Raw genomic sequence first — 144,179 nt, 5'->3', positions numbered from 1 at the left:
GGGGAAAAACAGGAGACGGGAATTCATCATCTCTAATGTATTCTAATGCACCCAACTGCCAGGTTTCATCACAGCTGAAGAGCATAATACTCTTGTTTTGTTAGCATTAGTATGTATGAATGTGTCCATACAGTAAGAGTTGATCTACTGTAACTGTAGGGCTGCTAAAAATATTTCTGTTATATATGCGGCAGCTCCGTCTCTGTGTGATACTGAGTGTTTGCATGGCTGACAGTTTAGTGATGTATACAAACCGACACTTTGTAGCTTCAATCCGCCCACAGTGTAAGTCACTCTAAGTGGAAGTTTAGCAGCCCAATAATTTAAAATAAAAAAAAAAGATAGCACATGTGCCAACACTGAACTATGGGAAATGAATGAGAGTGACTACTGCAACACTTTACTTCAGCTCTCTAGTTCCTGGCATGTGGCAGTTTTAGTGCACTCTACTGTGTATAATAAAATAAAGTGGGTAATGTAGAGTTAATAACTGACAGTTTGAGCCAGTGTTTGCAGATGATGGCTAAAGGATACTTCTGGTTTATCTTGATTTTCTTGAATTTCTTTTGTATTTAGATTGTACCTGCCATAAGTTCAGTCTTTTTAAGGATATACTGTACACTGAACAGCTCGGACATTCTGACAGTGGCAGGTGAAAGCGGTTAGACAGGATTTCTGCAGGTATCAGCAAATCTAATTTAATGCTTTTTAATGCCACTTTAACCGTTTCATGCACGGTGGTCACTACAGTGGACAGTTACAGGGGTTGGACAAAATAATGGAAACACCCTCACCTCAAGATGATAATGCCCCAATCCATACAGCTAGAATTGTTAAAGAATGGCATGAGGAACATTCTAATGAAGTTGAGCATCTCGTATGGCCGGCACAGTCCCCAGACCTCAACATTATTGAGCATTTATGGTCAGTTTTAGAGATTCAAGTAAGACGTCGATTTCCACCGCCATCGTCTCTAAAAGAGTTGGAGGGTATTCTAACTGAAGAATGGCTTAAAATTCCTTTGGAAACAATTCACAAGTTGTATGAATCAATACCTCGGAGAATTGAGGCTGTAATTGCCGCAAAAGGCGGACCTACACCATATTAAATTATATTTTGTTGATTTTTTAAGGTGTTTCCATTATTTTGTCCAACCCCTTTATTCTACAGCTGTTTTCTTGTATATTCATGGGTTTTGTTGTTTTAGTTCCATATCAGCCAACACAGTGGACACTTATGCATCATCACAAACACTGCAATTCATACCATTACTGTAACTTTACTGTTCTTAATAAACCTGATCTGCAATAACATGTTTTAGTGTAAATCCATTGCTAATTGTTATTAGACTGTAATTAACAGTTTTCTGGAAAAAAAGTTGTTATTTTTTGCATATCCTCCTAAAACCCAGCAATGCATTTTTGTCCTCTGTAGGGGACAAAAGTTTCACAGTTTTACTGTTAAAATGCTGTGCATTGTAAAGGACATTCCATTAAAAGATCAATAAATAAATAAATAAAAAAAAATTTAAAAATGTATCTGAAAAAACTGTTGCATTATGCAGTTTCTGATCAAGACAATTTTTTTAATGTAAAAAAGCTAAAACTGTCAATTTCCTGGGTCTCAGGAGAATATTATATCCATGAAATGAGTAATAACTAATATTAGAGTATGATAAAATGTGAGAAAACAGTAGCAATTTAGCAATTAGCGGCATTACAAAATGTTTTTATTTCATAGTTTTCTCACAGTATATCACTTTCTGATGATGATTTTTTAAATAAATGTTTCTTTGCTTCAAAACTTAAATGCATGGTGTCCAGCTGAGTGGACATTTTTGTAACTCCACGAAAAATAGGTTCATTTAAAAAAAAAAAAAAAAATCAATTGGATTGTTTTTTTTCCATGCCTAAAGAGGAATAAAAACACTCAAGAAAAACAATATTAACTAAGGTTCTGATAATTCATGCGTGAAAGGGTTAAACAAATTTAATGCCCATGTCCAACTACAGCTGCATATATATATAAAGGTTTACCATCGATAGGCTTTAACCAGGTTCTGAATAGTTCCTCCTCCAATCACTTCTGCTGAAACTTGCATTTTGCCATTTTTCCAACATTTGCTAATATTCCCTCCGTTGTTTCACCACAGCATGAGCACGCTCACAGCACATTACAGTCCAAGCATCCAGTGTTGTGACTTCGTGCATCGGCCATAAACAATAGGGAATTAAAGTGTTCCACCTGTCAATCATCACACTATATTGCCAATCAAAATTATTAAATGTTTATATTATCAAAATAAATTGTGAATAACAATGGGGTTTTTTTTCATCAAGTGTATTTTATTTTTTAATACCTCTGGACATTGAATTTAATGCTTTTTAATGCCATTTAAGGCCTTAATTAAGTGCAAAATGTATTTAATGACTTTTAATGCTTTTTAATAACCCACAGAAACCCTGTAATAGGGCCAAATCAAGCAGTGACACATTTTCTGTTCAATAGTCTTTGTTTTTAAAGTAAATAACTCATCCCCATGTTTAATACATGTATGAATAGGTCTGAGTAAGTACTTTCACCTGACATGTTTCAATTTACAGAAATAAAATTTGGGGGTAAAAATACTTAAATTACTGCTGCATGACGCAGAGACTCAAAATAAACTTTTTTTTTTTTTTTTTTTCACTTTAAATAGAGAAATAAATCCATCTGGGAACTGACACAAAAGTTGCACTGGGTCTGTATGGGTTAAATGGTAAGTTTTTATTAACACAAACATATTGTGACATGGGGACAGCGGTTTGTCACTTTGTTCAGTATCAGAATAAAAGACTTTGCTGGAACTAAAACACCACAAAAATGCAAAAAACTTTTATTTTACATGCATATGACAACCGAAGTGATATAAAAAAGATAATAGCAGAGCATATTTGACAAATAATTGGATTGCACATAACTTTTCTATATTCTTGTACTGTTGAATAATTAGTTCCTACAGATTCACAGACTTAAAATATCACTTATACAAGCAAGAAAAAAATATTATTATTAAAGTTGATTGTGCATTTACATATTTGAGTCCTTTTTATGTTTCATTTTATATTGATCAGTAGGCTCAGAACTTCTGATACTGAAATATTGTAAATAATAATAGATAGTCAGCATTAATACCACTTTACTGTCAGTGTTGGAATGTTCTGCCTGATTCTTGTCTGCTCAAACCTGCAGGACAACTCATGCTTCTGTCTAAACTTACAGATGTTGATTGTCAGTGACTCCCATGACACATTATATAAGTTATATCAGATGCATCCGTTACTCTGACTTATTCGCTGTTATAATAAAATATAATAATCTGTACTTAGAGAGCACTTTCCAAACTAAGTACAAACTGCTTTACAGAGATGCTCATAAAATACAAAATAATAAAACACAGAAGGTAAGACTTTAAATAGTATATAAAGAATAAAATAAACATGTGGCTCAGAGAAAACCAGGAAATGCCCTCTGGTAAAAGTATGTTTTAAGAGGAGACTTAAAAGTAGACACTGATCCAGACAGCCTGATTCCTCGGGGAGATCATTCCAGAGATCTGGGGCCAAAAGTGCAAAGGCTTTGTCTTTTAGTTTTCAACCTGGACACCAGAGTAAACAGAAGACCACTTCTTAAGGATCTCAGACTGAACACCGGCTGATATGGGCTTTAAAAGTAATCAATACAGTCTTAAAACTAATCCTAACACAAATGAAGAGTCGGTGTAAGAAGCTAAACGAGGTGTATGTCCGTGTGTTTTCATCCTAGTTATGACCACAATGGGTTTTGATGTTATAATGTCTTTGACCTTTGACCTCCAGCCACCAAAGTCTAATAAATAAGCCCAAATGAACAATGCAACAAGTTCAATTGAATGCACCTGCTATCTACTGAGTGACCATGACAGTATTTACCTGTATTTCTCTTATTCTTTAACTCAGGTTACACTTCACGTTTTACATTTTTGATGCTTTTGTGCGATTGCTACTATTTATCTACAGACACATATCTGTCCTAGTCAAATGAACCGTAAATGGGTGCTTCTATGAAACTGGGTTCATTTTGGTATCTGGCATTTTTCCAGCTTTTAAACCCAATAATAAAAGAAAAATGTTGACATGTTTTCCCCCAGGATGTACCTAATGATGACCTCAGATAAATGCAAAAAAAAAAATTATACTGTTGATCTGAGCCATCCCAAAATTAATGAATTTTTCATAAAATGCTGCGGGGTTGCGGGGTTCTTTCCCACACTGCTCAAAAAATATAACACCACAGGCGTAGTTGAAAGTGCAAAAATCGTGGTAGTTTATTTTGCCGTTGGCCTCCCAAAGTGCAGTGCAATATTTACAAGTGAAGTAAAAAAAAAAGGAAAAACAAAAAAAAACACTATTTACAAATTTACAAAGTACAAGAAAAAAAATGCATTTAAACAGAGTTCTTCAATAACTCACCAAAAATGTCACAAAAAAAAAAAAAAAATCTCACAAAGGTTCAGAATAAACAGCACAGTTGCCAGCTCTGCAACTCCGAGAAGACTGACTCACCAGGGCTTCAGCAGCCTCCTTTTGAATGCTAAGCCCCTCCTTATGGGCCAGTCAAATAAAGACTTTTTTAACAAAATATATTTTTACCAGTGTTTTTAAACATAATTATTCACAACTGAAATAAACATATAACACTTCACAATTCAATAGATTTTCCAATTAATTATCCAACCCAAATACCTCCTTCCTTGAAATAAAAAATACAGAAAACCAAAAACACTACATAATTAAATCACATGACTTGAAAACCGCACGAGATTTCCCCCATAATATTGCCCCGGAAATGACCCCTCGTTCTTTTCCCTTTGAGTGACGTGGCGGGCATGGCAGAACGCCAAGACAATACGGACCCAGGTAAGTGATTGAACTGTTGTAGATATGTATGCAATTACTTGAAAAATGCAGCCGAGTGTGCACCATAGGTTGCGCTATAGTTTGGATGGGGAAGAGAGTGTGAGTGGCGAACTGATGAACGAGTGCAAACACGGACAGGGAGAGACTGAATGACATGAGTGTGTGTGCGCGTGCCTGTATGTGTGTGCGTGTGCCGGGTTGCGTGTGCTCCGCACGTAGCAGGAGACAGCGGAGACTCAGTGACGGGGTCGCTCCGTCACAGATGACCTCAGATAAATGCAAAAAAAAAAAAATTATACTCTTGCTCTGAGCAATCCCAAAATTAATGAATTTTTCATAAAATGCTGGGACCAAAATTGGGACAGGAAAAGCTACCTAGGTGTCAGTGCATTTGATCTGGAAAACATGGCTGTAAATGGTCTTATATAGATTATAAATAAAGACACTGTTAAATTTGATGATCCTGTGGTTGTTCTAATCCAGACATGTGGGTTTTTCATGAATCTCAGTCTCATTCTAGGTTTTGTGTGTAACCCATCGTGTCCACTTGCGTTACATGCAGAACCTGCCCAACACAAATAAATTGCGAATGGTTTTGCAACAGCAGCCATTTTTGTGAAACACTCTGCCATGCATAACTAGTTCAATTCCCAAAATGCACCTGTGAGAAAGAAGAAAAAGATATAAAAAAAAAAAAAATAGTAGTGCGTAATTTTTATGTACTTTTTTACTGTGTTACACATGGATTTTTGTATAAAAAATGATATAAAAAAATATATAAAAATGTGATTTATCTGAAAAATAGTTTCTCTTTTATCTCAGTAAATATTTATTTTCAAAATAGACCCAAAGTGCTTCCAAACTTGCTTCATAACATTAGTCACATCTGGTTTGAATTCCGCCCCCCCCATGTCCTGTTTTTAGGGACCAGTTTCATAGAAGCACCCAAATAAATGATATCACATAGTACAGTGATCCCTTGCCAATTCGCGCTTTAAGTTCCGCGGTTTTAGTTATTTGCAGATTTTTCAGAAATATTCATCAAAAAATAAAAAAATCAAGAAAAAATCACAGAAATTCCGCGAAAATCCACCCCACAGCAGACGAGAGGCCACAGCTGCCAGAGAGAGAGAGAGAGAGAGAGAGAGAAAGAGAGAGAGAGAATGTAGAAATGTCAGTTCATGCATGTACGTGTGTTTGTGTGTGTTGATGCTCAAGACCAAACAGAGAGAGAGAGAGAGAACTGATTCGTTTCTTGTGCGTATGAGAGGAAAAGAGAGCTGGGAGTAGATGTGCGTGTGTTCGTGTGTACGTATACGATGGATAAGCGTCACGAATGAAGAGAGGAGAGAGTACGTATCAGCTGTTAGTACGTATGCACGTGTGTGTGTTTTGTTTACTTTCTACATTCTTTTCTTTCAGATGTTTTACAGTACGTACATGTACATGTATCCGATCTATATATATATATGCATGTATACATGTACTAATCATTGTTTTCTTTTATATATATATCTCATTTATTTCATAATTATTACATTTGCAGTACTTATATACTATTTATAGATACATACATACATGTACCTAGGTCTAGGATAGGCTCGGGGGCTCCGGCTCCAGTTCGCAGATTTTCGATTTTCGCGGGGGGCGCCGGTCCCCATTAACCGCGAAAAATAAGGGATCACTGTAGTACCTCTCTCTGCTCATTGTCACTACATCCAGAATCCCGATACAACAGAATCCACCCTAAATCCTGACGCTTCAATTACACAATTTTGCAAATAGTATATAGAATTACACAGGCTCATACTGCGATGAGTGATATTAAATTAATTGTGCAGCCTTATTAGATCGTTTTCACCCCTTTAAACAGCTGACCGATATTGTTGTTTTTTCTGGTGAGATCATCCAGACTTTAAAGGATCATCATTAATAAATTAGCCAAGGTATTTCTGGGATAAAGCTGTTGTCTCGGTTGTAATGATGCTCATTAGGATGTTTTTTTCGGTAGCATACCTGCCTCAATCCCTCTGTTTTCTTAGTCTTTTTCCTTTTGTTTTGCTTTGTTCGGGATGTCTCTGATCGTCAACCTTTGGGACATCAGTCAATAACAACATGTGTGAAGGAGGAACGGTATAAAAACATAGGAACTCCGGTTACAGGGTTCGTCTTTGCTGCGATATGAGTAATTAATCCCTGTGCGTTGTCTTTCAGGCACACACCTGCATTAAACTGGCACAGCACTGTACAAACCTCTGGGCCACAGCAGAAAGGGTGAATCATATACTATGGCACTGTATGGTTGTGCAGATGTGTAGTGACATTTATTTGTGGTTTTAGAACATAACTGCTGTGAAACAAACTAACATTTATGTATTTTTCTTACTAGTGATGTCCCAATTTGGATTTTTTTGCTTCCGATCCAATTTTTTAGGAATTAGTTTTGCCGATAACGATCCAATACCAACTTTTTACAATGAAATTTTGATTTAAATTTGGAGTCATTATTTATAGGTTATTATGCTGTTATTTTACTGTAGATCACAATTGGGCTGAATGTGAACTAAAACAACAATGACACCTTTGACTCTTAATAACTTTAGTATAATTTTTCCACTTTCCAAATTCATGCTCTGTACTGTAAGCCCGGATAAGTAGAGTTTACTCAAAAAATTTGAGGCAAGTGATTGCACTTAAATGATTTGAATAATGATCGACTAATCAATTGGTTTAAGTAGGTTTAACTTTAATGCTAAAAGTATTGAACTTAAACTATTAAGTAGAAAACACTAAAAGACAAGTTATTTGTACTTTACATCTGTTGTAAAATCAACCCCACTATCCAACCATTCAACTCAGCATTTTAGGTTACACTGACTAATTTTCTTAAATGCAGCCAGATTAATTCGTCATTGATTAAACAACTTTTTTTTTTTAACATAATCAAACTCAAAATCCAACTCCTGACCAAGAAAGTAATGAATTTATTCAACTTAATGTATTGTAGTATGAATGGAAATTACCTCAATGTCATTTGCCTATACAGGAAGTGCTTTTAATTTGACAAGACATTAGGATTTCCGTTGATCGATAACAGTCTTAGATGAACAGTAAAGCCATTGTTCTTCCTATGGCTCTGACTCATGGTGCAGCTCTACAAAAATACAAAGACAAACACAAAAAGGCCAATAAACGCTGCCATACACACATTAAATCCAAATTAACACTAACACCACAACCCTGCTGAACCCCTGCACAGAAAAATAACACATTTTCAACAACATGCCCAATACCCACAATGCAATGCAAAGATAAAAAGATGTGGTCATGACTAAAACTTAGTGATTTAATTCCATTCAACTTAAACTTTTTCGTACCTTCAACTACGTCTACAAATTAGCAGAATATACTTAACATTTTATAGTAACATCATAAAACTTAAATCATTTAAGTGCATTGTAATTAAAGCATTTTAGTAAATACAAATTCTGGGCTTACAGTGTGGGCCAAATTAGAACCTTTGGCAGGTCAGTTTTGGCCCGCGGGCTGTATGTTTGCCATTTCTGTAGATGGTCTATGGACAGGTCCATCCAGGTATTATATGGGCATGCGTTCCATGCTGTACGTTAGTGATGTGATCAGCGGGTTACTCGCAGGTCCTGTTGGGGTGGGTCAAATAATTCCACAAAAGCCCAGCGGGTTGAAAAGAACCTGACTTGCTCGTGGCTACCATACATACCTCATTATGAATACATGTACAGGGTGGGGAAGCAAAATTTACAATTAACATTTAGTTGTTTTTTCTCAGCAGGCACTACGTCAATTGTTTTGAAACCAAACATATATTGATGTCATAATCATACCTAACACTATTATCCATACCTTTTCAGAAACTTTTGCCCATATGAGTAATCAGGAAAGCAAACGTCAAAGAGTGTGTGATTTGCTGAATGCACTCGTCACACCAAAGGAGATTTCAAAAATAGTTGGAGTGTCCATAAAGACTGTTTATAATGGAAAGAAGAGAATGACTATGAGCAAAACTATTACGAGAAAGTCTGGAAGATACTATTAAAGAAGAATGGGAGAAGTTGTCACCCAAATATTTGAGGAACACTTGCGCAAGTTTCAGAAAGCGTGTGAAGGCAGTTATTGAGAAAGAAGGAGGACACATAGAATAAAAACATTTTCTATTATGTAAATTTTCTTGTGGCAAATAAATTCTCATGACTTTCAATAAACTAATTGGTCATACACTGTCTTTCAATCCCTGCCTCAAAATATTGTAAATTTTGCTTCCCCACCCTGTAGACCTTAAAATGAAAGTGAAACTCAGACGCTTAACCAATTCCTCTAAGCCTCCCACTGTTGTGCAGCTTTTCCCTACCTTTGGAAAGTTTAATTTGAGGGGGCAGGACATTTGTTCACCCCAATTTCAGCCCAATCTCATGACTAAATCCGATCTTCTAAAAAAAGGCCAGATTGGCAGCCAAAATGGATCTTTAGATCGGATCGGTACATCCCTATTTCTCACTAATGCATCTACAGCGGTTGCGGTCATCAGCTTTAAGACACAATTACTAATTTGAGTATGTGACTCCTTACTCTGTCAGTTATTTTCTTGGGTAATTGATCTTATTGTTTGGTCCAACAAATATCCAACACAGCGCCCTCAGATGTCTTGTTTGGTCCATAACCTAAAAATATGAAATGCTGACATACACGAGTAAAGAAAGCATTAATTATCAGATTAGGAAGCTGAAATCAGAAAAAAAAAATGGACTTTTTCTTTAAAAATCATTAAAACTATGTAGTCTTGTATCAAAATAGTTGATATAATTCATTTAATATTTCTTTTTTTTTCTTTATAGTTTTATGCTTTATTATTACCCTGGTCCCTATTGCAATCAGGTCCATTTGCATTTGTAAGTCGAAACACACACCACATTTTACCCATGGTACATCTGTCCTATATCTTGACCCTCTTTGAAGATGAAGAGATCAAAATCTGGATACCACCGGGAAGTTGTGGATATCTTTTTTGATTTTTCTCTCAAATGAAGGCAGTCATTGCACACATTATAATATCTATCAACATGACCAATAAAGCCGAGTGCAGATTTTCATTTTGTTTCAAGCATGATTTGGTTTATGCGCTCATTGTTCATTCCTGTTTCACATCAGACCTGTTCATTATGAGCCTGCACAAAAAAAGATCACCACCTGGATTTAACCAAGCAAATAGTCCAGATCCTTCAGCTGGATAATTACTGCAGTGATTGTGTTTCAGTTCTTTAACCCTTTAACTGATGCAGTGAGGAGTTTCTCATTTCTTTCTGCTTTGTTGAGAGCATAAAGATTGGACTATGTTTCAATGGCAAAAGGTCATGAGTCCAGATTGGCCCTGTTCCAGAGCGATGGGCACTTCAGGGTGAGAAGATAGTTGGATAAAGTGTTAGTTGGTCAGGTCAAGGTTCACAACGTTGTGTGTCCATAAAATGAATTCAGCTGAACCTGAATATTCTGAATAACCAGGCATGAACATCAGTGGATTTTTTTCTTTGCTGATGACACCTTCATATTCCAACATGGCAACAACAGGATTTGTCAGGATCAGGTTGTGAAAGAGTGATTCAGGAGCGTGAGATTGTCATGTAACCCTTGAACCCCTGAGACAGTATTTTATTGAAACGGGCTGTATAATTGTCATAAAAGCTTATTGTGTTTTAGGGTCAAAACAAGGTGGAATAACAGAAAAAGACAAAGGAATTGAAGTTTTATGGGTTTTGACTAAATAAGGCAATCAGAATGCACATTAATAAGAGGTTTAGGATGATGAACATGAACTGTGAACTGGAACACACTGAACAACAACAAGTATTTGAGTTTTGGCCTAGTAGTTTTTGTTTTGGGGATTTTTTTTTTTTTTTTAATAAAATAAATCAGTCCAGCTGCTTTTTGGCACCTGGTTGAACTCCAAAAAGCAGTTACACCATCAAAACTTAGTTAAAACACAGAAAAATAAATAAATAAATAAATAAATAAATAAATAAATGAAAATCACCACAACACTGCAATCAACAGTGAAAACTAAAAATGACAAGGAAAATGGTGTTAAAAAAAAAAAAAAAAAAAAGCCCAAACTGTCTGTTTCCATACTGAGTCGGTCTCACTCACTGCTCTGGGTTGAACAGGTGGCGGGGGGGGGGGGGGGGGGGGGGGGCTTATTTTTTTTGGCTTAATTTTCAGATTTTTTTTTTTTGCTAAATTTGAGATTTTTTTTGGCTTAAACTGAAGATTTTTTTTTTTTTTTTTACTTCAAGATTTTTTTTTTTTTTTTTTGGCTTAATTGAAGATTTTTTTTATTTAATTAAAGCTTTTTTTTGCTTAATTGAAGATTTTTTTTTCCTTAATTACATTTTTTTTTTTGGCTTTATTGAAAATTTTTTAAAAATTTAATTGGAGATTTTTTTTGGCTTAATTGAAGATTTTTTTTTTTGCTAAATTTGAGATTTTTTTTGGCTTAATTGAAGATTTTTTTTACTCAATGGAAGATTTTTTATTTATTTATTTTTGGCTTAATTAATTTTTTTTTTCCCCTTAATTCAACCTAATTTTTTTTTTTTGCTTAATTAAATTCAAGACTGTGGAATTTTTGCACTTGGCAAAAACATCCCAGGGGCCGAACTGGACCCTTTGGCGAGCCACATTTGGCCCCTGGGCCGCATGTTTGACACCCCTGGGTTAACACATGATTTGGACACCACAGAGTCCAGATCTGAAGCACATTAAGAATCATTTGGATGTGATGGAGCAGATTTTACACAGTTGTCTGTTCCATCATGAATACAAGATGTGGACAAAAATGGATTCAACTATGGACACTGAACATGTTCTGACATTCAGTTTGACACCACATAAGCCCTGTGAGGTTTGAAGGATGCCACAGTCAATGTGTGCTGTTGACAATGCGAAAGGCGTTTCAACTACATAGAACATGTCATCCTTTTTTCTTTTTGGCGGATCCATGTAGAAAAATGACAGAATCGACACTGAAATTACATCCACTGTCCAACAAGGAACCTCCAAACAATTGAGACATGAATCTGTATCCTGGGAGGAAGTTTTAAAGGTCATGGAATTGATTTGGAACATGTATGTTTCTGTGAGTACATTCACAACATGGCAGAGTTATTCACTGTGATGGACATGATCTGAACAGGCGAGCGTTTGTGGTCCATGAATGTCTAATGGTGATAGTAGCAGTTGAAAGACCGCGCAGGAATACGCTCGACCAGCCGAACTACGAGGACGCCTCCTGGGGGTTTTGACCTACTGGATTTCTGTCCCGCTTTATCCATCACATTTATCTAAAAGTCTGTTTCACTAGCATTCAACCTGGGGAGAAATGAGGTGAAACTGCTGCAAAACGTTTCCCATATGTTTCCGTTATTCTCTCTGACTTCCACCGTCAGGATATGACAGTTGCTCACTTTGCACCTGCGTTCTGTAGCCTTCAACAAAAAAGTGGAGATTTATATGATTTGCACAAGTACGCCATGACAGAAATCCCGTTCTCTAATCCACCATGCGTCAATTCAGCACCAAACGGGCTTGGTTTTTATCGCAGCCCGAGTAGGTTTCTGCATTACATCACATAACTAGTAGAGCAGGTCCCAGTGAGATAGGAGTAAGATACCAGTAACAACTGTCACTTTTACATTATCCCAAAAGACTGGGACTCACTGAGCTCGATAATGAATTCCTATTCAATTTAAGTTTACACACTGTAAAGCTGGCCACGATCAGCAGTAAATGCTCAGAAATGGCTCTCTCTCAAACTGCATCTGCATCAAAGACGAGAGACGGAATATATTTAGAAATGTTTATACATTATATATTGCTGATCGCTGCACATTTCATCATACGGCTGCTCATATTTCCATCTTTATATAAGGAAAAAATACTCCTATACAGTACTATGCAAAAAGTCTTATTCCACTTTTATCTTTGTTGTTTTTTCAGGGTTGAAATGAATATACATATAGATTTCCATTTCTCTTTTCTTCACATACAACAAGAAAATACAGAAAATATGTGCACAGCCTTAAAAGACACACACAAAAACTGAACTAAATGTCTTATAAAGGTTGAAGTCACTATTTAGTGTGACCTCTGACCCCATGAGAAGAAACAGAGCAAACAGTTAGAAACATCTGACGGGCTGAGTGAAACCTAGTATAAAACATCAGAAAATTAATGCCATAAATCTCATTATCTAAAAAAAAAAGGTTCAAAGACATGTTACGTGCAAAGTGAGGTCACACTAAATACGACCACTTCGGTTTTTGGAAGCTGTTTTTTTTTTTTTTTTCTATGAAACTTTAGTTTTACCTGCTATACATACTTCACATATACAGTCCATCATATTATGTTTAGAATATGACATGAATAATATAATAGTCAAATATTAATGTATTTGGAATAAATTTAGTTTATTTATGAGAGTTTATAAAATGAACCCAGAATGACGGCACAAAACTTTGTCACTTTCCAAACATTCACACTCATAAAACTCCTCCTATACCTAAATAGCAAGAGTTTTGACAAATGGCAGCGTCACAAATGGACAAAGCCAAAAAAAACCAAAACAAAAACATCAGGGATGGACAACAAAAGTAAATATCAAATAATTTTTTTTTAAATTTCAATTGTCAATATTATATCCATTTTTTAAATAATATTTACAAAATACAAATAATATTAACATTATATTCAAATGTATTTTGCATAGATATGTGCTAATTTTAAACACTGTGTGTTTAGAATATGACATATAATACACTGTAAGCCTGGATAAGTAGAGTTTACTCAAAAAATTTGAGGCAAGTGATTGCACTTAAATGATTTGAGTAATGATCGACTAATCAATTGGTTTAAGTAGGTTCAACTTTAATGCTAAAAGTATTAAACTCAACCCCACTATCCAACCATTCAACTCAGCATTTTAGTTTACACTGTCTAATTTTCTCATTTGCAGCCAGATGAATTTAGCAGTGATTAAACAACTTTTTTTTAAGTTAGTCAAACTCAAAATCCTACACCTGACCAAAATAGTTATGAAACTATTCCACTTAATATATTGTAGCATAACCAGAAGTCAGCTCAATGTCATTTGCTAGTATGGGAAGTGCTTGTAACTTACCAAGACATTAAAATTTCCATTGTACAATAACAGTTTTAGATGAACAGTAAAGCCATTGTTCTTCCTCTGGCTCTGACTCATGGTGCAGCTCTACAAAAATACAGAAACAAACACAAAAAGGCCAATAAACACTGACATACACACATTAAATCCAAATTAACACTAACACCACAACCCCGCTGAACCCCTGCACAGAAAAATAACACATTTTCAACAACATGCCCAATACCCACAATGCAATGCGAAGATAAAAAGGTGTGGTCACGACTAAAACTTAGTGATTTAATTCCATTCAACTTAAACTTTTTCGTACTTTCAACTATGTCTACAAATTAGTAGAATATACTTAACATTTTATAGTAACATCATAAAACTTAAATCATTTAAGTGCATTGTAATTAAAGCATTTTAGTAAATACAAATTCCGGGCTTACAGTGTGGTGAAATATCAATGTATTTGGAATAGATTTAGTTTATTTATGAGAGTTTATAAAATAAACCCAGAATGACGGCACAAAACTGTCATTTTCCAAACATTCACAGTCATAAAACTCCTCAAATTTTTTTTTCACAAATTTTTTCTCATTTCAAAATTCATTTTCCTGAAAATATAAGTAATTACCTACCCCAAAAATATAAGTTTGGTGTAGATTATTGTAATTTTATTGTTTTTGACCAGATGTTAACCTTCCCTCAACTTTGCCCACCCTCAGGTTCTATATATATATTACAACACATGGCTAATCGTTTTAAAAGTCCGAGCTCCCTTTTATTTGACAAGTATTTTGTTTCAGATATTTTTTATTTCGAAGCCTTATCATGGTACAGACTTGAGATCCCCTGATTGATAATTATGCTTCATTTTTGATAATTTAACTAGTATTTTAAAATGTCTGACTACAAGAATCTCTAATACAAACAGCTGCATCTTTTCCACACCAGTACCCACATGACCCCTTCAGTATGTGAACATGATTAAAACCACACATAAATCCGTCTGTGTTGCGTCACAGTGGAGATTCACTGGCTTCACGATCCATTTCGATTATGGCGTCCACATCCCGACGCGTCTTCCTCCGCCGTTCATCATCAGAGGAAGGTGTTCGCTATATTCTGCCGCTAAATGACCTCAGATAGTGTTGGATGTGATTTACTTCAAATGCTTCAAATGCGGTTGCGCTATTTATCTGCAGAACGTTGCTTACAGTGACTTACTGTGTAATGTTAATGGAAATCTATGCTGGTTAGTTTTATAGGTCTATATGTGAATAAATAAGCCGTTATCTTACAAATGTACTGGAAAGTGCATCATTAGCATCCTCTTTGAGCTCCTGTGCACGGAAGTTTTAGTTTACCAGCATTTTTTTTGTAGGTTTCTGCTGATTCTCACACTTTTTTGGATCAGATTTAGGTTTCCTGTAGTAGAAGGATGTGCTGTATTTTTTATTTTACACTGTTAAAACTGGTAGGAGATGCGGGTTCCAAGTCAGATGAAAGATAAATATGAGCTCCACAAATCACGCCCCGTGAATCGGAATGTGAGGGAAAGCCTGCCCACGGAGATCAAACCTCTCCACCCTTTGCCTGAAACAAAAGACCGCCAGGGACGACAGCGTAGATGTTTATGCTCGCATTCGCCTGCCGTTGCTCTTTAATTCCAGAAGAAAGGTGACGCACAGATGGATGCTGGGAAGTGACAGTTTTCCTTGATCTGTTTGCTGGGTGGCAGCAGGGACAAGGTGCTGGATTCTCTTCAGACTAATACTGAAGAAGGCCTGTGAAAGCCCACATAATATGCAGGTGTTTCATTATTTTATAAAGTAGTTATGTGGAGTAAGTGACTTAAGTTTAACCCTTAGTGACCGAGGATGAATGTTGTGTTTGACCTGTACTTGCCTTAGTTTTAGTTTTTCTTTTTGATAGTATCAGGATCAGTCCGTCTCATCCAATTAAATGGCATTTTTAAACCACAATAATGCTAGCAAATTAGGCTACTGGTATTATTATTATTATTATTATATATTTTTGTATTATTACAACAATTATTATTTTCCCCCTCACTCCCCCCTCTCTCTTTCTCACTTTCATTCACACCCCCCCTTCCCTTTTTCTGTAGCGCCCCTAACCAAGCTATATTGTTTAGTTGCTCTTTACATTTGTGATCTTTGTCATTGTACTATGATGTTGTAATTGTTGTTGTTTGTCATTATTCTGTCATTGTTACCTCCGCCAGGAGGTATTGTGATCACTTTGCTTTGTGTGCATGTTTGTTTGTTTGTTTGTTTGTTAGCAAGATAACTCAAAAAGTTATGGACAGATTTGGATGAAATTTTCAGGAAATGTTGATACTGGCACAAGGAAGAAATGATTAAATTTTGGTGGTGATCGGGGGTGGGGGGGCTCACTTTTTGAGTTATCTTGCTAACAAACAAACAAACACTCACGGAAGGCAGATCTGTCTTGGCGGAGGTCTGTGCTCTCGGAATGCTTTTCTTGTTGTTGTTGTTTTTGGTTTGTTTATTTGTTTGATTTTCCCTTTGTTAATGTGTTGTTGTTGTTGTTGTTGTTCTGTCCACAATGTCTTGTTAACTATCACTAATAAAAAATAAGAAAAAAAAGGCATTTTTAAACCTCACCCCCTCTGATTTTTCTGAAATTTGGTGTATAGGTAATTCACAGCCAGAAAAGCCAAAATTTCAAATTTTAACTTTATCGAACCAACTGTTTTGGAAATATGGCAATTTCATTTTACCACTTTTTGCAAGAAAGGCCTTGGCACCCTAATTGTGATCACTTTGCTTTGTTTGTTTGTTTGTTAACAACTTTACGGGAAAACTATTCCAACCATCTTTACTAAATGTTACCCACAGACAGGCCTAGGCCCTGGGACCAACCCATTAAATTTTGGGCCGAGTAGGCCAAAGTTCAAGGTCACAGCAAGGTCACAAAATCTCCAATTTTCTTATCTCTCATCACTGAGCAATTTTCAAAAATTCATAAAAAATTCAAAACAGCTCCAATTAGCCTCCAATTTGATCCACCCATAGCTTATAACAATATCTTGTATCTGGCACAAAACTGTCCACATCCACTGTGAAATGCGGACTCTGTGGACATTTCAATTTAACATTGAAAGTCCCATTTACAACACATTTTTCATTATAACTCAACAAATATTGATTGGAATTTAATATAATTTGACAAACACATGACTGGTACTAAGCTTCAACTTTTTCTGCTGTATGGAACAACCTTGAAACTGTTTAATTTAAAAAGAAATAGTCGATCCACACATGCACACCGTTCGGGGTGCTTGGCAGAGGTTTGCGTTCTCTGAACACTTGTTTCAAACCACTGGTCCGACTGTAAAAAGCAAGGTATTTCTGTAAAGGGAAGACCATAACGAATCTAAATCTAGCATTCTTTTGTACATTTGGGTACATTTGAGGTGGATGACCTTTTGATTTATATTTTGACTTTAAAATTGCCACTGTAGGACACACCTGACCTCTTTGACACCATTGTAGTCTGTCCATCCATGAGAGGGGATCTCTCCTTCACTGTGGTTTCTGTTTTCTCTCTGGGTTTTTGGAGTTTTTCTTTGCCGAGAAGGAGGGTCTAGGGCGGGGGATGCCTGGGATATTAATCCATTTCCTTCATCTACTGTTTATTTGACTGTTGTTTGTTTTCATAGCCAACTAATTCTGTAAAGCCCTGTGAGGGAACCTTGTTGTGATATAGGGCTCTATATATAAAACTGAATTGAGTTATGAAAAATCTAGCCCTATGTGTCAACTACAACATATTAAAAAACTGGAGGGATTTTCTTTTTCATACTTGAGCGAATTGGGATAGAATATAGGCCTACCTTAAGATTCCTAGTAAATTCTGTGTATTAAGAGTGCAGAAGATGTGCATACAGAGGCTACATTCTAACCCCCCACCCCCCACCCCCCACCCCATCTGGTCCATCTCCAATGTCTGTTTGTTTTTTTTGTTTTTTGTTTTTTTTTGTCTTAGTACATCTTTTACAAATAATTTAAAACCACAAATAACCAAACATATGAAACTTGATAAACACATCTATTCAGACATATTACTGTTCGGCTGTATGTTCTACTTCATAAATTTACCATAAGCTGCTTGAATTAAGCCGTTTTCCCCTGGTGTCGGTGATTAAAATGATCAATAATTAAATTTTCACCCAGTCCTGCTCTCAGTCAGATCACATGTCCAGGTAGAATCTGTTCTGAGGCGACAGAGACAATATTAATATTACATGTAATTGTCCTCTACATTTTAATGAAGCTGACAAACGCACCGCATGTTCCATTTGGGGACAAGATACAAATGAATTCATTAAAATAACATGAACGTCATATTTGCTTGGAATGGAAATAAAATGTCCTAATGAACCAGATTTTGCATTTGATTTCACCACAGGAGGAAAAACACACCGATCCCTCAGTGGATTTAAGTTCACATGAGACGAGGTGGGTCCTTTTTAATGAATGCCGTCTCTTTTTACCGCCACCATACGCAGCAGTTACAGTGGGCATCGCCGCCACCGCTGTTTCCCCAGACACAACACGCTCTGCTTTTCAGAAGCTGAAACCTGGAGTTGTTTTCTTTATCTCCGGCATCATTATTGTTATTAGTTTGAGAGACCATTTTTACCATTTTTTTTTTCCAAAATGAAGCTGTGGATGCTGGAAGTCACAAAATCGAACCTGAGAGTAAAATTTGGTCTTCTTTTCGCTGTGGTCTTTTTGTTTACTGGTCTGGCTGGTTAATATTTTATGCATATGAGTTTGCATATTGTATGGTTTTTGTCAGTTTTTATGCAGAAGGTCATATTTTGAGGCTGTTTACCCTTTTGAATAATTTGTACCAGCTGGTTTCCAGATGCTACATCAGAGAAGTAGTTTTCAAACTTTTAGTTAACAAAAGACAAGCAAAATATTATATTTCCATCCTCTAATAAGTCCCACCATGTACAAACAGCAGGTATATAATCCTATAATACATTTTATGAGCTACAGAATTAGCCTCTGTATTGGAAATGAGTGTTTTCAGTGTCTGAAATGAACTGGTCAACGTGAGAGGTAGATGAAAAAAATCCACAAGGCGAAATTTAGGCATATTGGGTATGTCTTAATTTTGAATTATTAAAGAAATACAGCACTAAAATAACCTTGAAGTGTACACAGAGATAACCGGGGATAATTTAGCAAGGATGTTGAATATAGTTATTTAAAAAATGCTGTATTGAAAGTAGGGCTGCATGATATTGGAAGAAACTGACAATTTGTTTGTTTTTTTTTTTTAACCCTGCCATATACAGGGTGGGAAAGCAAAATTTACAATGAACATTTAGTTGTTTTTTCTCAGCAGGCACTACGTCAATTGTTTTGAAACCAAACATATATTGATGTCATAATCATACCTAACACTATTATCCATACCTTTTCAGAAACTTTTGCCTATATGAGTAATCAGGAAAGCAAACGTCAAAGAGTGTGTGATTTGCTGAATGCACTCGTCACACCAAAGGAGATTTCAAAAATAGTTGGAGTGTCCATAAAGACTGTTTATAATGGAAAGAAGAGAATGACTATGAGCAAAACTATTATGAGGAAGTCTGGAAGATACTATTAAAGAAGAATGGGAGAAGTTGTCACCTGAATAATTGAGGAACACTTGCGCAAGTTTCAGGAAGTGTGTGAAGGCAGTTATTGAGAAAGAAGGAGGACACATAGAATAAAAACATTTTCTATTATGTAAATTTTCTTGTGGCAAATAAATTCTCATGACTTTCAATAAACTAACTGGTCATACACTGTCTTTCAATCCCTGCCTCAAAATATTGTACATTTTGCTTCCCCACCCTGTATATTGCAGTATGAAAAAAATACTCAGGAGAATATAATAGCTATGTGGTAGCAATGTAAATGGTCAAACAAATTAGTTGTGTTACCTCTCGTTGTGGCAACAGGCGCAAAGCACGATCGACACAGAACACGTGTTTCAATATCCTTCTTACAGCCAAAATAATTCTAGATAACTTGCTTTTCTTTTTGGCACCAGTTCTTTGTTTTTGATCTTCTCTTGTTTGTGACACGTGCACGATTTGGCCTGGAGGGGGTACACACATGTGCATTTCGGTCTGTAGGTCGGGGGGGTTCGACCGGTTTCCGTCCCACTTATAATACTATGGGGGTGCGAGGCAGTGTGGAGTGTGCCACCCACAGAAGTGAAAGTGAAACTTGACACTCATTTATCTTTTCCCTACCTCCTGAAGCTTCGCAATCTTTCATTTGAGGGGGCAGGACACGGCACCACGCCACAACAAAATCTTACCAGCGGAAACACTGCGTTGCTACCATCAACTCGCTCCATGTGCAGGGCCGTGGTCCGCTTCAGCAAACTGATTAAGAATGAATGTGATTGGTGGATCGCTGCGCAGTGTGTACGCGAATTTGTGATTTAATGGATTAGATTTCTATTGTGCTTTTTGGGACACTCAAAGTGCTTTTCATTATTGACCCATTATTCGTTCACTCTCACATTCTCCCTCTGGTGGTGGTAAACTACATTTGTAGTCACAGTTGCCCTGGGGCAGTCTGACAGAAGCGTGGCTGCCAATTTGTGCCTACGGCCCCTCCGACCACCACCAAACATTCATACACCGGTGTGAGTGGCACTGGAGGCAAAGAGGGTGAAGTGTCTTGCCCAAGGACACGATGGACTGACTAGGACAGAGCAAGCTACGAACTGCCAACACTTCGGTTATTGGACGACCCGCTCTACCTCCTGAGCCATGGCCGCCCAATTTATTGGATTTAATGGAAAAACCGACAATCCATACTCCTGTTTCTTCAACATTTAGTAAATATCTGTAAAGTTTTGCACAGACATCCAATGGAAAAGCCACTAATGTGTGCCAGACCCAAGATACCTTAGATCAGGGGTCTCCAACCTCTGGCTCCTGGGTCAAATGTGGCTCTTTAGCCTCTCTTTATGGCTCCCCTTGTTTAAAAAAAAACATAAGGAGCATTTGAAAATGAACTGAATGAACCATTACTTTTTTAATATTGTCGTAGGCCTAAATCAATTCTAACATTGTTCATCTGCAAAAATATGCAGGCTATACACAGAATCAAATATTTTTTTGACAGCATATGATATTATACTACATTATTTTCTTGCCAAATTTAATACAAGATACTCAGGTTGCATTTGTTAGTAGTTTGGCTGTTTAAAAGTCAGCCTGTATACATGAAAGTTGAGCTTTTTTATCTATTACACAATGCAATTTTGTTTGGAAATAGTGTACATCATTAGAAAATTGTGCAAATCTTGAAGGTTTTTTTTTTTATATATAGTTGTATAATTTCATAAATGCACCAAACATTGCATTATTGTAGTGGAAATACAGAGGTAAATAGTTAAATAACTAATCACAAGTAGGCTACAGAAGAACAGCTTCCTCATGGTAAAATTTAAATATGTTTAAATATTTCTTTTTAATGACTCGGGTCACACTTTTTCTTCTTTTTCGAGTCAAAAATGGCTCTTTTGATTGTAGAAGCTTGCAGATCCCTGCCTTAGATACATTTAATTAATCAACCATCACTGTTAAAGACACTAAAAAATGTGTAATAAAACAACAACTTAAGGCAGGGGTCTCAAACTCATTTTCATTGAGGAGCCACATTCAGCCAAATTTGATCTCCAATGGGCCAGACCAGTAAAATAATAACATAATAACCTGTAAATAATGACAACTCCAAATTTTTGTCTATGTTTTAGTGCAAATAACCCCATTAAATTATGAAAATTCTGATTTTCAAAAACTATCCAAACAAAAAAAGATATTAATAACCTCAAAAAACATGAAATTTCTTAAGAAAAATCAGTGCAATTTTAACAAAATTATGCCTCAACTTATCATTTCTACATGTGCATTATGGATCAGAAAATTGGTAAAATTGTGCTTAATTTTCTTTGGACATTTCAGGTTGTTCATATTTGTTCATGTTATTCACATTTTATTGTTACAGGGTAGTTTGTAAATGTAAATATTTTTGTGATTGAATGTTATTTTTTGCACTAAAACAAAGACAAAAATTTGAAGTTGTCATTATTTATAGGCATAATGTAATATATATTTTTTCTTTTTTACATCAAACCGAAAAGAAAATATGGTGTCATTATTTTTTGTTGGTTATGCTGTTATTATTTGACTGTAGGTCATATTGGTCTGTATGTGGAACCTGAACTAAAATGAGTTCGACAGCCTTGACTGTGGAATTTTTGTACTTTGTAAATTCATCCCACAGGCCAGATTGGAACTTTTGGCAGGCCGCATTTGGCCTCTGGACAGCATGTTTGAGACCCCTGACTTAACGACTCTATTGCACATTTTAGTGGAATTGAGTTTTTAAAAAAATATATCAAGAAATACAATTAATAAAGGAATTAACTGACCGACTAATCAAATAATCAGCCAACCAAATAACCAATTGACTGAATAATTAACTAATCAGCCAACCAGGGTGAAGGATGACACTTAAAACTGGCATTTAATTTTTTTTTTGTTAGAATAATCTGTAGATACTGACAGTGGAAATGCTCGCTCACAGATGTTGTCTTTATCCACGTTATAAAACTCAGATTTAAGTAGTTTTTACTCAAAAACAGCAACATGACGCTCCTCAAACAGAAACAGCCACCAGACAGAAATCCCTACATTATTACAAAGCAGCGAATGTCTCACAAATGAATAATCATGACTGTGAATCGCTGCAGATTAATTTTCCGTGGTAATCAATAGCTATTTGAAGGAACAGTGGGGGAATTAATTGCATCAGGACATATCTTGACCAATCTGCACCAAAGCCAGAGTACCATTCCACTGCAGGCATTTCCCATCGCCTGCAGCTGACTGCTGAAATGAAACGGCACTCTGTCTGAAAACATGAAACATGGGCACATTTTGATCCTGATCGTCCTTTTACTGCGGCTTCCAGGCAGCGCCGGCTCTGACTGGTATTTACTGTATGTGTCTGCACGTCTGATCTTTCTTTAGACCGCCGTCTTGGCTTTTCTTTGCTGTCTTAGTCGTACAGACTGAGCTGTTTTGGTGATAAAGGATGTTTTTGTGTGAACAATAATGTTTTATCTCCAGTCCTCCTCGTTATTTTCATTCTCCAGATATATTTTTTTTGTACATTTTCGGTATTTGTACATTCTTTCTACATTTTATTTTTTCCCCTCAGTGATTTCTTTTTCTTCTTTTGTGTTTAGTGGATTATCCAACAAGTCCTCAAAACATTTTTCCTTACAATCCAAGACGAGTTTGTTTTCCTTTTTTTTTTCTTTTTTTTTTTCCTCTGAGTTAGCGGCCGGTATCAGGAGAAATGCTACAAAATCCACAGATAATCCTGAAATACTCCACAGCTGTGTAAAGGCAAAGGTTTGGGCAGACAAAGAGCTCGGTTCATTTTAGGTGAACATGGTTTTGGTTTAGAGTAGGTCAATAGACTGCACTTACACAGCGCATTTCATACACCTTCATGGTGCCCAAAGTGCTTTACAAAGCATCACATTCACCCATTCATGCACACATTCATACCCCAGTAGGCTGCCGCCATGCAAGGTGCTGCCCAACCCTACTGGGAGCAATTTGAGGAATCAGTAACATCTTTTAAATCACTTCTTAACCTCCCAAGACCCAGCTATGGGTTTTCTGTCCATATTTGTGAACAAGAGTTTCACAACTTTATACAAAAAAAAAAAGAAAAGAAAACTGTCCACCACAAAGGACATTCCATAAAAATTTTAAAAACTGCATCTGAAAAAACTGTTGCATCAAGATGTTTCCAATATAGGCATTTATTTAATAAAAAAACAAAAAAAAAAGCTTGTACTTTGCTGACATTTCCTGGGTCTTAGGAGGTTAAAACACATTTTTATAGACTTGCCTTTATGTGATGTCTCTTTTTAATGTTGAATATTTAATTTTACCCTGTTTTGATTGTTTATTTATTTTGACATACATGATGTTTTATTCCAGTCCTTCATTTTTGCATTGATCTGACAGCATCATGTTATTTCTGCCCTCTCAACTACGATGCATTCAAAGTTAGTCATGTTTTCATCTTTGCTGTACTTATCTCTTTTATTGTGTAGTTTTCTACGTTTTTTTATTCTGCTGCTGTGCCCTTTTGCTTTCTGTCAAAGCATTTTGTAAACTCAGTTTTTAAAGGTGCTATATAAATAAAGTTATTATTATTATTATTATTATTATTATTATTATTATTATTATTATTATTATTATTATTATTATTATTTTAGGGTTCAGTGTTTTACCCAAGGACACTTTGACATGTGGACAGTCTGAGCATCTCCGCTGAAATCTCGCTCCATCATGTCAGTGATGCAAAGTCAGAAATGCCCATTTTTTCAAAACAGCCCCTCTTCAGATACTTTTTTTTTTTTTTTAATTGAATTTCTCTGCAGAATTTACTTAGTTCTACTACATAAATGTCATTGCCTGTACTGTATCCAACGGTTAAATCAATCATTTAGGAATATGACATACTTTTTTCATGAAGTATATAAACAATATTTAGCCTTTATTGTTATAGGCCCTACTGAAAGTGAAATTCCGGTTCTCAGGAAAATTGCCGCTTATCAATTAATCATTAATTGATCGATAAGGTCAACCAACTAATGATTAATGGATCAATCGATAATTTGCATCCCTACTTCATAAGCCTCACCCATGTTGAAGAAACGCTGACATTTCAGCATCAAACTCCATTCTTTTCATTTACAGCTGAGGCCAGTGGAAACAACACAATGCATATATATATATTTTTTTATTATTTCTTTTCTCTGACTTTAAAAGTTGTCTCTTAATGGTTCTCATCCCATCTGGTCACTTTCTGACGCTTCGATCAAAGGCCCTATGGCACAGGTGTCAATCCTCTGGCCCGGGGGCCAAATCTGGCCCTCCAAAGGTTCCATTCTGGCCCGCGGGATGAAAGCGCAAAAATTAACCTGAACAGTCCAGGTTGTAAAAATCATTTTGGTTCAGGTTCCACATACAGACCAATGTGATCTACAGTGAAAATAACAACACAATAACCCATAAATAATGACAACTACAAATTTTCTTTGAGAAAAATTATGTGGAAAAATTTTAAGTGAAAAAAACAACATTACACTGTGAAAATATTTACATTCACAAAATTATTCTTTCACAATAAAATGAAAATAAATATATAAATAAAAACAAAGACGAACAACCTGAAATGTGCAATTTGAACAATATTCTGCTTGTTACTAAATGTTTTGTGCATTTATGGATCCACTGTGATCTGTAGTTGTGTTAATAAGAGATGCAATATTGTAGAAACTGTTCTTTTTTAGTCCCAAACTCCAAAATTTTAACAATATTCTTCCTGTTACCAAATGTTTATGTAACACTGTGTGTAATGTACATGTATAAATAATAAGTCGAAGCATAATATTGTTAAAATTGCACTAATTTTTCAAATGAAATTTCTGTTTTTTCAGGTTTTTCACATCTTTTTTGTAAATATTTTCATAATTTAATTGGGTTTTTTTGTACTAAAACAAAAGGAAAACTTGGATTTGTCATTATTTATAGGTTATTAAGTCATTATTTTACTGGTCTGGCCCACTTGAGATTAAATTGGGCTAAATATGGCCCCTGAACCAAAATGAGTTTGACACCCCTGCCCCATGGTGTTAGTTTTCTTCACCACGAGAGACCAGCAGAGTGACTCACTACTGCCTCTAGTGGCCACATAAATTCTCCAGTCCATCACTATAAATAAATTGACTTCATATCTTTACATTACATTGGCATCTTTGCCTTTAATCCTAAACACTCTATTATAGGTAGTTCTTTAATATTTTAAAGTAGAAATACATATACTTTAGTTGAGGTGGCAGCAGTTCCTTTAGTTTGTAGTTCTTATGAGAGGAACTGATGTATTTAATGTTGTATAATCTGGGTTTAGACATGTAAGGTAGCCAAATCTTTTCAGATGTTCAGTGTACAGTGGACAGCAACACTTAAATCCCCAAAGAATAGAATCCTCATGCAACACTGCAGGGACTTAACATGCATATCACCAGACCAAAGTTGTTGGTGTGATTATCATTAATGTAAAGAACTGCCAGCGCTGTCAGACTGCAGCTCACGAGGAATCTCAATTTGGCACCAGAGGTATTTAAACCGTTATTTACAGATTTGTGCTGGCAGACAGCTACAGATAAAATGTACAATCAGCTGAATATACATTTCTTTTATTTTTTTCCTAAAGAATCTATTAAATCTCAGTGGCTGATAATAAGACTCTGGACTCCCATCAAATCATGGCTTTTCAGAGGTGGATGTTGTTTTGAACAGAGGTGTTCCATTAAAGCAGATATTTTTATTCTGATAACTTCCATTCTTATTTCGATAACATCTAAAATCCAATGTCATTTCAGGACATACTCTTCAGTTTGTTCTCACCATCCCACCTTTTAATGCCTGGTGCTGTTTCAAGGGAATTAAACTTTTAAAGTAGAGTCACTACCACTGTTCACAACAAACATTAAATATTCCTCTTTCTTGGCTTTTTATTGAGCATTTTTTTTTATTCCTTAGTTTTGTTTTTGTTTGTACACAACTCAGTATTTTAAGAATGCAGTTTCATCTCATGTAAAAGAGAACTTGTCCAAGGCGAGTCCAGTGTTGGCAGATTGTAGACTGAAAACTGGGACTTTGAAAGTCACCTTATGTAAGTTTTGTGGAAGTTCGCTTATGCCCCAGTAACTCTGTTTCTGAAAAGTGTTATTTTGTGCCATGAATACAAGTGTAATATTAAACCATTAAAAAAAAATAAATAAATAAAAAAAATATATATGTATATATATATAAATATATATATAAATATATATATATATATATATATATATATATATATATATATATATATATATATATATATAAAAAATAAAAATAAACTATAATGTTTCTACTTTGAATTATCATTAGTGGTTAGTAAAAAAAGTTCTCACATTAATGTATTGAACCGTAAAAACCATATAAAATATTTCTGCTTTAACCTATATAGACCCTAACATCCACGACAACCAAAACTATCTCGTCATGTAAAATGTTTAATACCCGTTAATTCACTAATCCTATCGATATGCCGCTGTAACTTTGTTTCGAAAACTTTTTTTTTTTGTGCCATGAATATAAGTGTAGTATTAAACCATAAAAAAAATTATTTCTAAAAACTGTAATGTTTCTACTTTAAATTATCATCAGTGGTTAGGATAAAAAGTTTTCACATTAAAGTACTGGAGAGATTTACTGTACATTCATTCCCATCCGTGCACTGGGTGTCACTCTGAATGTGACCACTAGAGGGAGTAGGGAGTCACTCTGCTTGTTTCCCAGTGCGCTGAAAATAACCCAGATGCAGAGTTTGTCAGTCAAAGACAGCAATGAAGTGATAAAAACAGAAACACTGTCGGTGTTTTCGACACTGGAGGAGTGTTCACAACAAACATTAAAGGGGTCATATTTGTCTAAACCCACTTTTATTAGTCTTTGGTTCATTTATTTGTGTATTTGGACCCTAATAGTTCATAAAGTTTGAATTTGAACCCTCCAGGTGCTGCAAAGTGATCTTTATATTCATTTTGGCAAAAATCAAGTGGATTTCTACAACCTGTTTTAATTCCTTCTTAATTTGTTACGTTTTATAACTGGTTACATCACGATATTTGCACATATAATGTCAAGACTTCTGACGAACATTTCTCCAAGTACGACATAATTGTTTGTCAGCAGCAGCGGTTGTAGGAAAAACTGAAAATATGTCCAAACTTCGAGCCGATTACCTAAAATGTTCAGTTGTTGGTTGTATTAACGAACACAAGATGCTGAATTGGACAGAGCAGCACAGTCAACAACCTGGAGGGGGTGGGGTGTGAAGTTGCTCATTTACATTTAAAGGACCAGTGCTCCAAACCACCTTTCTGGTGTCATTACTCAGAAATAGGGTTGAAGATGGACCAGTGGAGTTGAATTAATGAAGAATTCAGACCCAAGCAGAGCATTTACAGTTTATGTAGACCACAGGGAAATGTCTGAAAATGCAGAATTCTATTTAAAAAAAACAAAAACAAAAACAAAATATGACTCCTTTAGATAATCCTCTTTCTTGGCTTTTTATTGAGTGTGTTTTTTTCTCCTTAGTTTTGTTTTTGCTTTTACACAACTCAGCATTTTAAAAATTTAATTCCATCCCATTTAATAAGAGAACTCGCTGGGGGAAAAAAATCAACTATGTACCAATTCAGGTGAAATATATTATACAATATAATATGCAGCAAGCATTCAGTTTATCTTAAATTTGTAATTATTTTGAGAAATGCCTGCTGTTCTGCCTTTTTATTTGTTATTTATTCTTTTTTTTTTTTTCTTTTTAACTGGAAGCACATACTTCAAACTCTGGAGGACAGTGTTTGTTGCAATTCTTGGTTGCTTGACGTAGAAACAAAGTCTTGGTAGTGCTGCATTATTTGATAGAAAAATAACTGATTTCTTCAAACATCAGTAGAAAAGATGCCCTAGTACTGTGTACAGTTACTGCTAGTAACAGCAATATAGCCTTGATAGCTGCAGTGCTGCTGAACAAAAGTGTGAATAAATGTCAGACACTGTGAAAGATAACAAAACCTGATGACGGTTTCAGCTGTGACACACTTTTCTTTTATAATAAAGCAATAGCTGCAGAGTTCACTGTTTATCAGATGTCTTCTCCACAGCATCTGAGGTTTGCTGAAGCTCCACATCTGGCAACAAACTTATATTGACTGCTTAAAATGTCAGAGCAAAACCAGCATTGAAGTAGACTGTCCTTATCAGTTCATTTTTTTGGTTAAACATTGAGCACAGAAGCAGCTATTGTGGTTCAGGTCTGGACTCTGTGGTGTCCAGTTCATGTGTAAATGATGTCTCATACTCCTGAAGCACTCTTTTACAATCTAACAAATCCTGGTGTCGTCATCTTGGAATATGTCAGTGTCATCAGCAAAGAAAAACTAGCGCTAATGTTCATTCTGGTCATTCAGTCTATTCAGGTTCAGCTGAACTCATTTTATGGACACATAATGTTGTGAACTTAGACCTGACCAACTGAACCAACCCCAGATCATAACACTGCCCACACAGGATTGTACTGTAGGCACAAGGCATGATGGGTAATCACTTCATCCATCTGTCTTCCTCACTCATCATAACCTTTTTCCATTGAAACACAGTCCAGTCTTTATGTTCTCTACAAACTGATGGTTGTTTAAGAAACGAGAAGCTCCTCACTGCATCAGTTTGAGTTAAAGAACTTGTTGCAGATGAAACATGTAAATCACGCAGATGTAGACAGGGACTTTCCTCACACAGATAATGAAGCGAGTTGACCTTTAACCTTTAATTATGCTTGTAAACCGCTCACACTAGTCTGCCTCGCTGCATGTACTCTACTCAGATAAGAGTGAATATTTCCATTGTGCAGTGCTGGCATTGTCATTCTCCTTCCTTTATTCATCTGTGCGTTATCACGTTGAAAGTCCTCCACACTACATGAAAGACCAACAACCTTCGAGCTGCAAATATGCACTGAAAATGTAACGTTTTGATGATTACACATCTCTGTATATGCTGTTTTCTATTGTAGCGTTTTACTCTCTTTAATACCATGAAGTGTTTCTCGTGTGGTCGTGTTGCACTAAAACATGACAGTATTTTGCAAATGCATCCTCTGGCGCTCAAGAACTAACCCAGAATGGTGGTAGATGGTGTGGGATATATGCACAGAACTTTAACAGAGTGATCCATGTACACAGTAGGGATGTCATAAGAACCGATACTCATGATACCATTTGATACTATGATGAAATAAGTCTCGTTGATGCTCATTTTTTTAATAAACAGAAAAACTGATGCCTGCATAAGAATCGATGCCATCAGTAGGCTACTACTGTTTCAGAATTGATGGGATCAGTACACGTCGACTGTACGCATGCAACAGGTACAGCAACTCATGAAAGAGTGGACACAGCTGCAGCTAAAGCTCCGCCTCATCTGATGGACAAAAAAAGGGACCAAAAGTCGTGTAGAAGTATTTCAGGTAAAAGACCACGTCGTAGTTAGGGACACATTAGCCACTTTGTAAACGCCACCACCGCAGACAAAAAGAGGGGGGGTGTACCATGAACCTATACCAAAGCACCTTCGAGACAGGCACCTAGATCTGTTTAAAGAATTCAAGATGATTTCCGTTATTCAGCATGAACATTTGACATGCAATACCAACAGGGCTCGACATTGGCACTGGCCTGATGGTCTGATGCAGTTTATACAGCCTGGCCCATTCAGGTCACCGCTGATATGAAATGTTGACAATAAGGGTGTATTCACACCTGAAAAGTCCTTTGGTCTGCTTATTTGATTCAGATCAAATGTGGACTTAATTTTTTTCATTTGGGTCAGATCGCATTCACATTGCACTTTTTGCTAGTGGACCAAAATGTGTGAACAGAAGTACGCATGTGACGAACTGCGCTAGCATTGGACAGAAAAGTTGGGGGCGGGGTGAATCAGAGACTGCTGGTGTTGATGAAAATAGACGTGGTGCTCCTACATACAGTTATCATTTTCGGAATATAAACTGTATTTTTACAGACACAAATTTACAAAAATAATGTTAACACTCAAGAAAAGCTCAGTCGGAGCCAGTTTCATAATATGGGCACCTGACCAAATGTCAACGGCACATTCAATCTCCTCGTTACCCCACGTCTGTCCACAGCTCATAGCTGCTGCTATTAGCTCTGACCACCCGTAAACCTCAGCTACTTCCAGCGGCTACGGTGGCTCGTCAAGCACAAAAAGGCGCAAGATTGCTTGGTTTGTTTCGGCTCAAGGTCGGTTATATTCACACCAGAAGTGAACCGGCCCAGAGGTCCGCTTGTTTGGTTCGATTCAGAGTTCGCCTGTTTGTATTCACACCTAAAAAAAAGTCTGGACTTTCTGGGGAAACAAACTCTGGTCCGTTTAAAACAGACCAAACGTGGTAGGTGTGAATACACCCTAAGAAACTATACCAGCGGTCACTAACAGGGGGGACCGCAGCCCAGGTCTGGACCCAGAAGCCGTCCCATGCAGACCCGGACCTACAGCTGGTGGTGGAGCACTTCTATTTTAACCAGCACAGCTTTAGGTAGAGTAGATGAGAATGCACAGACCACTTGCATGTACGTAGAACCATCCCACGTGATACCACTCAGCCAATCAGGTCTGTGCATTCAAAGCAGTAAACAGTGACTGACAGTGCAACAGATGAGAGTTAGAGGCAATAGCAATATTCATTTATATGCAAATACTTAAAGTATTTCTTGTTTAAGTTTATGGGTTCTTCTAATTTTTTTTTTTTTTTAATGTTTTTTTTTTTTTTTTTAACCATGGTATTGATTTGGTATCGAGAATCATGTACTTTTAGTGGTATCTGTATCTATTCCTGAATTTTTGGTATTGTGACATCCCTAGTACACAGTAAAAAAAAATGCAGTGTCAGTATTTCAGTCAAACTATTAGAATATTTTTAGTTCTATGGAAAGTAAACCAGCTCAAACAGTAGAGTTAAAAGTCAGTGTAATTTAGTGTCTTGTACAGTGTGTATAAACACAGACTAAACACCAAGTTAAACTGGAGTCAAAGATGAGACGTACAGAAAGGATTTTCCTTTTACTGTGGTTTCCTCTTCAGCATAAACCCTATTGATACAGCCGGTGACACAAATACACACTTGTAACATAGAGTACTTTATCATAAAAAAAATAAATAAATAAAAGTACTGGGAGGTAAAAACAAGTTATTGCACATTTGATTAAAGTACTGGGAGGTAGAACAGGTTATTGCACATTTGATTAAAATAGTATAGGCTACTTTCATTCAGCAGATGAGTTGTCTTCAAACTAGTAATACCCCCTGACTGTTGGGACGGTTAAATCAGACTCTGTGTGTTCCACACAGTCCATCCAGTCATTCTGTTCTTCACACATCAAGCCGAGAGCATGTCACTACTCATTCTGTGTGATGTTTGTACATTTCCAAGTATGTCTATAAAGAATTAACAACCTCAAATGGCCCGTTCTTCGGCCTTCAAGGACTGAAATACTCAGTCGATGTACATCATTTAAATGCTGCTCAGATAGTTGTTAACAGCCATTAGCTCTCAGCCTCCTCAATTATGCAGTTATCATTATTAAAAGATTCTTTCACACATCTTTTGTGGTTTGCCGTGGATGAAAGTACCCCTAATGCATTGTAGCCCACCTCTCAATCTGCTGTTAGGAAAGCAGCTCATTTTCTTTTAAAACCTAGATGGCCCTCATTCTCTTGCTGGCCTGATGCGAGAACACAAATACTAATTTCATTAAGTTTCAAAGGCGAGTCCACTGTGGGCAGATTGTAGACTGAAAATTGGCACTTCGAGAGTCACCTTATGTGGGTTTTCTGGACGTTCTCTTAGGCCCCAGTAACTCTGTTTCTGAAAAGTGTTATTTTGTGCCATGAATACAAAAGTATTAAACCATAACAACCATATGTAATACATCTACTTTAACCCATAGAGACCCAAACATCCACTGGCAACCAAAACTATCTAGTCATGTAAAATGTTTAACACCTGTTGATCCACTAATCCTATCAATGCATGTACATAATTGGTGTAAAATACAGTTTGTCATCTTTTCATGGTCATCAGATATGAACCACTTGGACGTTCAGAGGCTCCGTAGTGAACGTGGAAACACTGAGATAGATAGATAGATAGATAGATAGATAGATAGATAGATAGATAGATAGATAGATAGATAGATAGATAGATAGATAGATAGATAGATAGATAGATAGATAGATAGATAGATAGATAGATAGATATTTTATTAATCCCAAGGGAAATTCAAGATCATCCTCTACATCATTGATTCACCAGTAAAACCCATGCAGTTGGATCAATGACAGTGGATGGAGACACTTGTTTTATGTTCAGTTAATGATATATTTTACAGAAAAAGTCAGTTTTTCTTCAGTTTTTGTATGTTTCTGATATAATAACCCTTTATTTTAATCTGAGCTTTAATGAACATTTACATGATCAGTGAAAAACCTGATTTTTACAGAAAAAACCCAAAATACAGAGGATAATGTTATAATAAATGGTGATAAATCACTGAAGAAAGGTTAGATACAGAGAAAAATTGATTTGGGAACTGCCACAGAAGTAGCGCTGGGTCTTTATGGGTTAAATTATCATTAGTGGTTTGTATAAAGAGTTCTCACACTGTTAATGTACTGGATGTGCAGTAAATTCATTCACAGCCATGCACTGGGTGTCTCTCTGAATGTGACCACTAGATGGAGTAGGGAGTCACTCTGCTTTTCCCAGTGTGTTGAAAACTAACACAGATCCAGAGTTAGTCAAAGAGTCCAAGAAAGCAATGATGTGGTAAAAATAGAAGCATTGTTAAAGTTTTCTATCCTGGAGGAGTGTTCACAACAAACATTAAATAATCCTTTCTTGGCTTTTTATGGATGATTTTTTTATTCCTTTGTTTTGTTTTTGTTTTTCTTTTACACAGCATTTTAAAGCATTTTAAAAATGTTCATTCTGTTCAATAAGAGAACTATCTGGTAAAAATCAATAATGTACCAATTCAGATTATACAAAAACAATTTGCAGCAAAAATTCCATTTATCATATATTTATAATTATTTTGAGAAATGCCTGCTTTTCTGCCTTTTATTGGTTATTTATTCACTGCTCTACCAGGAGGCAAAAACTTCATACCCTGGAGGATAGTGTTTGTTGCAATTCTTGGTAAGTTAAAGAGTCAAAGAAAGCGATGAAAATAGAAGCGCTGTTGATGTTTTCTACACTGGAGGAGTGTAGAAAACATCTGTAGGAGGTTTCAGACCCCTGTGGTTCTCCATCAAGTTACCACACAATGTTAACACGGTGACAGTTCAGCTCACATTATGAGGCACTTTTCTTCTTCAGTGGTACAATATGCACAGATGTCAGTTTGTAACCTGTCTAGTCCTGTTATGCACATTGTAGTGATATCATGGCTTCAGGTCCCATTGGAGTTTTGTTAGTCTCTGCGTGATTACAGGGATATTTAGTACTGATTTATTCATACAAATTTCATGATGTAGATCAGGGGTGCCCGCACTTTTTCAACTTGAGAGTTACTTTTAAAATGAGTAAAAGTCAAATTGATCTACCAGCACTAAAATTCTTATTATTATTTTGGTCCTACCACGAAAAGGGGAGGCAAGGGGTGTTGTTTTTGGTTCGGTTTGTTTCTTTGTTTAACACTATTGGTTGAATTCAAACCAAATTAGGTTTATAGATTACCAGTGACCCAGAATAGATGTCATTATATTTTGGGAAACATAGGTCAATGTTAACATTTTTTAATGAATTTTTACAATAATTTTTTTCCCATTTACTTCAAGGTTTCTGCAGGTCATTAAAAAGCATTGAAAGTGATTAGTCAGAAGAAAAATTTTGTGAAAATTAAGGCCTTAAATGGCATTAAAAAGGATTAAATTCAATGTCCAGAGGCATTAAAAAATTAAATACACTTGATGGAAAAAAGCATCGTTATTCATGATTTATTTTGATTATATAAATATTTAATAATTTTGATTGGAAGTATAGTGTGATGATTGAGAGGCAGAACCCTTTAATTGACTATTGTCTATGGCCGATACACAAAGTCACAACACCAGATGCTTGGAATCCAACATGCTGTGAGCATGCTCATGCTGTGGCGAAAGAGCGGAGGGAATATTAGCAAATGTCGGAAAAATGGGAAAATGCAAGTTTCAGCAGAAGTGATTGCAGGAGGAACCATTCAGAACCTGGTTGAAGCCTCTGAACAGTAAAACATATGTATATGTAAAACTATATATAAAACTGTATCTGCAGTTGGACATGAGCATTCAGTTTGTTTAAAGTGGCATTAAAATGGCATCAAATTAGTTTTACTGATACCTGCAGAAACCCTGTACTTATAATGTGCGAAATTTCACATGTCTATAAAAACATCAATTTGGTTTCAATTTACTTCAAACTGGGCACATATATAGAGGCAATAGATATGCTGACATCAACATATGCATAGACATGATGACATCAGCTGGATCGATGCCATAATAAGCTACAATACATGTGAGGGGCGGAGTTTGTTGTGCTTGGCACCACTTGTTGTTGTTGTTATTATTTTTGGATTTGGACACAGTTTATCCATACTGTCTTTGTGATATTATCGATTGCAATCAATATATTGGGAAATGAAATGTCTCCAGAAGTAAGTTTTTTCCTATAAGATCCAGATTTCTTTACATTTGTAAGTTTTCACCACTAGGTCATAGGCTACAAGGGTGTTGTTGTACCCCGCAGTGTCCATCTTGTCTGTCCATCAGTGTCAACAGGTGCAACTTGGGAAGCTCTTAGGCAACTTCTTTGGTTGTCAACCTTAACCTTTAGTTTCAAGGTAAAATGAGGGTTGACCAGTGTTACGCCCCGGCCTAAGGGTTTACCAGGGCGAACATAATATGCTCTACCTTTGTCCCCTTCCAGCTCCCAAGCACACATGTCAGTCAAAAAAAAAACCCTAAAGTTCACAGTATTTATTTTTAAATCAACTAAAGAAGGGTTAGGGAAGGACGCGGCTAAAACAACACACAAAATATCTTCCTTGGAGTTCAAACTAAATTACCTATTCAAAAGAAATGCAAGAAATAAAATACAGAAAACTAACCTGAACTCCCTGACCAAAAACAGGAGAAAACGGGAAAAACAAAAGAGCTGACCTCCCCTACCAGAAAAAGGGTCAAATTTACAAAAAGATTCTATTTACAACTATATACAAACACAAAAATCACACTCGAACACACGACTGACGATCACACACAGGAACACACGGTTGGGAGCTGGCAGGAGGCAAGAGAGAGGACGTACTGAAGATCTAGGGCCATTTTTAAAGGGGCCGGGCAATCATACTCCACCAATCAGCTTCCTGTAACACAAACAGACACAAAAAGGGCACAGCACACCTACAGGACGGGGGAGAATACACACACTATACAGAAAACATATATACATATACAGATAAATGGACAAATTATGACCCAGGGTCATAACTGTTAGAAAAATTAGGCTATTAGACTATATCCCGTAAATACCAGGTGTCCAGAGCACGAGTCATGGATGGGTTATGATGACATTTTGCAAGAATGCCTGGACATATCCACTCAGGATGTGTCTACCAATTCTTTGCTATCTGTTTGTTTTGTTCCAGTTTGGGAAACAAAGCGTACTTGTTGTCCATCCAGTTTAGGTCCAGAGCAGGCTGCTGGCCTTGAGGAGATCAGGCCATGGGGCAGGTGGAGGAAGAGTACAGACGCGGTCACTGAACCCATGCGTCACTGTGTTTTGAATACCGAAGCCAATGGTGAACCTGATCAATGTCATAATATTTGTACACTTGGTCCAATGATTGTAATATTCATGTTTTTTCATAAGATCTTGAACTTCCTGTTGTTAGTCAGTCAACTGCTGCATCTCACTGTATGTACTTGACTCCTTGCAAGTAAAATCTTCTGATTCCAGAATCCAGTGACTCTGTCTTTTGTCTCAGAGTATATCACAGAATTTTTCTATTAATAACACCAGTTAAATTTGGATTTAACTGTCGACCTATATTTTTCAGGTGTTTGGGGTCAGTGCATGGTCATGGGGGCAGATATGACATGAGAAGATAGTGTTACTTGTAGGAGAGCAGGGGTCAAAAGGGGCGTTACTTTGTTGGTTTTGTTTGTGTTATGACTAGTATTTCTGTTTGTTTTCTCACCATACAGCCACATAATTCAACCTTCAGCACAAAAATCTATTTTCTTGTCTAGTATCACTTTAAGATCCCTTCTTTCCAAGGTAGCAAACTGTGAAAATCTCCATCTTTGAATCAAGCTCCCAGTAAAACCAGTGTTCCTCTGAGGTCTGAGTGGAGGAGGTTCAGCCACAGAATCCCCAGGCCTGGACATTTCCCTCCGTTCATGTGGATTCCTCTCCTCGGAGCTTTCTGCTAGAGACCCAGAAGATGCTGGAGGGATTATAGACGCCATCTGGTTCAGGACTACATTAAGGTTTTTATGAGAAACTGGAGGGGATATGAGCTAAATCGCTTGTCAATGTCATACACTATATGGATATTATCAGATTTAGCACATTTACAGACTTCTTAAACACTACATTCAGTGAACACAGTGCCTGTTTCTCTAACTCCTCTGTGTTTTTTGTTATGCAGTGTAATTAATGTGGCAGTTTCTAAGGGGCACGAACAGAACTTCAGAAATGTATTCTAATTTTTTTGGTTATCATGTAGAGCAAAATAAGTCCAAACAAAAACAAATGTCTCAGCTCCCCATAAATTAGCATATTGTTTTCTAAAGCAGATTTCTTGAATATTCTCATAAGCTTACCAAAAGATTTCAAAGGTTCCTCCTGAGAATCAACCAAAACTGTCATCTAATCATCTACATGCTTTTATAAAAGGAGGAATAAAACTGTGTTCTGCTGTTGAAACTTTCCTCTGTTTCTGGTAAAATGGATAGTATCAGTGTTAGTGTCTTTTTCTTTGTCCTATATTTGCAAATGCCTGCCAGTAGCAGTCTGGGAATACAGGGTCAGCTGTGTGTTTTCATTTTTTTGTCGATTTATGACTCCAGAATGCCTCCAGCGCTATACTGACAGCTGGTTATCCTTGAATCTTGGGGGTTAAGTCTCTTCTCTGCATTGCCCTATGTTGTTGTGTTTTCTGGCAAAGGGTTTTATTGGTGGGGAGCAGAATGATGGATAAGGTCTATTCCCACGATCCTCTGCCTGGGGAACGTATCGTCACTGTCAGGCTTTGATAGCAACTCAAGGTGATGAGAGTCAAGGGCTAAAGCAGTGGTGAAAGGAAGGAGGACTGGGATCACAGCAGTAATGGCATCCTCATCATGACTGAAGCTGCCGGTGGCTCATAACGGCCTCTTTAACTCTGGACTCTGGTGAAAACAAAGTGTCACTGTTAATAGTCCTTGGAGTCGTGTGAAGACCTGCATGTTATGAAGATAGGCTGCAATGTCTGATAACATTATTTAGCGTTGCAGCGATGATATGATGTGATAAGTGAACAAGTACTAAAGGCTGCTTGTTAATTATACAATTATAAGTTCTGGGTGCTTTTGCAACTCTCTCCTCTCAGTACAAATCAAACTATTAAGTATAAATAGATGACCTGGTGGCGTTTCAGGAGTCCTGTTTAGAGTCAGACTGCTTGAATTGCAATTTATTCATTCATTCATTCATTTTCTGAACACTGTAAAACTAGGTAAATTGAGTTTACTTAAAAAAATCTGAGGTAACTCGTTGCCTTAAAAAATTTAAGTAATGAGTAATGAAAACTTGAGTGTATTACACTTCAATGCTTGATTTGAATGGAATTGCTATTTTAAGTACAACACACTAAATGCCAAGTTAATTTAACTTCAAATTTGTTGCAATGTCAACTGCTTTGTATAATCATTAACTTAATATTATCAGTTCATTGTACTCAATTCCAAGTTGATTTAAATTAAAATATTTTGCAATATGAACTGCTTTGTATTACACTGGTCAACAACAAATTTATTGTTTAAGTTTTTTGAGCTGATTTAGAATAATTTTGGTGTGCTGAATCAAAAAATCACATTAATTTTGCTCAATCAGGTCAACTTTATGAACTATGCTACATATTGGCTTTTTAACATTTTTGCTTACATTTATGGGCATTTTCACATCATATGATACAAAATTCTTTCATATTTCTTGCAATAAACCAGTTCTAAAGATTTTACTTTTGCCAATTTATGATGTTTTTTTTTAATATTACAGGTGAATGAAATGGCTTCGACTAGAAGATCTTGCAGAAATAAGCCTGACGTATTCTGCTACATCTGCGGTGAATACACCATTGTACCTAACAGGAATCCTGTTAGAAAATGATTTTTTTTCTCTTAAAACCTATTTTGGGTGAGAACTATATAAAAAATCAACTGATAAAGTCACAAAAATGTAATCAATTTTGTGAGAAGATCAAATTTTTCAAAATCAAATTAGCAAAAAAACCTGACCTGATTGAGAAAAACAGATGTCATTTTTGGATTTAGCGGTGCAAAATGGTCCTAATTCAGTTGAAAAAACCTAGACAACTTGCAAAAAACATTTTTTTTTAACTCAGTGTAATAATTCAATTAGTATATTGTTGCATAGTTGGAAGTTAAGACAAAGTCAGCTCAACGTAATAAACCAGTACCAACAGTGCTTTTAATTTGATACATTGTACAAATATAATCATAGATGAACAGTTAAAGCCATTGTTCGTCCTGGCTCTCACTCATGGTGCAGCTCTACAAAAATACAAAAACAAACACAAAAAGGCCAATAAACATTCCCATACACACATTAAATCCAAATTAACTCTAACACCACAACCCCGCTGAACCCCTGCACAGAAAAATAACACATTTTCAACAACATGCCCAATACCCACAATGCAATGCAGTGATTAAAAGGTGTGGTCATGACTAAAACTTAGTGATTTAAATCCATTTAACTTAAACTTTTTCGTACTTTCAACTACGTCTACAAATTAGTAGAATTTACTTCACATTTTGTAGTAATGTAATAAAACTGAAATTATTTAAGTACATTATAATTACAGCATTTTTGTAAATACAAAGTCCAGACTTACAGTGAACTTGCTTTATCCTCACTAGGGTCACAGGGGTCGCTGGAGCCTATCCCAGATACTTATGGGCGAAGGCGGGGTACACCCTGGACATGTGGCCAGTTCATCACAAACAATCAATCACTCTCACATTCACACCTATGGGCAATTTAGATTCACCAATTAACCTATCAGTGCATGTCTGTGGATGGTCTTTGGAATCGAACCCAGAACCTTCTCACTGTGAGGCACGACTGCTGTCCACTGCACTTTACTGAAAGGAAATTGTGGAATTTTGTGCAATGACAACAAAAACTATCAGTGGTTTTAAAGGGGTCATATTTCACTAAACCCACTTTTCTTAGTCTTTGGTTCATTTATTTATGTATTTGGACCCTAATAGTTCATACAGTTTGAATTTGAACCCTCCAGGTGCTGCAAAACTATCTTTATATTCATTTTGGCAAAAATTGAGTGGATTTCTACAACCCGTTTTAATTCCTTCTTAATTTGTTATGTCTATAGCTAGTAACATCATGACTCGGCAATAAATTAAATTAACCCATAAAGACCCTGTGCGACTTTTGTGTCAGTTCCCAAATGAATTTTTCTCTCTATTTAATGTGTCTTAAGTGATTTATCATTGTTTATGATATTATCTTCTGTATTTTACTTTTTTTTTCAGTCAAAATCAGGTATTTTCTATGGTTTAATTCACTGATCATGTAGATGTCCAGAAAAGATCAGATTAAAGTTGAGGGTTAATATATCAGAAACAGAGAAAACGGAAGAAAAAGTAAGTTTTTCAGTACAATATACCATTAACTATGTCTCCATCCACTGTCACTGATCCAGCTCCATGGGTTTTATTGGTGAATCGATGCTGTAGAAGATGATCTTGAATTTCCCTCAGGATTAACCCTCCGGTATCCCATCCAGCAAGGCCCTTACTAAGCATCAAGTGTGCCTTTTTCGCACACTTGTGGAATAATGTCAAAAAAAATTTTTTCACACAGTTTGTTTTTAATTCTTTTACATTTTTTTTTCTATTCCATCAACTTGAGCTGTAAATAAAAATACCAAATACTCAATAATTGTCACATTTTTTGACCCTTTAAATGCCGTGTTTGTAATGTAAACAAACATTTTTTTTTTTTTTTTGGATGCAAAAAACAAAAAAATAAATACATTTTTTCCAATATACTACATAAAAAGTGGATCACATATTTGATTTTTTCATCCTGGCATATGTCAATGATTAACTCCAACATTGGTTAATTTGCATTATTATTTTTGGCGGTAGGTCAAATGTTAAAAAATACTAGCATCTGTCACCAAGTGTGCGTAAAATGCACACCTATAAATCAAACTATTAAATATTATATATTGATTTATTTTTCTGCTCTAATTTGATTTTATTTTTGTAAATCAAGGTCAACCCTAATCATACATATCAAATGGAAGAAATAGTGCGTTTTAGGCACACTTGGGAGACAGATGCTAGTCTTGTAATTTTCTTTTGTTTACATTCTGCAAATTTAAGTTGGTGGCCAGAATTTTAAAGATCATGCAAAAATGAACAACTTTTGAATTCTAACCTTATTTAAATTGTGAAAAATAATATGAAGTTTTTTAACACGAAGTGCAAAGTGTGCCTAAAAGATGCACCCGGATACCGGAGGGTTAATAAAGTATCTATCTACTTCTCTTCTCTTCTCTTCTCTTCTCTTCTCTTCTCTTCTCTTCTCTTCTCTTCTCTTCTCTTCTCTTCTCTTCTCACATACATTATGGAGCCTCTGAACGTCCAAATGGGTCATATCTGACGACCATGAAAAGATGACAAACTGTATTTTACACCAATTATTTCCATGTATTGATAGGATTAGTTGATCGACAGGTATTAAACCTTTAACATCAGTCAATAGTTTTGGTCACTGGTGGCTGTTTGGGTCTTTAAGGGTTAATCAGAGTTTTTGAATGATGTGAAAAATACCTAAATCACCAGATCAAGATAATTCCTCCAATTTTGTCAGTCAAATGACAGCACCAACAATTTACTTGTTCTGACATGACATGAAAAGTGGCAAATGATGAGTTGCTCCTGTGCACGGTGGTGTATGTCGACTCTACAGTGGTCAGTTGCTGCTTTCTGACGGAGATGCTGAGAAAAATGAGGCGCATCTTGAATCTAATGACCAAAAATGTAGTGGTTTGAGGTGACAGCCTTTAGGACCAGATACTCTCACACCGGTCAGAATATCTGGCTAAAGAGACGTAAGTAATTATGTGCAAACAAGCAGGGCATTACGACCTGCTTGACGGTTTCGTACAAGCTAACCCCACAGTTGTCACCAAATTGACACCAATTAATCTGAAAGTGTCTGACAGTTTGACAGGTTTCTTCTTACTGATGGTGTGAATGCGAGGCCCAGGGATATCCAGGGATCCGTCTGATAAGTCAAAGGCTCATATGCAGAATCTGATACATGGCGTGTGTGAACAACTGACTTTTCTTCTTCACTGCAGTTTAGACGGTCTTTTATACTAGTTTGTCTTTTGTGCTGTTAAACTGTGAGTCTGACACTTTGACATTTCACACCTATAAGTAATGAATTATCTTGCTGGAGGATCTTTTAAACAGAACACTCAACCACACTTTTTGTACAGTTACAGAAACTTAAACTAGACCTTCAGGATGTAGGACAGGGACCGTGAAAACTGGGGCACCTAGTTCATTGTTTTATAAATGGACAATATTATACTGAAGCTCACGTGTCCCATAAATGCCTAAGAACAACTGGCTCATAACACCACCTCCAGTTCCTGGGCTTATTTTCTCATCCACTTTTACATCTGGTCTCTTATCCCAGTCTCAGAAAACATGCAACAGTAGTCTGCTGAAATCTCACTTCATCATGTTATTGGAGCAAAGTCAGAAATGTCCATTTCTTCTAAGCTGCCCCTCTTCAGATCCATTTACTCTATTGAATTTCTCTGCAGAATTTGTTTAGTTCTACCACATAAATGTCATTGCCTGTACTGTATCCAGTGGTTCAATAAATCAATCATTAAGGAATATGACAGGATTTTTTCATGAAGTTATTGAACACGGCAGTAACAGAAAATCACAAAAACCACAATTAATTTCAGTTAATGGATTACCCTGTCAGAAATCTTTATAATTTATACACTGGGTACTATTTTCGCTTTGCCGTAACTTAAACTGCGTGCCCATGTGAAACACATGACCGCCGGTGTTTCTCCACCTTACTCCAATACTCCATAAAAATGGAGTATGGCTCAAATCCGTACTGCCCCAGAGGGGGGTCGCTTTATTTAAATTATTAACTCACCAGTTATGTTTCAGATGGAAGAATCAAAACAGGAGAAATGAAGATTTTCACCAAAAAGAGGGGTTGAGGTTTAAAAAGTAAAAACAAAGCTTGATTTATTGCTTCAGACAAAAATAGAAAAAAAAAAAAAAAAAAGAGAAGTCTTTTATCAACTAATATCTCTTCAAACACCCTATCCGTCTCTTCAACATGATAATCTTACTCATTACATTTTATAGTCTTCAGTCACTTGGAAGACTTCCATATTTGTACATAATCTCAATGACTGGTTGAACAATTGTTGCTGGGTAAAACACGTCACAGACATATGTCAGTCACTCCACGTAAGCTAATTCTAAGAAAAAACACATTTGAAAGTTCACCTGAGTTAATCACACCTTGGTTTGACATTTGCACCAAAAATTCAGCTTACACTGCATAGCTTAGCCACAAAGAGTTTCAGTAAGTACACTCTTGCCCAATTAGGCTAGCATTTCTTAACCACAGAAAGTCTCGTTTAAATTCATAACCTAGATTAACTCAGCTTGCCCTAACCACAATATTACCAAATCTGCAAAGCACACACTTTTACGTAGAATCTGATCTTTTCTCCAATTTCAGCACACACAGGCGTTAGTTTCAATACAACACACGAACCTGACCTTTCACTGTTCAGTACACATAAAATAAAAATACAAAATACAGATAGAAAGTATAAATGAAAATATAACAACTTAGGTTTGCAAAATAAAATCCTTATGATGGTCATCTGACAACTTACAGCAAGACCAGCATATTTCAAAGTATATAAACAATATTTAACTTTTATTCTTATAGACCCTACTGAAAGAGAAATTCAGGTTCGTAGGAAAATCGCCGCTTATCAATTAATCGTTAATCGATCGATAAGGTCAACCAGCTAATGATTAATGGATTAATCGATAATTTGCATCCTTAGTACAAAGTTATTATGGGATGTTATTATCTTTGCTAAGTTGCTGTTTGTTGATCCACGGTCCAGACTAAACTGTGACAGTTCTGACCTTGTTTGTTGGATTCAAACAGATCTTTGGTTTGGCTCTTGACACAAACTGAACAGAAAACAGGTGATTTGTGGTTTTACTGTGGCTGTTTTCAGTCTAAAAACAGAGGTAAGCTAACAGAGCTATAACATAAACTATCAGCTGACACAGCACACAAAGATTATAAGACCCTGTTAATTTGAGCAACTATTAAAATAAGCATCCATGAGTTTTAGTTTACAGAAGAAATGTGATGATACTATAATACAAATATGTGGAAACAATGAGCACTATTATTTATTCAGTGACTGATACAGTCTGTGGATAGACGTGGTGGTTTTGGTGACCGATTAATCGGCCAGCCAATTATAGTGTAGAGGAACAGTAAAGCAAGTTAGTTTCACTTTCACTCCTGCTCGGACAATGACGCTATCACCCCCACACATACAATCACATAATCACGGAGCTACACCCCCCTCCGCTCATGCACTCTTACAAGGATGGACTACTAATCCCCACCCGCTCCAACCTCTTGAGGATGGACCGCTAACCCCTGCCCCCCCAGAAAAATCACAGACCCCCCCCGTCTTATGAAGTATTCACCCCACCACACACACCCCTGTCTGTGTACTTCCTGTCTACCTCACACTTTCATTCTGCAGGCATGCCTGGGTGTTAATAGTGTAGGGGAGACTGGGGACAGTTGTAACACAGGTCAGTTGTAACTCTTGCTATTGCTCCAATCAGGAACAACTTAGGACTCACCTAATTCACTCTGCACATGCTCAGTTTAGTCCTTAGTCCACATGGGAAGTTGTAGTGCCATGAGGCAGACACATCCAACTTTGTGAGGGAAAACATAATTTTGTGGTAAGTCATATTTTTTGCTCTAATTATTTTTGTGATTACATAGTTTGCATTTGAAAGTTGTGTAAATTATCTTTGAGAGATAAACAAAGATTTATGCAACTGTTTATCCACCTGTCCACAATTATCTAATATAAGATTTTTATATTCAATGTAGATTAGTGTTCTTATTTCATATATCGGCCAATGTATTGGTTATCGGCCAATATCGGATATCTGCCGATATATTGGATATCGGCTTTTTTTAGCCCCCAGTATCGGTATCGGCCCCGGAAATCCCATATCGGTTGGGCTCTAGTCCTAAGTGTGTTTTATTACCAGACTTCCCTCTGTTGGTCAAAGTTTGGAATTTCAATACTACTAGAATACCTTTAAAGGGAAACACTGCCTATCTGCTTATTTTAATTTCTAATTTATTGACATGATGTTGATGCTAGAACAAGACTCATTGTATAAGTTGAGTGTTCAATATTTACATGAAATAATTTAGTTTCTGGACGGAGTTGAAAAAGTGACACCGTGTTTGTTTGATACCTAAACATTCAAAGTTCAGGAAGTAGACAGATGTCACAAATTAAAGTCGCATAATAAACTAATCAGCATTTATTTAATCTACAATTAAACCTCACGACAGACTTCTGTTTAAAAACAGATGTTTAGAAAAAACCTACTTCACCAAAGCTGAGGTAGCAGAGGTTTGAAACAAGAGAGATGAGGTCATTATTTGATGGAAGTCATTATCGGTTTTATTTTGTCTTTCAGCTGTAATGATGAAGTGGTTTCTAAATGTAGGAGCTCCATGTGGAATAGAACCAGATGGATTTGTAGAGGTCTGTTTCCTCGGGTTGGTCCTAGTGCCTTTTCCACACCTCTGGGGGTTCAGATAATATTCGATAATGACGTTGTAAACCATATGCCTGTTCTTATTGGATACGATTTATTTTGACCAAACACATAAGGGTGAGTTCAGGGGCATCACAGATGGACAGCCCACTACTTTTTGATTCATAACTTTTGAACCAGACAAGTTTAAGACAAATATTACACATAATTGTAAAGGTCTAAATGCCATCATAAACATACTCAAAGGGCAAAATTTAGTTTCAAATATTTTTAAGTGAAAAATATCAAAAACTACTGCATCACAGATGAACAAAAAATTAAAGTCTATTTTGTGCAAGAATTACAAAGTTCTCAAAACTGAAGTTCCTCTGACATTTTCATCCTAAAATGTATTCAGTGTATATCTTAAACCCTCTATTATACAACTTAATAATTGGTTTGAGGAAAAAAGTATTTAATCATACCTAAATAGCAAGAGTTTTGACGAATGGCAGCGTCATGGATGGACAACAAAAGTAAATATCAAATTACACATGTTTTATTTCAATTATCAATATCATATAACTTTTTTATTTTACAATATTTACAACATACAAATAATATTAACCTTATATTCTAATGTATTTTGCATAGATACAGGGTGGAGAAGCAAAATTTACAATATTTTGAGGCAGGGATTGAGAGACAGTGTATGACCAATTAGTTTATTGAAAGTCATGAGAATTTATTTGCCCCAAGAAAATTTACATAATAGAAAATGTTTTTATTCTATGTGTCCTCCTTCTTTCTCAATAACTGCCTTCACACATTTCCTGAAACTTGCGCAAGTGTTCCTCAAATATTCAGGTGACAACTTCTCCCATTCTTCTTTAATAGTATCTTCCAGACTTTCACGTAATAGTTTTGCTCATAGTCATTCTCTTCTTTCCATTATAAACAGTCTTTATGGACACTCCAACTATTTTTGAAATCTCCTTTGGTGTGACGAGTGCATTCAGCAAATCACACACTCTTTGACGTTTGCTTTCCTGATTACTCATATGGGCAAAAGTTTCTGAAAAGGTATGGATAATAGTGTTAGGTATGATTATGACATCAATATATGTTTGGTTTCAAAACAATTGACGTAGTGCCTGCTGAGAAAAATCAACTAAATGTTCGTTGTAAATTTTGCTTCCCCACCCTGTATATGCATGCTACCACGATATACTTCAAAAACTACGTCATTTGCGATGATGACATACGTCCAAGCTGTGTAAAGGTTAGTAACATCAAATATTCAACAGTAACATTAGAGAAGGAAAGAGCTGCACTTTAAGTAACAGTGATAAAACTAGACGCCTTTTCATTCGGTGTGTGGAAATTTTTTGTGTCAAGGTCACACAGTGATGCAGACATGATTTGAATTGAGTGAAGCTGGTGAATCTTTACATCACTACTTGAAGAAAATGTAAAAACTGGGCCGCATGAAACTTTGGGTCCTTCTAAATTGAAGGCAACTGATGCTGAATTATGTAAAATAATAGAAAAACAGAATAAATACAGGAGAGGCAGAGGTCTGAGGTTTAACTGAAAAGGTACAGTTATTTAATGTCATATGCAGGTATTCATGGTTTTTCAGAGGAACAGTGACAGACACAGGTTTACTTTTGTGCGATGCTTTGAAGCTTCATTTCATGTGTTCTGTCAGTGTCACGTTTCTGTTGTGCCATGCTATCAGTCCTGAAGGTGTTTTTCACCCTGTGAGAAAAGGCATGTGTGGTGTGAAAGTTGGCAGTTTGGATTTGCATTTTTACCACCAGAAACAGAATGGAATTTCAGTAAGAATGAGCCAGTTTCTGTGATTGTAATAAACACCCAGTGCCTCTTAGCCTTATTATTTACATTTTGATTATTTAATGCTGAATTTGTTTGTAGAAATAATGTTTACATTAATCAAAAGATGAGCATTATTAAAAATACAGGGTTTATTAGCTACTGAGTTTACTGTACAACCAACAGTAATTAGTTAAAGCTAAAAAAATAAATAAATAAATAAACAGCAAACCATAGAAACACTGTCATTAGCGTTTATACTCATCTGGTCTCGATGAGTTGGGTTGATTTCTCTGTTGCAGCTGTTTTAAAGTCAGAGGTTTGTGTGATTAGTTTCATATTCATCACTGTGCATATATTTGCATAGGCTTTTAAAACAAGTGTGTGACTTTTTGTTTTTTCTTCTGGTTGTATTTTTAGATACTATTTATTAGGGCTGCAATTAATGATAATTTTAACAATTGATTAATCTGTACATTATTTTAATAACTAATCGATTCATCGGACAAACACAAGACTCGGTTCTCAAAGATCAATATTTAACCCAAAGCAATATAGGCTGCAGACAAATCACTAATGATTACATCCCTGCAATGGCTTCGGGTATAGTTAGTGAGCACTAGCCCACTACCTAGACTTGTTATGGCTAGAGACTAGCAAGCTGTAGTTTAAAACCAGCTCTGGTTATAGGCTATCAAACTAGCGTTGTATGTATCAGTTCCAGTCAACGATAGGTAACATTAGTCTGGTGGCCTGAAAAACGGCGATGGATGAAAACATTATAATTACAACAATAGCGTCTAACTAGCTAGCGGGCTAAAGTAATCACGACATAGCATAGCATAGCATAGCATGCCACAGCAGACCTGTTTGCCCGAAATGTACTGCGCTGTGGGATTTTGGCCATTTTTAGCTTACCGGCCGATAGGCTTTAAGCTATTGTCGTCATGCGGCCTCCGGCGGCGGCGTCTGTCGTCATCTGTCGTCATCTGTCGTCATCTGTCGTCCATTACTGAAATTTCAATAGTGTTCTTCTCCGAAACTACAATTCTGATTGACTTCAAACTTGATATACAGCTTCTTCATGATGATGTCGACAAAATGTAGCGAAATTATTTGGATCCAGCTCTGATTCTGGATTTGGTGCGACTTTGAAAAATTTCCCCATTATAAGAGACAGGAAGTGCTGGTAAGCTACAGGGCCATTGGTCCTATTTTTAGCTTACCGGCCAATAGGCTGTAAGCTATTGTCGTCATGTGGCCTCCGGCGGCGGCGTCTGTTGTCGTCTGTTGTCAGTTACAAAAATTTCAATCGTCTATTTCTCCGAAACTACAATTCCGATTGACTTCAAACTTGGTATACAGCTTCTTTATGATGATGTCAACAAAAGGTAGTGAAATTATTTGGATCCAGCTCTGATACTGGATTTGGTGCGACTTTGAAAAATTTCCCAATTATAAGAGATAGGAAGTGCAGGTAAGCTACAGGGCCAGTGGTCCTATTTTTTTCTCTATGTTCAGTTTTTGTTACATAAACGGCATACTACTTTTAGGCCAAATGGGGCTGCCATGGACACCGTGAACATAACGTAAACTTAGCTTTAAAAACTTGGCCCAGCATCCAAAACCTCAGCTGTGTTCCTCTGTGTTTTCCTCTGTTCCACTACACAGTGTGTGGGCATGCCTCAATACGAACGCGCTCAAGACCCAACAAATCGACTGTCGAATTTGTTGCCAACTCTTTTAAGAATCGATTTGGATTGATTTAATCGATTCGTTGTTGCAGCACTATTATTTATCCTATTATTGTGCATCTGTTTTATCAGTTTTAGTATATCTTATCTTCTGTACCCGTATATTTTATATTAGTTTTACTATATCTTTTATTTTTACCTATATTCTTTTACAGCACTTTGGGCACTTTGTGTTGTTGTAAATGTGCTATAGAAATAAACTTGACCTTGACCATTATAATATTAATAGTATTCCATTAACTTACATCATTTGAAAAGAAAAGTCATCCCCATTAACTGGTAAATAAAAAAAACCTAATAAATATCTCAATGGAAAACTCATGGAACATATCACACTGGAAAATCTGTCCATCTCTGTATAATCTTACACCACAGTCTCCCTTGGCCATTACTCATCCTTTTTATTCAGTCCTGACCCCCGTCCTATTATTACTCCACAAATATTATACTCGCTTTATCCTTCTTTTCTTTGTCTCTTTGACTGGGAACCCCCCCCATGACACAAATATTAACATAAAAATCAGAGAATTGGTACCTCATACACACACCCCCACACAGTTCGTAACACTCAACGTAATAGTGGCCATTTACATAAATACATATACAAACATCTATATAAACACCTCTCCATACCAACATATCTATTCTGTTTTTGTTTGTTCTTTCCTTGTCTGTCTCAAATGCACCGATGCCTGCCTTGTCTACCCTTCCTCTTTCTGTTCTTCTCTACATTCTCTCAGTCCCCTCTCCACCCTGTTTTATATGTGTACATACTGATGTTACGATGTGAAAATTTCATATTACGGTTATTGTGACCAAAATTATTACAGTATTGTTGAAATGTGCTCAAAATGTTCAAAAAGTACTTATACACACACTGAAATACTTTAACCAAGTTGTATTTTACATTAAAATATTAATATGTGAATATCAAACATACAAATGTGCATTAAAGATGGCACCTTATGGCTATAACAGATAACTGCACTTTGTCCAAATTGTAGATATTAATAATTGTAATATAATTGTAGTCCTGGAGGATTCTGGTGGGTTTCTGTAAATTGGCTTAGAGTCTGGTTTCAACCAACTCGATATGTAAAGTGTCATGAGTAGGGATGGGAATCGAGAACCTGTTCTTTTTGAGAACCAGTTCCCAGTAGCTCGATTCCTTGGAATTGTTTGCCTGCCTGCTTAACGATTCTGCTTATCAATTCCGCCTTCGTTGTGCATGCGCAATGACATCACACGTACGCTGCATTGTTTTGGTCAGAACGTGGCCAACATGGTGTTGAGGCAGAAACGGTCTAAAAAGACGACACCAGGTCCACTTACTTGGAACACTGTCAAAGCTTCCATGTCTTCAAAAGGGTGGAATCCCTCCAATATCCTCAAACATTTGTCCACAGCATGTGAATCATTTACAGGAATGTCACATATTTGATACACTACTCAGTGGCGCTTGTGAATGTAGCAGCAGAGTGAACGCTGGGCCGGTTCCGGTTCCGATGCAGGCAACAAACATCCAAATACAAGTTTCTGAAGGTAAGAAGGGAAAGGAAATGAGGTGCACAACAACGGGAGACGAGCCGAGTCAAACTGGTTCCACGTAGTAGAAATGTAGCAATAGAAGAATTAGTAAAGAGTCTTTAGTTTCACTGTCACTGTACCCCCCCCCTCCCCAAACCAGGCCCGGCATCATCTGTTATTATTATTTGTACATACTGTGTATGTTATATTTTCTGTGCAGAGATGGAAATATAAAAGACAGTTAATGCAAACACACCTGTTTGTACTCTTTTATTCCCTCACCCAATGAGAATCAACAAGAGAATCGATAAGGAATTGGATCGATAAGCAATATCGATAATGGAATCGGAATCGTTAAATTCTAGTCATGAGATAACTTTTGTTATGATTTGGCGCTATATAAATAAAATTTGATTGATTGATTGATTGATAGATAGATACGAACCAAGAATACTTGGACGGGACTGATGTGCCTTGGTAATACTAACCCGGAGGAATTTTAGCACAGTTTGTCATTAGACCAGTAATCGTTACATCCCTAGTACATACATGTAATTTCAGGACACTAGGTTACTTTTTTGTGTTATGTCTGTGTACTATGTTTGTTATGTTTGCATTCTGTGTATGTCTTTGCATATAAAAAAAAACCAAAAACAAAACTGACATAATTTGTTACATAATTAAGTGATGTTCTTCTCACCACAATGTTTTTGATTCATTATAAGACAGAGTAGAGCAAAATAGGCCCCGCCACAGTCCGTCACTAATGGGAAGCACTGCATTTACATACCACATGGAGCTGTCAAGATCATAAAACAGAGCTGAGAACGATCCAAAATATCAGAGAACAGAACAGGTTCATAGTCAAATGGTGTGTACGTCACGTCTTTACAACAGCATAAAAACACAAGAAAAAAAAAAAAAAAGACAAAAAACCCCCCCTAAAAGTTAGACTTGAGGAAACAGGTAAGCCTAGCTCACGGTGGAGAGAAGTGAAGCCTGGAAGGACCTCTCATCTTAAGAAGAAAAGGATGTGGGTGTCGCGATGCATCTTATATAAATGAATAGCCAGAGAAAGATTGTGTAGTGGTGGCCTCTGAGTTCATATCTTCTTACTCGCTGCTTTATAGCCAATGGTTGAATATTAAAATTGAAAGCCGTTATGTCTACCCATTTAATGTATTTGTATTCAGTTGAACTCGACAGTTATAAACCGATGGGCTCTTGATTGAAGTCTGCACAGACCTTGTAAATTGAAGCTAATGGTGGAAAATAACAGAGACTCGGTGATTTGACAAATGCTCCGGTACAGAGTTGGACATGTTTCAGGCAGTGACTGATAAACATCCTCATTTATCTTGATAGAATCATAGAGTTGTGTGGGTTTCAGCTGACAAAAGCAGTATTCAGATGCTTTGTCTCCCATTGTGATGTGAAGGGGATATGCTACTTCTGTCAGAGATTTGCAGAAATCACTGTCCATTGTGATGCAGGCTTGTTCCTATCACTTGGCATCAGGCTTACAGCTCCTATAAACACTGCTCGCCTTAAATACCAATTTGCCAGTGTGATCACTTAAGAGCTTTTGACAGGGATGTCATTGAGCAACTTTTTCAAGATGCAGCAGGGATCACTTGGTTGCCCTCATTCATACTGTACTCCGTTGGTGGGATTAGCTCCAAATCCTCTCCCTCTCTAAAATCCTCTATGGGGAGCGCAGTCATTGAACCTGCTGTAACGGAGCTCTCTATTTTTATTCCTCTTTGCATTTTATTCAGCCTTGGTGAGAAACATCAAAGCACATTTGTAGTTCAGCAAAAGGAAAACCAAACCTCTCACTTATAACTGGTTCACAGCCAAATTAATTATTCATTCAGATTACCGTTCAGCAACACGAACAACAGGAAAGATAGGCCGCGACACATAAACACGTACACAAATTCTCTCAAAGTGCTTCAGAAAGTGAGGGGCAGATAATGAGAGCCATGGTCGTGCTTTCACTCTAAGCAAAAAAAAAAAGCTTTTACCTCCCAAAAAACATTGCCCAGAAAAGCACAATGTAGAGGTTTTCTGCATAGTCTGAGCATTAGGTGTTTTTAAGCAGATTAGGAGTTGTTTTTGAAGGAGATAAGCATGCAGATCACCAGTTACTCTGCAGAGAAGTTAAGAGTTCAGGCCTCTTGTGTCTCTGACAGGTAATTGGACTTGTGCAAGGCAAACAACATCATGAATAATGGTAATCAATGGAGTACAGATATGCTAAGCACATTTAAATTAAACAATGCAAAATGGAGTTAATGGGGAGGTCTATCAGGGACGTTTAAGCAGAATTAAACCAAAACAATAAGTATAAGTCAGCCAGGTCAGCACTGTGCACTCACTACATCAAACATTTCCGAGTTGGAGTCCATCGAGAGATAAAAAAAAAAAAAGACAATGATTCTAATTTGTACACGGCCAAGACAGATAAACTTTTAATTTACATCTGGCACATGGATGTAGATTTCTGTCAGGTTGGATACCACACTGTGTCAAGACGCAAGCGGACATTATTGTAATGGAATTCTGCTGAAGCATCAATTGTTTTTTTATGCAACAACCGTTGAAAATGTAATCATGTAAACTTGCATCATTCTGAGATAATGTATATTCAACGATTGTTAAGATATCAGGTTATGCAATTCCTAAAACATGTTTGGTGATGTATTTCGGGTGTATTATTGGTAATAATGTAAGAAAAAATGATAGATATTTCTTTAAAATACTATTAGCAGACTGTAAAAAGGCTATTACCAAAACATGGTGCAGATTAGAATCTCCTACAACTAACGACTGGATACAAATAGTGAATGGAATATATAAGATGAAGATTCTGACCCACAGATTGAATACTCAAGAAGAGCAGTATCATGATAAATGTAAGAAATGGACAGTTTTCATTTCAACGTCACATAACTAAAAACAATTGTTAGTCACAAAGGTTTATTATGGTCAATGTATCCCAAATGTCCCTCTTGCTTGTTTTGTAATGTACAGAAATCAAACAATAAAAGAAAGTATAAAAAAAAGAAAACAGAAAATGTAATCAGTATCTCCTGCCTTAAACGCTTAATTAGATAATTTGTTCATGTAGTTTCCAGCTTTGTCCAGAATTCGTCAAATTCAACAACTGACACACAACAGGCAGATGAAGACAACAGCTGTGTGGAATTTGCTTATATGGGACACTGGAAATAATATTAAAAAACTGAATGTAATCTTTGGATCTTTGCAAGAAAGTGTTATTTTTATTGAAGAAAGAACTTGGTAGTAGGCCCTTCAAAGCACAAATACAGAATGTAAATGTGTAGAAAGGAATCATAAAGAACAGGAGCAGAATGCATAAAAAAACAAAAGGATGAAAGGATGGATGGATAGATGATGCATGTGGGATTAATCACTGATGTGCAAGTTACTTCCAAACTGTGATACGTTACAGATTACTTGTTACTGTTATTTCAAAGTAATCCCTTCCTTTAGAATATCACTGTCTCAGAATTGTAATCCATTACATGACTCCTGTATTACTTTTGAGTTACATAAGACTCTCGTCATAAATGGTGCATGCCCAGTAGAACCCCCCCCAAAGTTTAGTTTAGTTTATTTCGAATATGCAGAAAAACAAAGTAATCCTACTTAGTCTTTACAAATGAAACAGATAACTAGAAGCACACGGAGAGCACAGACCTCCGCCAAGGCAGATCAGTGGGCCCCCGTGCCCCCCCACCCCCAATCACCACCAAAATTTAATCATTTGTTCCTTATGCCAGTATCAACATTTCCTGAAATTTTCATCCAAATCTGTCAATAACTTTTTGATTTATCTTGCACACAGACAGACAGACAGATCAATGCCAGCAAAAAACATAACCTCCTTGGCGGAGGTAATAAGAGAACAAACAAAAACCAAAAACCTATACATATACATGAAAACAAAGCATGACTTCATTTGCATATTTGAAAAGGAGTGGGAGGAAGTACACCTTATTTAATCCCACCCCTTCTCCACAAAACAGTTGATTGTTTATCTTCCTATCTTATATGAAAAATCAAGTCCCTTGGATCAGTTAACCTCATTTATCATCTTCACATGCACATATTACACAGCCAAATAATCCCCCCCCCCCCCCCACACACACACACACACACACACACACACACAGAATATTAGAGTTAGGAGAGCCTTGAGACGCATACATTTGCTCCCTCAAGTACCAGTGGACGGATAGCTCAGTAAGTAACACTCTGGTCTATGATGTTCGAATCCCAGCAGGAACACTTGTGGTTTTTTTTTTTCAGCATTTCACCTGTTCAAACAGGGGGCGTGGCACCAAGGATGCTAGTAGATAAATCCATAATTGATAAAGAATTCTAACTAGTCATAGAAACGCTAGCTTACCTTGTCATTGCTGATCACAGGGATCATGCTAATGCTAACTAGCTTCTGTAAAGCAGGGTTAGGGTTAGTAATAAGCATACGTCCATATGGACAATGGACTGTCTTCTGTCGTCTTCACTCATTGGCTGAACACCAACAGGAAACAAAACTTTACAGATGCATTTTGGATTCTTTAAGGTCTTGCAGTTTTGCTTTTTGTTTGTTTTTTCATTTGAGCAATTAAATTATCGGGCAAAAAATGTGTTGTAATGCAAGCGTTATTGAACATGTACCTAGTAAAATATTACTGAAAATTGATTAGTAATGCCTAAACTACTGTGTTACAGCAAAAAATAATCTGTTACTGTAATGCATTACTTTTGTAACGCGTTAAACCCAACACTGGGCTTAAAGGTGCGGGAGGCTTTCGTGACTTTCTGTGATTACTCACCTGAATCTCTTGCATTACGGTGAACAATTTCGAAGTGCCATCCACCATAAACAAACCGTGTGTCTGCCGCTGCCGCTGTCAGGTGGCTGCGCGAACGTCCGTTTCCCACAATGCACGTCGCAACAAAATTCTGAAGATGCCCGAGTTACCTAACGGGTCAGTTTGTAAACACATGGTTTGTTTATGATGGATGGCACTTCGAAATTGTTCACCGTAATGCAAGAGATTCAGGTGAGTAATCACAGAAAGACTTACAGATTCATCATACTTAGGCTATGACTGAGGTTTTACAGATGTGATGAAAAATTGGTCACTAAAGTCTCCTGCACCTTTAATGATAGGTGGATGGATGGATGCTGTCATGTCAATACAGACCAAAACCTGTGAGGAATGTTTCCAGAACCTTGTTGAATCTATGCCACAAAACATTGATGCTGTTCTAAATGCAAAAAGTTGCCAAACTCAGTACTAGCAAGGTGTACCTAATAAAGTGGCCCATATGAGTATGTGGTTTTTGCTCTTTTCTGTTCTCACAAGTCCCTAAAAAATTCTACACTTAAAGAAACCCCCCCCCCAACATATTTAGTGTCTATTACAGCTATGTAGACTGAGTTTCAGGTAGAGCACTAAACATTGGGTCTATGTTCCCATTTTCCTGGATTTATTTTGTGCAATATTTTACCCAATACATGTATTCTGCACATTATCTAAATATTTCAAAGGAGGTTGATCACATGACTTGGAACACCAAGGGGTTTTGGGGTATTTAGGGTGGCGTCTCTGTTTGTTTTTGAGAAGAGCAGCTTTTCTTGAAACATCTTTGACTGAAATAAACCTCAAGAGGAGGATAGAAGTCAGAAAATAATTCAGATTTTTTGAAGGTAAAATTAGAGAACGTGGATCTTTTTTTTTGTGTTTGTTTGTTTTGGTTAAAAATAACTCATATCAGTTATTACGAAAATAGTGGTTGATTCATTTATTATTTAATTCCAATGAATGAATCACTTGCTTGTTGCAGTTCTAAATTGATCTTATATGGGTTAAACATGCACAAGGTTGATGTTTCATACTTGAAAATCTGTCTGCACATGCCATAATAACATCATAACCACACCCACTCGTGCAAATCCATACCATAACAGCAGTATGAAAAACTGCATTGCTTTAAATGACTGGTCATAATTTAGGTGTTAACCTTGTTCAAGCGTTAAATCAAACATAAAAGTGATTTTTTCATGGTGTTGCTTTGCTGGAGGAAGGTCTCTTGGACTGTGGTGCAGCTCTATTTGCAGGAAAAAAAATGTAATATTTCTGTTTACATAATCCTGTCTTTCACCTGCTCATGATATTATGCTGCTGAATGCCAGTAATTCATTTTCTATCTCAGACACTAACACATTCCCTGTTGAGGAGCTCCTCAAATGAGTGGAAAACATTACTTGAAGAGTAAAGGATCACGTCAATCTTCTCCAGATCGTGAAATAAAAGAATATTGCAAGTACACATAAATAATTCAACCAAACATATAAAATAGTAAATAGAGCTCTATGGGAGACCTTCTGCTGTGGTTTGAAACTAAAACACAGGTCACTAAATTAACCAGCTACTCCACCATCACTGCATTCAAGAGATGCTTTTCATGTCGACTGAAGCATATTTTAAATAGCAAAAAAGAAAGAAAATGAAGATGGAGCTTCGGTCAAATATTTCCACTACCTGAATAACACTGGTGTAATTTCAAGGTACTCCACTTGAATCACATACTTAAGGATGCATCATTCATCTATTCAGTAATTTAACTTAATTTAACTCACTCAAATTTGTCCATGATGACTTTTTTTCTTTTAACACATTTAAACTTTGAACTATACGTTTTCACCCCAGGTACTGAAAATGTGATTCATATTGGAAGCATTTGCGCTTTCACATTTTCAGGTCTGTAAGCCAAAAATATCAAAGCTTCCCCCAGTTTGTAACAAAATCACTTTAATAAATGACCACAAATCCATTTTACTGTGGGTTTGGTCTGTGGTATTGGATCGAAAACTAACAAAATCCAAATCAGGTCTGTGTTAATTAGGGATGGGTATGTTTCATATTTACACCGATACGGTACAGATACTTGGTTCCTGGGTACTGGTACTAGTATACAACAGTGCCTGTTTTCAGTACTTTTTGTGTGTATGTGTGGAGATTAAAGTCATTTTACTCTTAATATTTTTTACTCAGTTTTTATTTAATATTTTTCAATTATTTACTCAGTAAGTCACTAGATGTCCTTAGCGCTGCATACAAACATACAAACCCTTTAGATAAGTATTGTTATAGAAATTCATTGCAGCCGTTGGACATATATATTCCTATGTCCAACGTCCTAATATATTCCTATTTTTCTTTTAATATAAAAACTAGAAAAGCACTCTGAGCCAGATCAGTCATGCCCCCCCCCAGATCACAATCAAAATGTAATCATTTGTTCATTGTGCCAGTATTAAGATTTCCTGAACATTTCATCAAAATCTGTCCATAACTTTTTGAGTTATCTTGCTAACAGACAAACAAACAAACAAGCCCCAATGAAAACACTAGAAGCACTCGGAGAGCGCAGACCTCCGCCAAGGCTGATCAGTGGCCCCCCCCGTGGGTCCCCCCACACCAAGGAGGTTATGTTTTTGCCAGGGTTTGTTTGTTTGTCTGTCTGTTTGTCTGTCCGTTAGTGTGCAACATAACTCAAAAAGTTATGGACAGATTTTGATGAAATTTTCTGGTCTGCGCCCCCCCCACCCCCGATCACCATCAAAATTTAATCATTTCTTCCTTATCCCATTTCCAACAAACCCTGAAAATTTCATCAAAATCTGTCCATAACTTTTTGAGTTATGTTGCACACTAACGGACAGACAAACAGACAAACAAACAAACCCTGGCAAAAACATAACCTCCTTGGCGGAGGTAAAAAAAATAGTAAAAACTTCTGAATTCTGAATATTTATTTCTCATCATCACAAGTGAAATAACATAAAACTTGAGAAAAGTGTGTGTGTGAGGGAGGGCAAATAACTTAATAAAAATACAAATATAACATATGTAACATTTTTCAAACTAAAGTATTACAAACTAGAAGCACTTGGAGAGCACAGACCTCCGCCAAGGCAGATCAGTGCCCCAGATTTGGATGAAAATTTCAGGAAGTGCTGATACTGGCACAAGGAACAAATGATTAAATTTTGGTGATGGGGGGGGGGGGGGGGGGCACTGACCTGCCTTGGCGGAGGTCTACGCTCTACGAGTGCTTTACTAGAAAAGACAGTGGCCCCCCCACCCCCGATCACCACCAAAATTTAATCATTTGTTCCTTGTGCCAGTATCATTTCCTGAAATTTTCATCCAAATCCGTCCTTAACTTTTTGAGTTATCTTGTACACGGACAGTCAGACAGACAAACCAATGCCAGCAAAAACATAACCTCCTTGGCGGAGGTAACAAACCACTCCCTCTAGGATGAACTGTACTGCACATATTCAGCAGTTCTTTTTCAGAAACACCAACATTTCTACTTTTTCTGGCAGGAGCTGAACCCGCTCCACACTGACTTTTTTTTTTCTTCTTCTCCCCTCAGTGCTGGCTGTAGGTGAGAAGCCGCCGGCTGCTGCAGGTGCAGAGGTGGTACCTGGTGCAGGAGTCAAACCCTACGCTCCTTTGGGCTTTTCCAATGTCATACATTCCTCAGCCTTCAGGTGTAGATTAAGTTTGACGAAGTGTTTCCTCAGGTTTGACGTGTTGCTGTGGCTGGTTTTACATTTAACATTACAAATATTGTCATCGCCACCTCAATGTCATTGCTTCAGGCAGACACTCCTCCACTCTCTCCCCGATAGAGCCGCACAATATATCGTTTGAGCATCGTCATCGCAATGTACGTGTGTGCAATAGTCACATCGCAGGTCCTGCAATGTGGAAGGCAAATGAACTCAACATGTTGTCATCTAATTTCAGCCTGGGTACCTGACACGCAGCGATCCACCAATCACAATCGTTCTTTGAAATATTTTATTTTCAGTTTTTTATATGCAATGTGTACAAACAACATATACCAACAGTATAAAGATATAACAATAATAAGTGAGGCAAGAAGGATAACCTTCTTACAAAAAGAAAAAAAAAGAAAAAAGAGGGGATCACAGGAGTTAATGTTCCAGTGGACCCTGAACCTTTTTTTTTACTGGGGAACTTTACAAGTATTCGTGGTTCTCTTAACAATGCTCAACTCAAATTTATGGAAGCTGTTCTATGTGTGGCCAAGAAGTGCATTGTGGTGTCATGGAAATCTGATTGCCCTCCTCTTACTGATAGGTGTACTTTTGAGATGAACAGTTGCATCCCCCTGGAAAAAATCACTTACTGTCTCGGGAAACAATATAACACCTTTTTGAAAATTTGGCAGCCATATTTAGACCATAATGGTACATCTCTTACACCAAGTACTTGATGTAGTTATCTGTACTGACCCTGTGCACTGACAGTTTTTCCCTCTTTTTTTTTTTTTTCAATTTTTTTGTAAGAAGGTTATCCTTCTTGCCTTGCTTATTATTGTTATGTCTGTATACTGTTGATATATTTTGTTTGTACACATTGCACATAAAAAAAAGAATTTAAAATATTTCATTCACAATTGTTCTTAATCAGTTTGCCGAAGCAGACCACACCCCTGCACATGGAGTGAGTCGCTGGTAACAACATTGAAAAATTAGCAACAAACAAGAGAAAAATCACCAAAAATGAAGACTTGGTGCCAAAAAGAAAAGCAACATCAGTTATCTGGAATTATTTCAGCTACAAGAAGGATGAAACTGAAACACATGTTCTGTGTTGACAGTGCCTTCCACCTGTTGACACAACGAGAGGAAACACAACTAATTTGTTTGACCATTTACATCGGCACCACACAGCTATTATATCTTCCTGAGCATTTTTTCATATCACAATATATATCGCAGAGTTAAAAAAAAAAAACGCAATGTCAGTTTTTTCCAATATCATGCAGCCCTACTCCTCGAAACACGCAATGCGAGGATGCGTTCAAGAACTGAAGTGTGGTATTGTTTGACTTTATGTGAATCAATACTCGGTAGTACCGACGGAGTTCGGCTGGTACCAGTAAAAGTACCGAATTTGGTACCCATCCCTAATGTTAACACCCATCAGAATTTCACTTTTCATATTTTCTAAAGGTTTTTTTCTAAAGTAGCCTGTTTCTATAGACTCGGCCAGAATCAAGAGTAGTAGATCATCTGATTCAGGAGAACCACAATTTCATTCAATTCATTTAAAGTTATGATTTTCACCAAAAACAAACAAACAAAAAAAACCTGTCAAAATGTGATGTCAGACAAAACCTACAGCAAGTTTTTTTCTTATTTACTTAAAAACAGATGTCTTTGACTTCTAAATAAATTACTATCTGCTTTAATTTACTACCTTTCCAAAACAAATTTGAGCCATTCTATTGGCTCAAAGTAGGAAATGATGATGAATCAGTGACAATGTTGTGATCTAAACACATTCACTATGGAGCCTCTAAACATGCATAAGAGCTACATAACATCACTGAAAAGCATTAGTGGCTCAAAAATTACTGAATATTTTGGAAAAATAATCATTTATAACCTTCTGAGACTCACCAATGCATTTTTGCCTGTAGGGGACAAGAGTTAAACAGCTTTACTTAATAAAAAAAATAAATGCTGTCCACCGCAAAGGACATTCCATATTAAAAAATAAATAAATAAATAAAAAATTAAAAGTATCTGACATAAAGTCTTGCATTATGATGTTTCTAATCAAGGCAATTATTTAATGTAAAAAAGTCAAAATTTTTTACTTTTCTAGGTTGCAGGAACATAAGCTACAAATGATGGTCTCAGTCCTTTAGCATTAACATCATATTGACTAGGGATGGGAATTGATAAGAATTTAACAATTCCGATTCCATTATCGATTTTGCTTATCGATCCGATTCCTTATCGATTATCTTATCGATTCTCATTGGGTGAGGTAATAAAAGAGTACAAATGGTTGTGTTTGCATTAATTTTATTTTATATTTCCATCTCTGCACAGAAAATATAACATATACAGTGTGCACCTCATTTCCTTTCCACTACCTTCGAAAACTTGTATTTGACGGGGTACGACGTTTGCTGCCCACACCGGAACCAGAACTGGGCCCGGATGACGGCCTGGTGTTCACTCTGCATCTAGATTCACAAGTGCCGCTAAGTAGCGTATCAAATACGTGACATTCCTGTAAATGAATCACATACTGTGGACAAATGTTTAAGCATATTGGAGGGATTTCACCCCTTTGAAGAAATGGAAGCTTTGCAAGTGTTCCAAGTTGACCTGGTGTCGTTTCTGCCTCAACGCCATGTTGGCTACGTCCTGACCAAAACAATGCAGCGTACGCGTGAGGTCATCACGCATGCGCAACAAAGGCGGAATCGATAAGCAGAATCATTAAGCAGACAGGCAAATGATTCCAAGGAATCAAGCAAATGGGATCTGGTTCTCAAAAAGAACCGGTCCTTGATTCTCATCCCTAATATTGACATTATTTTACATAATGCGCTATTTCTTTTCTTTTTTATTGTGTTTTTTTTTTTTTTTAATCTTATCCTATGGACCTAATTTCTGTGTCCTTAATAAAGCTTGAATGAATGACTTACCTTATACCTTTTTACTACAGACAGAGTGTGGACCATTGGTAGGCAATCTGTGGCTCCAGGCCCCAGTGAAGTCCATATGCAGGGATCAAAGGGCTGTCCGATGTGACGTCAGAATTAAAAATCAAAGTTTCCATCTGGTACCTTTTGCACACTGCAGCTTGTCAAACTTGTCAAATAATACACGATGCACTACATTCTTTGGATCCAAATCAATATGCTGGAGGTATTTTCGACGCACTTCGCAACACGGCCCTTCTCTTGCACATCATATCCACACTGCAGCGCCCCCTGCTGGGCACCATAGTGTTACTGTCAGGTTTCAGAGCAGCACGCCAAGATTAAGAACACCGCGGTCTGCAGGTCAGCACACCACTGAGGCTCCTGAGGCTGAAGTCCATCCATCAGCCGCACAAACACACACTGCACACAAAGTCCACTTCAGTAGAGTGAAAGTTCAACCAAAACGTAGGGCAACGGGTTTAATTCAACCATGTGCTTTGTACAAACCATAAAAATCGTCAAATTGTGTCGAACTGTGTAATAATCAACAATGCGCAATAATGTAAAAGGGCCTGGCCAAGCAGTACCAGATGGTCAACCTTAGTACTGTTTTGTTTGCCCTTTCACAACTATTTATGGTAGAAAGATGAATGATACCACATTTTGCAGGGAATAATGAGCACTTTTAGATTGAAAAATGTTTAAATCTAATTTTCTAGCTTAAAAATAGTAACAACCCCTCAGTAACGGATGGACAGAAAATTAACATTCTGTTTTCAACCACTTTATAAAACCTGCTTTACAGTGCGGTTCCAATGTCCATAAAACTGTAAAATCTTTGCTGTTGGTCCTCTTGGGTGTCTGTGGCAAAACAGTAACCATGTTGTAATTTTTCAATATATAAGGGCATAAAATAGCTATAAATAATACATTTATGCTGAATATAATGCCATGTAAGTATTTTATATAATTTTTCTAAAAAAAAATACAAGTCGTGCTGGACACTAGAAGTCCCAGCCCCAAAATCAACAATGTGCAATAATTATAATCATCAATGTGTAATAATCAACTATTTGCAATAATTGTAATCATCAATTTGTGATAATCAACAATGTACAATAATCAACAATAATGAAAAATCAACATTGTGCAATAATGAAGAATCAACAATGTGCAATACTGAAAAATCAATGTGCAATAATTATAATCAATATGTAATAATCACCAATAATCAACAATGTGGATTACTGAAAAATCCACAGTGTGCAATGATGAAAAATCCACATTGTACAATAATAAAAATCAATGTGCAATAATGAAAAATCAATAATGTGCAATAATTATAATCATCAATGTGTAATAATCAACAATAATCAACAATGTGCAATAATTACAAACAACATTGTGTAATAATTATAATCAACACTGTGTAATACCTACTGTACTTCTGTCCTCTGCCCCTAACTAGGTAATAATGCGTGACTTGACTGACATGGTGTGTGCGGGTGTGTGTTTTTTTTACTATTTAATACTATTTAAATATTTTGCATTTCATATTATATTATGTATTTCCTGTTTTGTTTTTTTTTTACTCAAGAAGTACCATGTCCATACAGTGCATTGGAATTTCATTGTGCACACTCTGTGTACATAATGACAATAAAAGCAATCTTTGAACCTTGAGTCTTGAATGATGCCGAATGGAAACCAACACCGTACACAGGCTAAAAGCCCATAAAACACACACTACAAACAACCTCCTTTACATTACAAGCTTGTACAACATATATTTACCACAGATTTATACTTTAAACCGGGCTACTTTTCCTTTTCGGTCTAGTGCATCATTAAAATCCACTCCTCTGACCCCTTTAGATCCTATTTTCTTTGTTCATATTTTTATGTTGGGGAAAAAAAATCCTTCATCTCAGTGTATAACTACCATCACGCAATGTATGGAAAGGAAGCAAAACAGAAAAGTGAGTGTACTAGGAAAACATAATTACTTTGCAAACAGCAGCTGAATCAGTCTTGAGGGGCTGGAGTTCCTCAGCAGGAGGTTTCTGTGATGCCCCTGTATTTAACAGCGCTTTCTGTAAACCAGCCCCAGGCCTTTTGGACCGGTGTCCGCGTACCTCCGAGACCAATTAGCCTCTTTAAACAAACCTGCTCACGTCGGAGGATAATAGTCACCCACTTACAGCCCGGATAAAGCCACCCGCTGTGTGAAATGAACATGTTTGGCTGTTATTCTTTTCTTCTACTTTTTGGCAGCCTGGTGACCGCGTTACACAACACTTGACAATGACGTGGCCAGATGTAAGGCATGAGATGGGAACTGGGGGATGGGGAGGGGGGTGCACCTTCTGTTTTCAAGTATGGCATAGCAGGTGTTTTTAAAGACGCCGTCCCATTCAGATGCACCCCGACCCTGCTGCCGTTTGCATTTTATCAGCTGTTGGGGCTATAATTTGTCTGCCTGACACATGGACTTGGAATGCGAGGTCTGGAGCGCTTCCATATCTCGCTCACGCCAGCCTCCTCTGTCTGTCCGTCTCGGTCTGTCCCGGCTTTGATCATCTGCGGCTTTGGAATGAGTCAGACATGAACACGCACCGACACACACACACAACCCGCAACCCACACACATCCTGCACAAACGCACACGTTTCGCTCAGTCACATGTATGAAGCTTAGAGTCTGGGGCTGATGCTGCGCTTCGCCGCCTCCTGACATGTGTCATTTCTCACTGGTCTATCTGAATCCAGACCGCCACAGATGTATGTAGTCTCTAGTTTTTAAGTTCTGTAATCCCTTTAGGACATGCTTTGGACATTGACATAAGAGTCTGGATACATGCATTCAGGTCCAGTTTACACGACAACGCTCTCAGGTGAAAACGACAAAATGTTTTATCAGATGTGTCTTTCATTTAGACGGCAGCAGCGTTTTTGGGGCTTGAATGCGGAAAAAAGTGAAACCATCTTCTAGAGTGGTAATGTTAGGGATGCACCGATACCACTTTTTTCCACACCGAGTATGAGTACAAGTACTTACATTTGAGTACTTGCCGATACTGAGTACCGATAGGAGTACTTCATAATCCCATTCCAGTTCTTAGTTCCTTTTGTAAATGTGCTTTATGGTCATTGTCATTAGTCTGACTGGAACAAAGTGCTGCTACTGACATTTAATGTGTTGGAATGAGCATTTCTCAGTTAATCCACCAGGGGGCACCACTCTTAATTAACCATACTGGACAAATACCATGAAGAAGAGTAAAGTTTTTTGGGAAGAAGAAAGTCAGTAGTAACTAGAAGCACTTGGAGAGCGCAGACCTCTGCCAAGGCTGATCAGTGGCCCCCCCTGTGGGCCCGATCACCACCAAAATTTAATCATTTCTTCCTTATCCCATTTCCAACAAACCCTGAAAATTTCATCCAAATCTGTCCATAACTTTTTGAGTTATGTTGCACACTAATGGACAGACAAACAAACAGACAGACAGACAAACAAACCCTGGCAAAACATAACCTCCTTGGCGGAGGTAACAAACATGGAGACGACAGAGGCAACACTAATGTGATACTAATATTGCGGCGTTTTTGCTGGTAAGGTTTAAAAGCTGAGCTTCAGCAGGTAGAGAAAAGAGAAATGAGTGATAAGTTTTGTTTTCACTTCTGCTGGCGGTGATCTGCACCACTCCGTACCCCATAGTATTATAAGTGGGATGGAAACCGGCCCAGCCCTGGGTAGTTGTCCTAAATCTGTCAGTAGTTTTTCTCTAACTCACATAGTCGCTCTTTGAACAGATCCTCTACCTCCACGGTTCCGCTGGTGTTCTCCGTCTGTGTACTCATCCGCCAGCACCTGGAAAATGGATGGAATGTACGCAGAGGGCGGACGGAACGCTCCGTTCGTATCTGTCTGTGTCTTTAACATTACTTGCAGTCAGCATTACTTTTATCACCGTCATTTATTTTGAAAAATCTCCACACTCTTCACACTCCCCACACATTATTCCACCGCCGCGTACCTGCTGCACTGAACTGTGAATGTCACACGGCCTTAAAGGTCCCGTATTATGCAAATCTCACTTTGTGAAAGTTTTCTTACAGTAGCGTGTGTTGCAGTAGCCTCATTATGAGGTTCGAATTTGAAAACTGTCTGTTTCCTCCCTGCCTTGCAACACCACATTTAGTGAAAATGCCTGTTCAAACGGCCGAGTTTGAGTTGGGTCTGCTTATGACGACATAAACGGATTTAACTCCTCCCCCTGACTGTGCCCCCACCCTGGCAAAGCGAACCCCGCCCTGGCAAAGTACTTCTTGGACAACGAACAAAGGGAAGGCGAGACACGCAAGTTGTGGTGTTGTTGGCTGCACACACCAACACGAAAGTTTATTTTTGCTCCCCACTTCCGAGCCTCTCTGAAAAAAGTGGCTGGATTATATCTTTGATGGTCATGTACCAAACAACATTCCCAAACGCTTGTATGTGTGTGCCCGGCATTTCACGGACGAGTGTTTTTCGAACATGGGCCCATACAGCTCCGGCTTAGCACAAAGACTCCGAATCAAGAAGGACGCCGTAACAACGCTTCGTGACCCAAGTACAAGTGTGGGAGATGTAAGTTCTTATCATTTTTTTGTATCTTTACTGCATAACCCTACATTACGGATAAGCTTGTGTTTGTTGATGTGTACGTCTAACGTTAGCATGGCAGCTAACATAGCTCGGTTACTGCTGCTAACGTTTGCGTCCCCGTTAACATGCAAGAGCTGATAATATCGAGAGACATTCAACAGAACTACTCTGAACACGGGCCTTTTGTGGTTGGCATCAGTATAGTTAGCATCAAGCTTGTTAGTAGCTGCCTGCATTAGTGGCGGCAGGCGTCTTTCCGTGTCAAGTCCACGAACCCAACACAACACCGCCGTTTTCCGTCGGTGCTCAATCACGCCTCAAGGCAAAGAAAGCCAGTGTTTGGAAAGACGTTCTGTCTGAGACATGTGTATTGTAGACGAGAGAGCCATGGCTTCACAGTCAACATTAGCGCGTAGTACCGCTAGCGGAAGCCGCGTCCTCTCCCAGAGAGGGGAGGGGGAGTGGGCGTGGACAGATACGTTCATTTGCATACCCGGAAGCAGGCCCAGAAACAGCCTGTTCTGAGGAGGGCCAGTGAGAGTGACTTTTTCGACCACTGAAACTCTGAAAAAAGGATGATTTTGGGGCGAACAAACTTAAATACTATGTTTTTGGGCTTCTGAGACCTATATGACGTGACTGAAAAATAGCATAATACGGGACCTTTAAGTGGTATTGGTGCATTTGTATCGGATATCTTTTACGAGTACAAATACGAGTACACACACTGAGTATTGGAGCCGATGCCCGATACTGGTATCAGATCGGTGCATCCCTAGGTAATGTTATGGCGAAGACACACCAAACCAATTTTCAGCAGTCGGACGTCATCGGACAGTCTGGTCAGGTTGGTGACATGAGTCTGTTTGGTGTGTTCTCTGTGATCAGCCGTCGTTAATACCGTCACCAGTCTTTTCGGTCAATTCAACATGTGTAATCGGCCACTACCCATCGGTCAGTCGGACCAATCTGATTTTTGGAGGGATAGCCCTTGACTAGTGAATCAGTGAAGGAGAAGTTTCCATGTGAATCCAGCTATGCCAAAGTACTTCACACTATTACTGTCTTCTATAATAGTCCATTCACTGCTCATATCGGATCTGAATGAGTGCCAGTCAGTGTTGACTATAGACTTCATTCATTCCATCAAGTGAACACTGTTAGCATTGTTAGCATAGTGCGATTTCTCCTTAGTTTTTGCTTGCGATGTCTTTCTTCTTCCACAAGAAGAAGCCTGAGAGCTGACAACGCCAGTACCATCTTATTACTAGACATCCGTTCAACAGGTACAACAACAATAACCTTTCTGGACTACTCAACACTCTGCTGACAACAACGACTGATGACAGTGAGCTCTGTGTTTAGAGAGATGTTCCATCATTTTCTGGTTTTACATGTTATGCAAGCGCAGAAGGTACGGTGAAGTCGGTAGTTGATTTGGTGTGTTCTTCACACTTTTTTGACCATGTCGGGGAGACGGGAGCTGACTGATCAGTTGGGCTACCTTTTCTGGTGGCGATCGGCAGTCGGGGTGGTGTGTCTTCACCTTTGAAAATGCCCCACTTTTGAGTCTTTTTTTTTTTTTTTTTGGGTACTTGTGTATATTATTATTTTTTCTTTTGGTGTTGTGTTTGCCCATTTGATACGTGTGGTTTTATGTGGATGTATATGTGGGGATGCCACTGGATGGGGGGGGCAAGTTCACAAATTTTGTAAGAAATGCCTTAATGGTGTCAATATTGCTATGGAAAAAAATAAAGTTGTTTAAAAAAAAAGCAAACAAAAAAAAACATTCCACTCTTGCATCGCTGTCTAAACCAGCGTTTCTCAGTGGGGATGGTACTGCCCCCCAGGGGGTGTTGAGACACAGTCGGGGGGCATTTAGAATGAGAAAGCTGAGAAGGGGGCACTGAGACAGAAATGTGGGGAGTTGGTTTGTGTAAGTATCAATATTAAGCTGCATGTTATGTCAATGGCAAATCAGCGGGGGGTGTCATGATAATGTAAAGGGGCATTTGCTCAAAAAAAGGGTTGACAAACACTGGTCTAAAGGGTTGAAAACACAAAAGTGTGTTTTCTCGTTGCGTAGAGTTCTTGTTCTTCGATGGCTCTGGTTTGACTCAGATTTGATGCATATGAAGCTGCGTTCTTCATCTAATGACAGTTTTAATAAAATTATCTGAAAAAATACTATACATATATCGCCTTGGTTTCAGTTTTGCATTTCTTGCCAGTTTATTGGATTGGAATCCTTGTATCATGATAGTGTTGCATCTCCAATACACAGCACTATGAAATGATGCAATCCTTTAGTTCATAACTCAAATGAACAAACCCTGCAGCTTTTCATTTTGTCATAAATGCTGTAAAGTCTGGGAATACATGTCCCTGAATGTGTGTCTTAGACGTGTTAATTTTAATTAAGAAAATGTCCAGTTACATCACAATACTACATTCATTTTACTGCCAGTGTCACCTCGCTTTAATAAGTTCTGTTATTCATGTAATTAAGATGAATTAATTAACAAATCTGTGTTTTAATTCTGTGGTTCAATGGGAGAACGACTACAGTCTCTTAAATCAGTCCTATTTCATACGTACAGGGTTTTCTTACTTTTTGGTCTGAATTTACTGAATTTACAAGATTACTGGCAGATAAGAAACTAAATATACATTATTATTCTAAACATCATAACAGCAATTATTTTGTTTTTGGTTAGTTCTGTTAACATGTGTTTGTGTTTGTTTGTTTTTTTTGTCTTTCTATTTTAATTAATGTCTCTGACTTTCTCCTTTTTTTTTAGTCCTTTTTGGCCGGTTTTCTGTTGTTACATGACCTTCTGAGTTCATGGTCTTCTGTTGTTAAAGCACTTTGTAAACTCTTCTTTTTCAAGGTGTTTACTTGTATGATTTTCTATTAAACCCTTGTCATTTGTAGTCAGCAGGTTGTGTTTCATCTTTGGGAAATTTTCTGCTTTTCTTGGACTAAAGTTAAGCACGAAAAACAAAATATTCCTCTCTCTGAATTCCGCTTAAAGCTGCAGTTACTCTTCACTCTTCATAAGACAAGTAAAAGAACATGAAATAAACCCATGAAATATTCATGCCATAAGATGAAAACGGTCCAAAATCTTTTTAGTTTAGTGTTATCCAGAAGTGCCTTCACTAAATTTTGGGTCGGGATTCACACTGGGTTGCAGAGTGGTTTTTACTACCAACTGGTAAAATAAACGACAATAATATCATGCAAATTTTTTTCCTCCAAGGCGAACACTTAAAATACACAAGAAAAAAACAGAATTTTCACACACAAAAAGATGGAAGTGACTTAAAAAGGTGCAATAAGACGAAAGCAATATAAAAGATCCACAAGAGGCCATTAAAAAAAGAGATGTTTAGACAAGTTTGACCGAAGGAAAGTCAGTTCATTTACATTTGCTGCTGGTGTTCTAACATTCAGACAAAGGTAATTTATTCAGTACAACCATTTTAAACATAATCCCTCCATTTTTAGATGCTCTAAAATTATTGAAAAAACTAAGATTAATGTAAATATGAGAATTGTTCTTAATACTTGGATGAAAATCCTTTGCTGTCAGTCACTACCTGAAGTCTGATAATAATAATAATAATGATAATAATAATAATAATAATAATAATAATAATAATAATCATAATTTTTAAAATAGTAATACTTGTAATAGTAATAACACTTTGTTTAAATAACTAAAAGAAAATAAAAACGTGCTGCATACTTTGAATACAAATATAGTGCAAGATTCTGTTGAAAGTTACTACCCTATTATTTAAATTAGACTGTCATTGTGTAAAACGTATTTCATGCATACATATATTTGAAAGTACTCAGATATTATAACTGCACAAAATGTACATCAAGGTCACCTATTTTTAATAGACTTCTGCTCCATTCTAAGGTGCATCTGCAGTATAAATTTGGTGCAGATATATCAATGCATTCTTCAGATAATGTGACTATGTCGTCGACGGACGGACGGATAACTACTACTTTCTTTAGATCTCATGTTTCTCACTTGTTTTTATGTCAAATCATTATGAACAGGACATCTTACAGCTGTAGCCATGATGTGTTTGAATATATTTGTCCATATAGTTTATTGACATCAACATTTCCTTAAAGTTTAATGGGAGATGTTTTTGTCCTAAGTGATATGTGAAGAAAGTAGATGGTAAGTTGTCGTAGAAAATTATTATTTACAGTCAGAGCATGGAAAATATTGTAGAAAATTTGAAGTAGAACATTCAAAGTCATAGTCATGGATTAAAAAAAAAACAAAACAAAATTAATGTAATAAAACACCTGAATTCAATGTGTCCAAATACTTTTGTCAGTATCATGTATGTAACATCCCCTTTTTTCATGCAGCTGAAACTCAGAGCTTTAACAAAACAGCAGAGACAGGAAATCACCTTTTGTAAAAACTGAACCAGATGAAACTCTTTCTCTTGTGGGATTAACCCGGTTATTGTAAGAGGCTCCAAAGGATTGGAAATATTCCTTACTCAAACCATGAAACTGTTCAAAAACTGATGTTTTACTTTAGAAATGTGGTCTTTGTCCATCCAAACAGACATGTAGGATTATGGAACACTGTCTCCTTTAAGTGCCTCCTTGTCGCAGCAGCTCCTTCTGTTCCTCTGGATGAAACGTGGACATGCAAACCCAGGGGAAAGTTCTCCTTCTGCGCATCAATGGAGCAGCTAAAACCCCCCTGAAAGGGTTCTTGGCAGCAGGTGACGGGCTACTGTGGGGAAACAGGAGGGAGAGAACGGCTCTGTGGGGGGGTTTAGGATGGTTCACACCCCCACATCTGGCGGAGGGTCAGCCATGATAATGAGAGAAGGAGGTGTGGGGTCCATAACACCCCCTGAAAACATGCATCTCATACACAGTAAAAAGTGCAGTGTCAATACAGTGGTCCTTCGTTTATCGCGGGGGTTACGCTCCAAAAATAACCCGCAATAGGCGAAATCCGCGAAGTAGTCAGCTTTATTTTTTACAATTATTATATATGTTTTAAGGCTGTAAAACCCCTCACCACACACTTTATACACTTTTCTCAGAGAGGCATTAACATTTTCTCACATTTCTCTCTTGTTTAAACACTCTCAAAGTTCAAACCTTCGTAGATTTAAAAAAATAAGTACAGTATTATAGAATGAAACCAAAGATCAAAATCCATTTACAGGCCCAGGCATTTGTTTGAGAAATAAAAATATAAATATAAACGTTTTCCTATAAATAAATATGATCGCTTTTAGAAATAACAAATTTAATTTTAATGATCGACCTACGAGGTTGGACACATAAGAAATTATTAATAGTGACTCACAGTTTCTCTTCATACTGGCACCGGACAGCGTCTTGTTCCGGGCAGTTACAACCCTTTTTTCATCTTTGTTAAAACTTATTGCTGCTGTCGTCCTTAAGTTATTTTCCTCCTTTTTTATGTAACGAACCAAAGATTCATTTATTCCGTAATGGCGCCCTACAGCTGCGTAACTTCTACCTTCCTTCAGCATGTCCAGAAGTCCAACTTTTTGTGCGATGGTTAGCATCTTCCTCTGCCTTTTGGGTGCGACCGCAAGTGCCTTTGTCGGTGCAGAACGTTTCGTCGACATTGTGGGTTTTGTCGGGGAGAAAACTTGCAAACATACAGCACTTCAGAGTCATACTGTTAGCGATCAAACATTTATGTAAATTTGGCAAGCTGAACGCATTCTGTACTGTACAGGAGACACGGCATGGAGGAGGCTGATTGACAATGGTCTACAGTCCCTTAGCCAATCAGGATGCAGAACACAATGTGCGTTCATACGCTGTAAAAAAAAAGCATGCAGAATTGCACTAAAAAAAATCCGCGAAACAGCAAGCTGCGAAAGGTGAACTGAGTTATAGTGAGGGACAACTGTATTTCAGAGTCAAGCTATTTTAACCTACATGGAGTATTTATAGCTCTATGGAGAGTAAACCAGCTCTAACAGGTCATTGTCACGTTACTATTCCTCTAACTCACAGGTGTCAAACTCCGGTCTTTGAGGGCCGGTATCCTGCATGTTTTAGATGCTTCCCTCTTCCAGCACACCTGACGGTCATTATCAGGCTTCTGCAGAGTTGGATGATAGGCTTATCATTTGAATCAGGTGTGTTGGAAGAGGGAAACATCTTACACATGCAGGATACCGGCCCTTGAGGATCTGAGTTTGACACCCCTGCTCTAACTCCATACTCAGCCATAGGTGATCGTATGAATCCTAGTTACCGTACTTTCTGGACTATAAGCCGCACCTCATTTTTAGCCTCACTCACCCCGTCTCCAACGTCTCACCATCGCTTCATTGATGCAAAGCTTACATGCAGCAGCTCTATTTCCTTCTTCGTCAGCTGAATCGATCATTAGCCCAGAAAACATAAATTAGCCGAATCATTTTAGAGCCACAGGTTCACAGTGTGTGGAAAAAGGTAGCGGCTTATAGACCAGAAATTGTGGTAATATTCCTACAATGACCGGCTTCCGTGACTCACCTTGGAGAACCTCTAGGCGGCCAGTTCCTACACACTGCGGGTTCACATTTGAGGCCGGGAGGAACTCCCGTGAAGGGGTTTTCCTCACCCTTCCTTCGCGTCCCTCCCACGCCAGAACTGTCACGAACGAGATCAAGATGCCCGTCTCCCCCAGGGGCTCGCAAGACAGAGCTGGCTGAGCCTCCACGTCTGCGGTACCCAGGTCAGGTACTCCTGGTCCTGCTCTGAAAAATCGATCTCATCCACTATTAATCGATTACGCAAAACTAAAACAAAATCAATCTAATGCTGCATTCCAGACCATTTTTTTGAGCCCGTAAGTCACAACTTCAAACCACGACTCACAACTTTGTAACGTTCCAGGCAAGTCACGCCAAACTGCCTTGAGCGCAAGGAATTGTGGTAGCTAGATGTAAACAAACCAGCATGGTGGACCATACTTTATGCTCATTTATAATCATTTCTCTCACCAAAGGTGTTTATTCTTTGCTTATTTGAGGGAAACAGAGGAGTAAAAACGGCGCATAAGGCAAGAGAAGCTGTTTTACTTCTTATGTTATGTTATTTGTATATTTGTATTTGTATTTGGTATGAATTTATTCTTGCACTCTATGGACTGAAAACTAGCTAACACTAGAGTAGCTGCTGATTATGCAGAACATTTACAGATAAATAATGTCAGAGCAGTACCTTGTTTTAATAAACAGTTTGCATAAACACTGCATCCATGGGGGCTGCCATTGCTATGTGACGTCAGAACTCAGAACTGGGAGTACATCGATCTAGTACGAGTTCACAGGTGGGAAGTCACAGGTTTGACTGCCATTCCAGTGCCTTTTCACCGGTAGAAGGTGGGAAAAACAGGAGTTATGGGTTGCCTGGAAACGAAGCATAAGATCGATCAAATCTATTTTTTTTTTTTTACCCAGCTCTAATTATAAAAGGCTGCCAAGATTTCTTTATGATGTTATTGCAATAAAAGTGCCAGAAAATTTCTTTTTTTAACCAATTCTTTTGCAGTTCTTTTCAAGAAGAACTTAACTTTCAATGTCTGGCCATTAATTATAATTACTATATGTAATAAATGCTTAAAACAGTGTGTTATAGTAAAAAAAAAAAAAAAAAGAAGCAGACTTGAACTTCTACCAAAGTCATTTCTTGGTACCTGTACTTCTACTCAAGTGTGACTTTCCAGTACTTTATACAACACTGAGTATTACTAGTAGTATTCTGTTCTGCACTGGTGCATGGTGGGAGTTCTGTGCTGTTTATCGACTGTCAGAACTCACTCTGACATGAACGCTGTCACTGTGTTAAAAACTAAAACCAGACGGACGCTGCATTAAAAATGAAACAAGCCGGCGTCTGACAGAGGGATCAGTGTGTGAATATCAAAGTGGATGGAGCGTGTGTGTGTGTATATGTGTGTGTGTGTGCGTGTGCGTGCGACTCATCCATGTCATGTTGTAAACAAAAGTGTCATCATTAACACACCAGTCAGTGCACATCCTCTCAGTGCCTGTGGTTTGATTGGAAGCTGTTGCTCGTTTCTGGAAGCTGTCATCGGCCGTGACAGAGTCTTCGTAGTCCGCAACTTTTTATTTTATCGTCACGAAACCTGACAACGGCTATTTGGTTGTGGCTGTTGGAGCTCTCTTTCTGCATTATTCGATAAAACTCAGCTTCCAGATTACACCGGGCAGGAGTCTGGTCCAATCAGTTCACCTACCGCTCGATCTTTAATAAATAATAACAGGAATTAATTATTTGTTTCTGTCAACTGGTTCAAGTTTATACATATTTACAGATATTATTCTAAAACTTCCAAACTTTGCTCAGCGGAAAAAAATGACTAAAATTAATTGAGTCTTTGAGGAAGGTTATTCGTGTATTTTTATCCACCGCCGGAATGCATGGGAAATTAACCAGCTAGTGAGGTGTGAAACCACGGGGATTAAAGCATCTGATATGTGTGATATGTGAAAGTACATAAATTCATGGTCGGCTCCTGTGTTTTCTTACGCGGCAGCTGTTTATTCATACGCCGAGTACACAACAGCTTCCCCTGCTGGTTTTTTTCTATTAACCTTGCAGGTGTTGCAGCTCAGTGGATCCAAGTCCCAGTAACACCAGCTTGTTGATCAGATTTTAGAGCTGCATGTGGGGATGCAGAGTCAGGGAAAAATCCAGATTTGAGTTTTACTTGTACTTTTGCACTGGTTTTCTTCTCCGTATGGATGCATTTTCACATGTATCTGCTTAGTCATCACGGTACAGCATCCTGTGGTGATTAAAATGAGGTAAAAACACATGTGATATAGTTTTCGCTGTTGGATTCTGGATGTGGCCGATCTGGATGAAAGATCATTTGATATTTTTTGCAGTTTTGATCAACAGTTTCATGTGGGATCTTCACCGATCCATACTGGTTTCTAGAAAGGGTCTGTACCACAGTGTTTTGGCAGAAATGGAGGAACAGGATGTGTAAAAAAAAAAAAAAAAGAAAAGAAAAATGTAAAATACAGAAGACGACATTAAAATAAATGCTGTTAATGCACCTCAGAAAACTGACAAATAGAGTAAAATCCATTCACAACTCACCACAAAAATAGATATCACATTGGAAGAAAAATCCAAGGCACTCTCTTTAAACATTAAAATGCCTTTATTAATATGGCACGGTCATATCTAGACCTAAAACAGTGAAACGCGTCTCGGCCTCAAGTCTTCATCAGGAAGTCAAACAGGAGCCTGAAAAGCTGTAGGTTCCTTTATAGTAGGGTCTGACCAATAGGAACCTGCCATCTGGGCATGAAGGCAATGGCCTGCAGAGGGTGTCACTGCAGGTCAAATAGAAATATTTACAAATATACGTGGATAATAAACAGTGCAAAATTTACACATCCCTTTTAACCTTCCAGTATCCCGTCCAGCAAGGCCCTTACTAAGCACCTAGTGTGTCTTTTTGGCACACTTGTGGAAAAATGTCAAAAAATTTTTCATATAGTTTGTTTGTAATTCTGTTACCCTTTTTTCTATTCTATCAACTTGAGCCACAAATAAAAATACCAAATACTCAATAATTGTCACTTTTTTTAACCCTCTAAATGCCGTGTTTGTAATGTAAACAAACCATTTTTTTGGATGCAAAAAACACACAAAATATTTTTTTTTTCAATATACTACATAAAAAGTGGATCACATATTTGATTTTTTCATCCTGGCATATGTCAATGATTAACTCCAACATTGGTTAATTTGCATTATTATTTTTGGTGCTAGGTTAAATGTTCAAAAATACTAGCATCTGTCACCAAGTGTGCGTAAAATGCACACCTATAAATCAAACTATTAAATATTATATATTGATTTATTTTTCTGCTCCAATTTGATTTTATTTTAGTAAATCAAGGTCCGTTCCAATCATACATATCAAATGGAAGAAACAGTGCGTTTTAGGCACACTTGGGAGACAGATGCTAGTTTTGTAATTTTCTTTTGTTTACAATGTGCAAATTTTAGTTGGTGGCCCAAATTTAAAAGATCATGCAAAAATGAACAACTTTTGAATTCTAACCTTATTTAAATTGTGAAAAATAAAATGAATTTTTTAACATGAAGTGTCAAGTGTGGCTAAAAGGTGCACCTGGATACCGGATGGTTAAATTAAGATCAAACCAGTGTAAAATCTTTAAAACAAGAAACAAGTAATACATTACAGGAAAACGGAAAAGTCCAACTCTTCATTCAGTCCAGGGGGTACAGTGGCTTGGAGTTTAAAAATCCAGAAAGCTTCCCGTTGGTTCAGTGTCTTTTGTCTGTCTCCCTTTCTTAAGGAAGGATGGAATATGGTCGATGTCAATAGCATGTAATTTTTTGAATCACCACAAAAATAGTTCTTGTTTTTTATTTTTTAAAATGGAATTATGTCGTTTTGAGCACTGGCCCTTGAAATGCACATGTGCCACTTCAGGCCCCACCCCCTCCAGGTTGTTGGCTGTGCTGCTCTGTCCCGTTCAACCAACAACTAAACATTTTAATAATAATAATAATAATAATGATGATGGATTAGATTTATATAGTGCTTTTCTATTAACACATACTCAAAGCGCACACAGTGGATCCATTATTCATTCACTCTCACATTCTCCCTCTGATGGTGGTAAACTACATATGTATCCACAGCTGCCCTGACAGACTGACAGAAGTTTGGCTGCCAATCTGCGCCTACGGCTCCTCCGACCACCACACTCATTCATACACCAGTGTGAGTAGTAGCACTGGAGGCAAGGAGGGTGAAGTGTCTTACCCAAGGACACAACAGCACATGGACAGAGCGGGATTCGAACCGCCAACCCTTCACTTATTGGATGACCCGCTCTACCAACTGAGCCATGGCCGCCCTATTTTAGGTAATCGGCTCAAAGTTTGGATGTATTTTCAGTATGGACTACAACTGCTGCTGCTGATATACAATTACTGGCGTACAGCTATGGTGGAGAAATGTTCATCAGAACATTTCTCTTATATGTGCAGATGTTGTGATGTAACTAGTTATAAAATGCAACAAATTAAGCAGGAATTAAAACAGGTTGTAGAAATCCACTCAATTTTTGCCAGAATGAATATAAAGATAGCTTTGCAGCACCTGGAGGGTTCAAATTCAAACTTTATGAACTATTAAGGTCCAAATACACAAATAAATAAACCAAAGACCAATAAAAAAGTGGGTTTAGCAAAATATGACCCCTTTAAGGGTTAACCATGACAGTTTATTTAATTTAAACCATTAATTAAAACAGTTTCTACATGACCAAGTACAGACTGACTTCCCATGAACTCATTCAAACCAGCTGTATACAGTATGTGTGAGGGTCTTTGGAGGTTAATCCCTGATTCATGGTCTGAATCATCTTTCCTCTTATAAACTGAAGGAGAATTACTACCAAACTATAAAAAGTATTACTCTAGTTTTCTCCGGTCTCTGGAGGCTTAGGTTATATGTGTTACTGGATATAAATAATGTCTGCTCCACCAGAAATATTTACATTATATTCACCATATGTAGGTGAAGCCTACCTTTTCCTTTTCCATTATTACCTGGACTGTGGAGGCCTAATGTATTCCTGTGGAGTTTTAGAATGAACCACGAAGGGTTTTACAGTCACACACACACACGCACATGCACATGCACACATATATATATAACATTTATGCGTGCGCTGCAGCTTAAATGTAACTCTTTTTCATCTGTGTGAATCAGACTCAGTGAACGTAAGAGTTCAGATACTGAACCTGCAGCTGATGGACTGGAAGTGTGAAGGAGAGTCAAAAAGTTCTATTCTATTCTATTCTATTCTATTCTATTCTATTCTATTCTACTACTCTGTTCTATTCTACTCTACACTGTTCTCTTCTATTCTCTTCTATTCTATTCTACTACTCTGTTCTATTCTACTCTACACTGTTCTCTTCTACTCTACTCTGTTCTATTCTATTCTATTCTGTTCTATTCTATTCTACTACTCTGTTCTATTCTACTCTACACTGTTCTCTTCTATTCTCTTCTCTTCTCTTCTATTCTATTCTATTCTATTCTATTCTACTACTCTGTTCTATTCTACTCTACACTGTTCTCTTCTACTCTACTCTGTTCTATTTTATTCTATTGTATTCTATTCTACTCTGTTCTATTCTACTCTGTTCCATCTACCTACTCTGTTCTGTTCTACTCTGTTCTATTCTGTTCTATTCTACTACTTTACTCTGTTCTACTCTACTCTATTCTATTCTGCTACTCTGTTCTATTCTATTCTACACTATTCTTCTACTCTATTCTATTGTACTCTACACTGTTCTATTCTATTCTATTCTATTCTACTACTCTGTTCTATTCTACTCTACTCTGTTCTATTCTATTTTATTCTATTCTATTCTACTCTGTTCCATCTACCTACTCTGTTCTGTTCTACTCTGTTCTATTCTGTTCTGTTCTATTCTACTACTTTACTCTGTTCTACTCTACTCTATTCTATTCTACTACTCTGTCCTATTCTACTCTACACTGTTCTCTTCTCTTCTCTTCTCTTCTCTTCTCTTCTCTTCTCTTCTCTTCTCTTCTCTTCTCTTCTCTTCTCTTCTCTTCTCTTCTCTTCTCTTCTCTTCTCTTCTATTCTATTCTATTCTACTCTACACTGTTCTCTTCTACTCTACTCTGTTCTATTCTATTCTATTGTATTCTATTCTGTTCTGTTCTATTCTATTCTATTCTATTCTATTCTATTCTATTCTATTCTATTCTATTCTACTCTTTTCTATTCTACTCTTTTCCATCTACCTACTCTGTTCTGTTCTACTCTGTTCTGTTCTATTCTACTACTTTACTCTGTTCTATTCTATTCTATTCTATTCTATTCTATTCTATTCTATTCTATTCTATTCTATTCTATTCTATTCTATTCTACTACTCTGTTCTATTCTACTCTACACTGTTCTCTTCTACTCTACTCTGTTCTATTCTATTGTATTCTATTGTATTCTATTCTACTCTGTCCCATCTACCTACTCTGTTCTGTTCTACTCTGTTCTATTCTGTTCTGTTCTATTCTACTACTTTACTCTGTTCTACTCTACTCTATTCTACTACTCTGTTCTATTCTATTCTACACTGTTCTCTTCTACTCTTCTATTCTATTCTGTTCTGTTCTGTTCTATTCGTATTGTACTACTCTGTTCTACTCTACTTTACTCTGTTCTATTCTATTCTATTCTATTCTATTCTATTCTATTCTATTCTATTCTATTCTATTCTATTGACACAGTATACCTGTGTATACTTGTCATAAACGGCACTACAGAGTGACTGAATCCTTATTGGTGTTTTAGTCAAGACCACCTAGACCAGAACCAAATTATGAGCCTGGACCAGATTGTATCAAGACCAAGATCAAAGAAAGAACAAGACTGAGATGAGACAAAATCCATACCAAGGGTTTTACAGCCAATAACTTTCCTAAATACACTGTAAAGACAAAAGTATTGGTATTTCTTTTCTAACAGGGGTCTGGGACACAAAACAGTGACAAATGTCAGAATATAGTTTTTTATTGGGATAAATATCATTGCACTGGTTACAATTTTTTTTATTATTGTTATCTTTGCTTCCAGAATACCTCAGAGATGTTTATTTATTTATTTTTTTAACTTTAATTTTCATTGATATTTTCAACATTTCTAAACAGCAATAACAACAACACTGTTTGGGAATCACATTATTAATCATCCATCCATTCTTTGCTTCTCAGAGATGTTTTTTTTTTCATAATTTCTCTCAACATTTGTTTTTGTTTTTATCCATGACTATGATTTTAAATGTTCTACCTCTCAAGTCCTAAAATATTTTTCATGCTCTGACTGTAAATAATAATTTTCTGCCATAATTAACCATCTACTTTCTTCACATCTCACTGAGGAAGAAAAATCTCCCATTAAACTTTAAGGGAATATTGATGTTTATCAACTATGTGGACAAAAATATCAGGACGCATCATGTCTACAGCTGTAAGATGTCCTGTACATGTTGATTTGTGATATAAACACCAATATTTCCTTAAAGTTTAATAGGAGATTTTTCTTCCTAAGTGATATATAAAGAAAGTCTTTGGTTAGCCCAGACACACCTGAATTCAGCATGTCCGAATACTTTTGTCCACATAGTGTATTACAGACTGGGAGATGGTTCTTCTGTCCTTTTAGTCGGTTCCCCCCATATCTGTCTCTATCTCCTGCCCAATCTGACACACTGACCACTGACCCCTGCTGACAGTCTGACCATTATAACACACTGAAACATTAGAGTGTGAGCCTTATTAAACGCTAAAAACAGCAGTTGTTTGCCTGTTTGTACCAAAGCCACAGAACCTTTGTCCTCTTCGGTCGCTGCAGACGAACCACACAGCTCTGCTTCCTATGTTGAGGACATGACACTACAAAGAGAAGAGGCGCTAATCCAATAACCTCAGCTGAACCTTCTCGTCTTCAGGCTGTTGGAAGCCTTGACGTAGTCACTATCAGCCACCGAACAGGGACTTGTGCTTTTTTTCTGGTCGGGTTGAGTGGGTTACTGGGAAATTGTTGATATGAAAGAGGACGTTTGTGCGTACATGCTTGTGATTGTGCATTTGGAGGAATAATGAGGATTAGTCAGAAGTGTAGGATCATATACTGAGTGTGTGGTTTTGTCAGTGTTGGGAATAATGCATTATGAAAATAATGCATTACAATAACAGATTACTTTTTGTTGTAACACAGCAGTGTATGGCATTACTAATCAATCTATATCAATACTGGAAGCTCTCATAGCATGTGTATGTGTCTACACAGTTCTGAGAAATTAAACTAACTTTAACTGTCCAATTGGGTACCTACAGTTGAGGAATAGTCCCATCTTTCATTCATTCATTCATTTTCTGAACCCGCTTTATCCTCACTAGGGTCACGAGGGTCGCTTGGAGCCTATCCCAGCTACATAGGGGCGAAGGCGGGGTACACCCTGGACAAGTCGCCAGTTCATCACAGGGCTGACTCATAGAGACAAACAATCACTCTCATATTCACACCTATGGGCAATTTAAATTAACCAATTAACCTATCAGTGCATGTCTTTGGATGGTGGGAGGAAGCCGGAGTACCCGGAGAGAACCCACGCAGACACGGGGAGAACATGCAAACTCCACACAGAAAGGTCCCACCCCCCGTCGACTGGTGTTGGAATCGAACCCAGGACCTTCTTGCTGTGAGGCACGAGTGCTAACCACTGCACCACCGTGTTGCCTTAGTCCCATCTTCACATTAAATATCTCGGCAAGTTGATAGGACTAATATTTTGGGAGATATTAGTCATTTTGGAATACAATGGCCTTACAATCATGTTGCTGGAGTGATAGGAAGCGCTGTACTACGCTGCATGATGGGAAATGTTGACCAGAAGCGAAGTATCATGGTGCATGATGGGCGTTTACGAACTTCAGTCCCTAGATATCGGAATTAATATGACCCATGGTTCCATACGGGCCAACGTGCTAGTTATTAATAAACTATACATATTGCGAAACCGATATTTTCTTATACCTCTAGACCAGGGGTTTCCAAAGTGGGGTACACATACCCCCAGGTTAGAACTGCACAATATATCGTTTGAGCTTTGTTATTGCAATGTACATGTGCGGAATAGTCACACTGCAGGTAGTGCAATGTAGAAGGTAAATGAACTCAGTGTGTTCTCATCTAATTTCATCCTGGGTACCTGACACACACTATACACAGCGATCCACCAATTACAATCATTCTAAATCAGTTTGCAGAAGACCACGCCCCTGCACATGGAGTTGCTGGTAGCAACATTGAAAAATGAGCAACGAGCAAGAGAAAATCACCAAAAACAAAGACTTGGTGCCAAAAAGAAAAGCAATGTCAGTTATCTGGAATTATTTCAGCTACAAGAAGGATGATACTGAAGCACGTGTTCAGTGTTTGGCAGTTTCTTACACCTGTTGCCACAATGAGAGGAAACACAACTATTTTGTTTGACCATTTACATCAGCACCACACAGCTATTATATCCTCCTGAGGATTTTTTCATATCGTAATATATAGCGCAAAGTTAAAAAAAATTGCAATGTCAGTTTTTTCCAATATCACGCAGCCCTACGTCATCATGTACTGAATACAAAATGATGAGAATTAATGCTGAAATATGGAACACAATAAATACATTCATATAATAGTTTTATTGTCAATCATCTCATTTAAGTTTTAGTAACATTGTAAGAACATTTCTATTTTATATTATTCAAAATGAGTTTATGTGAGTAGTTAAGTAATTGTTTTTTATTGATGAAAGGTTTATTTATTAATTAATGACCAATTTATTTATTTTTCTTATCAATGAAAGACTTTAAAAAATGTGTTTTTTCTTAAATCTATTAAACTTGTTTACAAAGTTTTGAAAATATAAACAGACACCTTTGGCACAGGAAGAAATTTTGCCAAATTTTTTTCAATCAAAAATGCTGAAGCGGGAGTTGGGGGTACTTCACTAAAAAAGTATATTTCAGGGGGTACTCCCAGGAATGCCGCTACCAATTGTGGACCCCGAGAAAGGTAAACGTTGTGGACCCTTTAATAAAATTCAGTAGATCTGTCAGACGGGGGGTGGGGGGGTCCATACACAACGTCACTTACGCTAGCATGAACACACAACTGAAACTTAACATACTTTCAACGTCCGATTCCTGATTTCTGTGCTTCTATTATACAGCAGATCTTACACGAAATTTTCACAACTTCTAACCTATATCCACTGGACCCCCTCCACTGCCCTATGGGCCCCCCACAAATGCTGGGCCCCATGAATTTGTCATGCTTACCCCCCCTTATTGGCACCCCAGGGTACTCCCAGGGGCGCTGCTACCAATTAAGGGCCCCATGAAAGCATAATCATTGTGGACCCTACCTAAAATTATTATCTTATCAATCTGCCGGACGGAGGGGGGGGTATGTACGTGGGGGTGTGGTCCTTGAATAATGTACCTTACCCTAGCATGAAAACAACACCGAAAATTAGCATATTTTCACTGTTCCGCTCCCAACTTCCTCCCCTCTCTTCTACAGCGGACCATACACAAAATTTTAACAACTTGTATATCCACTGCCCACCCCCACAAACACTGGGCCCCATGAATTTGTCATGTTTACCCCCCCTTATTGGCGCCTCAGGGTACTCCACTGTAAAAAGTTTGAGAACCTCTCCCTTCGACCATAGTGTTACTTACTGACCTATCCGTCCACATATACTTTAGGGGGGTGCGAGTCTGTATGTAATTCAAATAATTGTGCATTTGGAGGAATAATGTGGATTTGTTAAAACTGTAGGAATCATATATATAGTGTGTCTTTGTACATCATGTCCTCTGGAGGTGTTTTTGGGATGATGTGTGCTTAGCTGCGAGCTCAACCTTTTAGGCGACCACCTCTTCACTTACATGTGACTGTGTGCGCTCGGCGTCGGCTGATAAATTGATCCGTCCGATGTTGCCTCCCGCTTTGATTTGTGTGATGTTCGATCCTCTCCTGATAACAAACTACAACCTCTCTGAAAGCCGAGCCTGCAGCTGCTCCATCTCCTCCATCTTCCAAGCCTTCTTTCCTTTCGCTCTCACCAGCTTTTATGGAGGTAATAAATAACCTCACACTGCCTCCATGTTTAACTTGGTTTTAAAGGCCAAAGGAGCTGGCGGAGTCTGGCAACATCGTACTTTATAAAACCAGCGGGTTCATCAGGGGGTCGTCAAAGATCTTAAGAGACATGAAGTCCAGCTCGCAGGACAAGTTTGACGTTTTGAGAAATGCGCTTTTTTGATGAGTGAAACTTAGATGGTTGATCTGTGCACTGAATCTTAAGCCTACTCCACATGGGACTGGTATAACCTTGGGACCTCTGGTGATTGAGAAATTAACCCTTCACGCCTGTTTGATGCAGCACATTTACACAGGATAAATGAATGTTCTTTACCCAAACATACCGACATCATTCTCTGATGCTCACCACTTACAGACAACTGTTGAAAGATGGAAAATATTCCTTCTGTAGCTGCCGCTGTCATCCATCTCATCGTCTTTTGAGATTTTACTTTTTCTGAAAGACCTACAACTAATCTTGTGGCAACTTCAAAATGAAAGTTTCTCTGCATTTAACCTTTCCAAAGTGATTTATCACCATTTGTTGTAATATTATCCTCTGCATCCTGCATTTTTTGGGTGAAAGTTTGGTATTTTCCTATTTTAAAGGGTCAGGTCAAGCAGTGACATGGTTCCATGTTTGGTGTTCAATGGGCTCTAACTATAACCTATATCAGGGGTGGGCAATTAAGTTTCCTATGGGGCCACATGGGAAACTTTGACAGTTTTTAAGGGCCGGATCAATACACTTGCAGCTCTCCTTAATATCTATCTATCTATCTATCTATCTATCTATCTATCTATCTATCTATCTATCTATCTATCTATCTATCTATCTATCTATCTATCTATCTATCTACTTTACTATGATACAAAAACAGTTAATGCAACAATAAAATAATAAAATGAAAATGTGGAGCACAGAATACAACTATTTAATGAATATTCGCAAAAAGACTTTCAAAAATGTGCAAAACCAGCTCCACATTATTTTACTTGAAAAACTATAAATGCATCAAGTTTTGTTTATTTGCATATCACAGTTCCTTTTCTTTTTCTTTACCTCTGACTTCAGTAAAGAAATACTTACAGGTCCATGTCTTGTTAAAAACTCTGCATTCGGAATCAGTCGTTCTTTTTTTGCCGTTAGCTGACATCTTAATGGGCTGAAACTGACCAACAAACCAATCAGTGCATAAGCCTTATGCAAGTACAGAAAGTATGTGTGAAAAAAATGGTAAATTAGCAGATCCTTCAAAATAAAAGCAGTGGCGTTGAAGTGGTTACATCTATTCTGATGATATATATTTGCATTGACTTTTAATTTGCCAATAACCTCATGTGGGCCAGTTAGGGTCAGCTGTCGGGCCGCATGTGGCCCCCGGGCCTTACAATGCCCAGGTCTGACCTATATCAATGTGTGTTACATATTTCAGTAGGTGTTTGTAAGTAATTAAACATAGTAAAGATGATGATTGCATAAAATACAATTTTTGACCAAAATTTTTAAAAATGTGCTCGGTTGCACGGTTTCATCAAAATATCACTGATTCTGACAAGGTTTATACCAAAATGCTTAACATGCCCACAGGAAATTCACTTAAATTTGCCTATGATGTGTTAAATAACATATTAAGCTACACTTATGTCAAAATTTTGGAAAATATATTGCAAAATTTTGGACTTGTTGACACAGATTTAAAGTAACACAGTTTCAATGGGCATAGTGACACGGTTTCAATTCTTGATCCTATTATTTACTTTTTGATCATTTTGATGTTCATCAAAAATCAGAGTAAATTCAAAGCTTATTATATCAAAACAGAGAAAACTGAAGAAAATTTGACATTTTCAGTAAAATCTCTTATTAACTGAACATGAAACATGTCTCCATCCAATGTCATTGATCCAACTCCACGGGTTTTACTGCTGAATTGATGTTGTAGAAGATGACGATGTTTCCACAGGAATTACAGAGCCTCTGAACGTCCAAATGGGTCATATCTGATGACCATGAAAAGATGACAAACTGCATTTTACAGTGTTTATTTACATGCATTGATAAGACTAGTGGCATTGTACCCATGGTGTCATTGTACAATAGCACCCTCCTGTGGTGCAACAGCGGCATTGCACCCGTACGCCCTCCCATGCTGCAACATCGGGACATGCATCGGACAACGGGACACACTTCGGACAAACACATGCCGGACAAACACAGACAGACACAGAAAGTCCATTATAGTAGGATTAGCAGATCAACAGTTAATAAACATTTAGGCCCAATCCCAATTCACCCCTTGGCCCTCCCCCTTCACCCCTACCCGTTGGCCCTAGCACTTGAAACATTCCCCTACGAAATGAAACAACCCTTCGAGACCTGTTGCATCATCAGTAGTCCTCAATGCTGCTATAAACAGATGCAACAACTGTGTTTCTGAAAGTGTTCTCCATGCCGTCAGCAGCTGTAACTGTCTCTGTTCCATGGGCTTTGGTCATCTTTTTGCGGTTATCAACCGCAAATCACAGAAAAGCGATCTATAAAACATTGAAACGGCAATAAACAGTTGGCCAAATGATTGTTATTTACAAAAAAATACGTACATTTGCATGTTTCTTTCATCCCGCTGCTACACTTTTTTGCTGTGTTTACCTCCATCTTCCCAATGATTCAAACAGAAAGATGGAAAATTTCTCCTACCCCTCCGTTTGTAGTGTGGTCCTGGAAAACCTCCGTTTCGAGGGTCAAACTGCCCTCCCCCTTGGCCCTTCCCATCCGACTCATCAAGAATCGGGACACCGCTACCCCTTCATGTGAATGCCCAAAGTGGAGGGGGAGGGGTAAGGGGTGAATTGGGATTAGACCTTTAGATCAGTAGATCCTTTTGGTCGTGGGTCTCTGTTGAGGTCTACATTTGTTCTTTTCAGCTATACCATGACATGAGGCTCCTGAATTTACTCCCAAAATGCTTGTAAATTATCTGTAGTTCAACCAGTACAACCTGCGTAGTTCTCAACTGAAGAAATGTAGGGAGGAAACAGAAAATGATGCAAATGACCCCAAATTAGAGATGTTGATTTGAACAGGACTGAAGTTATGATAGGACCTCTGTGTTTACTGATGTGTGGCAAGTCAGTTACAGTGGAATTTTCACTTTAATTGGCAAATTTGCATGAGGTTAAGATCACAGATGACCTCCGCAATTATGACAGATTGCAGAGGTCACCAGGTTAACACTGATCACATGCAAATAAGGTTTAAAATAGAGTTTGAAATTTACTGTATTAAGTACATTTGAGTCTATTTCTGTTTTTGATGGTCCATCCAGTCTGCGTTTCGTCATTTAGTCCAACTGGATAAACAAACGTTTGCCCTTAACACAGGTTGGATCTAATTAAAATGTCCTACACACATATTCTGTTGTGTCAATAATAAGCAATAGCTAGCCAGTTAGCTTGGTTTGGTCATGAATAGGGTGTGTCTCTGTTGAAATTGTTGATAATGTTGAAATTTTAAAGGGGTCGTATTTTGCTAAACCCACTTTTATTATTCTTTGATACTTTTATTTGTATATTTGGACCCTAATAGTTCATAAAGTTTGAATTTGAACCCTTCAAGTGCTGCAAAAATCTGGATTTCTACAACCCCTTTCAATTCCTGCTTAATTTGTTACATTTTATAACTAGTTACATCACAGTATTTGCACATATAAGGTCAAGACTTCTGATGAACATTTCTCCGAGTATGACATAGTTGTGTATCAGCAGCAGCAGTTGTAGTCCATACTGAAAATATGTCCAAACTTCGAGCCGATTACCTAAAATGTTCAGTTGTAAATTGTGTTAATGAACACAAGTGGCGGGACACAGGAACGGGACAGAAAGCACAGTCAACAACCTGGAGGGGGTGGGGTGTGAAGTGGCTCATTAGTATTTAACCCTGTACAGCCGGAACCATGAATTCATTGACAGAAAATTCCAGTTCTTTGAAACTGGAGCCTTTATTGGTCCTTCTGAACAGCCAAACAAATTCTTTTTCAAATATCAGTTTCCATGTTGGAGTTTCAATTTTGTATCATATTTGATGCATCAGGTCTCAATGATCAAATATTATTATTTTTGAACAAACAAAAACATAATATAACACAAACACGTCCAACAAATTGGTAATTCCTTTTCATAATTGTTAAGGTTGTGCCTCCTTCCTCATTAATGACAGTCTTGTAGTGTCACTGGAAAGGCCTCTGGTGAATGAATTCCTCCCCCTGGTAGATTATCTGTGTATTACATGTATCTAATTGTATACATCAGGTTTTGCAAGAAAAAAATATCACACTGATCATGTAGAGGGGTTCAAAACTCATGTATCAAATATGATACATTTGGCATAATAGGGTTAAAGGGCCAACGCTCAAAACATTCTCGTGTCATTACTCAGAAATAGGGTTGAAGATGAACCTGTGCATTGTTGAATCAATGAAGAATTCAGACCCAAACATAGCATTTACAGTTTACGTAGACCACAGGGAAATGTTTTAAAATGCATAATTCCATTTAAAAAAGCAAAATATGACTCCTTTAAGTCCCACCTTTCCTTGAGTTTGATTAGTTTATGTGAGAGAAATAACATTTATGAGCATGCAGTTGTTTTAAAAGTAGAACTCTTTTCATCTTCAAGTGTTATGAGTCTTGTGGGAAAACAACATAGTGGGCTGACGATGTTATTGTGTTGAGAATGAGCGTCGTCGTAACTTCATAGGATTTGTATGGAAAATGGACCCTGTGGTCACAAACTCTACAGCTTCATACTGAACCAGCGTGACGCAAAAACTAGCATAAAATCTGCATGCAGCTTTTCTGTGTTACAGCTGTGCATACTGGGACTGATGTGAATTATCCATGTTGTGTCCCATTTTGTACTTAATTAATTTTATAGTATGTAGATTGCCATACCAGAAACATTTCTGAACAATTAACAATGTGACTTTTTTTTTCTTTTTTTAAAGTGCACTAGTTTTTCCTCACAGAATATAGTTGCCTTCATTACTTTTTAACTACTTCATAAAGTTCCTACATAATCAAACAAATACTTTACATCCCTACTTCTGCTCAATGAATTTCATCCTCGGGGGAGACAACCAACTCATTGAAATAACAGGCAGGTTGTGACAGTTTTCTTCCACCTATATCCTACATTACTGGCACTAACGTTCACCTGAACCGAACTGTCGGCAGTCTCAGAATTCGCAAGCGTCCCCATGCACTGGGGCACCATAAAGGTGGGGTAAACATGACAAATTCATGGGGCCCAGCATTTGTGGGGGGGGCATAGAGCAGTGGAGGGGGTCCAGTGGATACAAGTTAGAAGTTGAAATTCAAATTTTGTTGAAAAATCGCTGTCTAAGAGTGGAATGGAACCGGGACTTGGACGTTGAAAGTATGTAAAGTTTCACCTTCATTTCACGCCAGCATTAGTTACGTTAGTTATGGACCCCCCCCCCCGCTTCAAAAAAAAAAAAAGCACCCAGCACCCCCCCACCCCTCTGTTTTTTTCTTTTTTTTTTTTGACAAATTACACCCTGCATATATATCTATTATTAATTGTTTTTTAATTTACTTTAATGAGTTATATATCTTGGTTAATGTCTTGGCACATATATGTGTGTGTGTTTAACTTTCTTGTCTGCAGTGACACATACAGTATATTGATTTGCACCTGCTTCCCATTTAAGAAAAAAAAAGAACATGACAAACTGTGTGTGTGTGTATATATATTTTTTTTTTTTCAACATTCTTTTTATTGAAGTCAAGGTAAACCAAAATGGCAGTCATACATGAAATAAACAATACTTTTACATGTTTCTACATAATAAAAAACACAATACCCACCCCATCCCTCCCCCTACCCTACAAAGTCCTGGGCAATGCATCCCCATCTAAAATTAAATAAATGAATAAGCAAAACAAAGAAAAACATATAGAGGTAATAATGTTAGTGGATATGACAGTCATCAGGCATAAATAATTAAACAAAAAGATGACAAGAGTGGAGTATTTTACACCAATTATTTACATGTATTGATAGGATTAGTGGGTCAAAAGGTACTAAATATTTTTGATCCGTAGATGGTTTTAGTCGATGGTAGATTTTGGGTCTTTATGGGTTAATATTGATTCTTCTGTGAATATTTTCTCCAGTAGCTACATCATAATTAAGATGTTTTTAGGAAACAGTGAGAAATATCCTTCATGTTTTTGTTTTTTTTTCTACAATATGATCATGGTGTATGTTATTCAGCTACATGTATATTTCACCCACATGGTCTGTTATTGATCCGTTCTTTGGACCCTGGCTTTGGCGCTGATCGAACATATCCACTGATTTCCTAGTTTTCTCCTAAAATGTGCTTCTCTAACACTTCCACATGAATTGAAAGCGCCTCTGAGTTTGATAATGAGCCCTTTTGAAGTCCTCTGGTGGTTTTCCTCTTAAGAACCCCTTAAGGCCCTCGGTCGGCCTCGGACTTGTTAGAGACCAGACTAAACCCGGCTAAAACAAACATAAGAGCCGTTCTCATAAGGGATGGGTCCTTCTGGAGTGACTGTGGCAAAGTGGATGAAAAAGTGGATTCGGATAAAGTGGAGGTGACTTAATTGTGATCTATGTGTGTTTTAGGGAGGATTAACAAGGCCGGGGGAGGAAGCAGAGTCTACCTGTGACCGTCCTAAAACCCTCATGGAGCTGAAAGGTAAATACAGTTACTGAGGAAAGCAGCTATAATGAAAACTCTGGCATGGAAAAAACCCGTGGCAGTGTTAATGTAGATTATAATACTGTCTTTAACCCATAAAGACCCAAACCACCACCAGCAGCCAAAAGTATCAGCAGATCTAAAACGTTCAATACCTGCTGAGGCACTAATCCTATCAATACATGTAAAGAACTGGTGTAAAATACAGTTTCATGGTCATCAGATATGACCCATTTGGATGTTTAGAGGAAACACAGTCATCTTCTAAAGCATTGATTCACCAGTAAAACCCATAGATTTTGCTGAAAAAATCACTTTTTCTTCAGTTTTTCTGTTTTTGATATAATAACCCTCAACTTTACTCCAAGATTTAATGAACATCTACATGATCAGTGAATTAAATGTAGGAAAATACAGGATTTACACTGAAAAAATACAGAATAAGCAGGATGATATCAACATTATGAAAGCCAAGTGGCCTCTGTGTGTGTGTTTCTGTGGAATCACACAAAACACTTCTTTCATATTCAGTCATTGATATATTTACAGAAAAAAGTCATTTTTTCTTCAGTTTTCTCTGTTTCTGATATAATAGCCTGGGTTTTCAGTCAAATCAGCATCACGCCCCATTTTCAAAGACCCAGTATCTCAGAAACTAATGATTATATAAGACGGAGGTTTTGCATGGTCTTTACTAGGACTAACAACATTATTTTCTTAAAGTATGAAGTAAATCAGAGACGTTAATGCAGCCTCTTGACACAATATTTCATTTACTACTGAATGTTACAGTGTTTGCTCAACACTGTAACATGTATATGGGTGCTTCTATGAAACTGGGTTTATTTTGGTATCTGGCACATTTCCAGATTTTTAGACCCAATAATAGAAGAGAAATTTAGACATATTTCCCCCCAGAATGTACCTAAAGATGACCTCAGAAAAATGCTACTAAAATTATCCTCTTGCTCTGAGCCATCCCAAAATTAATGAATTTTTAATCAAATATTGGGGCCAAAAATAGGACCAAAATTGGGACATGAAAAACTACCTAGGTGTCAGTGCATTAGATCTGAAAACATGGCTTGAAATGGTCTTATATACTGCTATAAATAAAGTTTTTCTAATTCAGACGTGGGTTTTTCATGAATCTTAGTCTCATTCCAGGTTTTGTGTGTAACCCATCATGTCCACTTGCGTTACATACGGAACCTGCCCATTTAAACACAAGTAAATTGTGAGTGATTCGCAACAGTGGTCATTTTTGTGAAACACGCTGCCTTGCATAATTAATTTGATTCCTAAAATGTACCTGAGAGTATAAAAAGATATTCGAAAAAATAGTAGCATGCAATTTTTGTGTTCTTTTTACCATGTTACATGCAGATTTTTGTATAAAAATAACATAAAAATAATATAAAAATGTGTTTTATCTGAAAAATAGTTTCTTCTATCTGAGGAAATATTTCTTTTTAAAATAGACCCAAAGTGCTTCCAAACTTCATAACATTAGTCTACATCTGGTTTGAATTTTTAGCCCCTCTATCCTGTTTTTGGGACCAGTTTCATAGACGTACCATATAAGGAAAACCCTGTGGTGTGAACAGTCGGTATTTTATAATTTGAACTTTGAGCACAAAGTGTAATGTGAAGATCATCGGTGAAAAAATCCTGTATTTGATAACTCTCATTCACAGCAGAACTACTGCAGGAATGACGTCACTGTTTCCATAAATACAGGAAATGCAGATGTAGTAAATACGTCACTATCACTGTCCTCAGTCATATTTTAAGATGCAGGTTATATCCTATGGACGCGATTAGCTACCATAATCTAAATTAAAATGTATTTGAAGACATGCTTTTTCATTTCAAGAATATGGCTGCATTATTTGACTCATAAATAAAATTATTAATAAATTATCCAGTCTGCATTTTCATTTTCTTATTCAAGACGGCTCATTCTTTTTACTTAATTAAAAAGAAAAACAAAAACACATGACATTTAATTTTTAAAAACATGCCCCAGCAAATACTTACCAAAATTCAATTTGAAATCTAAAATTCTAAAATTCAAATGCATTAGCAAAAATGCTTTTTCATTTTAAGAATGTGGCTGCATTATTTGACTCATAAATAAAATGAGTAATCAGTCATCCAGTCGGCATTTTCATTTTCTTATTCATGTTGCATATTTTATGACACAATCAAAAAGAAAACAAGAGGACATTGTTTTTTCATATTTGTGGTCTGCCCTGCAAAAAAGCTACCATAATTTGAAAATGAATTCAAGGTTTGATGGTTGCAAGTTGCTGCATTTCAAATCTTTAGCCTGATTCAGGTCCCAGTCCAGCTCTACAGGGTGGGGAAGCAAAATTTACAATGAACATTTAGTTGTTTTTTCTCAGCAGGCACTACGTCAATTGTTTTGAAACCAAACATATATTGATGTTATAATCATACCTAACACTATTATCCATACCTTTTCAGAAACTTTTGCCCATATGAGTAATCAGGAAAGCAAATGTCAAAGAGTGTGTGATTTGCTGAATGCACTCGTCAGACCAAAGGAGATTTCAAAAATAGTTGGAGTGTCCATAAAGACTGTTTATAATGGAAAGAAGAGAATGACTATGAGCAAAACTATTACGAGAAAGTCTGGAAGTGGAGGAAACAACAAAAAAATTTACCAAAGCTTTTATTAAAGCTCTCCAATCCAAAATCCTAAAGGATCCAACCAAATCCATCCAGATACCAGGTATTGCCATGGCTTAAAGCAAACTACCCAGATGGAAGTTATGTATGGACACAGGATGGTGCTCCAGCCCACACAGCTAGAAAAATACAAGATTTCTGCAAATCCAACTTTAGCAATTTTTGGGAATCATGTTTATGGGTGCCTTCTAGCCCAGGTCAAAACCCTCTGGATTCTGCTATTTGGGGCGTTTTAGAACATGCTACCAATAGAACATCACACAGCAATGTTGACTTTCTTAAAGATACTATTAAAGAAGAATGGGAGAAGTTGTCACCCGAATATTTGAGGAACACTTGCGCAAGTTTCAGGAAGCGTGTGAAGGCAGTTATTGAGAAACAAGGAGGACACATAGAATAAAAACATTTTCTATTATGTCAATTTTCTTGTGGCAAATAAAGTCTCATGACTTTCAATAAACTAATTGGTCATACACTGTCTTTCAATCCCTGCCTCAAAATTCTGTAAATTTTGCTTCCCCACCCTGTATGTACATCTGTTCATACCTGGCATTTGAACACTTCCCCACTGATTATTTTCTGATCTAACATCCCAGCGTATAAGAATCAATAAGCTGCTGTATAGCCTTGAGTTGGCTGGATTTATAATATTTATTTGCAAATGACACACACTTTAGTGATGATTGAATCCTCAAACGCTTCAAATATGTTACTTGATTATGCAAACTGTGAATGTTGTATTTCCTTGTGGAGAAAAACAAGCGGTGGAGCATCCTTACAGTGCTCTCAGGCAGCTCTCCACATGTGAAGCCCTCTTTGTGGTGTTTTTCAAACATCTTGAAAACACTTTGATATTATGCTGTTTGTGTGCAGAGTTTCATGTACACAGATGATGGAGGATTCAGTCCTTCAGTCCTTCAGTCCATCCCAGAGCACAGATTCCTTAGAGAAGACCTCACCTCCAAATGCATCCTGAACATGGTCAGATCTGGTATCAGAGCTGTCCACGTGGGACTGGGTCTGTCAATGTTAAAGGGGTGAAGTATATATGGAGCGGTGAGAGTTTATACTATCACTACCAATGAATCAATGCTTTGTGTCCACAGACTGTATCACTGAATAAAAGATAACGCTCATTGTTTACACACATCTGTATTATGGTATCATCAAGTTTTCTTCAAACTAAAAGTCATAGACTCTTGTTTTAAAAGTTGCTCAAAATATCACTGTGTCTTATAATCTTCACGTGCTGCATCAGCTGATAGTTTACATTATAGCTCTGTTAGCTTAGCTCTGTTTTTAGACTGAAAACAGCCATAGTAAAACCACAAACCACCTCTGTTTTCTGTATGGTTTGTGTTGTCATTACCTGAACTAAAGATCTGTTAAGCTGTAAAGCGCTTTGGGTGCCTTGAAAAGCGCTATAGAAATCTAATCTTCTATTATTATTATTATTATTATTATTATTATTATTATTATCAAGATCATTTTCTAATATTTGAAAGCTGAAACACTACAAATATACCTTTTAAATATTTTTGGATGCTTTTCCAAATTTTTGTTCAAATCTACGATCATAAAAATGTCCCAAATTGATGCTAATTGTGCAATTCTTCAAGTGAAAAGCATGTTTTTGGAGTATGCAACAATGCGTATTGGTCTTAAATTAAAATCTACAACTGAATCATTATCCAGAATATGAAAACCAGAAGAAAACCTTGTGTTGTCTACAGTGTTCTCAATAGCTGAACTAAAGATCATTTTAAAGATAATTTTCTGATATTTGAAAGTTGGAATATTACATATAGACCCTTTTAAATCTCTTTGGATGCTTATCCAAATTTTTGCACTCTTACATGATCGTAAAAATGTCCCAAATTGATGCTAATTTTTCAATTCTTTTATTAAAAAACGTGTTCTTAAAGCATGCAGCTATGCATTTTGGTCTTAAGTCCAAATGCTACAATCACAACATTAACCAGGATATGAAAACCAGAAGAAAACCTTGTGTTGCCAACAGTGTTCTCAGTAGCTGAACTAAAGATCTGTTTGGAATCGAAACAAACAAGGTCTGAACTGTCACAGTTTAGTCTGAACTGTGGATCAATAAACAGCAACTTAGCAAAGATAAAAACATCCCATAATAACTTTATACCTTCATAAGCCTCAGAATCACTACTCAAGTCGTGTGAAGAAACGCTGTCATTTCAGCATCAAACTCCATTATTTTCATTTACAGCTGAGTCCAATGGAAACAACACAATGCATCTACACTAAAAACAAAAAGTTAAGGATATTTTTTTATTTTTTGGTCATTTTTGCCATTTGTAAATAAAACTGTCTGGTCATTAAAAAAATGTATTTCAATTCAATTCACACACAAAAAAGTAAAAAGTGCAGTGCAAGAACCCCAACTAAAAAAAATAAATAAATAAAAAAAAGCCCAAAAATTAAAAATATCCTTAACTTTTTGTTTGTAGTATATGTTTATCACTTCTTTTCTTTGACTTTATAAGTTGTTTCTTAATGGTTCTCATCCCATCTGGTCACTTTCTGACTCTTTGCTCAAAGGCCCTGTGGTGTTAGTTTTCTTCACCATGGGAGAACGGCAGAGTGACTCACTCCTCCCTCTAGTGGTCAGATAAATTCCCCGGCTCATCACTGTACAGTTGTCCCTCACTATAACATGGTTCACCTTTCGTGGTCTCGCAGATTTTTTTTGTGCAATTTTGCATGCTTTTTTGTTTTTTTTTTTCTTACAGCATATGAACGCACATTGTGTTCTGCGTCCTGATTGGCTAAGGGACTGTAGACCATTGTCAGCCAATCTCCTCTGTGCCGTGTGTCCTGTACAGTACAGAATGCGTTCGGCTTGCCAAATTTACATACATTTTCGATCGCTAGCAGTGTGACTCTGAAGTGCTGTATGTTTGCAAGTTTTCTCCCCGACAAAACCCACAGTGTCGATGAAACGTTCTGCACCAACAAAAGAAAAGTGTATAAAGTGTGTGGTGAGGGGTTTTACAGCCAATAAAACATATGAAAAAAATAAAATAAAAAATAAAAATAAAGCTAACTACTTCGCAGATTTTGCCTATTGCAGGTCATTTTTAGAGAGTAACCCCCGCGATAAACGAGGGACTACTGTAAATAAATTCCCTTCATATCTCTACAGTCCAATACAGGGTGGGGAAGCAAAATTTACAATGAACATTTAGTTGTTTTTTCTCAGCAGGCACTACGTCAATTGTTTTGAAACCAAACATATATTGATGTCATAATCATACCTAACACTATTATCCATACCTTTTCAGAAACTTTTGCCCATATGAGTAATCAGGAAAGCAAACGTCAAAGAGTGTGTGATTTGCTGAATGCACTCGTCACACCAAAGGAGATTTCAAAAATAGTTGGCGTGTCCATAAAGACTGTTTATAATGGAAAGAAGAGAATGACTATGAGCAAAACTATTACGAGAAAGTCTGGAAGATACTATTAAAGAAGAATGGGAGAAGTTGTCACCCGAATATTTGAGGAACACTTGCGCAAGTTTCAGGAAGCGTGTGAAGGCAGTTATTAAGAAAGAAGGAGGAAACATAGAATAAAAACATTTTCTATTATGTCCATTTTCTTGTGGCAAATAAATTCTCATGACTTTCAATAAACTAATTGGTCATACACTGTCTTTCAATCCCTGCCTCAAAATATTGTAAATTTTGCTTCCCCACCCTGTAGAACGGCTTTACCTGTCGCCCCTTTAATACCAAGTCTGATCAGTTTTTCAACAACATGATGAGATGGAAGGTTAAAGCCACTTCTCTCTCTGTAGTTGCTGCCACTGAAGAAAGTTTTACAAACTATTAAAATATGTTAAACAGAATCTCTTATATCTTTTATATAAATATTTATATACTTTTTTTCATAATTCAGTGTCTGGCCTCTGCAGTATTTTATCCAAACAGACAAATGATTTGCATTTACCACTTGTGCTGTACCATTATGTAAATGCACTAAAAATGTGCAAGCTAACCTAGCAACATCATCCAAGCAGCTGTTTCAGCTTGTAGCAGACATCAACCACGATTAGCAAAGCCACCTTTCCTTCTGACAGAAGAATGTGACATGTTGCTTTGCTGTGGTTTTTTCATTCTTGCTGTTTTGGGGTATCCGGTTTTAGCTTTGATGTTGAGGAAAAGTGTTGCGCTTGCCAGCAGTCAGCACAATTATCCACGTTCGGTTGTGATCAAACCAAAGCGCAGGTGCACATAAACCATTTGTATCTTAATGACGCGGGCCTGAAGGGACCAGAGCTATTTTCCCTCCCATATCAGTTTCTTTTCATGCACATTTCTTACACACTTACTGTAAAGTTTTTATGTAGTTTTGGCTTCATCATAATAAATTGGATGTCCAATGGACCCTGTATAATTTAGTGAGCTGATGAATGGCTGGTAATGCATTTTTTCTGAAGCGTGTTCTGTTTTAGAAAATCCCCATTATGACTAATAACTTCTGACAAGGCATGTAACAGTGCTGAGTGATGTGGACGTTGTACTGGTCGGCTGTTGTGATTTATAGGTGTGTGTGTGTTCCTACCTTCACCTATGGTCACCAGCTGTGGGTAGGGACTGAAAGAGTAAGAAATGAGTGGCAGAAAAGAGCCTCTTGGATGCATGGATGGATGGAAAACCAGCGACTAAAAATGAGGGATGCACCAATACCACTTTTTTCCAGACCGATTACGAGTACGAGTACTTAATAATCCCATTCCAGTTCTTAGTTCCTTTTGTAAATGTGCTTTATTGTCATTGTCATTAGTCTGACTGGAACAAAGTGCTGCTATTGACATTTAATGAGTTGGAATGAGCGTTTCTCAATTAATCCACCAGGGGGCGCCGCTCTGAATTAACCATACTGGACAAATACCATGAAGAAGAGAAAAGTTTTTTGAGAAGAAGAAGAAGAAAGTCAGTAATAACAAACATGGAGACGACAGAGGTAACACTAATGTGATACTAATATTGCAGCATTTTCACTGGTAAGGTTTAAAAGCTTAGCTTCAGCAGGTAGAGAAAAGAGAAATGAGCGATAAGTTTAGTTTTCACTTCTGTTGGCGGCGGTCCGCACTGCTCCATACACCCGCTGGTATTCTCATTCTGTTTACGCATCCGTGAGCATCTGGTAAATGGATGGAATGTACGCAGAGGATGGACAGAACGTTGCGTCCGTATCTGTCTGTGTCTTTAACGTTACTTGCAGTCAGCGTTACTTTTGTCACTGTCATTTATTTTGAAAAATCTCCACACTCTTCAAACTCCACACACATTATTCCACCGCCGCGTACCTGCTGCACTGAACTGTGAATATCAAACAGCCGAAAGTGGTATCGGTGCATTTGTATCGGATGTCTTTTACGAGCACGAGTACACACCCTGAGTATCAGAGCCGATTCCGATACTCATATCGGTATCGGTGCATCCCTACTAAAAACCCAAATGTAAAGATTCTCATTTACAGAGAATTCCTGCCTCTGAAACAGCTGGTACAATCGACACTATTGCCCCGTTTCCACTACATGGTATCAGCTCGACTCGACTCAGCTTGGCCTTTTTTGCGTTTCCATTATGAAAAAGGACGTGGAATCTGGTACCCGGTACTACTTTTTTGGTATGGGGACCAGATACTAAAATGTGACGTGTAAACACAGCAGACCACTGATTGGTCAAACAGTTGTCTCTGTGACCCGCCGTTTTACAAAAAACAGATGCGGAAGTGGACGGTAAATATAGCGATACATTAATCTACATGATAACAGCCCAAAACTACACCATGGTCGGTCGAGGAGATTCAGTCTTAGGTGGCCGATGTAAAAATTCATATGAGACAACACGCAACGAGTGAGTTTATCAGCAACTCTCTGAACAGACGACACAGAAGTAACGTGCTGCATCACTGACAACCAGGTACTGTAAAGTCGGTAGTATCTTGTAATGGAAACGCTCTCCAGGAATGTCGAGCCGTGCCGAGCCATGTCGAGCTGGTTCCACGTAGTGGAAATGCGGCATTTATGGACAAAAGTATTGGGACCCGTTCAATCCTGGTGTTTCTTGTGATATAAATAAGTGGTCCCCAACCCCTGGTCCCCAGACCGGTCCGTGGGTCATTTGGTACCGGGCCACAAAGAGAAAAAAATTGTGGTTAATATAAAGCATTTTTTTCCATTAGTCTTGTGGAGATTTTATTTTGGAAAGCAACCGTTTCCGTCCTCGCCTCACAACCACTAGACTCTGGTGCACCATTTCCTGAATCAGTAGTAACACAAGCTAAACAAATGAGCCAAAACAAAATTCACTGGAGAATTTTTTTCGGGAAGAAACGAGGTAACGATGAGGCTGCAGAAGGGTCACAGAGTTGTCTGCAAACAGAAAGATGCATTTAGAAGGAAATATCAGGATTCTGTCGTCTCAAAATTTAGAATAGCCAATATGCAGAATTCAATTTAAACTGGTTCCTGCTTCCTCATTTACACTCTTACATATATACTCACTTAGAAACACTGTGGGGGCTTGTCAAACGCAGAATTCTTCAGGTTTCTTCAGGTTCGTCCTCTAGAGATGTTTTTTCTGGGTTGTTCGTTTCTTCCTCTCATGTTTTTCCCTCTCTGACCCATTACTGGGCACAAAAATACACCGTCAGCCGGACGTCAGATAGAGAGCGACAAGAGAAAAAAACTGAAAAAGCTGTTCTTTTCTTCCCCCCCCCCCCACTGAGATGCCCACATCCTCCACCAAACTGTTGTTATTTCACAAAGACCAGGTGAAACCAGTGGATCGTCTCAAAGAAGAGGGATTTATTTGGCACACAGGGTAAAACAGGCACTCACGGCATGTCAGTGTTCGAAATACGATTTGCATCTAGTGTCAAGGCTTTTTCAAGGAATCTTCAGAGTTGTTACACATATGTATTTACGTAAATGGTAGATAAGTCCATGTCTCAGCTGGCGCCACTCTGTCCTTGAAAAAGCCTTGGCACAGTAAGATGGCTTTTCACAGCTTGTATGAACTTTATACAGAGTAAAAGTGTGTACATAGTATAGTATGGATGAATAGTGACACAATAGGAAGATAGGTAAAAAGAAATTACAATACTGAACAAAAATATAAATGCACGACTTTTGTTTTTCCTCCCATTTTTCATGAGCTGAACTCAAAGATCTAAAACTTTTTCTGTGTACACACAAGGTTTATTTCTCTCAAATATTGTTCACAAATCTGTCTAAATTTGTGTTAGTGAACACTTCTTCTTTGCTGAGATAATCCATCCACCTCACAGGTGTGGCATATCAAGATGCTGATTAGACAGCAGGATTTTTGCACAGGTGTGCCTTAGGCTGGCCACAATAAAAGGCCACTCCAAAATGTGCAGTTTTCTCACACAGCACAATACCACAGATGTCACAAGTTTTGAGGGAATATGCATTTGACATGCTGACTTCAGGAATCTTCACCAGAGCTTTTGCCTGTGAACTGAATGTTCATTTCTCTACCATAAGCCATCTCCAAAGCTGTTTCAGAGAATTCATGAAGAAGACTGTGCGAGGAAAATGGTGGTCACACCAAATACTGACTGGTTTTCTGACCCCCCTGGACCACCCAATACAGTAAAAGTGCACATTTTAGAGTGGCCTTTTATTGTGGCCAGCCTAAGTCACACCTGTGCAATAATCCTGCTGTCTAATCAGCATCTTGATATGCCACACCTGTGAGGTGGATGGATTATCTCAGCAAAGGACAAAGGAGAAGTGCTCACTAACACAGATTTAGACAAATTTATGAGCAGTATTTGAGAGAAATAGGCCTTTTGTGAACATAGAAAAAGTTTTAGATCTTTGAGTTCAGCTCATGAAAAATGGGAGCAAAAACAAAAGTCGTGTGTTTATATTTTTGTTCAGTGTAGTATAGATCCACAAATCCTGTCTAAGTTACAGGTTCATCGCAACAGGTGCCACACAAGCACCTCCAAACTGCTCCAGCACATCCATCCATGTTTGAGACAACTTCAAACCTCTGTGCATTCTGGATTAAAGTCAAAACAGAATATGTGGATATCGCCACAAAAGCCCTGAAAGTCCTTCTTCCATTTCCAACCTCATATTTTTGTGTGGCTGGGTTTTCTGCGATGATGAATCACCGAGTAGTAGACTGGATCTACGGAACACACCTGGACTGTGTGTCTCCCATCAGCCCCAGATGGGACCGTCTAGTTGCAGGGAAACAAGTCCAGGGTTCCAACTGATTCTGCCTTAGGGTGAGTAGATATTATACTGTAGAATCATTGTAATTGTCTGATATACAGTGTAAGTGTTTCAGATCACATGCTCTGAACTGAAAAAGTTTTTTGTTATTGCACTTGTTACCGGTCCGGGGAAAATTTTCATGCATGAAACCTTTCCATAGTACAAAAAAGGTTGGGGGCCACTGGTATCATATAAATATCTTAAACCTGGGAGGAGATTTCCAAGAAATATTGATGTTTTTATCTCAAATCAGCATGAAAAGGACATCTTACAGCTGTAACCATGATGTGAAAAACATTTTAGAAATTTAGAGACTGAATATTTAAAATCATAGTCATAGATACAAAAAAATGTTGAGAGAAATTAAATAAAATCCATCTCTGAGGCATTTTGGAAGCAAAGATAATTTAAACCAAACTAAACAATGCAATGATATTTATTCCAATATAAAACTATATTATGACATTAGTCATTATTGTTTTGTATCCCAGACCCCTGTTAGAAAAGAAACACCTGAATTCAACGTGTCCACATACTTTTGTCCATGTAATGTAAAAGCTCAAACGTCAATAGTGAAATGCGCTCTTGCAGAGGTCAAAGGTTATTTTTATGTGAGGCTTATGAAACAAAACAAAACAAAAAAGAAAAAAAAACAGTGGCAACAAAGATGGAAAGTATCACTGACCAATTTATACAAAAAGAAAACAAAGAAAGATACAAAGAAACAAAGAAAATGGGGGACGCAGCCTTTACTAACTATGCACCAAAGTTATGGAATACAATTCCAAAAGACATTAGAGAAGCCAGTTCACTGAATATATTTAAAACCAAATTAAAAACATTTTTATTCTCATTAGCCTTTGAAAGGAGATAAAAATGGGGTCACAATTCAGGAACCAGGAATGTGCGCTGTTTTTATTTTTATTTTATTTTATTGTATTTCTGTTTTTATTTTTTATTTTATTGTATTTCAAATTTCATCTTATTTCTTGCACTTCAAAAATTCTATGCATAATCAAATGTTTTAATGTGCACTATTTTTATTTTTATTTTATTGTATTTCTCTCAAATTTCATTTTATTTCTTGATGTATAATCAAATCTTAATGTATTTTAATATTGTATTTTTTCAATCAATGTGAAGCACTTTGGGCTACAATTTCTGTATGAAAGGTGCTATACAAATAAAGTTTATTATTATTATTATTATTATTATTATTATTATTATTATAAACAAAACAAAACAAAAAAACATTGCATTAGGTTCAGGGTTTCAGTCTCTTCATTTTCTCTAACAACTGAAAACTAAATTCCTGTAGTGCATATGTACATGGCTGTTTTCCAAACTTGAAGCTTCTATGCACATTTTGCCCTTTTTTCCCACATGCAAATATAGTTTTACGTCACTCAAAACTGACTCATGGAAACCTCGCTTTAGATTTCAGATATTTACAAATTCATGTTTGCACAATGCACATGTAGGGATAAAAACCTTTATTATTTTTGGTTTGTATCATCAGAGTGTACACCATTAGTGCTCTGTTTTAGCATCACAATGCGCAACATGCTAACATGGCCGTAGGATTATGAAGATGTCAACTGCATATTCACATAGATGTACTTGATAATCATGTTGTTTTTAATTGTTTCAAAAGCCTGTGGTTAACGACCTCCTCACCAAACTAAAGACGTAGGAATGAGGTAGTGTTTTACTGACACGCCGTCCTCCTCCATCGCTGTCGTACTTCACTGAGAACCGTCATTTTTCCAACATGGCAGGAGGCTTTTCTATCTTCCGTATGTGATTTGCACTTAGTGATAGTGTGACCGACTCAATCAGACACCAGGAGGCTTTCACTGAGCTTAGAATGGCATTTTGCTAACTTGCTAACGTCAGATTTAAGGTTTACCGGTGGGAGTCGTAGGTGTCACATTACACTCATCAGTCTTTTCTTGTCGACTGTTGTGAAGTTTATATGTATGTCAGCATTAATCGCCTTATTGTCATTATTTCAGACTTTAGAACAGTTCTCATTAACCCCCCCCCCCATAACACACCATGTGCATGTGCAAATACATTTTAAATCTGTATATAATATTTAAATTTACATTTATATAAATGCTTTATGTAAATATCAGATTTCTTTTTTGTCTATATTTTTAGTCTGACAAGTGTATATTTTCAGTTTTCTGTCTTCCCTGCACTTTATTTTTGTATTTGCTTATCTTATCTTAAATTATCTTAATAATTATCTCCACCTGTAAAATCTGCTGGATGTCACAGAAAAGTCATATTTTATAACTATTTCTGTGCTATTTTCCATGTTTCATGTTTGTTTCTGCTCTTCAGACATCACCTCATTGCCAGCCCTCTTCATCTCCAAATACTTCCATCAGCATCTGTTTCTTATTATTCTTAGTTTTAGATGCGTCCATAACATGTCAGTACCATTAAGTGTGTTTCATCTCAGGAACTGTTTAACAGAATGTTGCTAAATTTGGCATAAAAATTCACTTTCGCACAAGGATGAACTGGAAGGATGTTTATGCATAAAGGTCAAAGTTAATGTGACCTCTTACTGTCTATTCTTATTAGTAAGAAATCTCAGGAACACCTCAAGGGAATTTTACTCAGGGGAAAAGATAAAATGAAGCAATTTTGGAGGCCAAAAGTCAAAGTCAAACTAACAGAATATCCCACAAAATGCCTTGAAGAAATTTGTTCAAATTTGGTTAAAAACTTTATTTGGACACGGTTATAAACATTTTGGTGGCAACCCGTCAAACTCATCTTGGGAATATCTTAAGCTGTTTTTGTGCCAAATTTAGCACAAACGATAATTAACTAAATTTTTGTGGCCAAATCTCAAAGGTTGTTATGACCTCATTGTCCATTTGTATTAGTGATGTATCTCAGAATTGGAAAAATAATTTCTTTAAATTCAAAGTCACTAGGATGAACTGAAAATATGTTGGTGGTCAAAGGTCATTGTAACAAGTGTTTGCTCCTGGAGGATTCTTTTGGGTTTCTGTAAATTGGCTTAGAGTCTGGTTTTGACCAACTCGATATGTAAAGTGTCATGAGATAACTTTTGTTATGATTTGGCGCTATATAAATAAAACTTGATTGATTGATTGATTGTAATCTTACATATGTTCATTCTTTCAACCGTGACATTTGAGGAACATTTTGAGTGACTGTTTAATCAGTCAACTAAATAGACAAACAAAACAAAAATCAGGACAAAAAAATAAACTAATTCACCAACAAACAAACAAACAAACAAACAAACAAAGCTAAACCAAACCAAAGAAACATTCCCTTGGACTCAGGAATGAACTGATTACATTAACAGTGAGTGAAGGTTGCTGTAACACAGACACACTTTTGGCAGCTATAGAAAATGAATGAATGACTGAATATTTTGGGTAACGTCTGCACCGTGCAATTTTTGTTTACAAAGGCAATCTGTCAAAATGAAAACCTATTTTTATGTATTTGTACGGGTGTTCAAAGCTCATAATGGCTCCTCTACATTAGTTGTACTGTATGTGTATAAATACAGTATTGTCTATATTATAAAAGCCAAGTGGCCTCTGTGTGTGTGTGTGTGTGTGTGTGTGTGTGTGTGTGTGTGTGTCCGGGGATTCATACAAAATCCGTACAGAGCTGAGTGCTGCAGTTTGTCATACTTATGTATTTTTGGTCAAAAAACAGACTAGTGAAAACAACAAGTTGATAGGACCAATATTTTGAGAGATATTAGTAATTTTGGAATACAATAGCCTTACAATCACGTTGCTATGGCCAGAACGCTTTGGTGGCGACTGCTGGACAAATGCGGTACAGCATGCATGAATACACAACAGTATAAAAACTACCACATCTAGAACCTGTGGATCCCACACGGGTCAACACGAGTTGTATTATACTGCTGTACTAGTGGCATAAAATGAACAGTTAAATTGTTAATTATTTATTTGTCAGCTAACTGTCAGTTATTATTTGATGCCAACAGTAGAGTCAGTAGAGTCAGGTTCAATAGGTCCACCATTACTCATCTACTTCTGCCCAGTTCTGTTGATTTTCATCAACTTTCACATGGGGTAACCACCTCGCCCACACATTTATGGACACAGGGAGTTTTAGGCACCGATGGCTCATCTGAGAGTCAGATAAAATATGAAAAATGTAAAACACCCGATGCCATAGAATCATTAACAGCTCCTTGTCTTCTTCAGAGCAGCGGCAGTAACGTGGGCGTCTAATTATTTTCTCTTCCTCTTCAGAATCAATTGATTGCACGTCTTTGAGTCACTCTGAAAGCAGCCGAAAGGAAATGTGCTGTCATATTCACATCATAAACGTTATTATTCCAAACACATAGCGCGCAGACACAAGGTTGACATTTTCTAATTAAACGTTTCCTTAAGCTGTGTACATCTCCCTGGGAAGTCTGAACGACGCAGACGCCCTCACTGCCAAGATGAAAGAACTCATTATTTTCCCTTGCCCACTATCGTCCTCATGTTTCTCCCCTTTTTATCCAGATAACAGAACTATTCCATTTAATCAATGCTGCCTGCTAGAGTACAGCAGAGCAGCCGCGGTCAAGAAAATGCACCTCAACAAGTAAGCATAAAATTCAATTCTGCCCCCCCCACCTCCTCACGCCACCCCAAAACAAACAAGCACATGGAGCAGCGGGGCATTCATCATCGCTGTTTCTGGTTTGACAACTCGCTCTGTTTTAGTATTACAATCATAAGCCCTGAATTGGATAAGGGCAGCGGGAGAAGTTGAAAAATGGAAACGCAATGGATTTGGCCCGCCACCAACTGAACAAAAAAAATAAAATAAAATAAAAAACAAGAAGTAGAAGAAAAAGAAAACCCTTTCCTTTGCAATTGATAGCACTGCATAGAAGTTGCAAGAAGTCGGAGATTATATTCTAATGCTCAAATCATATTTTAGTGGAACTGCTCAAATGAGGCCCATTGTAAAAAAAAAAAAAAAAAAAAAGCCTTAATGTAGATCAGGGGTGTTGAGTCGCATTATATAATAAATTCCCATTATGTATTAAAAGTTCAAAATGTAATAAGAACATCACGTCATCTTGTAATAAAGCTGCATTATGTAATAAACTGATGCATTTTGTAATAAACTACCTCATTGCATTATATAGTAATTTTTTTCACATTATGTAGTAAGTTATTACAATTTGAGAAATTTATTCCAAAATGCACTTGACACATTTTTATTTTCAGGAAAATGTAATGTGCTAAATTCATCTTTAAACTGTGTGGTTAAAGTTCTGATTACATTACCTGTAGCTCCTGTGACTAATTTCTTCTAAATGGCTCTGAAATTATAATAATTTGGATTGTTATTACATAATGATCCATGTTATTACATTTTTATTTAATTTTATTTTTTTATAAAAATGTGTCAAGTGCATTTTGTAGTAAATTTCCCGCATTATGTAATAAACTGATGCATTTTGTAACAAACTACCTCAATGCATTATATTGTAAATTTTTTCACATTATGTAGTAAGTTATTACAATTTGAGAAATTTATTACAAAATGCACTTGACACGTTTTTATTTTTAGGAAAACGTAATGTGCTAAATTAATCTTTAAACTGTGTGGTTAAAGTTCTGATTCCATTACCTGCAGCTCCTGTGACTAATTTCTTCTAAATTGCTCTGAAATTATATTAATTTGGATTGTTATTACATAATGAACCATGTTATTACATTCTTTTTAAATAAACATGTGTCAAGTGCATTTTGTAATAAATTAATAAATTCTCAAATTGTAATAACTTACTACACAATGTGAAAAAATTTACTATATAATGCGTTGACGTAGTTTATTACAAAATGCGTCAGTTTATTATATAACGCGGCTTTATTACAAGATGACGTGACATTCTTATTACATTTTGATCTTTTATTACATAATGGGAATTTATTACATAATGCAGCTCAACAAGGGCTCTCAAACTCATTTTTTTTCAGGGTCCACATTCAGTCCGATTTGATCTCCAGTGGGCCAGACCAGTAAAATAATAACATAATAACCTAGAAATAGTGACCACTCCAAATTTTTGTCTTTATTTTAGTGCAAAAAACCCCCAATGAATTTATGAAAATACTTAGTTTTAGAAACTATCCAAAAAATGTGAATAACCTGAAAAAAAATTATTTCTTAAGAAAAATAAGTGCAATTTTAACTGTATTATGCCTCAACTTATCATTTTTACATGAGCATGATGGACTGGATCTACAAAAACACTGAACACTGAGTAACAGGCAGAAAATGGTTCAAATTATGCTTTTTCTTTAGACATTTCAAATTGTTCCTATTTGTTCAGGTTATTCACATTTTATTGTTACAGGATAGTTTGTAAATGTAAATATTTTCATAATTTAATGTTATTTTTTGCACTAAAGCAAAGACAAAAGTAAAAAGAAGTTTGTAATATTTATAGGCATAATGTAATTTTTTTTTTTTGTTTTTCCCATCAAACCAAAAAGAAAATATGCAGTCATTATTTTTTGTTGGTTATTATGCTGTTATTATTTTACTGTAGATCATGTTAGTCTGTATGTGGAACCTGAACTAAAATGAGTTCCACAGCCTTGACTGGAATTTTTGCACATTGCAAAGTCATCCCACGGGCCGGACTGGAATCTTTAGCAGGCCACATTTGGCCCCCGGGCCGCATGTTTGAGACCCCTGATGTAGAAATACGAGGCAAAGACTGTTTCACAACTTTTTTTTTTGTTTTATACTTCTTAAGGTTTCAAGTATCAGTGCAAAATTGAGGCTGTTTACATTCACACTAATACTCTGATCATTATCCGATTATTGATTGATTGATTTAATGATTTATGAATGAATGAATGAATGTTTATTTCAGTTAAATACAAAATACAAAACACATACATATTAAAAAAAAAACAACAAAACAAAACACCTACATATTAAAAAAACAAACATAAAATTAACACATTTTGTAACTGAAAAAGGAAGAAGCTGAAGCCGGAGGCTTATTTCTGCTTCTCCTATTTACATCCTAAGTCCATGTCCACACCTTAAGTTGCAGCAGATAAATACTTAAACTTAAATTATACTACATTCAGTGTAATAAGTTATTTTGTAATCATATTACTTTCATAGCCCTTCATAATTTGACAAATGAAATTCTTTTTGAAACTCAACAGTGAGCTACACAATTTCACTTCATCCTTCAGTTCGTTCCATAGCTTGACACCAATAACTGAAACACTGTGATATTTAATGTTTGTTCTTGCTTTACATTTTTTCCGAACATGCAATGAAATTTAACAATATACATGAACAAGCATAGCATAAATAATAATACAAAAATCAACAATCAAGATAATGTAAGACAGAAGAACAGCACAGTAGTTTTATTTACATGCCTGAAAAGGGGTTAGAAGAAGTGCAACTTATTTAATCCCACCCCCTCTCCATAAAATATTATTAAAAATATATATTTATCTCCCTCTTCCTTCTACATTAGTTTCATATTTAAATATCCATAATTCAGTTACTGCATTATGGATTGTTGTGGTTCGATGCTATAATTAGGAAAAAAGTATTGTTTGATTCTTGTATTAAGTTAGTGATAAAGGTATAAAAGCACTGAGGGGTAGGATTTAAGAAGTTTATACTTCTTCCTACTCATTTTCGACCATGGAATATTCAGACTTGTATGTGCTTGAAGATAGATTCTCTTCATTTAAATGTTATTTTGTTTTTGTCTTAATTTGCTTTGTTTTGTTTTATTTTGTTTATTTGCATGTTCTAAATAAATAAATAAATAAATAAATAAATAAAATATTATCAGATCAGAGTTATTATTGTTAAAAAAAACTAATGAAATGATAAAAAGTAGAATTAAAAAACATTTTCATTAACTGAAATAAAAAGTATAAGTAAAAGAAAAAACAATAACTAACTGAAACTGTATTGTGTGCTTACAAAACTAACTACAACGTATAAAAATTATGGATAAAATTCCCGTTGTTTTCATCTTTGTCAGTGTCGATTGATATGAAATTGATTTATTTTCGCTCTAGCAATTTTAGCTAGCGGCACCATACGACACTTCACGGTCCGTCACTTCTCGTCACTTGTCGTTTAGAGTCGTCTTCTTGTTCCCACTCTACCTGGAAACATGGAGACTAAAGTTGGGAGAAAAAAGCAAAGTCCTGGATGGGATTTATTTGAATACGACGGTGAGGAAGATAAAAGATGTGAAAAAACTAAAACTAAACTAAAACTAAGCATTTAGAAAAAATGGAAACTAACAAAAACTAGCAAACCTGCTCTAAAAACTAATTTAAAAAAGTCAAAACTAAATATAATGAAAATTGTTGTTTGTTGCATTGTTTTTGGTCAGAACGTAGCCAACATGGCGCTGAGGTAGAAACAGTCTAAAAAGACAACACCAGGTCCACTTGTAACACTCGCATAGCTTCCATTTCTTCAAAAGGGTAGAATCCCTCCAATATGCTCAAACATTTGTCCACAGCATGTGATTCATTTGATACGCTACTTAGCGGCGCTTGTGAATCTAGCGGCGGAGTGAACACCAGGCTGTCATCTGGGCCCAGTTCCGGTTCCTGTGTGGGCAACAAACGTCGTACCCCCTCAAATACAAGTTTCCGAAGGTAGGGGAAAGGAAATGAGGTGCACAACAACAGGAGATGGGCCGAGTTGAACCAGTTCCACGTAGAAGAAATGCGGCAATAGAGGAATTAGTAAAGCGTCTTTAGTTTCACTTTCACTGTATACGCCTCCCTTCCCAAACCGGGCATGGCGTCATCTGTTCTTATTATTTGTACATACTGTATATGTTATATTTTCTGTGCAGGGATGGAAATATAAAAGACAGTTAATGCAAACACACCCGTTTGTACTCTTTTATTCCCTCACCCAATGAGAATCGATAAGGAATCGGATAGATAAGCAAAATCGATAATGGAATCAGAATTGTTAAATTCTTATCGTTTCCCATCCCTACTTACACTGTATCACTTCTTTGGGCCCATGACATGATACCATCACAGATTTGAGGTAGGGAGCAGTGCCTTGCATTACAGGCTGCTCATGAAAACGACATGCTGACTTCTGTTGTCTTTTGTAATTTTACACAAAAATCAAAATTGAAAATCGAGTTTTTAGAGGAAAAAGTCTGGTTTTTATTTTATTGCCAAAATGGCGCAGCCTTAGTGAAGACGGATGGATGCTTCTTATATTTTGATGCAACAAACACATAAAGTTAATTTAAATATTGTTGACTGCAGAGGATAAATGCTCCAAAACCAGTGTCTCTGCAGCTTATTCAGTCTGAAACTCCCATCAGATATCTACAGACAGACAATCATCTGTCCAATCGACGTGCATGAGGATGCATTATTTATCTCTGCAAACTGTGCACAGCTCTCCAGTTCACTGGGGGAAAAAAAGTTTCTCTGATCGTTCCACAGTTCTTGCAAACAGCAACATATTGCCTTTGAAATAAGTCTTCTCACTTATCAAAGTACGCCTCGGAACAAATAGCTGCTAATGCAAATATAATGAATATCATGGTCAAATATTATCTTAGACAGCTAAGAGCAAAGCTTGGTTAGCACATTGTGAGAAAATGCTTTTAAGTGTTCTTTAAATATTGTGTAACATCGTTGACTTTAGTACAAAGCATTTCTGTTTATATTCTCACCCACTTTGAAGGCAGATATTTCACACTGAACACTGCTAATGCTTCAAAATAAATATTTAATATCTGTACAACACAGCTGCGGTTGGATATCATAATGGCTAATTTAAAAAAAAAATTTTTATAATTTATTTTTTATTGACATTCAATATCAAACATTCACATTCCGTATGTCACATGTACATATACATCTGTTGTCTGCTCTAAATGCCAGAATAATATTTTTGTTTTGTCAAATAACCAACTAAAAGAAGAATAAAAGAGAAAAAAAAAACTATGAACATGTAGGGAGTGATCTTTTTCATTCAGCACAATCACTGATTTGTGAAAAAAAAATCAGGCCTATAGGGTGTGATATAGTCGAACCAGTTTCCCCAGTATAGAGCATATTTCTCCTATTTGTGATTAATTAACAAATGCTGTTGTCTTTTCCATTTTATGAATGTCCGTTGTGATTTCCATCCAACCATTTAGAGTTGGGCTGTCCTGTGATAGCCATTTTCTAGTCATAGTCTTTTACAGGCCACCAGCAAAATATTCAATAATAGCTCATTTTTGCAGTTTTTTAAGGGTATTTTTGTTTAACAATACAGTAGAAACCTTATCAACCTGTGTATTAATAAGAACGTGGTGCAATTATATACAGGGTGTCCCAAAAAATTTGACATCATTTCGTTTTAAATTTTGTCTGCACTTTTTGCTTAAAAAAGTGTGATAATTTTCATTCTGCTTTCAGGAGTAGGCATGCTGTTAACTGCAACAGAAAAGGCATTCTGTGTATTGAAGAACGCCCAGACTCAGTCAAATGTGAATACGCAGCATGAATTTGTTTGAAAATTTCATGAATAAGTGCCAACAGGAAAGTAGAGTTGGACGTGATGTAAGAAGTTTCAAGAGGAAGGCTGTTTGTGTCGGAAAAAAGGACTCCACTACTGACTTGATGTGTGCCGCGTCACAAGCGGCGCACACACAGAACATTTGTAATAACTTTGGAACATTATAAACTGACCATCCCCTAGAATTTTTTGTTGGAAATTTGTAGAATAAAACATTTTATGTCCAAAATAAATCCTATTAAGTATCATTTCTCCTGAGTATGTAGTCACTCCGATATGCAAGGTGCGATTTGTCAAAAAAACAGAGGAGGGGATGTTGTTGTTTTTTTTTTTTGGTAGGAGTGCTTGGGAGGGGGGGCGTTAGCAGTTATATACTTGGGGGTGTGGTCCATAATGAATGTAACTAACACTGGCATGACACGAAAGTGAAATTTTATACGACAAAATTTTCACAACTTCTAACCTGTGTTCACTGGAACCCCTCCACTGCTCTATGGCCCCCCCACAAATGCTGGGCCCCATGAATTTGTCACGTTTACCTCCCATTTATGGCACCCCAGTGTATTGGGACGTTTGCAAATTCTGAGACTGCCAACAGTTCGGTTCAGGTGAACGTTAGTGCCAGTAATGTAGAATATAGATGGAAGAAAACTGTCACAACCTGCCTGGTATTTACATTGGTTGGTCCCCCCCCCCCCCCCCCCCCCCCCGAGGATGAAATTCACTGAGCAGAAGTTGGGATGTAAAAACAAATTCTACCCTGCTGAAATGGACACCTCAAATGATGTAAATTTTTTTGGGACATCTAATATATAACCCCCAAAATGAAAGTGAACTTTTATGTGTATTTCAGTGTAGACGGTGTGAACAGGACATATTTCATGTTTGTCTGGTCAGTGTTTGGATGAATATTAACAGTAAAATGAAGTTAACCAGATAAAAAAAGTGTCTACAATGAAATAAAAGTCAAAGTACAGTTTAATATTTCTTCGTTCTTTTTAATTTTTACTTTTTGTGCTGCTGTTTCCATAGCGGTATTAACTACAACTATTACCTATAAGTCTTCCTTAGTAAGTTTGTATAAGAAATGAGTGTCAATTCATTATATTGAAATAGTATAAGAGGTTGTTGTATTCCAACTTTTGGATATGATTTAGTAAAAAGAATGTACTACCATATGTGCATAAATAAATAAATACAAAACTCAGGAATCTGCTTGTAAATGATCAATAAAAAGTCAATACAGTGTTCACAGTTTTCTAAACTCTTTCAGCCTGAAAGTAAAAGAACAAAACTTTGTATCTCCCTCAAAAGAAATATAAAAAAACACTTTTACATAACATTTTTTATCGACTTTTACACTCAACACTACAAGTCACATTAGGATGAGTCATGTATGAAGCATCAGTTACATCTGGAAACAACCTAATCAATACCTTCGAACACTGACAAGTGATGTTAGCAAACTAACAAATTCTTTTCTTTTTTTTTTTAAGGGCTATTGTTTTTGGTTCAGTTTGTGTCTTAGTTTGTTAACACTTTAGCAGCAAAACTATTGGTTGAATTCATACCAAACTGGGTTTATAGATTACCAGTGACCAGTGACGTTACTATTTTTCTGAGTATCTTTTTATTCTTTCACAGGTACATTCTGGGAATCGAAGTAAATATGCAAGGCAGAGTGTTTGACAAGAATGGCCACTGTTGCAAAATCACTCATGATTTGTTTGTGTTTAAATGGGCAGGTTCTGCATGTAACAGGAGTGGACACGATGGGTTGCACACAAACCCTGGAATGCGACTGAGATTCATGAAAAACCTGCATGTCTGGATTAGAAAAACCACTAGGATCGGCACATTTAACACAGTGTCTTTTTTTATAGTCAGTATAAGACCATTTACAGCCATGTTTTCAGATCAAATACACTGAAACCTAGGTAGTTTTTTAGCTTACCAGCCGACAGTCCGTAAGCTATTGTCGTCATGCGCCGTCCGGTGTCATCGTCTGTCATCTCTTGTCTGTCATCCGTTACAAAACTTTCAATTGTCGTCTTCTCTGAAACTACAATTCTGATTGACTTCAAACTTTATGATGATGTCAACAAAAGTTAGTGAAATTATTTGGATCCGGATCTGGGTTTGGTGCGACTTTGAAAAATTTTCCCATTATAAGAGATAGGAAGTGGATTGATAAAATAAATCAGTAAATATAAATGATATCAAGTTGGAATTTGAATTTTTTACAGATCTGATTGGAATATGACCAAAACATGGTAGCCACATGCTGATCCGCTTGGCACCATAAAACTGGATTTGAATTTGTTGTTTTGAGGTATCCAAATTCTTACAGGTCTGTGTGTTACAGAAGCACGTGTTTGATTGTTTACAAATCACATCATTCAGGTAAAGAAATCCAGTCACGTTATTGTCAACAACTAATTGCCGACTGTACTTCCTTCGGGCATGCGCGGTGTAATCCTTCGTACATGTTATTTGTTTAGAAATAACCTCATTCGCGTGATCAGAAGAGGATTTTAATTTTGCCAGTAAACTTGGTCTTATTTTTCTGTCCCAATTTTGGTCTTAATATGTGATTAAAAATTCATTAATTTTGGGATGGCTCAGAGCAAGAGTATATTATTTTTTTTTTGCATTTATCTGAGGTCATCATTAGATACATCCTGGGGGAAATATGTCTAAATTTGTCTTTTATTATTGGGTCTAAAAAGCTGGAAAAGTGCCAGACACCAAAATAAACCCAGTTTCATGGAAAGACCCAAATGTATTTTTTTGGTTTTGTTTGTTTTTTAACACAGTGTCCAAAAACTTCTCTCCATAAAACTAACAGTGCAAAATGTAACTGTAGTGGGCATTTATTAATAATAATCAGACAATCAATGTAGTAATTTGGGTTTTGTAGTGCTATATATATATATGAAGCAAAAATGGCTAATTAGGAGTAATTATTGCAAATATAATGGTTTTAAGTGAATTTTGAGCAACACTATGAATGAGAGGGTTAACAGAAGGAAGGAAAGTGTGGTTTTAAAATGTGTAAATCCACACAAAAGAAACTCTAACAAAAGATATATGCATTTGTCAAAACCAGATACTGTCACCCAATGAGACACTGAGTACATCCTGATCCAGATCCAGACTAAATGTTCATTTTTGAGCACTTCTTTGCATTAAATAAACCCTAAGAGCTCTCCTCTGCAGGTCAAACAGTTTTAGTAAAGCCAGCGTTAAACTAAACTCTTGTTGATGTCATGCTTATGATCAGAATCCCAGTCCTTAGACTCCTGCACAGTGTTACATCTGAAAAGACTGAGAACAAATGAACGCACTTCTTTTCAGATTACAGGAGAGAATTCATGCAGCGTCATAACACCTTTATGTGGTTTATTTGACTCAAGAGGAAGAAGCTCAGCAACTCATTTTAAGTCTTAACTAGACTTAGGGAGTCTGACCAAAAGACTGAACAAGAATCACAATCCATTTTCTCACTTCGTATAAAATGTAGGGGATTTACGACAGAACTGTGGCAAGTTTTCTTCTATTTTTCTCTGGTTACGTGAACATTTAGGCTGTGTGTGAAGGCTTTTTGGTATTAACATTGTAGTTTTATACCATTTTGGGCCAGTATTAGTGCAGTATTTTTGACAAAAGCCAGAAAAAAAGGTTCTCAGTGATGTAAAGACTAGTCCATTGTGCATATGTGACAGTTGTACAGGGTGGGGAAGCAAAATTTACAATATTTTGAGGCAGGGATTGAAAGACAGTGTATGACCAATTATTTTATTGAAAGTCATGACAATTTATTTCTCACAAGAAAATTGACATAATAGAAAATGTTTTTATTCTATGTGTCCTCCTTCTTTCTCAATAACTGCCTTCACACGCTTTCTGAAACTTGCACAAGTGTTCCTCAAATATTCGGGTGACAACTTCTCCCATTCTTCTTTAATAGTATCTTCCAGACTTTCTCGTAATAGTTTTGCTCATAGTCATTCTCTTCTTTCCATTATAAACAGTCTTTATGGACACGCCAACTATTTTTGAAATCTCCTTTGGTGTGACGAGTGCATTCAGCAAATCACACACTCTTTGACGTTTGCTTTCCTGATTACTCATATGGGCAAAAGTTTCTGAAAAGGTATGGATAATAGTGTTAGGTATGATTATGACATCAATATATGTTTGGTTTCACAACAACTGACGTAGTGCCTGCTGAGAAAAAACAAGTAAATGTTCATTGTAAATTTTGCTTCCCCACCCTGTACTACATCACATAGACCGCATTAATTGTCCCATTCGAGTTTTATAACGAACAAAAAACATACTAATGTAAAATCTAAACTGTTACTGGTGCTTTCACTGTCTCCATCCTCATCAGACTCACTGTCAAACTGGTGCTTACCCCAGACCACCTGCTGTTGCTGTTAGGGATGGGAATCGAGAACCGGTTCTTTTTGAGAACCGGATCCCAGTAACTCGATTCCTTGGAATCGTTTGCCTGCCTGCTTAACAATTCTGCTTATTGATTCCGCCTTCGTTGTGCATGCACAATGACGTCACGTGTATGCTGCTTTGTTTTGGTCAGAACATTGAGGCAGAAACGGTCTAAAAAGACAACGTCAGGTCTACTTACTTGTAACACATGCGTAGCTTCCATTTCTCCAAAAGGGTGGAATCCCTCCAACATGTTCAAACACTTGTCCACAGCATGTGATTCACTTGATACGCTACTTAACGACGCTTGTGAATCTAGCAGCAGAGTGAACAGCAGGCCGTCATCTGGGCCCCGTTCTGGTTCCGGTGCAGGTAACACACGTCGTACCCCCTCAAATACAAGTTTCTGAAGGTAGGGGAAAGGACATGAGGTGCACAACAACGGGAGACGGGCCGAGTCGAACTGGTTCCTCAAAGTGGAAATGCAGCAATAGAGGAATTAGTAAAGCGTCTTTAGTTTCACTTTCACTGTTACCCCCCCAAACCGTGTCCGGCGTCATCTGTTGTTATTATTTGTGCATACTGTATATGTTATATTTTTTGTGCAAAGATGGAAATATAAAAGACAATTAATGCAAACACACACGTTTGTACTCTTTTATTCCCTCACCCAATGAGAATCGATAAGGAATCGGATCCATGAGCAAAATCAATAATGGGATCGGAATCGTTAAATTCTTATCAATTCCCATCCCTAGTTGCTGTTCGGGGTCAGGTGAAGCAGCTCCCACCTTGTTACTAGCCCCACCCCCTGCAGCAAACATCATGCGACTTTTTTTTACTCATTGCAGCCTCAACTGTTAGAGCTTTTCTTTTCTTCTCCCTCAATTTTGCGGTACTGCCTTTGCATTTTTGTGTCGCCTTCTCCATTTTATTAATTTCCTGTGTTGAGATGGATGATTGGATCCTTCAAGGCTTCATTTACATAAATCTCCATCATCAGATTCCACTGGAGGACTGTTCCAATGTCCAGGATCCTCTCAAGGACCGAATCCTTCCTTTCGAGAAATTTCAAGGATGCATCTGTGGATCCTCTAAATCCTTGATGATCTCTAACAACCCACAGTCCTCTCTTAAAAAATGCAGCTAAATGAAAAATAGATGACCACACCTGCAAACTGGAAGCACTAGGAGAGCACAGACCTCTGCCAAGGCAGATCAGTGCCGCCGCCCTCACCCCTGATCACCACCAAAATGTAATCATGTGTTCCTTGTGCCAGTATCAACATTTCTAGAAATTTTCATCCAAATCCGTCCTTAGCTTTTTGAGTTATCTTGCACACGGACAGACAAACAGACAGACAGACAAACCAACGCCGACAAAAACATAACCTCCTTGGCGGAGGTGATAAATCCTCAGAGGTGAAGAATGAAGAGCCGATCGCTTCACCGGTGGAAAATGCATTAAATCTAATCATCAGGCGATCCTATAGGACGAGACGGGTTGATTTACATTACATAGAGAAAATCATTTACAAAGACACTTCAGTGTGATGATGAATAAATAAATGGAATATCCAGAGGGAAATAAATACCAGAAAAAGATTGAAGGATTCAAAGCGTTTAATGTCAAATGCACAATGAGGAAACATGTTCCCTGGACAATGGTTTGCTGTCCACAGAATGACAAATATATGAAAACAAGTATAAATAGATAAAAAGATTAAAAAAAAAAAAAAAAAAAAAAATAGAGCAAGATTAATAAAATAATGCAAATATACACTGATGGATAAAATAGTGCAAAATACTGAGGAAATAAAGCACAAAATAGATACAGTCCTAACAAAGAGAGTAATCTAAGGAATTAAGTGATGAATAGAAGAAACAGTGATGAATTTATAAACATTAAGTCGTACAGAGAAATAAGAAAGAAGGGAAAGTTCATTCATAAACAAGTAGTAAAATCTTCCTTTGGGATAAATGTAAATGGAGTTTGTTTTTCTGTTGCAGCAGAAGAAATAAATGCTGCTTCACCTTTATTATTGTCCATGTTTATGTCTGAGTTTTCTATTATTTCCCATAATAAATGTATATTATGTGTATATATAATAGAATAGAAAAGAATGCACTTTATTCATCCTTTTGGGGTAAATTAAAGGTGTCCAGCAGCTCATATAAAAACCACAATCACAATAATACAAGTATGTGCAGATAAATATATAGAAAGTTTGCATAGTTAAGTAAAATAAGAAGATCTTCAAAGAAAAGAAAAGAAGAGGAGCAGCATAAATAAATAACAAAGCACTGTATTATTGCACACAATCCAGTCCTTATGACAATGACCAAGGAAAGCCTCAGAGTCCAGTAGTGGAGGCACATCGATTGGCACATACACCTGTCAATCATGTATTTGACCCTCCCACTTGTCTGAAAACACCTGTGATGTCATAGAGTAGATTTTCACAGGCCAGTATCATGTCTTTAACCCTTTCATGCATAACTGATGAGAACCTTAGTCAAGATGTTTTTGCTGAGTGTTTTTATTCTTCTTTATGTGTGAAAAAAACAATGGGATTGAAATTTGTTTACAAAAATGTCACCTCAGCTGGACACTATGTGTTCAACTTCTGAAGCATAGAAATATGAATTTAACAAACCAATATCAGAAAATGATATATTGTGAGAAAACTATGAAATAACAACAGTTTTAATAGTGTTGAGCTGATGTTTTTTTCATATTTTAACTAGGACTGTCAAAATTAACTCGGATTAATCCACCATCATGATTAATCTAATTAAAAATTGTAACAAAATTAACCCATCTGCAGTACAGAATGACTCTGAACATCTCTGCCAACGCATTTCAGGCAGTTTGTCCAAGTAGAGTTAGCGTCACACATGAACAAATAGACAGTTGATCCAGCAGTGACAGGCAGCAGAACCAACCCATAAAGATGGAAGACATTAAACAGCATATTAGCCCTCTGGACGAAAATATGAGGACAAAAAAAAAAAAAAAGATGGAACAGTTGGTTCAAGTTGTTTTGTTGAAGGTGTTTAATAAACACATTAAGTGCATATATATTCTCTTCTTTCTTGAGTCTATTCGCTCATGCAAAATGAAACTCGATTAATATGGATTAAAAATGAATGATATTTAATCATGATTAATCCAGAGTAACCCTGTGGTTATTCTGATTAAAATTTTTAATCATTTGACGGCACTAATTTTAACACATTCCTAGTTCTTATTGTCTTAGTATAATCCTAGTTCTTACTCACTCTACAGATAATGTGCAAAAAAAACCCAAAAAGACTTTAAAAAATACTGTTAGTTACATTGTGATAACTATTAATTGTGTTATACTAAAACATGTTACTACAGATCAAGTTTATCCACAACAGTAAAGTTACAGTAATAGTATGAATTACAGTTGAAATATAGCCAGTGATAAGTGGCGTCCAATTTAGCAGACATGGGATTAATTGCAAATTTTTTCCAAAATAAAATAAATATCTGGAATTTTTAACAATGATATTAATCCTTTGATGTGACTTGATGCTATCATACTTTTTTTTAACCTTCAGGGCTGTTTCATGCTATAGAAGGATTTACAAGGATTTACTCCTGGGATATTCAGCATTTCTGACTTCCTGTCGACCTTTTTGGTCATGATGGTTTGGGGCGGCCATGGCTCAGGAGGTTGAGTGGGTCGTCCAGTAACCGAAAGGTTGGCGGTTTGAATCCCGCTTTGTCCTAGTCAGTCTGTTGTGTCCTTGGGCAAGCCTCCAGTGTATGAATGTGTATGAATGTTCGGTGATTGAAGGGGCTGTTTGGCATGAATTGGCAACCACACTTCTGTAAACCTGCCCTGTTTACCACCACCAGAGTGTGAAAGCGAATTAATATTGTTACAACCCCCAGCGAGAAACCGATTTTGAAAACTTTGGTACTCTGTGTATACTTTTGTTTGTGGCTCCTAGGATGAATATTGAAGAGCACCTCTCTAGAGTTCACAAAGAAACATGGCTCAGGTTAAGGCGGCCATACACTGTGCGATTATTTCGATCGTTGCACGCAGCTCCATCTCAAACTGTGCGAATCAGTCGTACAGTCAGACTCACGATTCATGTTCTCACACTGCACGGACCGACGCTCGTATGCGATCTGACTGCTCACACTGTAGGACCATACACCACAGGACGCACGACACATTTGAGTGTTGTATCCGGAAATACAACGTTAAAATACCAAGGAATCCGTAAAAGTGCATAGACGATTGTGTATTGGCATGAGTCACGAAATGGTAGTGCTAAACAAAAAACAACGAGCTGCTTTGGTAATATGTGCCATTATCTGCGGGGAATCAAAAAAGAAGAAAAGACAACAGTGTGTTTGGTTCAGGAATTGGTTGGCCAGACGTGGACAGTATGGGCTGTCATCCTACAGCAGGAACTAGAGGTAAGCTGCAAAAGCTAAACTGCACTAGGACAACAGCCAGCTACTGTCAGCTTGTACGCTACTGTACGCGTCTGTGTTCGCGCATGCACAGTGTGAGAATTTGAGGCACATCGGTTCGTGACACTGCTTTGACAGTACGATACACTCACGAGGAGCGAGCAGGATTTCAAACAGCTCCGTTTTCCTTGCGAACACACGATTGCTGGTCGTGAGGTGGTCGTGAGGTGCTAATCGCTTCTCCTTACCCCATGTACACTGCACGAAGCACGACACACGATTAGAGGCACATCTGGCCCGATCCCAGAAATAGTCGAATGAGTGAGAAATCGTCTCTAAACTCGCACAGTGTAAGGCCGCCTTTAGTGTGCAGCAATTTGTGGATCGTCCCTCCTTAGAGATTCTTGACCAATAATAATGTAAAGTGCTTTGGGTGCCTTGATGGAAATGTAATCCATTATTATGAGTTACCGTATTTTCCACACTATAAGCCGCTACTTTTTTCTCACGCTTTGAACCCTATGGCTTACATAACAATGCGGCTCAAGTATAGATTTTTATGGGCTACCAGCCTCCAGGGGGTGCTCTGGCAGGAAGCACAAAAGCGAGACAGACAGGTGGAAGAGGTGATGCGGGGAGGAGAAGTTTTAAGGTTAACTTTTAACAGTTACTTTGCGTGTCATGCACAAACCCTCATAATGGAAAACACACGAAGAAATGCATATGATGCAGCTTTTAAGTTAAAAGTAATCAATGTGTCTGTCCAGGAAGGAAGTAGAGCTGCTGCACGGAAGTGCCATTGAGAGCGACAACGGAAGAGAGACGTAGAAGATAGGGCTGCTCGATTATAGAAAAAAATAATCATGATTATTTTAGCAATAATTGAAATCACGATTATTAAAAACGATTATTTGTTAACCTTAAAGTTGTTGGTTTTTTTTCTTGTGAAACAATGTAAAATACACTCTTTAAACATATATAAAGCTTTTAAACACTAAAACAAAGTATGTTCACTTTTGTATGAAACAAAAACATCTTTGAATGCAAATAAGTATACTGTAAATTCAAGTATGTTTCCTTTGTAAACAAATAGCGCATTGTAATTAAACTGCTATAGACTTGCCATAGAACTGGAGCAATAAAAAAAACAACTCACGTAAAGTGCAAATTATAAATTCAAGTATGTTCAATGTAGTTGCAGCTCGTGTAAAATGATGTCTTGAAGGCAAAACATAGCGTTTGTCCAGTGTATTCACCATTTGTCTGAAGCCCCAGTTGTCAGTGGTGCTAATGGAGCACATAACTTTAACCAGGTAATGGCCAATGGATTCTGTTATCTTTTGGTGTCTCTCCGATGTTGATGAGTAGGGAGTTGCAGCTTAAAGAGATTCGGAGATTGAAGATTGTATTGTGGACAAAGTTGTAGACGGAGTTGTTTTTTTGTGTTTTGTTTTTTCATAAGATTATCATGAAGGTTAAACTTTAGATGGTTAAAAAGGTTTGTTGTGTTAGCGGTCGGTGTGGACACAACTACGAAACACTTTTTGCACGTGATGTGTTTTTGCTCTTCATCTTCTTCATCAAACCCAAAGTGATTCCATCCTTAGCTGCTTAGAGGAGGCGGGGCCCAGCAGCTCATGGTAGCTTGCGTGTGCATGAATTAAAACTCAAAATTAACCCTTTCATGAACGAATTATGAGAACCTTAATAATTTTTTTTTTTCTGTTTTTATTCCTCTTTAGGCATGAAAAAAACATTGTGATTGAAAATTTTCTTCTGAAAAATAAATTAAATAAATAAATGAAATAAAAATAATAAATAATAAAAAAAAAATACATACAAAAAAAAATAATAATAATGAAACAAAACAAAACAAAAAAATTCATATGAACTTATTTTTCATGAAGTTGCCAAAATGTCCCCTCAGCTGGACACCACACGTTTAATTTTTGATGCACAGAAACATGTATTTACTGATAAATTGTGTGAAAACTATAGGGAGGGCTTGTGATTGTGGGGGTTTATGCTCAGGAGAGATCTACATAATGTTACCAATTCATGTCGGAAAAGATATGTAGTGTCTTTAACTTTAATAAAGATGTGTGTAAAAAAACAAAACAAAAACAACAGAAAGAACAACAAAATACATGAATATACAACAGAATAGCTGTAGAATAGCTGTCCACTGTAGTGACCAGTATACATGAAAGGGTTAATAATCGCTTTTTCTCGATTACATAATTTTTGTAATCGTTGAGTGTAATAATCGAAATCGTAATTGAATTTTGATTAATTGCACAGCCTTAGTAGAAGGTGTGTGATGGAGCCTTTCTGAGGCTGTTCAACTCCAACACTGAAGAAGACGACTGCAGTGGTTTCAGTGCGCAGAAGGAAGATGAAGATAGTGATCAGTGACTTTTCTGGGTTTTTGAACCAGTCGCGTTCCTGCCGTTTTACTGCCGTGTTACAGGCACTGTTTGGAAAAAAGCAGTTAAGGTATGGAAATAAATATTTAAATAATCTTTCTGTTTACCATTTTTCTGTGTAAATATCTCATGTTACAACGTGGACACCTGCAGCTTATAGTCAGGTGCGGCTTGTATATGTATTAATATTTATTTCTTTTAAAATTTGGTGGGTGTGGCTTACATTCAGGTGCACTCTATAGTCCAGAAAATATGCTTAAAAAAAAAAGCACTTCCGACGACAGGCCAATAGGTGTCAGTATATGAGACGATGCACAAGCGTCCACAGTGCTGGCTGGTATGAAACTAAAACAAAACTCATGAATTTACAAGAGAATAGCTTTAGAATGGCTGTTAACTAAAGTGACCACAGTGCTTGAAAGGGTTAAGTACAATATGCTGCAGGGTAATCATGGAATTTTTGCCCATTGATGCTAAAAACTACCAAGCAATGCAGCTTTAATGTCACAACCCCTGTGAAAAGCGGATCATATGACAAATCCACCCATCCCCAGAGTCTGAACACAAAGTTTGCTAAAGCCAGCTAAAGTGTATCAATATTATTACACCCCTACAACAAAGGTCCACAAACTCTGGAGCTTTCTGCCAATTCCGGTTTAAAAAAAAAAACAGTCTCCATAGCTGCTGGATGTTTAATTTTCTTTCCCAGCTCATCACTATGTTTGTCTGCTTCATCAGAACTCTGAAAACAGCTGCCCCGAAAAAGTCCACCTAAGCACAAACGGAGTCATGGCTGCTCCAGAAATCAGAAACACTGAGCCGCCGTGCTTAATGCAAACTCTGCACATTTTTAATCTGCCGCCGCAGCCAGAACAACCTTTAGAGAGCGTTTGGTGTTTATCAGTGTTTTGTGCGTTCAACATCTGTACTTCCCGAGCGCTCTGTGGGAAAGAGAGCGAATTCTGCAGTGGTCTGGGTTTCTGTGCACGCCGCGAAATCAGTAAATGCAACACGAGTTAAATATGCAAAATAAGCTCTTTTTTTCAAATCACATTTCACTAAACACCCTGGTCATTTCATCATGCTCACACAGGTTTAAAGCGATTAACATTTACCCGGAAACTTACACCTGCAGCCCAGTGCATAGAAGATTAGCTGTTTGTTAAAAAAGGGGGATGTCGGGGGGGCTATTTAGCATGGGTTCCTTTAACTGTTTGTGCACTTTTTACCCCCGCCAAGGAGGTTATATTTTCATCGGGGTTTGTTTGTTTGTCTGTTAACAAGATAATTCAAGAAGTTATGGATGGATTTTGATGAAATTTTCAGGAAATGCTGATACTGGCACAAAGAACAAATGATTATATTTTGGTGGTGATGGGGGGGGGGGGGGGTGATCTGCCTTGGCGGAGGTCTGCGCTCTCCGAGTGCGTTTCTATTTTTTTTTTTTTTTTTTTTTTATCAATGTATTTTTATTAAGTCTTTCAAACATACAAAAAAGTAAGAAACACTGAGACATACAACAAGGGGTATAAGATGCCACAAAAATAAATAATAAATTAATAAATAAATAAAGGGTTCTACTATGTAATTACCCAATCACTTTGTACACAGCACACATTATCCAAAGTCAAGGTGCATTGTCAGCTGTTCTACATAAGAAATAAAAGGATGCCATACCACATTAAACTTCCCCGTTGATCCATTCAATGTGTATCTAATCTTTTCAGTTCTAACCCTGTAAAGCCTGAACCATTAAATCATTGACATAAAATTCCAGTTCTTTGAAACTGGAGCCTTTATTGGTTCTTCTGAACAACCCCATTTTTTATTTTTATTATTATTATTATTATTTTTTTTTTTTTTCAAATATCAGTTTCCATGTATGAGTTTCAATTTTCTATCATATTTGATACATCAGTTCTCAATGCTCAAATATTATTATTTTTGAACCAATCCAACTTTATTTATAAAGCACTTTTAAACAACCACAGTGGACCAAAGCGCTGTACAGAAGACTAAAAGCACAAGGAAAATTAATAAAAACCATTAAAAACCATTAAAATCAAGTAAGAATAGATAAATAAAACAAGTTAAAATATAAAAACAGTAACAAAATGTGTATGAGTGATAAAAGGCCAAGGAGAACTCGTGGGTTTTAAGAAGAGATTTAAAAACAGGCAAAGACAAACAAAAACATAATATAACACAAACATGTCTAACAAATTGGTCATTCCTTTTCAAAATTGTTAAAGTTCTACCTCCTTCCTCATTAATGACAGTCTTGTAGTGTCACTGGAAAGGCCTCTGGGGAATGAATTCCTCCCCCCTGGTGGATTATCTGTGTATTGCATGTATTTAATTGTATACATCAGGTTTTTCAAGAACAAAATATTACACTGATCATGTAGAGGGCTTCAAAACTCATGTAGCAAATAACATATGATACATTTGGTGTTATAGGGTTAAGGAAAAACATGACATCACATCTGCCAAAGGAGGGGGTTTGTCATTCTTCCAGTTTAAAAGAATGAGTCGCAGCGCTAGATAGATAGATAGGTAGATAGGTAGATAGGTAGATAGATAGATAGATAGATAGATAGATAGATAGATAGATAGATAGATAGATAGATAGATAGATAGATAGATAGATAGACTACCAGTCAAAAGTTTGGACTAACCTTCTCATTTGAATGGCATTAGATGGACCGCAGATGGCCGACAAGTGCTCAGCATCACTAGGAACTACTTCAAGACTTTTGGAAAACATTTCAAGTGACAACTGCATGAAGCTCTTCGAGAGAATGCCAAGAATGTGCAAAGCAGTAATAAAAGCGAAATGTGGGTATTTTGAAGAATCTAAAATATGAAACATGCCCTGACTTATGTTACATTTTTTTTAAACTACAAAATTCTATATCTGTTCATTCATAGTTTTAATCCCTTCAGTGAGAATCTAGAATGTAAATAGTCATGAAAATAAAGTAAAACCAGGTGAGTCCAAACTTTTGACTGGTAGTGTAGATAGATAGATAGATAGATAGATAGATAGATACTTTATTCATCCCATAGGGAAATTTACATGTTCCAGCAGTATCACAAACTTAAAAACAACTATAGTAAAACACAATAGTAAAAAATACTTTAAATTTCCACTAGGAGTCAGTGCAAGAGAGAGTGTTTAGAGCACAGGTGTCAAACATGTGGCCCGGGGGCTAAATCCGGCCCGCCAAAGAGTCCAGTCTGGCAGAAATCAAATACTATCATAATAGCATATTAATAACGACAAATCCAAATTTTTCTCTGTGTAAATGTAAATATTTTCATGTATTTCCACTAAAACCAAATATAATTTCACAAAAAATGTGAATAACCTGAACAAATATGAACAACCTGAAATGTGTTAAGAGAAGTAAGTACAATTTTAACAAGATTCTGCCTGTTATTAAATGTTTTGTGTTTCTGTAGATCCACTGTGATCTGTAAGTTCTAATGTACATGTGTAAATGATAAACTGAAGCAGAAAATTGTTAAAATTACACTTATTTTTTCAGTTTTTTCATGTTATTCACATCTTTTGAAAAGATAGATTGCAGATGTAAACCTTTTCATAATGAAGATTGACTTTTTTCGTTCTAAAACAGAGAGAAAAGTTTGGAGTTGACATTATTTATATATTATTTGGTTATTATTTTACTGGTTTGGCCCACTTCAGATCTAATTAAGCTGAATGTGGCCCCTGAACTAAAATGAGTTTGACACCCCTGGTTTAGAGAGTCTGTGCAATGAATGAGTCTGTACAAAGGGAAGCTAAAAGGGAGGAGTAGGTGATAGTATTTAATTGCGGCCTTTGTAGAGGGAGATCTTCAAATGGTATGCCAAAAAGTCGGATAAAAGGGCAGGGGTCAACGGTCAGACCTGAAATTGCCGAATAAGTTTCAAATATTGAAGACCAGAATGTTTGTGCACCTTTTTAATATCCTCAAACTTTACTATCAGTCTCCTCATTAATCAGAATCAGCTTGTTCCTGACTGATCACCAGAAAACGTGACAAACGCCATGCAGAAAATTAATTACTCGCTTCCAGGTAATGTACAGAGTTTAATCGCGGTTCCTCGCAAACATAACGCAACCCCAACAGGAAGTCGCACACATGGAGACGTGCTGCAGATGCCGCTCTGTCTGGATTCGTGTAGTTCTGAGCGGCGGCGGCGGTGGTGGCGTGTTTAAGCAGCCTGGCAGGCAAACATGATCCAAATGGTTTTCAGAGACAGGAGTAATTTAACTGGATGAATTAAAGCTCAAGGCGAGATCTAAATGAAAATTTAAATGAACCCGAGGCTTCCAATCAGATCGGAGCACATTTACAGGCGCTGAAGTCAGGGTTTATGGTCTGCTCAAGGGCACTTAGACAGACATTAATACAAAGCTCAGTAAGTACACGCTCACTCATTTGTAAAGCTTCATTAGACATCGCATTGATTTTACTGTTGAATCAAATGACGTGTGTTTTTACATTGTTGCTGCTGTTCTTGTTGTGTTTATCCCACTGAGAACCAACATATTTAACACTTTAACACCGATAACTGATATTTTTTCTTCTTTTTTTTCATATGTGACATATAAAGGAATTAGGATTAGTTTGGAACTGATTGTTAATTATTTCATCTTTTTTTTATCAGTAATGAAAACGCTCAAGGGGTTCTATGTAGTAATGATGTTCCAGACTTTCACCAGCATGACTTTTTTTTTTCCTGTTTGCATGTTGCCGCATCTACATGCAATTAGTGCCATGGTTGTCGCCTTATGTTGCTAAAAAATGCATGAGATTTCTTGTTAACAGATGCAATGTCCATCAATGTCCTTTTACCTTTTACTAAAATGTGATTTTCTTCATGTTATTGGCCTCGACTCAGCACTAAACTACTTATTGCTTGTTAGGCACACACACATCTTTGTTAATTTATTCAGAACAAACATTACATTCATTATGTTGTCTGCAAAACCATTTGGATTAAGCTCTGTGATTATCTGACGAAGACGTTTTTGTAATACCAGGTGATTTCATATATAGAGTGTGTTTGAACCACAAGAATGTCGTAATTCATAGATTATGTTAATTTAAAGGAGTGATATTTTGCTTTTTTAAATGAAATTATGCATTTTCAAACATTTCCCTGTGGTCTGCATAAACTGTAAATGCTCTGCTTGGGTCTGAATTCTTCATTAATTCAACTCCACAGGTCCATCTTCAACCCTATTTCTGAGTAATGACACCAGAAAGGTTGTTTTGAGTGCTGGCCCTTTAAATGCCAATGAGCCACTTCAGGCCCCACCTACTTCAGGTTATTGGCTGTGCTGCTCTGTCCCGTTCAACAACAACAACTGAACATTTTAAGTAACTGGCTCAAAGTTTGGACATATTTTCAGTATAGACTACAGCTGCTGCTGCTGACAAACAATTATGTCATACTCGGAGAAATTTTCACTAGAAGTTTTGACCTTATATGTGCAAATGTTGTGATGTAACTGGGTATAAAATGTAACAAATTAAGCAGGAATTAAAACGGGTTTTAGAAATCCACTCGATTTTTGAATATAAAGATAGCTTTGCAACACCTGGAGGGTTGAAATTCAAACTTTTTGTACTGTTAGAATCCAAATACACAAATAAATGAACCAAAGACTAATAAAAGTGGGTTTAGTTAAATATGATCCCTTTAAAGTATCCTACATCATCTATCGTAATAGCTAATTCACTTAGGTTCGTCGTTTTACACAAATCAAACCAGTTTTAAACACCAACACTATATCAGATCAGCAAAACTGGAAAATGGCCCAATTCTAGTCCATACTCACCCAGAGTAGGTAAAAATAATATAACTTACATTTACAGTACATTTATGTTTATGCATTTGGCAGACACTTTTTTCCAAAGCGACTTACAGGGGAAAACCAATCAAATCAATCAATCAATCAAATTTTATTTACATAGCGCCAAATCATAACAAAAGTTATTTCATGACACTTTTCATATAGAGTTGGTCAAAACCAGACTCTAAGCCAATTTACAGAAACCCAACAGAATCCTCCAGGAGCAAACACTTGTGACTGGTGACAGTGGCGAGGAAAAGCTTCTCTTTAACAGGCAGAAACCTCGAGCAGACCCAGACTCCTAGAGGATGGCCGTCTGCCTTGACCAGTTGGGGTTAAAAACTTAATACCAGATACCTCTCAGTATATAAAAGAAAATAGAAGACAAAGAGGAAGTCTGATCTGAGCTACTGTAGAAACAAAACAACAAAATTCACAGCCCAAATCTTTAAGTATAATATTTCAATTTTTAGATGATTTTACACTGGTAATGAAACCAGTCTTTATTTCATTAACTAGGAATCTTGACATCACCCATTGGTTTCATGAAATGACAGTAGTTGGTTGACTTCCTGGAGCCAGAAGTGACCATATTTGGACAAAAGGGGTAGACCTGTGGGACTATGAGGGTAATGGATGAGCTAATGCAAAAATGCTAGCTGCTGACCACATTGGCAATGCATAAAATTTTACAGTATTGATGTTGTTCATGTAACTTACAGGTATCTGTCAGGAGAAATAAAAAAAAATGTTTCATTCAATAAACAGAATAAGTCAGATGTAATAGGTAAGCTTCTGTCAATTAAAACCCAACATGGCAGCCTTCTGTTAGTCTTAAAATCCAATTCATGGAGAAATTATTTACAGATGGACCACCAGAAAATGTATTGGGCCAGAGTTATTCCTGGAAAACACTATATGACTGTGTTTTTGCAGAGAATGTGACTGTAAGTCTATGGGAACCAGGGCTTTTTGACACAGCATCTAGTGGCTGTATTTGGTATTGCACTTTAATACCAGATGCCTCTCAGTATATAACAGAAAATAGAAGACAAAGAGGAAGTCTGATCTGAGCTACTGTAGAAACACAACAACAAAATTCACAGCCCAAATCTTTAAGTGTAATATTCCAATTGTTAGATGATTTTACACTGGTAATAAAACCAGTCTTTATTTCATTAACTAGGAATCTTGATGTCACTCATTGGTTTCATGAAATGACAGTAGCTGGTTGACTTCCTAGAGCCAGAAGTGACCATATTTGGACAAAAGGGGTGGACCTGTGGGACTATGAGGGTGATGGTCGAGCTAATGCTAAATGCTTGCTACTGACACAATATGCAATTCATAATGTCTTATCTTATAGTATTCACGTTGTTTGTGTAACTTATTAATCACAACTATAGTTGAGGTATCTGTCAGGAAAAATAAATATTTGTTTCATTCAATAAACAGAAGCACGATCAGTCAGATGTAACAGGTGAGCTTCTGTCAATTAAAACCCAACATGGCAGCCTTCAATTAGCCTTAAAATCCGATAGATAGATAGATAGATAGATAGATAGATAGATAGATAGATAGATAGATAGATAGATAGATAGATAGATAGATAGATAGATAGATAGATGCTTTATTAATACCAAGGAAAATTCAAGTAATGGAGCATTGATTGATTGATTGATTGATTGATTGATTATTGATTTACAGATGGACCACCAGTGAATGTACTGGACCAGAATAATTCCTGGAAAATACTATATGACAGTGTGTTTTTTTTTTTTACAGAGAATGTCACTGTAAATCTATGGGAACCGGGGTTTTTGACACAGCATCTAGTGGCTGTATTTGGTATTGCACTTTAAGATACTTCCACATAATATTTACTTTGGATCTGAAGCATCACATGAGTACATTGGGTTGATTTCAATTCCCTTGCTGTTATCATATCTTACTTAAAATGCATGTTTTAAAGTGTGTAAATATATGAAGAACAACATGGTTATTAAATGTGGAGCATCTGTGGTTGACCAAACGGTTCAGTGAGTGGCAACGACACACTTTGAAGTAACGTCGCTGTACTGCTTCTGCGTTTCTTGTGACCGATCAGTTCTAAAGGCGGTAAAATACATACATCACCTCTCAGGGTTGAGCTGTGACGATCTGATGAACTATAGGATAATGTTGTAATGGTACTCATCTATGAGCCTGTATATGGCGGCGTGTGTCTAAGTGTTTGCATAGATGGGATATTTACTCATGTATGTTTTTTTGCATGCATGGCGGGTCCTGTTGTCTCTTGTGGGTCGCCTGTACGTGTTTTCCACTCCAGTGTGTTCAGCTTTTAGGTAGGTCTCATTCATACAATGTGACGGGATAATGTCCTATAGGTCCAGCATGTGTCAAGGGAACTGCCTGACTGTGGTAATAAGTGTCTTTGTTGTTGGACTAAAAATGATCAGAGTGATTCAGAATTGCCGGCGCGATCTGGTGGGCTCCCACTCAACGCAGCGTGAAAAATATAGGCCCGAGAAGCACAGTGGGAAATATTATGGTTTCACTCGGTGACTTTGTGTACGAGGAGGGGGAGGCAAAGAAAAAGCGCCTCACGCAGTCCAAGGAACAATCCAGCAAGTAGACTTACCCCTGGAGAAATTAGCACATAATGTTCCCGAATTATAATTCATAATGTTCTTTTAAAGGCTTGTTAGCACCGTAGTTGGCTGTTTTTAGAAAGATGGCTCCACAGAGAGCGCACAGTGGTAGTAACGAGTTTACATTCAGCCTGTTCAGTGAAAATACACCTCAGGATAAATGACTGAGGATGATTTCATGTACACATCCTCCAGGAAGCACTTCGAAGTCTGCTCTGTCTAGAAACTATTGGAAAAGATGTAAAACACACATACAAAGTGGTGCCTCATATTTATTTTCCTAAATAAGGCATGTAACTGACACCATTTGCTGAATGCCAAAAAAAATCTGACATAATTGAGGCGATTATTTTGGTTTCGTGCCATTCAGTGAGAAACAAAGATGAAACTCATGCACTCATCAATGAGTCATGGAGGTGTTAATGGATGAAATGGACTTCCTCCCACTGCCACTCAGTCCTCCTACAGCAGTATGTTTTCACAGCGCTTTCATATTTCAATTATAATATATAATGTGTTTTAATTCAAAAGAGAAATCAGAGTCTGAATAGTGAATGGGTTTCTGTCTATCAAAAATTATGTTGGAATATATTTCATCAAACCCTCTGAAACCTGGAGTCATTGAACCTGTTTACATGACCATAAAAATCTGATAACTGGGAGTAATCTCATAATTGCCGTAATCATATGCGACACATTTACATGCACGTCAGAAATGCGATAATCGAAAAACCCTGGTTTATATGTTTCAGTCCATTATTTGATTTCTTTTGGAGTATGTATGTACGTTATGATGTAAGACGTACACTTCCTGTCATTTTCAAAACATCCGGTCTTCTCTTGGTGCCCATGGTAACGCCTACGGTGTCAGTGTTAGCTGGTCCAATGTGGGAAGAGCTAATAAGACTACAAAATAGGTCACATGTCGCTGCTATCCTTCATTTATACATCATTAGGAGTAGAGCTGCACAATATGTTGTTTGAGCATCGTCATCGCGATGTACGTGTGTGCAATAGTCACATCGCAGGTCCTGCAATGTAGGAGGCAAATGAACTCAATCCGTGCGTTTACACGACAACTTTTATTTCTGGTTTAATCTGATTAATGGTTAGATCCTATTTCAGATGCCCATGTAAACACCTTATTCCAGTTGAAAAAGAAAAGTTCGGATTAAATTTAAACCCGATTAAAGTCCCTGGTTTAATACACTTTTGAATCCGGTCTAAATTATTCCTCGGACATGTAAACCCTTTATTCCGTTTGGACTTTATTCCTGCCATTCTGCACATGCTCGTTGTCTTGTCCTGTTGCGATGATGCACACATTCTGCGCTGGCGGAAGAATATGCAATGCAGTCTAGTCAACCCAGACCGTTCCAGTGGGCTATTCTGATGGGATCTACCAGCCTGGAAAACCCTGAAGGAAGAGTTCATCACTTGTTTTTTATTAATTCATTTGTCATGCACTAATGAGTTCGATAAGTGGGCAAATCAGTTTGCACTGCAGTGCACCGATTGCCTTGTTCTCGCAGCCCTTCCGTTAGCCTAGCTTAGGCTAGTTTAGCATAATCGCTTCATTCCTATGGTCAGACGTAGCCAGGCTTTTATAGGTGATTTGTAGTATTTTATGAGTGATTTTGTGAAATTCAGTTCTCCCTAATCATTACTTTAGTCCGCTGGGGTCGATATGATCACAAACTGAGGCTCAAATCATGGCGATGTGACTTACTGCACTAATAAAATCTTGGGAAATAAAAACTAATGCAAAGCTAAAACGGTAAAGCAAAGCTAATTTAGCGCATGCATCCCTTCCACCAAAAAGATTTTCCACCTTCCGTCAACACAACATTCCCAAGATTGTAAGAGTGCAGTAAGTCGCAGATCTAAAGAAGTAATTAGGGCGAGTTGGATTTCAGAAAATCACTTACAAAAGACAACAAATCACCTTTAATAAACTGGCTACGTGTGACCATGGAAATGCAGTGACTATGCTAAGCTAAGCTAACAGAAACGCTGCCAGAACAAGGCAACGTGAGCACTGCAGCGCAAGCCCTTTTGCTCACTTATCTACCTCATTAACACCTCGTGTAAACCTTTATTCGGGTTTAACATTTCCATGTAAACAGAAGAACAAATACTTTAGTTCCGAATTAATTTCTTCTGGAAAACAAATCAGATTTAAAAAAAAACATCATGTAACCGTACCCATTGTGTTCTCATCTAATTTCAACCTGGGTACCTGAAACACACTGCACGCAGCGATCCACCACTCACAATCTTTCTTAATCAGTTTGGAGTGAGTCTCTGGTAACAACATTGAAAAATGAGCAACGAACCAGAGAAAATCACCAAAAATGAAGACTCGGTGCCAAAAAGAAAAGCTATCTGGAATTATTTCGGCTGCAAGAAGGATGATTTGGAAACACATGTTCTGTGTCAGTAGTGCCTTGGACCTATTGCCACAATGAGAGGAAACACACCTAATTTGTTTGATCATTTACGTTGGCACCACACAGCTATTATATCCTCCTGAGTATTTTTTCATATCGCAATATATATCGCAGGGTTAAAAAAAAAAAATTGCAATGTCAGTTTTTTCCAGTATTGCACAGCCCTAATTAGGAGTAAACGACAAATGGTCTTCTCGCGGCAATCTGCCCTTGGTCTTGGCATGATAGGACTTACATTTATATAGATTTTTTTGGTACACATGTGCAGATGTAATAGAACGAAATAAATCAGATTAACCTGTGTACATGCATGAAGACATTGGAGTATTGGGGAGAAATCTAGGTGTGTTAATCCAATTTCTCATAATCAGAGAACTATGGTTATCGGATAAAAAGAGATTATCCTGATTACGTGATCACTTGAATAATCTGACAACTCTAGAAATCGGATAATGATCACAGCATTGATACACTTGTAAACGGGCTCAGTGTTAGAAAGATTCCTCTTAAAATACGGCAATTACAGGTAAACTGTTCACTAGCTGCATTATTATTATTATTATTATTTAGCTATTTATTATTTTAATTTTATTTTATTTTTAAATTATTATAGCCTTTTTTAACCCAGAAAAAAGCTCATTGAGATTAAAAGTCTTTTTCAACAGTGTCGTGGCCAAGACAGCAGCAGAAGTTACACAGAATAGAAATCACAGCCATATATATATCCACACTGCAAAATATACATGAAACACAATGAAAGTCAGATCAAAAACCATACATAAAACACTAAAATAAGAACTTACATTTAACCCACAAAGACCCAAACAGCCACCAATGACCAAAACCATCTACTGGTCTCAAATGTTTAATACCTGTTTATCCACTTATCCCATTTGGACATTCAGAGGCTCCGTAGTTACCGTGGAAACACTGTCATCTTCTACAACATTGATTCACCAGTAAAACCCATGGAGTTGGATCAATGACAGTGGATGGAAACACTGGGTTTATGTTCACTTAATGATATCTTTGCTGAAAAAGTCACTTTTTCTTCAGTTTTCTCAGTTTTTAATATAATAACCCTCAACTTTAATCTGAGCTTTGATGAACAGCTACATGATCAATAAATTAAAGACAAGAAAATACATAATTTACACTGACAAAATGCCAAATACAGAGGATAATATTGTAATAAATGGTGATAAATCACTTGGGAAAGGTTAGATAGAGAGAAAAATGTATTCAAGTAGCACTGGGTCTTTACACGTTTAAACACCACCATTATTTTTAATGGTACTAAAAGTAACTGAAAAAAAGAAGTGAAAAGTTATATGACATTGCATAACTTAAGCAATATCATGTAACTTTTACTTTTTTTCTCAGTTGCTTTTTCATGGAGAACTTCACTGTGGATGTGGGTGAAACATGAGAGGGTTGAGGATGCATGACCAAATATGAAAATCTGCTGCATCCCATCCAGATCCTCTAATCAGAACTCTGAATAACCTCTCCCCCAGTGTTCGGTACTCTCTTTTAGACTTTCTAAATATGTTTTCGCACCTACCTAGTTTGTTCCAGACTTTCTGGCTTTTTAGTTTCGTCCAAACAAAATTTGCATTCATGAAATTCGTCACTGTGGTCCAACTGGCAGATGTACAGTTCAGTTCAGATTGTTCAGTGTGAAAATATGTTTTGTGAAGTTCAGACATTAGGCCAGGAGGTTAAGCAGGGCTTTCATCACCAAAAACAAACACAAACCAGAAGAGGACCACGATGATATGACATAACAACAACAGCAACAGGAAGACAAAGGAAGATGGACTCTAATTCATGAAAAAATGTAAGGCTGTGTATCATTTGATTTGTATTTGATGATTTGTAATTTGATTTGCGTTTTTATTGTTTTTACTTTAGTTTATTATTTCAGTTATATCGTATTTTTACCTCCACCCGGAGGTATTGTGATCACTTTGCTTTGTGTTTGCGTGAATGTTTGTTTGTTTGTTAGCAGGATAACTCAAAAAGTCATGGACGGATTTTCATGAAATTTTCAGGAAATGTTGATACTGGCACAAGGAAGAAATTATTGAATTTTGGTGGTGATCGGGGGTGGGGGGGCCACATGGGCCCACTGATCTGTCTTGGCGGAGGTCTGCACTCTCCAAGTGCTTTTCTTGTTTGTTTGTGTATTTGTTTGTTTGTTTGTTAGCAACTTTACAGGAAAACTATTCCAACCATCTTTACCAAATGTTACCCACAGATAGGCCAAGGCCTTGGGACAAACCCATTAAATTTTGGGCCAAGTGGGCCAAAGTTCAAGGTCACAGCAAGGTCACAAAATCTCAAATTTTCCTATCTCTCATCATTGAGCAATTTTTGAAAATTCATAAAAAATTTAAAATGACTCCGATTAGCCTCCAATTTGATCCACCCATAGCTTATAACAATATCTTGTATCTGGCACAAAATTGTCCACATCCACTGTGGAATGTGGACTCTGTGGACATTTCAATTTAACATTGAAAATCCCATTTACCACACATTTTTCATTTATATGTTTCTATCTGGTTTATATATCTTTCTTTGTGGTTTTACTGCTGGCTGGCTGGTTTATGTATGTTTCTATCTGGTTACCTCCTCAAAGGAGGTTATGTTTTTGCCAGGGTTTGTTTATTTGTTCGTTGGTTAGTTAGCAAAATAACTCAAAAACTTATGGACGGATTTTCATGAAATTTTCAGGAAATGTTGATACTGGCACAAGGAACAAATGATTAAATTTTGGTGGTGAGTTGGGGGGGCACAGATCTGTCTTGGCAGAGGTCTGCGCTCTCTGAGTGCTTTTCTAGTTTATTCTTTTTTCTCTTTTTTTTTCCCTGTGTATTGTTTATTCCCAGGGAGGTATTTACATAAGCCTTTTTTGGCTTCTATCCTCTCCTGCACAATGATGTTACTTGTTTGAATGTTGTTGTTTTTAAATTATCTCTAGCTGTTTTATGATGTGCAAATGAAGAAATAAAAAGGACAAAAGAAGATGTTGGAGGAAAAGGACAAGGGGGGGAAGTAGTAACTTTACGCTTTACAAAAGTTAAAACAAGTAGGTGCAAAGAAGAATGTACAGCAGATATAGGAGTATAAAACAGAATATAGACCAGAATATAGATGTAAAAACAGCATCATGAAATGATCACACCAGAAACACTGGAAAAATGTCAAACATTTAGAAAAACAGAACACGAACAAGAGCTATGACCCATCATCAGGACACATTAAATGCAGTTTCTAAAAAGCGGTGGAGAAGCCTCGGTGATGGGATGCAATGCCATTTGTAAAAGTAGATGCAGCCACAGATGATGCAGGATGTATTTGTCTGCAGTGTAACAGCAGAACTAACTGGACCAAAAGTGCAATTTAAGAAAAAAAAAAAAAAAAAAAAAATTCAGACTTTCAGGTGTAAAAATACCACAAATGTACTGAGATAAGGTATTTCTACAACTGGACTCAAACAAAGAGCACAAATGATTACAATTTTAGAGAGATGTAGATATGAGGTCTGAATCCTCCTGAACTTATACATACAGAGTAAAAGTTGAGTAAAAGTTTATTAAAACAGCTCTATTAATTTAAATCTTGGTTTCTGGATCTTTTATATCATTTAACATTGGAAAAAATCTGATATTCTGTAAGAGGATGTACCAATAAGTTTTTCAGTACCTGGCAACCTGTTCTGAATCACATTAAAAGAGGTAGATCCCTCACTTATTCCAGAGTAGTCTTATTAATATGAGTCTGACTAATATCTGTTATTTATTTATTATTTATTTATTTATTTATTTATTATTGTCAATTATCTTTTTTAATGGTGCAACAGGATGGGAATGTTCATGGGTTTGGGTACAAAAAACAAAAAACAATGACTGTATTATGCTTTTCTGAATGACTCGATATGTAATAAAAACACTGTGAAAAAAAAAAAAAAACCCAGCTACATTAATGTATTTTTGCATAGGTGGTCCTTAAAGGAAACAGTGTTCATGAATATTATTATTATACAATAATAATAGTATTATAAAAAATATTATAACTGGTCAAAAGACTGAACTATTTGACCAGTTTCCAATGAGAAATGAGTTCATTTTCCCACATGTATTACCAAAGTGTCTCAACCAACCAGCCAATCAGTGCAATGAAATATTTGAGAGTAGCTTTAAATAGTGGAAATCCTTAATTTCATTATATGTACAGATGACATAGTGTGAGCTTATGTTTCAGCTGTTCTTTAACTATCTATTGCATTGAGGAGCTTCTCATTTCTTAAACAACCATCAGTTTGTAGAGAACATAAAGACTGGACTGTGTTTCAGTGGAAAAAGGTCGTGGTCTGATGAGTCCAGGTTGACCCTGTTCCAGCGTGATGAAGAGCAATGAATGAAGTGACTACCCATCATGCCTAGTGCCTACAGTACAAGCCTGTGGGGGCAGTGTTATGATCTGGAGTTGATTCAGTTGGTCATGTCTAGGTTCATAGCATTATGTGTCCAAAAAAATGATAGAAATAACAACGGTTTGACATTGCGTACCTTTATTTAAATGATGCTATAGTGTGTGTAGGCCGTAATCAAAGTTAAAGGCCAGATATTAACCCTTTATAGTTTACTCATAGAAATACTATGAAATTAAAATTTTCAACCTTTGTGTGTTATTGGAGGATATAACACGATTTTATTACTTTTGTGAAATTTTTCGAAATTTATTTTTTTAGGGAGAAAATCAAGGTCAATGAAGTTGCCATATGTGGTTCCTTAAGAACAAGGTTTAAATAGTTTTGGATTTTTCATTATAGTTTAGTTTTATTTAGTTTTGACTTTTTTTTTTTCTCTAATTCAGTTAGTTTTAATTCGTTTTTAGAGCAGGTTTGCTAGTTTTTATTAGTTTTCATTTTTTTTCCAAATGCTTAGTTTTAGTTTAGTTTCAGTATTCACTTTAGTTTTGTCATATCTTTTGTCTTCTTCGCTGTCATATTAACATAAATCCCATACAAGACTCTGCTGCTTTCTCCCAACTTTAGTCTCCATGTTTCCAGGTAGAATGGGGACGACAAGACGACTGTAAACGACAAGTGACGAGAAGTGACGGACCATGCAGTTTCGTACGGTGCCGCTAGCTAAAATTGCTAGAGCAAAATAAATCGATTTCGAATCAATCTGACATTGACAAAGATGAAAGCGAAGGGAATTTTATCCATAATTTTTACACATTTTAGTTAGTTTTGTAAGCACACAATACAGGTTCAGTTACCATTTTTTCCTTGAATTATAGTTTTTATTTATTTCAGTTAACGAAAAATGTTTTTTCAATTCTAGTTTTCGTCATTTCATTAGTTTTCGTCAACGATAATAACCTTGCTTAAGAATAAGTGCCCAATCAATAAATAAATGTAAATATATAAAAATACAAGAAAAACACATGTAAGGTGAAAGGAACATGTACTTAAGAGGATTACAACATCACTTTTAGAACATAACAACATGCGTGCTGATCCAGACCCCTGTCCACATCCTCATTATCCCTTTGAACATCATTCCTTACATTAGTACCATGAAGTAATGGTACTAAACAAAGCAGGTACACTCACTGTTCATGCAGAGGTGGACCTTACAGACCCTGGAGACCACATTGGACCTGAGATTGTTGACTCACTGTAACGTTGCTGTCGCTGCCTTGTAATGTATGTGGAAATTACCAAAAAAAAAAAGTCACTAAAGCACAGGTGTCAATCATGCGGCCCGGGGGCCAAAACCAGCCCGCCAAAGTGTCCAATCCAGCCCCTGGGATGAATTTGTGAACTGCAAAAATTACAATGAAGATATTAACAATCAAGGATGTTAAAATCATTTTAGGTCATTTCAATCTAAGAATGATCAGACCAGTAAAATACTATCATAATAACCTATAAATTATGAAACCTGCAAATTTTTCTCCTTGTTTTAGTGTAAAAAAAAAAAAAGTTACATTATACAAGAATAGTTACATTTATGGACTAGCCTTTTATTAAAAAAAAAAAAAAAAAAAAGTGAAAATCTGAAATGTCTTAAGATAAGTATGTGGAATTTTAATAATATTCTGCCTGTTATTAAATGTTTTGTGTATTTATGGATCCACTGTGATCTCTAAGTTGTAATGCACATGTATAAATGATAAACTAAGGTATAATATTATTAACATTGCACATATTTTTGTTAAAAATTTTAAGCTTGTTCATACACTGCAAACAAAAAGTAAGGGATATTTTTCATTTTGGGGCATTTTTTTCAGTTGGGATTCTTGCACAGCACTTCTTACTTTTTTGTGTGTGAACTGAATTGAAACACATTTTTTTAATGACCATAGTTTTATTTACAAATGGCAAAAATGACCAAAAAATGACCCACAAAAAATGAAATATCCTTAACTTTTTGTTTGTAGTGTCTTTGTTCATGTTATGTTTCAGCACAATTTGTAGATGTAAAAATTTTCATTACGGAATTGTATTTTTTTTTCACTGAAAAGCTCTTATCCTATTACACTGGTCAACAACAATTTTATTGTTTAAGTTTTTTGAGCTGATTTAGGACAATTTTGGTGTGCTGAATCCAAAAATCACATTAATTTTGCTCAATCAGGTCAACTTTCTGAACTATGCTACATATTGGCTTTTTAACATTTTTGCTTACATTTATGGGCATTTTCACATCATATGATACAAAATTCTTTCATATTTCTTGCAATAAACGAGTTCTGAAGATTTTACTTTTGCCAATTTCTGATTAATGGGTTTTTTTAATATTACAGGTGAATGAAATGGCTTCGACTAGAAGATCTTGCAAAAATAAGCCTGACGCATTCTGCTACATCTGCGGTGAATACATAATAAATAATAAATACATCCTATTAGAAAATGATTTTTTTCTCTTAAAATCTATTTTGGGTGAGAACTATATAAAAAAATCAACTGATAAAGTCACAAAAATGTAATCAATGTTGTGAGAAGATCAAATTTTTCAAAATCAAATTAGCAAAAAAACCTGACCTGACTTGAGAAAAACAGATGTCATTTTTGGATTTAGCGGTGCAAAATGGTCCTAACTCAGTTGAAAAAACCTAGACAACTTGCAAAAAACATTTTTTTGTAACCCAGTGTTATTTATATTATTTTTCTGGTCCGGCCCACTTTATATCATATCAGGATGTATGTGGCCCCTGAACTAAAATGAGTTTGACACCCCTGCACTAAAGGGTTAAAATACAGGACTTTTTTTTTTTTTTTTCCAGACACTGACAGCCTTAGACTGTGTCACATTTTCACAGTCCATGACCTTTATTATTGATGGAGACAGTAAATGTCTGGAACTGCAAAAAACATTTAACCCTCACTTTATTTTACCACAAGGTCATTTATGATTAATTGGAACAAGACTTGGTCAGTTTATTTATTTATTACAGTGTACGTGAGTGCTATAAAGTGCCAGATGCTAATGCTAATGTTGGTATTCTGGGTACAGGCTGCACTTTTACACATGGAAAGTAGAAGAATGGGGTTTGGCTTAAAAGCAATGACAGTACAATGTTAAAGTGATAATTCATTTCCATACGAAGCCACAGGGAGCCCCATCTGGTTCAGTTTAAGTATTTAATGGGAAACGCTACATCAGAATGACTAAATACATTCTTCATCCACAATTTAAGTGCCATATGATGGTGATTTTTCAAACATCTCAATTATCCATGCTAGTGATCTCACAATCTGGATTTTTTTGCTTCTGATCTGATTTTTTGGAGGATTTGTTTTGCTGATACCAATCCAATACCGACTTTTTACAATGAAATTTTGATTTAAATTTGGAGTCATTATTTATAGGTTATTATGATATTATTTTACTTGAGATCCCAATTGGGCTGAATGTGGAACCTGAACTAAAACAACTATGACACCTTTGACTCTTAATAACTTTAGTATAATTTTTGCACTTTCAAAATTCACACTGTGGGCCAAATTAGATCCTTTGGCGGGCTGGTTTTGGACCATGGGCTGTATCTTTGCCACTGCTGTAGCCGGTCAATGCACAGGTCCATCCAGGGATTATATGGAGATGCATTCTATTCTGTACGTTAGTGATGTGCGGATCAGCGGGTTACTCGTGGGTCGGGTTGGGGCAGGTTAATAGAATGTCACTTTATTTGCAGGGCGGGTTGGGTTGAGTCTGATAATT

The sequence above is a fragment of the Sphaeramia orbicularis genome, chromosome 22, assembly GCF_902148855.1.
Source record: "Sphaeramia orbicularis chromosome 22, fSphaOr1.1, whole genome shotgun sequence".
Taxonomy (NCBI): domain Eukaryota; kingdom Metazoa; phylum Chordata; class Actinopteri; order Kurtiformes; family Apogonidae; genus Sphaeramia; species Sphaeramia orbicularis.
Note: the sequence above shows the minus strand (reverse complement) of the source record.